Here is a 140588-nt window from a genome sequence, read left to right as displayed (position 1 = left end):
AGGTGTGACCAATTCAGTTAACAATGGCTGCATTCCATTTAGGTGAGCTAGTTCCAGGGCTCTCTCACTGATTTGGCTTACTGGGACACTTTGTTGTTAACCTTATTGGTCACACCTGTGCCTCTCCTGCTTTGACCAGTCAAAACTTCTGCCTTGAAAAGGGTCTATTGCTGCATGAAGTGAGCACAGAGAAGGTCACAAATAAGAAAAACACATTTTTAGGAAGAGGGGGACTTTAATCCTTGGGCCTGAGAATGAACTTGAAGAAGAAAAGTGTCCACCACAGTGTGCAACCTGAAAACTTTTTTTATTATGCACTTTACAAAGGTGGTGCTAATGTATTTTTATTGCGTTATAGTGTAATTTCCTGTCCATTTCCCTGCTGTTTTATTCATCCCCCTGTGTGTGGACCTCCATGTCATCAATCAGCCCTGGTTTGGGTGTTAAGTCTTCCTCTCTCTGACAAAAGCACTGACACTCATTGCCCATTAGTCTCTCACTCCACTATTACTCCAGCAGGTTGTGTAGCCCGCTGTGTGTTTTGTGGTATCAGGGGAGGAAGTTTCTTTGAGTAGCGAGCGGGCCTTCTCAGTGACGGCTGATCGAACACAGAACGGAGGAGAAGGGAGATCTCCTGCTGGGTCAGAGCTGCATCGATGCGGTTTGTCATCACAGGTTAGAGCACGTCAATGCGTACCCTCCTCCTGCTCCTCCTCCTGAGTCTCGGCACTGTAGTCGGGAGAGGCAGGCGGACTGTCAGGGCTTTGACACAACTGCCCTACTCCCTGCTGTACTGACTGCTCAGGCCCCCCCAACGCATCCTCCCGACCCCCCCTGTTTTCCCCTCCACCCACTCCTCTCAAACACATGTCCACAACCCAATTTACCCAACGCACTCCTCAGTGAGCACTGGTGCAACGGGCAGTAGCAAAGGAGCTAAAAAGGGGTAAGGCTGCGTGGACAGACAAAGGGGTGAAGAAACACAGAATGAGATGAAGGATAAAATGGGGGATCAGAGAGGAAGAGCGAGAAGGAAAAGACTGGAGGTCTGGAACGGTTACAGTGGGTGGAATCCGGGAGCAAAAAGTTAAAAATACAGTGGGAGGAGAGAGCAAAACAGAAAATAAAAGAGAGGCAGTGATAGCTGTGTCCCCGGAGAGGAATAGAGGACTAGGCGTCGACTACAGTAAAGAGACAGATAAAGCCCCATTAACTGCTGCTTCCAGCTGCTTTCTCAGGCTCCGCCACCGCATGACTCCCCCTTGATGTTTGTTTATCTTTCTTATTATTTATTCCCCTAATTGCCGCGTCTCTGCTGTCTAAAACAGGCAGCCCTCGTATCATTAAACACACAGAGTCGACATGACTTCACAGAGACAGACGGCCATGGAGGCTGGACAGAGAAACACAAGACACAGTGAGGCTGGCAGTTACAGCATCGATCAGATAAATACCACATGCATACAGATGTGGAGATAATAAATCCCTCCCCCAACATTAAATCATTAACTAAAAACTGTGTTATGATGAAAAAATAATGTGTTGATCAGGAACGATTCATCAAGAAATAATGGATGCACATACTCAGCGATATGGAAGAAAAAAATCGTATGAGTATGTCTGGATTTTATGCTGCTCAAGGCAACCTTGAACTAACATCTGGATCCTGTATCAGACAGTGTAAACGTTCTGGCACAAAAAGGCATGATCTGATTTCACAGTGCTGGTGTTTTTCATGGAAATACGTAATAAATGAGGCCCCAGGGCCATCACTGGATCTGCCAAATGACAAAGAAACAGAAAAATATGCACATGGGAGAAGTTATCCTTTCAATCAAGAGTTTAACGCTGCGAAAGGCATGGTTTTCTTCGATGTGTCAGAAGTCTAAATTATGTCCAACAAGTTGTAAACAACAAATTATATTGTTCGTCCATTCCCTCGAGAGGGACAGGTGTTTTCATTGGCATTTTTAAATTTTTTGGGGGGTAAAGGTTTAGGCACAAAAACAACTTGGGAAGGTTGGGAAAAGATCTTACTTTGGGTTAAATAACTGCAGTCATGTCCTTTTTTAAAAGTTGACTGTCTGGAAACAACAACAGTGTTTTGTTAACACCATCTATCCAACTCCAAACTCCTTCCTCTGTGTATAATAACTTCCCCAGACTTCTTCCTTTGCTCCCAATGGACACTGGTCGGAACTCCTATGGCTCCTGGAGGGCTTTCGTCGCCTTAATGTAAACATTTGCTGGAACAACGGATGCTCTCGTTTTTCTTTGGAAGACAGTCTCCAACAGACTGATAAACAGAAGTATCGACCCATAATTACACCGGCTAATTAAAACACCACCTTGCGTGTGTGGTTTCTAATGCAGACTGGAATACATTTGAATCACTTATTTCCTTCTGTTCCTCGACTCTCCCTACTCGTCCCGGCTTCCTCTTGCCCTTGTTTGTCTTTTCCTCCACTCACCTACTCTCATTTTGCCACTCCAGTTTCTCTCTCTCTCTCTCTCCAAGTAAATAGACAGGGTTGTGATGGATCCAGCTGTCCCGTCTTAACTTCCTTCAGCTCGGAGCAGCTACTCCCACTTTGATGACTTTGCAGTGAAGGCAGACATCTTGCACATTAACATATGATTGTGCCCCATGTATTATTTGTGTGTGGAGGGACCGAAGAAAGGGATCGAGAGAATTCCCAGTGCAAGCTGTCATCCGAAAGAGCGATAGCTAAAGGGACACGGCACTCGAGAAGTCGGAGTGTCACATCATTCGTGCGGAAGGAGTGCAAGGCTGGAAGTACTCTCGGTCTGTGCTGCTGTGTGGCAGAAGTCGGGAAAGCAGGTCAAGGGGATGGAGGTCTTCAAAGTTTCAACCTGCAAGACTTACAAGAATTACATTTACAGTATCAAAGGGTTTAGTTAATATTAAGAAGCCAATGATATTTCATCAATGGATCATGACACTCATCTACTCATTCTGGCTTTAACCTCGGGCTGTGTCAACTGTCCAGATAATTGACCAGAGGGAGGCCATTTCCTCCCGCGCACTGAGCTATTAGGCCTGCGAGAAACAACCTGCACCGCGGCATGCCGTCGAAAATCACTCTGTTCCTAGGTATTGATTTTTAAACTACAACTTTTTAGATCCTGCACTCAGCGGCGCTTTCACTTTCTTTTTTTTTAAGATGGGACAGATGAGATTTATCACCGAAGATGCGGGAGATGAGAAGCAGTGATACGTTCGGCGCTGTCAGTCACTCAACGCAGGCATTAGTCACCGTGCCTCAGCTTCTCTGATCTGTTGTCTGTCATCACCGCGCTCAGACAAATGCATCACGATCACACGGAGAAGCGGAACCACACACACACACACACACACACACACACACACCTGTCTCCGTTTCACACGCGCTCACTCTCTCTCTATTTCCTCCATGAAAAAGAGATGTTCAATTTCCCTCCCCGCTAAGTGGACAGCTCGCGTCCTTCAGAAAGCATGCAGGATACAAGGCCTTGTCGGAGGATGGATTCTTGCTGGCACGTCCTGTCAGCTCGTCCAGGTGATCAGAGAGAAACGTGGGTAATTTATAGGACTGAAAAGCAACAATGTGATATGAGACACAGCTCAACATGATCGAGTGTCTCCGTTTTTTTTTGCCTGTGAAGCTTCCCGCATGCTTTTAAAATTTCAGTCATCGTTATTCTGGGTGTAAAGTAATGTGGAGCTACGGTTGGGGTTGAAAGGGTCGACAGCTTAAACCGGGGAAAAAAAAATAACAAACACAACAAAACTGATGAGAAAGTGCAGATTAGTGTGAGGAAGGAAGATTGAAGTAGTCATCTTGCCAGAATACAGGGGCCATTCTTTGAATATTTGATGCATACGGATAGCTGTTCACTCCAGTGGAACAAACTGGATTGGAGTCCAGTCGCTCATCTGGAAAAGGCTGTAATTTGAAGTCGTCGCTGCGGAGTGTCCTTAAGATCCTCATTTCCTTCCCAGCAGAACTTCAACCTCTGGATTAGCCCACCTGGGCCCTGCCCTCTGCTGAGGTCGAATGCGTATGCACACAAACGTCTATGCAGCTTTCATACACACACACACACACACACATGCATACTCAGACACTTGAATTTCACAGGCAATAATTGTAAACAACAATATGCTTGGAAATGGAGGAGCATTCAAATTTTTGGAGAGTGTAATCATTTTTTTCCCCTTCTTTACGTCCTGCTGTCCTTTTTTCTATTCTTCAGGATTATTTAGAAATGCCATTTATCTTCTGATAGTGCCCAATATAAGTTGTCAGAGCTCAAGGTGACATCTTCAGATTTCTTGTTTTTACTGACCAACAGTCCAAATCCAAAAAGATATTCAGCACACCATCATGTTTGATGGAGGAAAAGCAATGAGTCCTCACATTGGAGAAGCTGGATCTTGTGAATTTTTGGTGATTCGTGTTTGAAAATCTAAATAGCTGCCAATTAATATGCTTGGTCAGGAAGAAAGTCAGGAAACGTGACTGAAGGTAAAAGGAATAAACCTTTGATACATTGCCTGGTCCATGATGCTTCTGACTGGGAAACGTCAGAAAGCTTTTTCATTGGCCATATGTGCACGTGGCACCAGGACACCCTAGGCCGGAGATCAATGATCGACTTTGTGGTCGTGTCATCTGACCTCCGGCCGTATGTCTTGGACACTCGGGTGAAGAGAGGGGCTGAGCTGTCAACTGATCACCACCTGGTGGTGAGTTGGATCCGCTGGCGGGGGAGGAAGCTGGACAGACCTGGCAGACCCAAACGTATCGTGAGGGTCTGCTGGGAACGTCTGGCAGAACCCTCTGCCAGGGAGATCTTTAACTCCCACCTCCGGGAGAGCTTTGACCAGATCCCGAGGGAGGCTGGGGACATTGAGTCCGAATGGACCATGTTCTCCACCTCCATTGTTGACGCGGCTGTCCGGAGCTGTGGCCGTAAGGTCTCCGGTGCCTGTCGCGGCGGCAATCCCCGAACCCGGTGGTGGACCCCGGAAGTAAGGGTTGCTGTCAAGCTGAAGAAGGAGTCCTACCGGGCCTGGCTGGCCCGGGGGACTCCTGAGGCAGCTGACGGGTACCGGCAGGCCAAGCGTGCGGCAGCACGGGCAGTCTCGGAAGCAAAAACTCGGGTCTGGGAAGAGTTCGGGGAGGCCATGGAGGAGGACTACCGGTCGGCCTCGAAGAAATTCTGGCAAACCATCCGGCGCCTCAGGAGGGGGAAGCAGTCCTCCACCAACACTGTTTACAGTGGAGGTGGGGAGCTGTTGACCTCGACTGGGGACATCGTCGGGCGGTGGAAGGAATACTTCGAGGATCTCCTCAATCCCGCTGACACGCCTTCCATAGAGGAAGCAGAGGCTGGGGACTCAGAGGTTGACCCATCCATCACCCAAGCCGAAGTCACTGAGGTAGTCCGTAAGCTCCTCAGTGGCAAAGCACCGGGGGTGGATGAGATCCGCCCTGAGTACCTCAAGTCTATGGATGTTGTGGGGCTGTCTTGGCTGACACGTCTCTGCAGCATCGCGTGGCAGTCGGGGACAGTGCCTCTGGACTGGCAGACCGGGGTGGTGGTCCCCCTATTTAAAAAGGGGGACCACCAAATCCGAGGCCATGGTTCTCGACCGGAAAAAGGTGGCCTGCTCCCTCCAGGTGGGAGGAGAGTTCCTGCCTCAAGTGGAGGAGTTTAAGTATCTTGGGGTCTTGTTCACGAGTGAGGGAAGGATGGAGCGTGAGATTGACAGACGGATCGGTGCAGCGGCCGCAGTAATGCGGTCTTTGTATCGGTCCGTCGTGGTGAAGAGAGAGCTGAGCCGAAAGGCGAAGCTCTCGATTTACCAGTCAATCTACGTTCCGACCCTCAACTATGGCCATGAACTTTGGGTCATGACCGAAAGAATAAGATCCCAGATACAAGCGGCCGAAATGAGTTTCCTCCGCAGGGTGGCAGGGCGCTCCCTTAGAGATAGGGTGAAGAGCTCTGTCACCCGGGAGGAGCTCAGAGTAGAGCCGCTGCTCCTCCACATCGAGAGGAGCCAGCTGAGGTGGCTCGGGCATCTGTTTCGGATGCCCCCGGGACGCCTCCCTCGGGAGGTGTTCCTGGCATGTCCCTCCGGGAGGAGACCCCGAGGAAGACCCAGGACACGCTGGTGTGACTATGTCGCCCAGCTGGCCTGGGAACGCCTTGGGGTCCTCCCGGAAGAGCTGGAGGCAGTATCCGGGGAGAGGGAAGTCTGGGTGTCCCTGCTCAGGCAGCTGCCCCCGCGACCCGGCCCCGGATAAGCGGATGAAAATGGATGGATGGATGGATGGATGGATGGATAGTGGTTCTTCAACCATGAAGAAAACTCCCATGATCCCACACAATAGTAGAAAATACACTTATTTGACTACTTTAAGAATCCATTGATAGTTTCAGCAGTCAATCTTTAACATTTCGTGAAAATAGTTTGATTCATTTTGAGCACTTCACTCAGTAGTGGTGTAGGTTGTAAATTAAATGAGATGAGAATCAGATGGATTGGCAACTGTACAAATGGCACTAGCAAACATCAAAATAGAAATGGGGGCTGTAGCTTTGCCAGTGATTTATGAGAGAGGACTGAAATGGAGACCAAATAAAATTCACTCAACATTGTAAACCTGACAAGCTGTGATAATTTTCTTTATATGAACGTCATCTCAGCTCATTAATCTTGAGCGCATCGCATACATATTTGTGTTTTAACTCTTATTTCTGCTCTCTACATACACCACACATACAGTGTAAACGAACACATACACCCATTCATATATGATTTTTCTCTCTCTCGCTCTCTGTGTCAGGTATACAGTGTAATTTATAGTATCTGCTCAGTAAAGAACAAATGACGTTCTTTGTAAGACTTTAATACCGCCGTCTTAATTTTGTTTCATCTAGTTTAACATACATTACTTTGATGCAATTCACCTCCAAGAGATTCATGTTCTGCCTCTGCATCAGACGCTAAAGATCATGAGCACTTGCACTCTTCTCTTGTTCCTCATTATTTATGGCTTTTACAACCGGAGTGAGATTGCGACTTTCACATCTCATCTCACCTCTGCCATCTGTTTTTTTCTCCTTTTGTTTAAGGTGTAAGTGTAACCTCCATGCCTCCCAGTGCCTGCTGCAGGACGGGAACCTCCAGTGCCAGTGTGAACACAACACGACGGGCCAGGACTGCCAGCGCTGCAGGAAGGGCTTCAAAGCCAAGTCCTGGAAGGCTGGTTCCTACCTGCCAACGCCCAATGGAAGCCCCAACACCTGTACGTGCCCACAACATGTTTATCTGTTCCTGTTGTGTTGATCTTACTCATCAATCTGCAACACAGTTAGAAACAATGCTGCTGACTCCTTTCATATGCCTGAGCTATCGATGTCTGTCCGCTTGCTTTACTGTATCACGCGTGGGTACTGGACTATTAATTAATCAAGTTAAAACTGCAAAAGGAGATGTGTCCCAGGAGAGGCCTCACTGTCTTGACACTGCTGCAGATTTAGGATGATTCATTCTGCATTGAAAAGGAGAGTTCCACTTCCATCTGCTTTTCTTTCCAAGACTTAGATAAGCAGGCAGATATCACTCTCACGTTTGTGCGGGAGATGAGAAGCTAATGCAAGCAACCATTTAGCTTAGCTTAACGCAAAGAAACTACTAACCCCACATATACTATGTCTTGATCTTGACTCTCTTCTGATAGAAATATCTGGCTGTTAAGCTGCTAAACTCTTGACTATGTTCAGTCTCCAACCAGCAGGTAGTGTACGGCAGGTTTATCAGAGCTTTTTCACTGCTATGAGTTAATGAGGGTGGTGGAAATAGAAACCAAAACAGCAAAGTGTCCAGCCTGTAAAATCAAAACACTGAGCTGAAAGATGCTAAAATGCTTGATAATGTTGAGGGGAACTGAGGGATGGTTGATACTTTTAATATTACATGTTGTCAGGGCAACTACTGCTGCGTAAAAATCTGACCTGAGTCCTTCACGAAGAAATCCACAAACGAGAGAGAGACGGGGAAAGGCCTCATTTTTCACTTCACATTACGATCTGCTTACATACGGCCACTAAAAAAGTGAATAAAATATGCAAACTTGTACGAATTGTTACCTAGAGAGGACCTTTTTAAAATTACAATCTCGTATCTTTCTTGATGAAAGTTTTCTCTTCAGTCTGCGGGTCTTGATAGAAAAGCAGAATCAAGGGAAGCAAGTTGAAAAGAAGGGAGGAGTGCTGCCGAGTTCTCTGAGTTGTCGTCACCTCAGTGCAGAGAGCAGATCAGAGCCGTGTGACAACGTGGGAGTGTGCGTGGGGGGAAATCCTCTTGGAGAATGTAGCCAGCTACAGTAGCTAGCTATGATAAAATAATAATCTAGGGCAGCCCCTCCCCGGTTCTCTCCTTTCAAACCAACACACTCACTGCACAGCCGGAGAGGGACACACACACACACACACAGACACACTCACACACACCTGTACCTGCACACACACGTTGCAGAGAGTGACTCTATTGTCAGCCCTTTTTTTTTTTATCATGTCATTGTTTCCAGCCCACTTCTAATGGTACTGACACACACCTTCAGAGCACATTACCACTCTTTCAAGCTCCTGAATCCCATTAGTGGAATTTAAAAATTAAAATGTTTGCAACTTGCTCAGTTGAAATGCTACACACAAAATGGCCCTGGCTCACGAAACAGTTTGGTCTCTACAGATTGCATTATGCATGCCGAGCTAGGCTAACTATAAATACAATTCCGGAAAAATGTGCAAGAAAAGCAAAAAGTTGGAATTCAAGCATAGCAAAGTGGTAGCGCTCCTTTAAAACATACATATATGATGAGGACGGAGGAGTAACAGGTTAAATTAGGCAGCGCCGTCCCAGTAATTACTCCAGGACTTTGAGCGGTGGTCTACAACAAGCACTTATTTAGCAGAGTCGCTCTTAAGTTCTCTCTGCCACCTGAGTCTGATGAACGAGGCAGAGTCAAGTCTTTAGGCAAATTGACTGCATAAATAAACAAGTTCTCATCTCCTCTTTCCCCTTCTTATTCTCTTTCAGGTACAATTGCTGGTTCACCCTCCGGTTCTAGTAAGTAATAATGCAAAGCAAAGCACGACTATTCCACTCTCTCTTCCTGTGCCGTCCTTTTTTGTCTGCATTGTTTGGAGATTTAAGTTTTAACCCCATACCGTCTCCTTCTGTATGTCTCCTAAACCATCTCCCTCTCTCCTGTGATGTTCAGCTGGCTCTCTAGTCAGTCGTTTCTCTTTTCCTGCGTCTCCTCTCTCGGTGCGGCAGCCTGGGCCCTGTGTGCTTCATTATTAATAGGCCTCTCTGTCGCCGTGTCCTTTCATCACAGCACATCACACTAACCTGCACAGGAGGAATTCTTCCACAGCTCTGCTTTTTCTTATTTAGACTAAAGACAGTGCTGTTGATGGATGGAAGAGAAAAAAAGGAAGGATGAGCGAGGGCTGGGTGAGGATGGGTGGTGGATGGAGCTCCAACGGGAGCTTAAAGAGAGAGGGAGAGATGGAAAAAGGGAGGAATGGGTGGAAGGATGTTGGCATATGTTAGTGTGTTGTAATGCAGTGTGATTCTGGGTGAGGAGCTCGGGGAGGCAGGAATAAAAGGGAATTTGATTAGGGATTCTCTCTGTGGAGAGGCTCTCAGCCTCCGAGCTGTTAGACAGAAACGATCGGCAAAGTGGCAACATCAACCCTGACAGCACTGGGCTTTTCTCCACATGGCCGGACAGTAAAAGGCTGATGCATGGATAGACTGAGCAATTGGACTGCACTGCAGAAGTCTCCTCTCACAATTACATACAATTGTTTGGTTATGTGAAAAAAATAATGATGAAATGTTTAGCAAAGAAAGGAATGGTGCCTGCTAATGGGCTGATAATGAGTTCGCTGGTTCGGTCTCAAGCGCCCACAGATTTTAATTTAAGATTCTCACCTGTGTTGCTGAATAGCTACAACATCAGCTTCATCTGTGACTCCTGAGGAGGACACAGCGGGTGAAGCTCAAGTTGAAGCTGAAGGTGAACCACAGGGTGAGCCCGAAGGTGTGGGTGGACCCGAGGGCGCCTCAACCATCTTTAAAGCTGAGCGGCCCCCAGCTGTTTCCCATGAGTCGTCCTTTGGAGCCGCTGCGGAAGGTGTGGAAAAGTAGATTAGCCGTAGAGGTAGAGACTGCATAGATTTAGTCAACACGGGATTATCTTTAGATCTTTGTACTCAACTCCACTACATTCATCTGACAGCTGTGGTTACTCTGTAGATAAATATTTTACATACTGCAAACACTGCAGAAATATCCATCTTTTTATTAAGACAAGCAAAAAACGTCTTGCACAGCAGTGGCATTATAACGATAGAAGTCAACTGATACCATGAATTTTACAAATTATTGTGACATTCCGTCAAGATTCTCACGTTTATTTCCAGAAAATGTCTTAAACTCCTCTGCTAGCACCTCTAAAGTTCATCAATCAGCACCATACAGCTCATTTGTTTAATCTGTGCAAAAAATTTAAGTAAAAAAAATTACAATTTGCTGCAAATACCCAAAGCCAAGACATAGTACAGAACAGATGCCCCTGCAGCATGGCAAATGGATGGTTTTATACTTAGTGAGCTTTAGAGGTGCTACTAGGGAGAGTTTCTGTATTTTTCCCAGTGAACAGAGCCAGTTTCCAGTTTTTGTGTTCAGTAGAGCCAACAAACTGTGTCTCTAGCTTATATTTGACAGACAGAACTAAACTGTTGAACTTTTCAGTACAGCCCGACAGATATAACCTTCTTTCCATATATGTTGTCCTGTACTTATTTTTTAACAGAACTAGAAGTAATGCAGATACCAATGCTTGGGGTAAATGCTTGTTATTAAAGTCTGAGTTAAACTTTTCAGTGCAATGATGTAATTTCATTGTTAAACTGTAAAAAATAGTGTCTGTCAATTAAGATATAAATATTGCCGTAGACCCCAAACATTTAGCTTGTTCTGGCTCTACTCTTGATTTAAATAAGTCGATTTCTATCATAAACAGATTGAAATAATCAATCTAAGACCGGCAGACAATTAACTTATTATTTACATAAAATCACACCCAAAACCAAGTTTTGTTTGGATGGCATAAGATAATGTGATCATAAAGATGTGAAATTACCTCCAGCTTGACCAGCTAACAATTCAGTGCTGCTTACAGGTGATAAGAAAGTAATAAATACTTTTAGTTTTGATACTAATAATTAACAACAATACCACAACTTTTAAATGCAGGGCTTTTACTGCATTCATAAAGTACATCGTTGGCACTATTACTCAAGTAAAGGATCTGAACAGTCTTCCCTCACTGGCCACAGCTGATCAGACGATACAGTAGTAGAGTGGAGACTAGTGACAAAGTAAATGTGTGTCTGTGGATGTGCTTATAGAAACTGACGAGCCATGTGTTTGTGTTTGTGTCTGTGTGTATATATCATACATAATTTATCCAGCGACTTACTGGAGGTCTTCAGATGTACATTTGCTGTTTCCCCCACCCTGCCTGTATCTCTGACGTTAATGTCAGACGTGGGCTGTCCCGTCTTGAGTGAGAACACGTCAAACCATAAGGACATTCAGACTTTATTTGTTCTGACTGACTGGCTTTAAACAACCCGGGATGGATTTGAACAGATTCTGTCAGACGCCTCGATGTACAGTAAAGTGGACTTCAAACCCTGACACGCCCGCATGCTAAATTTAAACCTGCCGTCTTGGTAGCGGCAGCGGCCCTCTCATGTTCCACCAGAAAAGCACTTAGGACGAGGGAGGAGCTGGGATTTCGGCACGGCTGTGATGTCGTCAGACTTTTTTTTTTCTTTTTGTCTGAAGGAAATCCATTAAGAGCGTTCGTTGAACAGCGCAGCACTTTTGTTGTTTGGCTTACATCAGTAGGGAACTCAAAGAATTCACTGATTAGTTTTGATTTAGAAGGGGCTGACAGAAGCTTTAACGTTGTATAAGCAGAGTTACAGTCCTGTGTAAGCTGTTTTTTAAAGCCCGCTGCGAAGGACACAAACGTCACAGAGCATCACATTGTTACATAATGGGATAATTTTAATTCGGTTTTACATCCATAACATGGCTGCACTAATGATTATTGTCATAAATTAATCTTCAGATACATTTTTCAGTTAACTGTTGGATGCATAAAATTGGTCATTATGATTTTTCTCACATGTCTGTCAGTACAGCGTATACCTCCACCCAACAGTCCCCTCAAATTCAATCCAGCCAAATCCAATATCAAACCCAGTAACCCTCAAATACACACATTTGTAGACTGCTCAACCATAATTTTAGCTCACCAGATATAGAATCAGCATCAAATTGGAGTCACTCATTCATACCAGATTTTTTTTCATAAAGATCCATTAATCTGTGAGAAGTTGGCGAAAATGTTGAAAAACACCCTCTCTCGCAGCGTTGAAGAGAGTTAGTGTCCCTTTCTCCTTGATCCACACCAAAAGTTAATGGGGTCTATTCTGGACCGAGACCCATCCTTCATTCAACTTTTGCGGAAATCTGTTCAGTAAATTTTTGTGTAATCTGTCAGACAAACCAACCAACCAACAAACGAAACCTAGTTTTGACAGCATTAACAAAGAAGAAAAAAAGAAGAAAAATCTTCTTTAATAGGCTGAAGGCAGCAAATCTTTGCCATTTATTCATAAAGGATGAAGTACTTGATGATTACAATTGTTGCTAATTAATTTCAATACACTGATGGATTAATCAAACATTCATTGCAGCTTTAATCCATAATTTAAATTGTTCTTCAGATAGGAGCTGTTTCTCGTTAGGTCAAACCAAGAACCTGATATTGGCCTATCAAAAATATATTGGCCTCGGCATATACAATGTCTGATTAATTTTCCTTTTTTAAATTACAATGCAGAGAACGCTGCATATGCTTGGGGTAATTTATGATAATTAAATCAGTGAAGTTTATTATCTAGATAATTAAGTTTATAGGTAAACTAAAATATCATTCCTCTGTTACATATCTTTGCCACAAGTAAAAATAAATAAATCGAATTTGAGGGATGTGTGTAAATAGGCTGACATATCAATGTTGGAATCTTTTTGTCCTTAAAATCGGCATCAGCCACTAAAAATTGTGTAACGTCAGGCTATCAAACTAAGCCCTCCGATTGCGAATGCATAAATAAATAAATAAATCCAAATCAATTCATGCAATTTAAGATATAGTACATATATTTATATTATATTTATAGTATGTATATTTATAGTTTAGGCATAACTACACAGCTGCACTTTCTGGGACAGCAGTAAGAAAGATCCTACCATTGTAGAGCTGTCTGTCTTTTTTTATCTCAGGTTTTAAGAAGGGTATTTGGCTTGAACCTGACCCTGATGCGAGCAAACCCTTGTTATCTGCGTGCGTGTGTGTGTGTGTGTTTCTGTCTGTGTGTGTGTGTGTGTCTGGGGTGTGTTGCGTGTGCACGTGTGTATGCGTAGATTTATGGCGGGCATATGGTGCAGTTCAGTGAAACCCATAAATCATCTTCATCCCCTCCTTTTCCTCTCGGGGATCTGAGGTCTTAGGTTCCATACTCACAGAGCGGCCGCCACTACTGTTTGTATGAGCACACAGAGATACACACACACACACACACACACACACACATAGGTTTACACGCACGCACACATAGGTTTTATCGTATCGTGTGGCTGAAGGTCCTGTGACATTAATAACTGGATCACATTACAAGTTATTATCTGGAATAACATAATCTGTAATCTCAATTATCTTGGACGCAGCCTGCTTTCAAAGATACATTCAAAGCCTGTGTGTTATTTTAGGATATTAGTAAGAGCAATATGTGTACAGAAAATGTTTCATCAACATACAAGTTGGTTATATAATCATATTACGATAATTATTACTTTTTCCATGATTTTGAAAAATGAAAATCCCATTTTAGGTATGTTTTGTTGGATTTTAACATTAAGATCAAGGATAAGTTTTTGACTGCTGAAGCGAACGTGCCCTTCATAAACATCACAGCAGACTTACAGGTTGTACAGCATGTCATAGTGGTTGTACCCTTCGTCGTGTCCCTGCCCCAGTTAAGTCACTGAGCATGCTCAGATGAGGATTAGCGATCTATTGGCAGGAGACTCTGATCCACAGAGCCTGCATCCCATTGGTCAGCGGGACAGATGGGCGGTCGCCGAAGGGGGAGGGGAGGTCAGGGGGAAACCAAATCCTAAAACCCTGTCGCCGTGACCTCAGGTGACCCTACTCCATCTTTTCATTCAACATCAGATCCCAGCAGGGCTTTACAAGTGCCCCCGAGTACAGACGGTCCGCGCAGACACATGCAGCCACAGACTCACACATGCAGACAGACAGACACAGTTTGTTGCCGGTGATGTATTACACTACATCATCTTATTCGTGCACCATCCTTGCATTTTTTCTAAAGACTGAACTTGGCCTTGGTCTGAGAGAAATTGGATCATGTCTGGAAAATCATGTGACATATTAATGACATCCAATGCTGTCACTTGCTGCATCGCCATTAGGTATTCTGGCAAAACTGGTTAACTAGCCCTGAATCACAATGTCTTCATTAGTGTGGAGCTAAATCAATGTCTAGCACTCTGGTAATAGCTGATGAGGATGCTGAGACTGACAGGTGGCATTAAGCATTATTGTTATCATTTCTCAGGCTGCATTAATACTCAGTGACAAATGATCTCATTAAATGCAAATGCATTTGTACGGAAGAGACCTGGAAAATGTGTCGGAGCGGGGACCGCACATGAACCGACACTGTGCGCTCGCTCAAGTGTGTAAGTGTATGTGCGTGTGTGTGCCAGAGAGTGTGTCATGGGACAGTTAGTGAGTCCGTCTGTACAGACAGATAGGCACATGTCACAGGATTACGTAATGAATCAGATTAGACGCGCTGCATGAGAGAGTGATGGCGCCGTTGCATGGATGAAAATGACACTGAGACCTTTCCCTTGTTTTGTTTTGATTTTCTTTTGCATCATTAACTTTCACATGCAGAGTCCAAACTTTCTGGGGCCGGAAACTCACATTCCAGCTCTCTAAACCTTCATCACTTTCATCTAAGAGAAGGTAGGCACTTGCAAACTAGGTAGTATGAGACTTTTGGCGCATAAAATGATTTAGTCATGATTGCAGTGTGATTATACTAGGATAGATGAGTCGGATGGTTAAAAGTTATGTAAACTCCTGCTTTTATCGATGATGTAGAGCTTTACAAAAAACCCTGGACCCCAAATCCCCTTCCAGCCTGAGATTAACGCCCGTCAGATCCCGCATCAGTGTGCTTTTTTCACTTTTTCCAGCTCTGCTTCCCAACTGCCCAGTTAAAATTCATACACAGTTATGCCGATGCAGAGTTGCAACGATATGAGACTTTCACAGTGCAATAACCATCTCAGAAAATATTGCAGTTTCATGTATTATAGACATTCAGTATAACAGCATACTGTAATATATTTATCAGTTATAATGAACCTGATAGGCTTGAAAATATCAATGTGTTTTCACTGCAGAAATGCTTCATCAAAATTTCACTAAATAAAAATGTGTGTACATGGCAAGATAATCCTCAGTTTTCATACCACTTTATACCTTTATAGCCGTACATTGCTGCAGCAGTATTTGAATGGAGAATGACAGTGAAAATTTGTTTTATAACATGTTTCCAGTCAAAAAACATAAAATTAGAAAAAGATAATTTTGCTGGTGTTTTAGAGAGATGCTTTGATGACTTTGTTCTCATCATATGTTTTATATGGCAAATTGTGGATCAGTGACCAAAATAAATCAGATAGATTGATAGTTAACTGTTGTGACTGACTGCAAATCTTTATTATCAATTACCATCTGACCGGCAAATGGAGTTATTCTAGAAAACGGAGCCTGGTGTGTTAAAAATCTCACAAAAGATCAGCGCTGCAGCCACAAGGCTGAATGTCCCGCATGACAATTATGTTATTTTCTCTCATTAACTAACTGTTGAATAAAACTGTGGCCACCGAACCACTTTAGAGTCACATTAGAGGAAAATAGTGTGATGATTAGGCAGGACATCGGCACACCAGTTGTTTAATGTATTCAGATTATGTCTGAAAGCATAAACCCTGTGTATTGTGCCACTGTATCGTACCATATTTATAGATCGGTAATTAATTCACTGTTGTTGTGAGGGCGAGAGATGAACATTTCCATAATTTTTCAGTGTTTTATCATTCAGATTTAGAAATGACAAAATTGAAAAAAAAAAAAAAAAAACATATGCGCACATCAATACACAACATTGGAAGTGTAAAACAGAGGGATACACTTTGACAAACAGTGTGTGATTTCATTTGTTCGACCATATTAACAATAGTCACACCTTTGACAGTCACTGTGTTTTGCAGACAAAACACAGCTCTCCAGCACTGAAAGGGTTGTGGAACAGCTTTTTGAGTTTAGCCTGTCTCAGCAGTGTGAAATCACACTTTCATTGTGCGTTCTCACTTCTGTGTGTACGAACGACACGCACACTTGTGTGTGTCTATGCGCATATTTTAGGAGAAAGAAAAAGGGAAGGCTAGGATAGGAAGGGTTTTCTTTTGGATAAACACTCTGAGGCAGCATCTCTTATGCTAATGTCTTAGCCTGCTCATTCCTCATTGCATTTACATCCTCTGTCCTCTTGCGACTGATGCAACAGACACCAGAGCTCCACCAGCAGAAACCGGCTCAACCTCACATACAAACAGTGTGCTACCCACCAGCACTAAACTGGTTCCAGTGGGAGAATCTGACACACATCCAGCTACACCAGAGGTTCTCCCTCCATCAGCATCCTCTCCATCAGAGGATCACAGAGTTTCCTTGACACCGGAGGAGTTCACGCCCTCGGAGACAATCCCTGAACATTCACATCACTCTCACACAGTCCCAAAGGCGCCCACACATCATTCGGTTATTGATCATCATCACCATTCAATTACAGTAGACACCATCCTCCATCCCCCGACTCACCATCACACGAACAGGGTTGAAACCGAGGAGAAACACTCAGAAGCTGGGCATACTGAGACAGGAGGTAAGGCACACCCACAGCTCTAGATGACAGTAGATATAGAGTAGAGTACAGGCTGCCAGAAAATAGAATAATCTAATTTAGGATATCAGGATATCATTTTCATTTCCAGCCAGCGTGATGGTTTTTATGGCACAAAAACCCCTCTGAAATGGACAATTCTGACGGGGTGAAAGTCACTAACACGCTCGTATACACAAGCTATCATAATTTTATGTTGTTCAGCATCATATCGCATGTCAGCGTCGCTTATTCAATTTAGGTAGCGCCAGTGAAATCTAGTTAATGTGGGTGAGTGAGTGAGTGAGAGGCAGTTTCGAGGGGCAGAAAGAGAAAACAAGGTGTGTGAGCACGAGCAGCGGAGAGTTTGTGAGAGTCTGAGTTCAGTTGACGTTGGCTACGTTTACATGCACTTATTACCCTTATTATAATTCAGTCTTCATGGCATAATTCAGCGACACTGACAGGGATTGTGGAGCATCAGCCGTGGGATAAGGGTGTGGTTAACATACCAGGAGTTAACAGGTGAGGCAGAATCAGGACGAAGCCCAAAACATCCTCCAACATTAACCTCGGCTGACTTTCTACAGTATGTCAGATCTGTCAGGTTATAAATAAAACGTTCGGGTGGTCTTTGAGGTCTCTTCTTTCAGTCAGTGTAGAGCAAGCGGGAACCCCAAATGCTCTGGCTGCCGGTGCCAGGCAGTTTCGGGCTGAGCTGATTGAGATTAATGCCAAGAACCGTTCGAATCACCCCTACCCCCGAGGCAGCATGGGTTACTGAGATTAAATGCATTTATGCTCACTGCTGTGCTACATCAGCCTTTGAAACAACCGTGATTCAGAATCCTTCTTTCCCCACAAGAGAGCTTTTTTTTTTTTTCCCAGCCAGCATGTGCACACACGTGTGTGTGTGTGTGTGTGTGTGTGCAGCTGTGACAGATGTGTGAGAGAGCAGGTCTAGTGGGGCCAGAGTCGGACATGAGTAGAGGTAGGCAGGGGTTACTTTGATGAGATGTAATGATGGCATGATGCCAGTTGTGTGAAATGGTCCAGGGTGCTGTGAGAACAGCTGCTGGCGTCCTGTCTCACTGGAGCCCCAGGGAGGGAGGAGGGATGAAGGGGGAGCGAGTGGGCGGGAGATAGCCTGAAGGGGGACGCTCGGCGGGGGAGCGGGATGCTTGCAGGATGCCCCCTTCTGAAGAAGTATAACTGGAGATGTACATCGCCTGTACAAAAACACCTCAAGGGGAAACACAGATGGAAGCATGCAGGACTGTATTCTCTAGCGGTTCGGTGATCATTAGTCCCTCAATGACGTGCATGGTGTGATCGCTTCAAGTGATCGGTTATTTCTGCGAGGAAGACGGTGGTGTTTTGATTTACTGAATTGTGCCGGTGTGGAAAGGTAAAAGGAAGAGGAGGCCTGATCCATAAACTTAACTAGTTTCACATCTCTCTTATTTTTTTCATGCTAATTGCAGCCCCTAAAAACTTGAAGCAAAGGATCCTGGGAATGGCATAATGCCCTCTGGGAAAGTTGAACATACAGAGAAGAAGGGGGGAATTTGAGCAAAAGACAATTAAAAATGCACTAAAGGCAGGATGTGTGTGCTAAGTTGTCTCTACCTATATTGATTGGAGATGCTTTGTGTGAATGCAGCACCAGAGAGAACATTAAATCTCAACATAGGGGAGTACACCCATGAGACGAAGTTACCGTGATATTAAACAGCATATAACACCCTATGAATATTCATATTTTGGGTAAATACAGTTCAAAAATAAAAGCAGAGGCATATCTTCCTTTTTTCCCATTATGGGAGGGAACAAAGAAAGAAGCACGTACAGAGAGTTAGAACAAGTGCCAGTCAGAAAACTTCATGACATTCAGATAAAAGGAAGTGCATGTCATTTCTCTCACAAACCTGAGTGAAAAGTGTAGCGATGAAGGAGTTTCTCAAGCCTCTCTGACTCTCACAGCTTTTTCCCAAGCCCAGGGCTGAAGGCCCCTGATGGGCCAATCCACTATCTGACAGGGAGAGTAAAAGGAAGAGAAAAGGAAAACAAGGTCTCGGAGGAAGACGAGGAAGTGAGAGAAAGGCGGATGATATCAGTAATCTTTACCCACTGCAGTTTCAGCGTAATTATAAAGTTCTCAGAGCGTATAAAACACTTCAAATGATGTCTGCTCTTAATTGTGTTAATACCAATTGTGGTGTGACAGCTTCCCACACGTCTGGAGGTCAGAGACATGACTCTCATGGCCACAAAACAGCCACCTCATCTGAACACGCAGAGAAAAGGGAGAAGGAGGAGGAAAACGAAATAATTACTGAAAAGACAGGTATTTATACACATAGTAGTAACGCTGTTCCTGTTGGTTTATGTACTGTAGTTTGCTTTTGGCGCAGTAAATATGCAGTAGATAAACTTTTACGTTTGACAGCTGCTCACAGTGAAAAGTGGGACCCTAAAAAACTGAAAACTATCTAAATTTATCTCTTCACCGACATGATAGTCTGTCAGTCAACTTAAGCGACACGACAAAATCATAATTTTGGCAGCGGCGGTGGTGTCGTATTTTTATCCGACACAATGACTGAAGCTGAAGGGCAAGAAAATGAAAAAAAAAAGGCAGTAGTATGAACCATGTAGTTATTGTTCAGGGTGCTGTGCAGAGAAAAAGCATATATATATAATTTATACCATGAAATGTTTTTTGCTTGTTATGTAAATAATGATTGTGGATTGTGGTGTATCAGTCTCCCACAAGTCTGAGGGACATGAACACGAGACTCATGGCCATGAAACCTCGTCTGAACATGGAGAGAAAAGGGAGGAGGAGAGGAAAGCTGACAGGAAAGGTATCTAGTTTATGTGTAGTGGTGTCAATCATAAAACTCTACCTGGTTTGCCTTTACATGGTACATCAGTTATGTTTGTGGTGTTTCAGTCTCCCACAATTTTGAGGGACACGTACACGAGGCTCATGGCCACACAACAACAACCTCATCCAATCACAGGGAGGGAAGGCAGGAGATGGAGCATCAAGGTATCCTTGTACTGTAGCGGTAGATGTAGCAAAGTGTAGTTAACTAATCTCCAGTATAAATGTTGCCAGTGTACATTTCTGCAAACCACGAATAAGATGAAACTTTCTTTAAATTTCAGTTTTATTGTGTGAGTATGTTGTGGTTTAGGTACAACAAACACTTGATGAGGGTTAGGAATAATTAGGATTTGGCTTAAAATACCTGTTTTGTTTACCACAAACGTGGCTGGAGGTGTCGCAACTCCCTGTCAAATATTTCTGTCTTGTCAAACCCAAACATGGCTTCAAAGTCTCCTTAAGAGAATATCCAGAAACACTAATGTTTGTCATAAAGTGGTCCCTAACTTACGAACGTTGTTATTACTTTGCCAGCCTTCATATTTTTGTAACTCTACCACAATCCCCTCCACCTTCTGATATGAAAGTCAAAAGTCATAAGCCTTTGACACAAACATGAACTTACCAGTGGTTGACAGAAATGCACTGTAACCGTTTTATCCCAGAGACTATACTTAGTTAGGCTAACTGTAGTGATGGAAATATGCAGTAGACTAAAGTTTAAAGCAAAGAATTTGCTCCTGAAAACAAAACAAAAAAAAGGGAAGCAGCAGAATTTCATGATATTTTCTTTGTTCTGATAATGAAAATGTTGGGTGACAGTCTCCCACTCTTCTGAGGTGCATGTACACGAGGCTCATGGACACAAAACCTCATCTGAGCACGGCGAGAGAAAAAAGGAGGAGGAGAAAGAAAGAAAAACTGAGCACACGGGTATTTTCAAAATAGTAGTGCTGGAAAGTATATGAATCTACTGCAATATATGTGGATTTATATGCTATAGTTTAGAAACTAAACTTGGCAACTCACAGCAAAACATAGCAGAAATATCTCTAGATTTTTAGCTTGTTTATTAATGACTGTTGTGGTGTTTCAGTCTCCCACAAGTCTGAGGGACACCTACATGAAACTCATGGCCACAAAACCTCATCTGAGCACGGAGAGGAAAGAGAAGCTGAAAGGAAAGGTATCTCTTTTATATGTAGCGGATGCAATGTTCTCCCAGATTTACATACTGTAGTTTACTTGTGGTGCAGCATATAAATGTAGTAGATAAACTTTCCTCACAAGCTAAACTTGGCAACTCACGGTATATAATGGGTCCCTAAAAAGAATAAGATTGTGGTGTTTCAGTCCTCCATATGCCTGAGGGACACGGACATGAGACCCATGGCCACAAAACAACGACCTCATCTGAGCATGGGGAGAGAAGAGAGGAGGAGGAGCATAAAGGTATATTGTAGTTTTTGTAGCTAACTGTAGTAACATGCGCTTTCAACCTTGCAAACTCGCAGCGAAAATATTAATCTCCCAAAATTGGAAAGAGCTCATTATGTCAATGATGACTTTGGTGTTTCAGTCTCCCACAAGTCTGAGGGAAACGCACATCACGACACCCATGGCCACAAATCAACAACCTCAACTAGGCATGGGGAGGAAAGGCATGAGCAGGAGCATGAAGGTATAACCTTACACAGTAGTGGTAACTGTGGCTTACTGCAATAAATTAAGTAGTGATGGCAATATTCAGTAAATGATCTTTCACCCTGAGTTATATTTTGCAGCTGAGGCACACAGGTGTCGCTGAAATTTAAAAATACCCAACAATTTTCGAAATTCTTTTGCTTGCCTGCTGGCTTTGCTCATGACAATAAAAACCACTGTGGTTTGTCAGTCCTCCACATATTTGAGGGACACGGACATGAGAGTCATGGCCACAAAACAGCTTCATCTGAGCACGGGGAGGAAGAAAGAAAAGCTGACAGGAAAGGTATATCTTTTATATTTGGATAAAATATTTGGCATTGATGACTGTGGTGTGTAAGATGGAATGGATGAGTAACTGATTCAGTAAAAAAGCAAAAAACAAATAGACTTTCTGTTAATATTGCTGGAAAAAGTACTTATAAAATTAAACTTCCTAGGTGCTTTTGCTTGATATGTCAATGATGATTGTGGTGTGACAGTCTCCCACAACCCTGAGGGACACGAACAAGAGACTCATGGCCACAAAACATCAACCTCATCTGGGCACGGAGAGAAAACGGAGGAGGAGAAAATAAGAAAACATGAGCACGCAGGTATAGCTTCTACCGTAGTGGTGCAGCGCTTATAAATCTAATAGCTTTGCTAGCTTTGGATTTGCTCTTGACAATGAAAATTGTGGTTTGTCAGTCCTCCACATATTTGAGGGGCATGGACATGACACTCATGGCCACAAAACAACCTCACCTGGACACGGGGAGGAGCATAAAGGTATATCCCTGTCCTAGTGAAGGAAACACGCAGTAGATGAGGGTATAGACAGATTTTTTCTACATAGAGGTAACAAATATATTGTTTTTATTGTATTATTGTTTGCCTTTAGTGATAGAAATATGCAGTAGAAAGGCTAAACATTCCTGGCAGGTTAAACATTGCATCTTACAGCTTAAATATTAATTGAAACAGCAAAAAGTGCATCTACATTTGTGGCATAATAGTGAGTCAGTTTAAGCTGCTGTGCTGGATCTTAATTGTAGACCTACAGTGTTGTTGTTGAGGTTTATTATTTATGTCAAAAATGATTGTGGTGCCTCAGTGTCTCACAGTTTTGAGGGACATGGACACGACACTCATGGCCACAAAACAGCATCCTCACCTGGGCATGGGGAGCAAAGGCAGGAGCAGGAGCACAAAGGTATATCCATATCCCAGTGATGGAAATACGCAATAGATGAGTAGATTTTCGTATTATTGTATAGGTTTATTATTTAAATAAATGATAGTGCATGTGGTGTTTCAGTGACCCACACGTCTGAGGGACATGGACATTACACTTATGGCCACATAACAACCTCACCTGGGCACGGGGAAGCGCATCAAGGTACATCTTCATATGGGCTGTAGTGGTGACTTTGACTGATTGTAGTGATGGAAATATGCAGTAGATGAGAGTATAGACAGGTATTTCTTGTACATAATTGTAGCATTTCTATACTGTAGTTTGCCTTTAGCGGTGGTGATATAAAATATAGTAGAAAGGCTTAACTTTCCCCACAAGTTAAACATGGCAACTTACATAAAACAAATGCGACTGAAAATGGGAAACAGCTAAAATGTAACTAATTTTCTGAGATTTCTTTTTATTATTATTGTTTAGGTTTATTATGTGTATCAATAATAGTAGTTGTGGTGTTTCAGTGACCCACAAGTCTGAGGGACATGGGCATGACACTCATGGCCACGTAACAACCTCATCTGGCCACGGGGAAGCGCATCAAGGTACATTCATATGAGCTTTAGTGGTGACTGACTAATTATCCTGGTAATAAAAACAATAGAAAAGAGTATAGACAGGTATTTCTTGTACATAATTGTACCCCTTCTACACTGCAGTTTGCCTTTAGTAGTGTAAATATACAATATAGTAGGAAGGCTTAACTTTCCCCACAAGTTAAACATGGCAATTTACAGCAAAAATAGTACTACTGAAAATGGGAAACAGCAAAAAATGTAACTAATTTTCTGAGATTTGTTTTTATTATTATTATTGTTTAGGTTTACTATTTATATCAATAATAGTGGTTGTGGTGTTTCAGTGACCCACAAGTCTGAGGGACATGGGCATGACACTCATGGCCACGTAACAACCTCATCTGGCCACGGGGAAGCGCATCAAGGTACATCTTCATATGGGCTGTAGTGGTGACTTTGATGAATTATAGTGGTAATAGAAGCAATAGAAAAGAGTATAGGTAAATTTTGTACATAATTGAGGGTAGTATACTGTAGTTTGCCTTTGGTGGTGGAAATATACAATATAGTACAGAGGCTGAACTTTCCCCACAGGTTAAACTGGCAAATGGGAAATAGCAAAAACTGTAACTATATTTGTGAGATTATTGTTATTGTTAAGGTTTACTACTTATATCAATAATAGTGGTTGTGGTGTTTCAGTGACCCACAAGTCTGACGGACATGGGCATGACACTCATGGCCACGTAACAACCTCATCTGGCCACGGGGAAGCGCATCAAGGTACATCTTCATATGGGCTGTAGTGGTGACTTTGATGAATTATAGTGGTAATAGAAGCAATAGAAAAGAGTAAAGGTACATTTTGTACATAATTGTGGCAAGTATATTGTAGTTTGCCTTTGGTGGTGGAAATATACAATATAGTACAGAGGCTGAACTTTCCCCACAGGTTAAACTGGCAACTTACAGCAAAAAAAGTGCGACTGAAAATGGGAAATAGCAAAAACTGTAACTATATTTGTGAGATTATTGTTATTGTTAAGGTTGACTATTTATATCAATAATAGTGGTTGTGGTGTTTCAGTGACCCACAAGTCTGAGGGACATGGGCATGACACTCATGGCCACGTAACAACCTCATCTGGCCACGGGGAAGCACATCAAGGTACATCTTCATATGGGCTGTAGTGGTGACTTTGACTAATTGTAGTGATGGAAAAACGCAATAGAAAAGAATATAGACAGGTAATTTTTGTTCATAATTGTAGCAATTATACTGTAGTGTGTCTTTGGTGGTGGAAATATACAATATAGTAGAGAGGCTGAACTTTGCCCACAAGTTAAACATAGCAACGTACAGCAAAAAAAGTGCTACTGAAAATGGGAAATAGCACACACTGTAACTATATATTGAGATCAGTATTATTGTTAAGGTTTATTATTTATATCAATAATAGTGGTTGTGGTGTTTTCAGTGACCCACAAGTCTGAGGGACATGGACATGACACGCATGGCCACGTAACAACCTCATCAGGCCATGAAGAGGAGCATAAAGGTATATCTTCATATGTGCTGTAGTGCTGACTTTGGCACACTGTAGTGATGGAAAAACGCAGTAAATGGGAGTATAGACAGGTGCCAATAGTAGTTTAAGAATCATCATTCAGGTTTAAGATTTATGTCAATGATGTTTCAGTGTCTCACAAGTCTGAGGGACATGGACATGAAACTCATGGCCACATAACAACCTCATCTGGGCACGGGGAGGAGCATAAAGGTATATCCCTATATGCACAGTATTGATGGCTGTGGCTAACTGTAATGAGAGACGGACATTTTTATGTGTCATAGCAGTAGTAAATATACTGTAGTTTGCCTTTTTTTTTTTTAAATCAACATATGAAGTACATGAGCCTTTACCAAAAAGTTAAACTTTGCAAATCAACAGCACAAAATTCACACCAACAGTAGTTTGATACAGGTTACTAGGTGCATTATTTATGTTAAGAAATGATTGTGGTGTTTCAGTGTCTCACACATCTCATGGACATGGACATGACACTCATGGACACAAAACAGCATCGTTCTCTGGGCATGGGGAGGAGCATAAAGGTATGCACAGTAGTGATGGCTATGGCTAACTGTAGTTAACTGTAGTGAAAGACGGACATCTTGTGTCATGGCGGTAGTAAATAAACTGTAGTTTGCCTTTTTTTAAATCAACATATGAAGTACATGAGCTAAACTTTTAACCAAAAGTTAAACTTTGCAATTCAACAGCACAAAATTCACACCAACAGTAGTTTCATACAGGTTACTAGGTGCATTATTTATGTTAAAAATGATTGTGGCGTTTCAGTGTCTCACACGTCTGATGGACATGGACATGAAACTCATGGACACAAAACAGCATCCTCCTCTGGGCACGGGGAGGAGCATAAAGGTACTGTATATCCTAACACGTGCTGTAGTGGTGGCTGTGGTTGAATGTGGCACACTGTAAGGATGAAAAAATGCAGTAGATCAGAGTATGGAAAGGTATTTTTTGTACAGAGTGGTAGCAAGTACACTGTAGTTTGTCTGTAGCGGTGAATATATGCAGTAAAAGTAGTAGAAGTCAATTTAAGCTACTATGATGGATATGAATTTGACACCAACAGTGGTTTAATAGTGTTATTGTTCAGGTTTACGATTCATGACAATGATCATTGTGGTGTTTCAGTGTCTCACATGTCTGAGGGACATGGACATGACACTCATGGCCACATAACAACCTCATCTCGGCACGGGGAGGAGCATAAAGGTATATCCCTAGTGATAAATAGACAGGTACTTTTGTAACACCAACAGTAGTTTAATAGAGTGATTGTTCAGGTTTACAATTTATGTCAGTGATGATTGTGGCATTCCAGTGTCTCACAGTTCTGAGGGTCATGGACATGACAGTCATGGCCACATAACAACCTCATCTCAGCACGGGGAGGAGCATCAAGGTATATTTTATATGTGCTGTGGCGGTGGCCCTGACTAATTGCAGTGATAGAAACACGCAGTAGTTTGAGAGTATAGATGGGTGGTTTTGTCAGTTATTGTTTCAGGTTTAAGATTTATGTCAATGATGTTTCAGTGTCTCATGGACATGGACATGACACTCATGGCCACGTAACAACCTCATCTCGGCACGGGGAGGAGCATAAAGGTACATATATGCTTTCTGTAGTGGCAGCCTAGCTCATCGTAGTTACTGTAGTGATGGAAATCCATGGAAGGTTTGAGTATAGACAGGTAATTTTTTTGTACACGCTAGCTGCAAGTATTCTGTAGTTTGCCTTTAGTAGTTGAATTATGCAGTGGGTAGGCTAAACTTTCTCCACATGTTAAACATTGCAACTTGAGTTATTGTCAAGGCTAATTATTTGGTGTTTCAGTATCCCACAAGTCTGAGGGACATGGACATGACACTCATGGCCACATAACAACCTCATCTGGGCACGGAGAGGAACATAAAGGTATATCCTTAAATGTATTGTAGTGGCAGCCATGGCTCACGGTAGTTAATTGTAGTGACGGGAATACGCAGTAGATAAAAGCAATGTGTGTGTCAATAATGATTGTGGTGTTTCAGTGTCTCACAAGCCTGAGGGACATGGACATGGACATGACACTCATGGCCACACAACAACCTCATCATCTGGGCATGGGGAGGAGCATAAAGGTATATCCCAATGTGCTGTAGTGGCAGATGTGGGTTACTGTAGTTAACGATTGGAAAATATGCAGTAGATGAGAGTTTAGAAAGCTATTTGTTTAGTACATAGTGGTAGTAAATATATTATATTTTGCCTTTCATGATGTAGAAGACAGGCTAAATTTTACACACAAGTTAAACATGGCAAGTTACGGGAAAAATGGGCCACATTTGTTGTGAAACAACAACAACAACTTTATCTAAATAGTAATTTAAGCTTGAGTGCTGGATCTTAATTTGACTCCAGCGGTGGCTTCGTAGTGATACTGTTAATGTCACAAAATGATTATGGTGTTTCAGTGTCGCACAAGTCTGAGGGACATGGATATGACAGTCATGGCCACTCAACAACCTCATCATCTGGGCATGGGGTGGAAAGGCACGGGCATAAAGGTATATATCCCTATATTCACAGTAGTGGTGACTGTAGTGACTTTTACTAGGAGTGAAACTCGGCAACAAAAAATGGGCTACTGAAACTGGAAACAGCAGAAATATACATTTTCTCATTTCCTTGATAATGACAGTTGTCGTGTTTCAGTTTCCCACAAATCTGAGGGACACGGGCATGACACCCATGGTCACAAAACAACAACCTCATCCGGGCACGGGGAGGAACATAAAGGTATATCATTATATGTACTGTATCAGCAGCTGTAGCAAACTGTAGGTCATATGTAGTGACTGAAATATGCAGTAGATAGGCTAAACTTGTATCATGGTGTTTCAGTCTCCCATCATTTTGATGGACACATACATGAGACTCATGGCCACAAAACAACAACCTCATCATCTGGGCATGGGGAGGATAGGCACGGGCATAAAGGTATATATTCACAGTAGTGGTGACTGTAGTGACTTTTACTAGGAGTGAAACTTGGCAACTTAGAGCAGAAAAAAGGGGCTACAAAAAACTGGAAACAGCAGAAATATACATTTTCTCATTGCCTTGATAATGACAGTCGTCATGTTTCAGTTTCCCACACATCTGAGGGACACGGTCATGACACCCATGGTCACAAAACAGCAACCCCATCCGGGCACGGGGAGGAGCATAAAGGTATATCATTACATGTACTGTAGCAGCAGCTGTAGCGAACTGTAGGTCATATGTAGTGACTGAAATATGCAGTAGATAGGCTAAACTTGTATCATGGTGTTTCAGTCTCCCATCTTTTTGATGGACACACACATGAGACTCATGGCCACAAAACAACAACCTCATCATCTGGGCACGGGGAGGAAAGGCACGGGAATAAAGGTATATATATTCACAGTAGTGGTGACTGTAGTGACTTTTACTAGGAGTGAAACTTGGCAACTTAGAGCAGAAAAAATGGGCTACTAAAAACTGGAAACAGCAGAAATATAAATTTTCTAATTGCCTTGATAATGATAGTCGTCATGTTTCAGTTTCCCACACACCTGAGGGACACGGGCATGACACCCATGGTCACAAAACAACAACCTCATCCGGGCACGGGGAGGAGCATAAAGGTATATCATTACATGTACTGTAGCAGCAGCTGTAGTGAACTGTAGGTCACATGTAGTGACTGAAATATGCAGTAGATAGGCTAAACTTGTATCATGGTGTTTCAGTCTCCCATCATTTTGATGGACACATACATGAGACTCATGGCCACAAAACAACAACCTCATCTAGTCATCACGGGGAAGGAAGGCACGAGGCGGAGCATGAAGGTATATCCCTATATGTACTTAAACTGCACAGCAACTGTGGCTAACATTTACTTTTATGTAGTGACTGAAACATGCAGTGGATTAACTTTCACCATGAGTGAAAGGAAGAGAGAGAAAGGAAAGCTACCTTGTCAATGCTCTTGTAGAGGTTAAAGGTTTACTTTTACAGCAAGTTGAACTTATCATCTTAAATAAAAACAGGCTAAAAAACAGGCAGAAATGTACTTTGATTTGTCTTTTGAGTGACATCATAGCAGTTTGCTGTACTGAACCTGTACAGATACACATTAATTCAGCACTAACCACCATAGTGTCATTATTAAGGCTGCTGAGGAAACAGCATAGGATTAACCTCAAGTTCATGATAATTGTGATGTTTCAGTATCACACATATTTGAGGGACATGGACATGAGACTCATGGCCACAAAGAGACCAGCGCCGGCCATGGGCACGGGGAGCATCAAGAAAGAAAAGGTATTTGTTTTATATGTAGTAACAGCAACTTTCCTTGTAGATTTACCTGCTGTAGTTTACCTGTGGTGCATTCGATATGTAATATATAAACTATCCTCACAAGCTTAACTTGGATTTATCAAATTCATGTATCTGTGTCTGTAATATTACAGAGTTAATTCTTTATTTGGCAGCCTGATTAACAACATCTTTTAATTTGAGACTCAAGATAAGGGCAAGAACAGAAAAGCAAGTCTTGGTTGAACCCTCATATAAGGCTGGGCTGTGTGTGGGCAATGTGCGATACTGCAGCCAAAGTGTGAAGCTACGTTTCAGTGAAAAAGTGGTATAAATGCACTCGTTCTAACTCTAATTCAAACTATTCTGATCATCTATTAACTCCCTGTGCTCTTTCATTTGTTTCTATCCGCGGGGCATCTGCCGTTTTTCAATGATTCACTCTGTATTGAGTGTTTTCACTCAGAATGATTGTTATTTGGGGTGCTTTAACTGCTGATGCCTCTCCGTGCATAGAGAGCTGCTTTCTCTCCTATTCTGCTCTGTGCAAGACTGATGCAGTGTGTAACCACCGTCTCACAGCAGTAGGTTTTATGTTTTCCGGTTTCATTCCCCCATGGTAAAAAAATCAGGTGTGCTGTATCGTCTCTGTGCCATCTGTGGGCACATTATGTACTGTGATGTGCCATTGCCTTGTGACACATTGGCAAGGTATGTACTGGTTATGTATGTGTTGTATAATGGGTGTGTATTGTATGTGGGGCATGGATCATATCCTGCTTCGCCCACTAGCGATAGCCTTCGAGGGGAAAGCCGTTGCATAACGGAACATATAGTTCCAACCCTCTAAGCTGTGGTCCCACTGGTTGTGTTTATGGGAGCTGACCGTCCTTTCTCAGCTGAACTTAAACACAATGTGAGACCGAGGTGGGCGCGAGCGAGGGTTGAACCAATTAGCAATATCATTAGAGGGCTGAGGGAATTACGGTATGTAACTAATTTCACTCCTACTCATTTTGAAAGAGAAACAGCCAATGGGTAAACTAACACTCAGTCGTCCAATGATGTAACTTTATCACTCAGAGACAGTATTATATATTTAAAGGGCTGGCTCACTTTGCTGCAGTCTAGCAAAAAATCACAGGAAGACATCATTTAATAAGATTGTTTAGAGCTTATAGAGTTTTTTTTTTTACTTGTTAAAGGACACATACATAAGACATAAAACAAGAACCTTATCTGGGCTTGGACAGGGAAGAAGGGCAAAAGGAAATGTGCCTGTTGAATATGTACTGTTGGCAATAATCTCATAAAACACACCTCATATTTTCGTTATTGTGAATCCCCATTGTGGTGTTTCAGTCTCCCATAACTTTGAGGGGCACGTTCACGAGACTCATGGCCACAGATCAACAACCTCATTTGGGCACGGTGAGCATAATGGAGGACAAGCTGAAAAGAGAGGTATTTCTTTTATACCCCTCAGTAGCAGCGTTACAGTAGCGATGTACAGTAGATTATTTGTGGTGCAGTAAATAAATAAACTCACAACATGTGTTAAAATTGGCAGCTCATGGTGAAACATTTAAAGAAAAAACAACAAATGTTCTAAATTGATCATATGGTAGCTTGTCAGTCATCAAAGGTTTATATGGCTTAATTTGGTACCAACTGTTGCGCCTTATGTTTATATGAGACAATGAATCTTTAGGGCCAGAAATAAAAAAAAAACAGACAAGAAAGAAAAGACGAGTTTGACATCTCATGTCTTGTCTGATCAACTGATATTAGACGGAGCATTTTCTCTTCCAGAACATACAGTATGTGTGAATAGGATCTATATTGCCAAAGGTTTCTCACAAATCACTGGATGTTGCTCTGTCAGTGGTTCAGTAAAACAGCCTGGGATAATCTACGCAATGTCAATATGGATTGATTTGTGAGTTTGTTGCTCCTTTGTAGTGAATCAAGTCTTTGAGTGGGAAATAGGGATACACAAGGCCCCAAAACACACTCATGGGAAAGAGGATGACGACAGGGACGAGAGAGAACGAGAGAAAAAGAAAGGTAAAAATTGAACATGCAGAATAATGGTATGGTGATTCATAACTGGTTGCACATTGGGACTCAATATCACGTTGAGGTTAATGATACTGCATTTATAGCTGAATATGGTGATTTGAATCATTCTGAGCCCACATTCGAGTCATAATTTTCTTGGGAGTATCTTTCAGACAAACTAAGAAGAATGTTTCCCACAGCAGTTTTTAATCTTAAACTCATTCTGGATTTGGAAAAACAATCCACACAGTCACTGCTGAGTTGATTTGCAGCTGCTTGGGAGCTTTTGATTGTATCCCACCATCTTCTTCAGCAGGTCAGCACAGTTGTCATAGAATTGTAGATGTTAAAGGTCCCATACTGTGCTCATTTTCAGCTTTTATTTAGGGTAGCCATCCATCTGAACACTCTGTTTTGCTCTGGTCACCTCTCACATGCTTGAGCTAGCATCAGCCACCATGTTTCCGCATTAGGTCTGTCAGTGTTTTTTTACAACTACGATCACGTGGCACAGTTTCTGGACACAGGCTGTACGAATTTCTCCATGTGTTTAGCATTTTTATCCTTTCACAGTATTTATATAGCACCAAGGCATGCTTTATAATTAAAAATAGAAGGACATCCCACTCTCTACAATATGGGACCTTTAAAATTTGATTGAGAGTTTGATTGAGAGTTCATTCTTGACCTTGGTCACAGCAGTTGGTGAGGACAACTAGTAATCTCCCCGAGATGGACTTTGTGGTGGGATTATTTTGCCAACTGCTGTTTCCAAGGTCAAGAATGAATTTCATCTCTTTGGAGTGTCTCGAAAATTATTTTATGTATTAATCTTAATAACTACTCCAGCTTCCAGCCCACAAATATTAAGCAGTCAAATCAGGTCTGACTCAAAGACCCTGAGTAAGGTGAAGAAAAAATCTTGAGGACGAATTTTGGATTCTGTCCAACCAGTTAAGAAACACTGCACTAGGTGAAGATTATGCCAGCTTTTTAGAACAAAGCAACCTCGTCTTTAGGGTAGAATCTAGTGGGAATCCCATCCACCTAATCCATAGAACCTCTCCGTAGTACTGGTAGGGACCTATAGGCTATACCTGCTTTCGCTGTGTGAAGGTATAGTGCTGTAGAAGACTGTAGCACGGTGAATGATGTGGGAGACAAATCTCAAACAAGGATTCCTTTATCCTTCAAGGGCTTCTGAAACTCTTGATCTCAGGAGAGCCCCAGGCCAGACAGTTGTTTGGGATCGTATATGATGATTTCAAAGGTAAGAGACCAACACGAGCAGCACACAGTCCGAAAGTACAGACAGTAGGACTCGAGCTCGGTTAAATCCTTTGAACTGAAGATCAGTGCACTGTTAACTCTTCTAATCATTCTGATGCTGTTTTTCAAGTAGAAAACCTGTGGAAAATTCCTTCTCCTGCATGTTTCATGTTTTTCATTTTACGCATTCTCTCCCTGTGCATCTGTGCCTCCCGTGTGGTTGTGTTTGCTTTATGTGCATGATCAAGGTAAGTGTTTGGACTTTAAATTCATATTAAACCATCAAACAGTTGCCTACATTGACACTGCTGTTTTATTGGTTAAATAGAGGATGCTTGTTAGCAAACTATGCCATTATTCTTCCAGCCTCACAGACTCTTTGAAGCGGGCAGCTCAGCTTCTTTCCCTAAATGCAACCGTCTTTCACCGTTAACAATTCACAATTGATAAACACCAATAAAGCAGCATCTTGACTCGTAACGTTAATTTGTGAAACAATGTCCTATTGCCTCTCCGGTCTGAGGAGTAATTGGCCATTTATATTTAATTAGGCAGTTCTTCCCCTACTGCTAGCATGGTTCCCTCAGTGCTGAGAGAGGCACTTTATGGTGCTCCTCTCGCTGGCTTCCTTTAAACCAGCTCATTAATATTTCAGCTGGCATCATCAACCAAACAATAATAAAATAATAATGTGACGGCTGATTAAACAGCTAAACTCCGACTTTTTAATGTGCATTTAAATGTGTATTTGCATAAACATGGCTGGTAAACGCCTCTTTAGAGGACAGTGATGCCTTGCAGCACACTATTGCAGCCAACTTCTAAAGCTTAATAAAACCTTAATTAGGTACCAGCCTCAGCCAAGATAATCGTAGCGAGAATGTAGAGCAACACCCCCTACACCTCTCGCTGCCCCCCTCCTGCACAATGCAGAACCGGTAAATGATATCAGGCGCTCATTTCTCTCTCTCTCTGGGAAAATTATACAGAGGTCTTACACCATTCTCCACAGCATCGTTTTTTTTTCTAGCTTTGGTTTCAGGGTGGGAAATTTGGAATAGGTCCTAATTTATCAAGCGCGCAAGCGTATAGAGCAAAACCTGCAATCAAATCCTCTCAGATAATTCATGAATTACAAAGAGAAAATTTAATTAAGAGCTCTGATTGTGCAGGGCTTTGTAAAAGAGAATTTAAGACTGTGGAAATGAAGAGCAAACAGAGAAAAGAGAGGAGAGGCATTAGAGGTTTTCTGTCGGGTTAAACAGGGTCGGACTGATTTCCACGGCGTCAGGTGCGGCCTGAAAACCCTTACTGTACTGTATCACTCACCCCAAACTCCCTCGGTTATGATTCTGTAGCGTATAATCTACTCATCCCGTAATGCAATTAAATTCCCAGACACAATTAACATGCTTGCCTTTACACGCCTGCTCACATATACACAAACAATATGTACACACAGACACACACACATACACACTCAGAGAGAGACGGAGGATAGTGGAATTCCCATCAGTAATCAGTGCAGCCCAGCGAAGCAGACTCAGCAAACCTGTGAGTGCAGGAATGGAGAGGGAGTGGTTTGTCTTTATTGAACCAATATAGAGTCAGAAAGGCGAGTCATAAAACACACTCAGAGTCATTCATTTCTTTACTGACATGTAAGACTAAAACTTTAAGACGTATCTGTTAGTTCAAGTCATTTATCATTTCCTGCTGTCACAGAGGAACCCTGTGAGAATGTTTGAAAAAAAAAAAACGGCCATCCTATCCCAAGTTTTAAGTATTGACTTCAACTCTAGCCCCCTTTAATGTCCTTTGATCTGTCTCTTTTTTTTTCAGACTGTGAGTGCTACGGCCACTCCAACCGCTGCAGCTACATCGACTACCTGAACATCGTCACATGCGTCAGCTGCAAGCACAACACCAGGGGCCAGAACTGCCAACACTGCAGACTGGGATACTTCCGCAACGCCTCTGCCGAACTGGATGATGAGAGCGTCTGCATCGGTCAGTGTGGTGGGGGAGTGCATGTCCTGCATGACTGACGACAGGATTCTGTAGTCATTGTCTACATTGTCATTGCTTTTTAAAATTCATGTGACTGCTCAGATGTTGGAAGTGAAGATTACCACATCAAGGTCGATGTGGTGGTGATGAAATTTGAAATAAATTCATACAGTAAAAAAATATATTTATATATTTTATACATATTTTTTTTTACAACTCCATAACTGCTTTTACTGACACCTTTATAAAACCTGTTTTATTGTGTTGGCTCTCTACTTCTACATATAGGATTTGAAAAGAAACAACGACCATATCTCTATTTGGATGGGACTAGCATAACCAGGGGACCTCATTTGATTTACAAATTACCACCCCACGTCTGTGTTTCGTGTTGTGCATTAGCACAGGTTAAGCTACGTACTCTTGTATTATGACTCACTTGGTCTGGAAGAAAACAGAGGCTTAAAAAGAAATACAATCCCAAATCTCCAACATGTTTCGCATGGCTATAATATCAAATAATAATACATTGCAGATTTGCACGGTCTTACAATAACAGATGTCCTCTGCAATTATTACAAATTACTAGAGGTCCCCAGGTAATACTAGTCCTGTGTGAATAGGGATTATGAGATTAAAGCCAATTTAAGTTAATTGTGTTCATCCTCATCAGTCAAACAGTGAAGAAACCGTGTCCCTTTTTGCACATTATCCCAGCCGCAGCACTGTACCACTAACCCACTGTAACCCCCGCCCAAACAGCAACAAACAGCAGATAACCTTGGCGACTAGCTGGTCAACGCAACGGTGAATGTAGCAGCTAAAAAGCCAGATATATTTACATAAGAGTTGGTTTAGACCAGTCTACAGCTAAAATTGTGAGCAGATAGCAGAATTAATTCTGTCAGGTGGCAAGAAACATGACTGCAAATTAATGCTAATGTTGCTCCGTATCTGCCGGATTTGTAAATAGTCAACTGTTTGCTAAAACATTCAGCGTAGTAACTTTATAAGGTCATATTATTTCAATTTACAGCTTGAAGTCATAAACTGTAATATTCTGTTGCAATTCCTTCGCAGTTAGCGTTTGGCTGAAATTTATGACCTTTAGATATCAGCAGGTATTTTCCCTGCAGATGCTCTTCCAGGTCTGCACTGCAGCTGTCTTTACCTCTGCTTTGTTCAGAGGAGTTTTGCTTTAAGCAAGTGGAACAATACGCTCAAGTGACTGACTCAGTCAGTCAAGAAGTTTCCACTGTTTGTACATAAAAGCATTTTGAATGCTTGGGTTCACTGCCCGGCCGCATTTAAGCTGAAAGTCAACTCTTGAAGGTCATTTCAAATCTAATGTGCTGGAATAGAGGGCCAAAAATATAAAAACATACAACTGTAGATAGGTGTTCTTGGGTGCTATGGACAGTGCTATACACTGCTTTCACAGAGTATTTACTCTTTTTAAACTCAATCTTATTAAGGGCATGTCCTAGTAAGAGGTCACTCTGTTCGCATAGCTGTGGAGCTAAAATCTGGTGTTGCTTTGGATCCATCTGTAGGTGGACTGCAGGGGGTTGGAGGGTGAACTCGTCACAGTTGGGGCACACACAGGGCCAGGCCTTGGAGTCAGCACAAATAAGGCCCCATTAGCTCATCTGCCAGTGCACTGGCACACCAAGCATGGCAACAGAAACTAGTTCACACCAGCGTCTCTTTAGCAAGAGACCAAGCACTAATGCATTTGCACACATTTTACACAGCTATTCAGTGGTGTATATACAATCCCAGTATTAATGCACATGACCCACAAACACACTAGATACAAACAACGTTGCCAGCTATGCCTCTTGTGTCAGCCGTGCCTCTTGGCTTGTTTCACTTTTATGAATATTTTATGACACATTTTCTAGTAAATTAGTTGATTTGATTTTGGGTTAAAGTAAAAGACAAATCATGAGAGAAACTTTGGTTCATCATCAAGTGGCTGACAAATGCGATGCAAATATGCAGCTCTGCAGTTTTATACGATCTCTGATCTGCCACCAGCCATCACTGATCTGGATATCAGTCAGCTTCTATAAATACATGTATTTGTAATGAAAATTACCTGCAGAAATGAGAGTAATTATGTTGAAAAAAAGGGAAAACTGTCAATGTCATTCTGTTTTTAAGAGGTTTGCTCTAGAAAGAACAAATCTCGTAGTATCTCAGCCTGTCTTAGAATATTTGCCGTTTAAATCAGAAGAATTTCAACGGACTTTTTGTTGTTTAATTGTGCAGCACAACAACAAAAGTCTCCCTCAACTGTTCAAAATACCACAATGTTCCCTGCACTTATTCTACCTGTATTTGAAAGCAGATATTCTGGGATCAAAAGTACTTGCTGTCCCGTTTAGACAGGTTTTGTTTCCCAGACAATATCTGATACATACAGTACTTTCAAACAGAGGACATCTGTCATTTTATTTTTCTGTTTAGATGAGAGAACGGTCATTGTAGTCTTTTCCAAGTGTGAGGCAAGTATTCAAGAACATTAACCTCTTGGATACGTTGGTATAGTTCAGGTACTCTTTGATAAAATGATAAGACCTGTGGGTTCCAAAAGCAGCTGTAACATGCAAAATGAAATGCTTTAAATCACAGTAGTTATTAGTCCAGGCAGACTTACATATGTCACATTATCTAAGTGACAACACTAACCTGGGCTTTTGCATCTGAAAACTTTGAGCTGGAAAGGATCTAAATATCAGGTCTCAGTCTCTATATTATCTTGGGACATCTCTATATGCACAATTCAACACTGGAGACTGTGGCCTGAGTACAAATGTACACATTTTTGGCTAGACTTAATTCAACTCCTGGTCACACCCCATTAAATTACAAGAAGCAAGAATATATATAGATATAATAATAATCTCTTTGTTCCTTGACCTCCTTTCAGAGTGTAACTGCAACCAGATGGGTTCGGTTCATGACCGGTGTAACGGCACGGGCTTCTGCCAGTGCAAAGATGGTGCCACGGGGGCCAAGTGTGATGACTGCCTGCCAGGATATTACTGGAAACAAGGCTGTTACGGTGAGTGTAAGGAGACTGATTTGTGGGGGGGGGGGGGGGGGGGGGTGTAACGTCTAAAAATCCAGAGATTAACAAATGTTGTAGCCTTCCAGAACCTTTGCAAGTGCACCATGCCACTTAGCTTATGCATCTCCCGATGCTTTCTTTACTCCCGTGGGAATAGATCATGTAGCTCATTAGCAGCATCAGCCGCTCCTTTAATTGATGACCCTGTCACTCCTTAACCCCATTACAGGCAATCGCCTTCCTCCACCATCTACCATCCAGTCAGGGGCCCCAGTCCCACATAGACCCTCCTTAACTACTCTCTCACACACACAGAACCTCAAAAGGCATGTGTTTTAACTGTGGGTTTATTTATTACGATATGCCACATGTTGTAGTAAATAGTAGTGCAGCATGTTTTGGATCTGACATCTTACTCCAAATACTCCAATCCAACAGAGCCAATTATATCTGGTGTAATAAAAAATGTTGCCTTATGTAATTATTTCTTGTCATGGAAGCTGGATCCTCTCTATTTTCTCTCACTACATTTTTAGGTCAAATATCTTGTGCAGTACAACTACCTCCGTGCCTTTCCTAATGCCTATTATAGCATTTTAATTATGCCATTTGTTCCTCCAATCATTGCTTATCAATTATCACACATGCAGTGTAGTTTCTGCTGCGTTTCAGCAATGATTTTAACATGACCCTGATAAAGTGCAGGCTTAAGAAAAACTGACAGAGAAAAGGGCTGCTGAAACAAAAAGGCAGGTGTTACCTGTTGTTGTCCCTGAGGCAAAGAGCAGAGAATTTATCTTGCCTCTTTCCTTCCTCCTGCTTTTCTTTCTACTTTGTTCTTCTGCCCTGAATTCCTCTCCTCCCCTGTATCTGTTTCCCATCACACTTTTTCTGCCATCACCCCTCCTTATCTTCCCTCACCTGTCTTTCTGAATGCCAATACATCTTTCTTCCCTCTTTGTGCACTTTACTCCCCCACTATCCTTTTACTGCCTGTCACTCTGTCACTCCGCTTCACCTTCTTGATTCCCGACTCTTCTCTCTCATTCCCCTCACCGCTGCAATTCCATCACTCTCCCTCTTTTCCTTCTGTCCTCCTTTCGCCTCCGCTCACAGTCAACGTTTGCGACGAGGAGATGCTCCTGTGCCAGAATGGAGGAACATGCTACCAGAACCAGAAGTGCATCTGTCCTCCAGAGTTTAAGGGGGTACTGTGCCAAGAATCCCGCTGTGAGGCGGGAAAGGACTGCAACGCCGCCTCTTCCCTGCACCTCTCCACGGCCACCCTGCTGCTCTGCACTCTGCTAGCCCACCTGCTGCCCACGTTAACTCCCCACTGAGCCACGAAAAAAAAACCCTCAGACCAAGGAGTGTGTGTCTATGTGTGTGTACATGAGGTAAGGGGTGACCCGGCGTGGGTAGGGCCACCCCAGTCATGGACCCGACGTAAAAAAACACACCGCAGCACTAGCAAAAGCGCACACACTTACACAATACTAACTAGCCCCAGTCCCCTTTTCAAACACACACACACACACACACACAAACACACCTCACAGGACTGTTATAATGCTGAGTGTGTGTGCTCAGGTGTAAGAAGGACAAACAGAAGAAAAAAAAGAGAAGCGACCTCAGAGAAAAGAGATGCAGACGAAGGGGGGGAAAAAAAAAAAAATCATACCAACCACTGTTCCCTTTATTCCTGAGATGGAGCAATGTGCATCAAACCAAAAAGCATAAACAAAACACTTAAATCACCACTGTTTCACTTCAAAGGGAATGGCTGTTGTAACCACAAGGACCTTTTTTTTCTTTTTTTGTTCCTTTCTTCGTTGAGTTTAAGGATCTCGCTTCTTTTACACTGACGGCCAACGTGTGTGTGTGTGTGGTCGGACTCAGTTGAGAGCACGAGACATGTGGACACGACGGACGGGTCGGGAGGCGAGGTGTGCGTTTGATCCTGCTGCTGAGGCCTACATAGTATATTAACCAGGTTTCATTTCTTCTGAAAAGATGAGACTTGATTTGACGTTTATATTATATTTCTGCTGCATTTGTTTTTTTGTTTTTTTTTAAATATATCTTCAGTCATTGTATCTAATGTGCCCACTAACAGTCGCTGAGATTATACATATTATATAATATCCAGAGGGTTACAAATTATTTAAAAAAATAGTCACTATTATGGTTGTTATAGGAATGAGTGATCGTTGCCACACTTAGCGAGATTTAATCTTCACACAGTATTCAGGAAAGCAGAATTTAACAGAATTTAACTTATGAGAAATCTAAAAGAGAGAGAAAAAGATATCAACCACGTATCAACATTATATGACATTATTTGAATATTTTTTGTAGAAATTATTTTTGTTTGGAGTTACAATAAATTATAAAAAATTACATTTACAACTATTCTAAATGAGCATTTTATTACACTGAGTGTAAACCTTGCAGTAAATATGACTGTTATTTGCCTTCTTGCTTGTACTTTTTTCATTCAACCGAGTGTCCGCACTGACATGCTGTCAATGTCTTCTTTTTTTCAGCGGGGTAAAAAACAAAAAAAAAAAGAAAACAGAGCAAGTTGAGACGAGAGCCATCGCCCCGGGCCAATTATTTGATCCCTGTCTTTCACTTTAAACATGGTGTTGAATGCTCAATATGACAAACAGATTATTCCAGTTTGAAATCCAACAGTCTGTCTGACAATCACAGAATAGCTTTCCTGTCAAGAGAATATAAATTATTTTATTCTGATTTAAGTTGCAGAGAGCTTTTATATCTGAAAATGTCGCTTGCGGACACAGAGAGTGATGGGCTGCTTAAAAACATTTTCTTTGGTGCAAAGATTGAATTAACATTCCGATGGTCCTGAGAGACGGAGCAACTGAGTCTCAGACCAGATTTTGTCATTTTTTTGCTCACCTCAGACAAGTTTCCATTTGGGCTGAAACTAGTGATTACTTTAATTATCAGTCAATCTGATGCTTGTTTTCACAATAAATCAATTACCAATTTAGTCTATAGATGTCAAACTTTTTTTAATTTATTATGATAAATGACGAAGAAAAGCAGCAAATCGTTAAATTTAAGAAGCTGGAACACTTTTGCTTTAAATATCATGTGTAACTGATTCTCAAAATAGTTGGCAATTAGTTTACTTTGGATTGACTAGTTGATTAATCGACTCATCATCTCAGCTCTAGTTTCCACTGCATGGTTTGGCTCCGCTCGACTCAACTCGACTCACTTTTGGTATCAGGTACTTTTCTTGGTTTTGTTTTCTATTGCAGATAACAGCCCCTCAAGATAAGTAGGATTTTTAACTGATTGTCACAGCAAGGTGAGACTGCCAAGACATCATCTTCAACAGAACACAACCACTGGAACAATGATGGATATTAAAGGGATGGCACAAGGGTTCATCACAGCAGGGAGACCAATTTTGTTTTAAAATATGGTTGCAGTGGTCTAAGATCACGGTTTCACAGTAACACCACTGTTAGTATTATCGGTTACAATAACCTTTAAAAACAGGCTTGCCAATCTTCTTTCATGGAGGGCCAAAACTGAAACACAAAGTTAAGCCACAGGAAAAGAGCAAACACCTATTATATTGTATTGTACTGGTAAGATGAATAATGATACTAGGATCCAAAGTTCTCTTAACTGACTGACTTCTTGTGCAAAGTATCACTCTGCTTGCCATTCTCACACAATGAAAAAAAAGTATTGAAAGAGCAGAAATAAAACAGGATATATATTAATCATAATTTTTTTTTATTCTTAAATTCACCATTAAAATCTGTCAGGCCAAACTGAATCTTACAGCTTTTGGTGGTCTTGCTTTAAAGGAATGAAACTAGAAGGTTTTTTTTTTTTGGTTGAGCAAACATTTTGTGTTGATATAATATAAACTTGAAATAAATATATATTTAATAACATGAATGATTATGGTAGCTGATCAAATTCAATACGGTATATAGAATGTACATGGTACAGAATTATAACCATCAGTGCTCACATCGCTGCCACCCTATTTCAGAAGAGGCTGAATATAGCAAGATAAAAGACTGCTGTAAAAAACAGGAGAATCTGGGAAATCCTGGTTCAGAGTGCAGAAGATGAAGCAACATTGGTTAGTCTGTCACATAAATGATGATTCTACTGATGATTTTGTGACTGTTTATCAGCTCAGCTCACTTGGAACCTCAACCAGGATGACACCAACAAAAGGCGGGTCAAGACGAGTGGTACCATGCAGTGGAAACACAGTACCTAAGCTCGCCGATCACTGTTTGCAAGACTGTGCCTGTGACACAAGTTATTTTTCCTTAACAAACTGACAACATCATCTCACTTATACATGTTCTATTGCCAGCCTGAGTCAACCCAGGTACACAGTGGATAAAGAGACATGAGTGCTGCATTATACCAGGATACAGTGAACATCAAAGATGAAAGAAAGGCTAAGCTTGTGAGAAATGACAAGACAGGGATTCTGGTATTACTCCTCTATTTCTGAGCTGGTATATTAGCTATTCTGTGTGTAAGGCTCATCCCCTCTGAGCCTGAATGGTGTCAAGAACTGAAACTTGGGAGGGAATAGTTTATGAAAGTAGAACATTGTGAAATAACATAAAGGAATTCATCTTATTGTTGATCAAAGAGCTGGCAGTGATGGTAGACAGAAAAACATATATTCTAGTATACTGGATGCAATAATGACCGACTATAGCATGATGTTTAGATATAAACTTGCATTTGTGTAGAAGGGAATGTAATTCAGTTGTACTGATCATAAGATATAAGGATAAGCTAATTAATTCTTGCTATATTCTACCTCCTACACAATTTAATATAGGTGGAAAGAGTTTAACAAACTGAAACTTAAAGGAATGATTAACATTTCAGGATATGGGCTTCTAAGAACTAGCACTGAGAAAAATTGTGATTTAATAATACATGCATTCAGCAATCAGGTTAGCTTAGCATAAAGGCTGGAAATAGGGGGAAACAGCTAACGTTGCCAATTTGGATAACAGTTCTTGTAAGAGGGATAGTATACCTATTGCCCACTGAAAAAGTCCATTGTAATTCATCTTATAACAGGACCCTACTGTCCCATTTTGTGGCTTCATGTACAAAATAATCCACGCCGACATGTAACAAATAAGGCAAAGTCCATTAATACACTGTTAATCAAGATAAAACCCTGCTGTTAATTATTCTTATGAATGAAATCTGACTAAATGAACTGCCAGATAATGCCTCTATTCAAGACAAAACTGTGAATAATTTCATCATTAGGGATTATTACAATAATAAATGAATAATCAGACCAACCTACCTAATTAAATCAAACTAGAGCAACACTGCCGTGAGACAAATTTGAAGATCTATAAAGAATGAATGAGACAAAACTCCCTAAACAATAGAAAGCTCCTCTTCTTATTTCACCTCCGCGTGCAGAAAAAAAATCATCTTTCCATTTGTCTTTTTTCTTTACGGAGAGTAAGTAGGTGTCTTAAGTACGCCTCAGAGTGGCCGGGCACATACAGCGAGACAATCCAAACGTGTCTATTAATGTAAAGAGATGGAGTGCATGATAAAGCACTCCTCATACGGAGATAAGAAAATACTGTCACAGCTATACCGCGACCATAACACTTATCATTTGATCTCATAAAGTGACTTTTAAAAGTAGACTGTAGACTTGCCAAAGCTGGTGTGTGTGTGTGAATGTGTGTGTGCGTCTTGGAGATTAGAGACATGGGAGAACAGCGGCTGAATAAGTTTGTCTTTGGTCTCCTGAATGTGACTCAGGGTTTGGTGAAAAATGTCTCTATTTGTCCCTGTCATCCCTCTACTGTTTTCCCAGCTGTACCACTGCCTCCTGTCTGGATTATTTTTGGCTGTGGATTTCACATGGGTCCTTGAGGCTTCCATGTCTTGATTGCCCTAAAATTCCCTTTTTCAGACATCCTTTGTTTTGAAGATACACATGTCAGTTACTTTCCCCCTATCCTGTGCCCATGGGTCTCTGCCAGTCATACTTTGCACAGCCCTACTATTTTCTTGTACATGACCTGATTTCGCTTCGAGGGTCCTGTGTTTCTCTGGGGGTTTTTCCACTGGAGCTGATCTCATGTTTCATCATCGTTGGTAAAAACATGTAGAGTCAGAGGTACAGCAAACCTTTGCTACAGAAATCCCTCTGGATAAGGCCTGACAGCACACCTCATGGTTTTTGGAAGAGTAGCATAGACGTAGTCTGGCTCCAAAAAAAAAACCTTGTGTGTTTCACATCTGAAGTCCTGCTCTGTTTAACACCGACATCCCAACATCAGTCACATCCTACTTCGTATCAAGAAGTCAGATCAGGCGAGAGTAGTTCATGACTGACATGTGTAATATTTAAAGAAAGTGAACACTGTAAAAGACAACCTGAGGATGCACCAAAACGATACCCAGATGCAGTTTTCTGCTAACATCGAGTACCCAACAAATATTAGTGGTTTTGTCTCTGATTAATCTAACACCACGCCCATAGGTGAGATCTGGGCTCATGCAGGTGTCATCAGTGATTTATCACGTTTGATAAAACATAACCACTGTCGGTTTGACAAAGTGGTGTAGCCAGTCTATTAGATTAACAAGAAAACTTCATACAGTGTAAAAGTTTGCATAATTTATCAATGATATTTACCATGACTTGTGAAAACAGACCGATGAGACAAAGAAACAAGGCAAAGGGGACAGACCCAGATCTCAATGATGGACGTGTCGATGACTGACAGGTACAAGCAGCGCTCTAGTATAAAATAAAAACATTATTAGATTTTTGTTACCACTCCTGATACTGTTACACTCCTACAGCTTGTTGCACCAGAGGATAAAGAACTTTTGTTATATGTAATAGCTATATTCAACCACTGCTGATTATCAAGAATCATGGGGGAAATGTGGGAAATCCATCATTCCATTTTGACATTTGCGGTGCTTTAAATCATGTGCAAGCACACAGGCTTTTGTGTACAGCTGACCTCCATCTACCTCGCTCCCTCCTCCTGACAGACACAGGACATATTCATGCTGTCTTTTCTGCCCTCTACCTCATCCACAGTTCACATCTAAATTCTAGAGGCAACATCACAGCTGCCAGCAGGAACAAACATCATTACTGACGGATTAGATAGATAGTTTTTAAAGTACCTTTGTACAATGTATTAATGCACCGCCAATCACTCAAGAAATGATGATGCAAATATTTACACAGTCTGTGATTCTACATCTCAAATCTTTACATCCTGTGGCTGATGCTCAAGGCCCTTCCTAAAACAATTAACACAGGCAGGTTGGCTACAGGGAAGAATATTCAGCATCCAGTCAGACATCAAACTAAATATCTAAACAAAAATTGAATGTGTCAAACTGCAGGTATGGGCTTGTTGATATTTTCTCAAAGGTTCATATGTATATTCTAATCAAATTCCTGGCATGCAAATCTTTCTGATAAATAATTTGCATCAGGCAAAACTAGACAACTATATACATACTATATGACAAGGAAGACATATTTTCATCTGCATGAAAGAGATTCTTAGGAGACAATGCTACAACATGGATTATGTCAGCTGTCACCTTTAAACACAGTCAACATATTTTCTCAGAAACAATTACCTGTGCGCTCGTAAGTATGACTGCAGAAACTTAAAGTGCTTTTATATCAAACTATATTTTAAAACTCCAGCATGGTGCTGCAGCAGCGTTGTACCTGTGAAAATCACTGAATAAACCTGCATTAATATGCATGAATAATTTATGTAGCACCAGGCCAACACCGCCTATGTAAATGCAACAGTTGGCATTAAAGGTTGTACACCGACTTGTGCATGCTGCAGACCAAGGGAAAAATAATTTGATGTGGGAAGATTTCAAAGTCTGGGACAAATGGGAGAATCTCTGGTTGAATATTATCTATGTTTATTTGAATTAAAAACAGTTCGCGGAGACCACTGATGCCACGCATCACCAACTCAAAGTGTATGACAACCTGGGATCAATCATCTGTGTTCAAAATCACTAAAGGAAATTATTCTCACCAGACATTATGACAATAAATATGTTGGACTTCATCAGGTAAACTATTTAAAAATCAGTAATTGCTGGATAATGAAAACACTGGTGCACACGCTGCATTCTCCTCAGCAAGGGCTCTCTACACATGGTCGCACAATCAAACACAACCAGACACAATGTAGATGCTCCTCCCATGAACTTACACTATATTAATGTTATTTACATATAAAACTTTTACCCATACTACGGTTAAATGGAATATAAATAATGGAACTGTGAGTCAGCACAGTGTGTTCCCCTTTACTCCCTGTTATTTGGTCAAGTTCCTGTCACTCATCTTGATGAGGTCAGGAGGTCTACCTGAGGCGTCTAGCCTGAGGCTGAGCTAAAGAAATCTGTAAAACACCCCAGCACACAAGCAAGCTTAAATCCGTGGATCCAAGTGCAAGTAAGTCAACATATTTGTCATGAATACAAATAAGCCAGGGAAGAAATTAGATCTAACTATTATATATATATATATTTTATATATACTCTGCAGCTTTGAGGAGAGATTTAATCACAAAAATAACAGAATATTTTAAAATTAAAATAAAATACAGACTATTATTTTAATTAACACAGGACACGGGACACAGTGTGAAAGAGACAGCATCGACTACAAAAGTCCTTTTTGCTACAAAAGGTCAGTAAAACTGCTGAGAGGACAGTGATGTACTGGTTCAGTGTGTCATCTAGACAGACTATGAGTGAGTAAGTGAATCAGAATCAGAATGTCTTTATTTGTCACGCAAATGGAGTAATTTCTGTGTCACAGCAGCTAAAGGACAGTAATCTCTGAATCTACTAGAGTCCAAGAATTTTCGATAGACATTATGATCTTAGGCAGGGAAAACAGGAAGACAGAAATATAAACAGTGTCTGCTCTGGCTCACTCACATTATAGCCTGATAATTGCGTTCTTAGTGTGCATATCAGCCAGAGAAATGAAACTGTAGTCTCAATGTAGACAGCAGACAGTGTAGCTGAGTGCACTTAACTGATGAACAACTGAATTGCATTAAGGCGATCATCCCGTCTTTCTGTCCACACGCACACTCCCTCTCTCTTTTTTACTTCCTATCACTCTCTCCCTTCTATCTCTTTTTCTTACCTTGTTTATATGTTTTTTCTCTGGCGATGAATTAGTTAAATTATTTATTCGTCAAGGAATTATAAACACCACCAAAGCCAGACAGCATCTTACTCTGAGCATGCCTGGTACCAGCTCTGATGAAATGTGGTAGTCACTGCAGGAAAAAAAGTATTTTTAGGGAAACCAGTATCCTCAACATCAACGGTTTAAATGACAGTTATTTTGGGAGAATATGATTGGTGAGAAAATAATTGTCCCTGTCACCCAGTTGGATCGGATTTTTGTTGATGCAGGAGGTGAAAACATGACTTGGAACTGTTTCTATAAATGAGTCCTTGAATCTTAAAAGCTAAGCAAATTTTTTTCTGAATTAGTTTCTATGCATTCACTTTTCTTTTTAGGACACAATTATTATATTGCTGCTCTTCTCAACAATGGTGGCTTATTAACTAATCATGCAGCTGCTGGTGTTCTCTCTCTAATAGGGGCTGTTCCGGTCGACCACATTTTGGATTAAGTCTAATTATCCCTGAGTCTATTCAGGGCTACTGGAGTCCTCCTGTAGATAAAAATCAATTTAAGCATCTTGGGTTCAGATAGGGTCCAACATCTGTAATGGATCCATGAGAAACGTGACATGCAAAGTGAATCCAGGCTTAATGATCATTCCTCAGATAATGTACAGCTGCTGTGCAGTAGAGGCAAACTCAGCCCACTTGATTAAAATGTGTTAACAGTGTCTCAGAGGGGGCTTTTGGCTGCTGTCACTCTCTGGACTGATCAGCCTCCTGTGGCTGTGTACCTGACACATCTGCACAAGATGCATCACACAAACTCAATGTGTTCATTTGCTCCTTCAGGCAGAAGGAGAATACAGAGAGTCTGGTCAGATATCTATGAATAGTAGGATGCAATGAGCTATATGTATATATTTGCTCAAAAAGGCTTGTGCACTGTTCTTTATGAGTATGCAAAGTTTGTCGTTTGTTCGATGAATAAGCAAGTGTGAAGTGTTTAACAATAGGCCTGGTGGCTGCCTCCTGCTTCCTCTGCCTTGTTTTCTCCCATTTCTATCCTTTACAGTACTACCGCATCCACTGAAGTCTAAGTGTGCCATATTTCAAACATTTTGGCACATATCTAAGAAATGGCTGCCGCTGTGCAGCATGTAACCCTCAAAACTCCTGTGCTTCAGGCAAAGAATTGAAATCTTTGTCAATTCACTAAGCTGTCAGGCTCGGCGTGCCAGTGGGGCTGACATCACAGATGTAAGAGTTGTAAAACAGGGATGGGCTGGGATGCCTGCCCTCTCTGCTGCTCCTGCAGTTGTACAACAGTGTGGAGATGTGAGACCAGATGTCTATGGCTTGAGCTCATGAATCCCACTTGTAACAATGTTTAAACATTTCTTAGTAGAAACATCTGCAGTGATTTTTATGGAGTTTTCTGTAAGAAGGAGGCTTTCTTCTGTTTAACCTGATCTTTTGAGATGGTTACAGAGCATTGTTAGGTTCCTCAAAGGCTCATTAACACAATGTTTTCACTGACTAAAACATGACAAAAAACACGTTTTAGAAATGCACTATAAATGTATAGTTAATGTAATGTAATGTTTTTCACGATGACAGTATTAGCTCAAAGCATGATTCCACCTCTTTTCACTCTATTGGCAATGTAAGGGAACATTCATAATCTTTCGCATTTGACAGGAGAAGGGAGCAGAAATGTAGTGCAAATAATAGTAGAAATATGTCGAGAGAAAGTAGCACAAATGTAGAATAAACAATGTTAGGCAAGTGATAGGAGGAAGGAGCAGACTTGTACAGAGGCAACTCAACAATACAGTACGAGTGAGAGAAGGGAGTGGATAAGAAAGAAAAAACAGGTTTTGATTTCTTTTTTTTTTCTCAACCTCACAGTTACAGAAGACCTCTGTTGACAAGGATAGGCCACCGAGTGCAAATAAAGCTTGTGCATCCCGGCAGAATATTTCAACAACACTTTTAAGTGTCTCACAGCACAAAAGTGGCTCCAAAGAACAGCAGAACAAGGAGGAGGCGAAACGAATAGGATGCACAGAATTACCAGTCAAAACTAAAACTGTAAAATCCATTCAACCTTTTTTTTCATCCCAATATCATTACAGCATAAAATCCTGCAGCCCATGTCATCAAGCTTTCATTCTGTGGTCCTGGATCAGTTTTTGTAGTTTTTCACCAAATACAGCAATTGACCTGTATTTGGTATTACATTGTGTGCTATGCTTTGCCTCACAGTAAAACTTAAGCCTCATGCAGCTGATAAACGACCACATTTAGTGCAAAAACAAAAATTGTCAATGATATGAATATTGAGGGGGGTTTTTTTGTTGTTGTTTTTTTTTAAAAAACCAAAACAGTGGCATCATGTAAACAGCTTTGCATTTTAATGGTTAAAATCCAGAAGATGAATGGATACTTAGTAGGTATTATGAGGACTGATGCTGGCTGGAAAATGTAACCGAGTGAAAGTTAAAATAATATTAATATATAATATTTTTGACATGGAACATTGTTCCTACTAAATGCAGTCTGACTATTTTTCTATCAGTTGCATGATGGTCAATAAATAATATGGAGATCAAAGACAACAAGATCTAAAAGAAACTATTGCCCTGAGAGTATCTATTGGCATTGACTTGACAGCTTCATTCTTTGCTATAACTTTAGGTTACTTTTGTGTTGAACAAAATAAACCTTCATACATTTTATCAGCCCCTGACCGAGTAGCCAAACCACACACTGCACAGTCAGTCAATGGAGGCCTGTGTGGACGAGGATCTGAAAGCTTCTTCTACCCCTAGTGATAACTCAACAATGACCTCCATGACACCCACACAGCGAGCCATTAAATACAGTTATTATTGTGGACATTTGACCATCAGAAAAGCAGGTAAAAAGACAAAGAGATACCTTCTTTCTCTCATGGGGATGAAGTGGTCCGTATCTGTTTGACGTCCCTCTGCACCTGTTGTTGTATTGATCATCTCGTCCTTCTGTTGCTGTTAGCTAACTAGCTAGTTTTACAAAAACGCCACAGCTAATAGCACTAACAAAACACCGGAAAACAAGCACATTCTTGGTTGTTTTATCCAAATTTTAACTTAATATTGTTTGTTGTGAAGCTAGAGTACAGCTTACTTCACCGTTCACTTCTGTTTAGCAAGAATTACCGTGTCGTCAGCTGTTTATTCTACAAGCAAATCTTTAGCTGGACGTTATGTTTTTTTAAATTAAAGTCTGTTGCCGCACCTGACTGTCCTTCAGACTTGGCTTTAAGGGTGCAATACCATCGTTCACCACCAAGACTGGATGACATTAAAGAGCAGTTACAACCCAGAGGGGCGCTGTTTCACTCATTTTGGTAACTTACTGAAAAACTCAAAATGTCAAATATAATTTCAGTCAAAAATATGTCTCTTTTGGATATTAATCATTTTAATGTGTGAGAGACCAAACATTTGACAAGTTTAACAGATGACAAGGAATACTGTTAATCTATTCTAGGTTTTTAAAACAGGTGTAAAAACATTTTGTTAAGAGGAGTGGAAAGAGAAAAGATAGTTTAATAGACTATACTTAGTATTTTGGTCAAAATGTAAGAGACCATTTGTTTACAGTTATGCCTAGAGCAATTAAATCTGCATATCACAGCTTCACTCAAATTTTGACATGCAAATGTGCTTACATATACAGTGAATTGGTTGAAAGTAGGCTCACTCAAGTAGACCTATCGTTACTCAAGCACTGTACCTATGTATTATTTTGTGATACACTACTTGGACTTTACTTTCACTACAATTTAGAGGAAAAAAAAACTTTTGAATTGACTACATTTACTGAACAGCTGTTCCTATTTACTTTTCATATTCATATCCTTTATAAAAAAGTGAATTTTGTTCTACAGCAAATGTTTACAGTTCTTTCTTATTGAACATTTCATGTTTGAAGACATTATTATTTCTGTTGTATAGACAGAAACCAAAACTGAGTAAATTTATAATTGGTTAAAAATAAAAAATAAAACTAAAGCAATGTTGCAAAAGACTTTTAAGTTTAATTATCTTATCGGCTATGAAGTTGAAGCAACTAAGCATATATTTTAATAATTATGCATATTTTCTCTTTTTTTATGCACTCATCCTTTAATTTGCTACTTTCAACTGCGTCTTGCCAGAGGCCCCTCAGTGACTGGAGGCTCAGACTCCCAGTTAAGATTTTGTCAAAGCTCGTCTTCATTAGCCTCAAGGAGATTGACATGAAACAGTTCACCGCTCATTTACAAGTGGTTGGCAAACCCAGAGAGAGCACGCAGGTGTAATGCAGATAATCCTCTCCCATAGATTTCAACCAGCTTATCGTGTGTTTTCCACTGCAGAAACTGCGTCACCCAGTTGCTTTGTGGATTGCGTCCCGTTACTTTGTCCTGCGTAATGAACTGCTCGTGAAATTCAAAAGTTAATTAAAGAATGTTCTATTTTCATTGTTTTGATTTTGGGGGGGGGAATGACAATATCTGATGATCTTGTAACCTTCAGAATGAACATAAAACACAAAATCACAGAGACGAAGACATTTTGTCTTGATAGATTTAAAGGTCACCCGTTTCATTTGTAACAAAGAGACCAAGGAGAAGCAGAGTTATTCTGCACTAGCACTGATAATTCTCTAATTACACTAAAGCGAGCCCCAGTGTTTGGCACATTCATTATAATCCAGGATGAGTCAAGTTCATGAATCAGTGTAAATTATTGTAGGGGGGGGAAAAATCTATGTAAACAAAAACAAAATGAATGGGTAGGAAGAGGGATGATGTTTGGAACTCCAAAGCCTTCGAATTTAACAAAATAAATATCTGGTTTTGAGTGGAAAGTTTGACGTGAATATTTTTGCATACTCATCACTGATACATCTGCTGTGTTTTTTTTATGATATGCCAAAAACCACGGGTGACACAGGTGCATTCGTGTGCAGGATGGACTCTTCGTCTGAAGAAACTTTAGCCATTAAGGACACCGGGGACCTGACCATCATTCCTCACAGTCATAGGAAACAGCGGAGTCCACTACCTCCAGATGGCTCTCTCTAAAAACAAATTTAAGCGTAAAGCAGTAGCTGTCACAAAGAGAGACTGAAAGACAACACTTTGCATCGAAGAGGAGCAGGAGAAGCAACTGAAGTCTTAATAAAAGAACCACCTGAGAGGCAAATATTCTGTCCTTTGTATGCAATTTGCACAAATTCATGGAACCAAACAGGAAATCTGAGTAAACACACTGACAGTTACTTGCTTCAAGCTGCGGGAGGGAATTCACAAAACCCGCTGTCTGATTCCAGCCTGTCCGACTGAAATGATTAATAATGAGATCTGAGAGAAACACACCACTCAGCGATATGGAGGTCAAGAGAAATTGGAGCAAGAAATAGTCTCCCCCCCCCCCCCAAAAAAAAATTGAAAAAAAAGAATAAATCAGACACACTCAAAAAAAAAAAAAAAAAGATGCTTGGCAGCTAAGTGACACGAGGGAAGGGAGCTGAGTTCACCAACAAAGAAGCTCTGACATTTTAGAAATGCGTGACTCTGCGGTGTGAACACCGTCTCCAGCAGTGACATGTCTGTAGTTTAAGTTACCTGAAGACTGAAGAGAGTTTTGCTCAGAAGATGGCACGGCTCCACCTCAACATCCTTTTAAAAAAGAAACTGGCAGAACAAACAGAGAGCTGTCTTTGCATTTAGGGAGGAGGGTACATAACGGCAATGTGAAATGTGCATACTTATTGTATACAGGAATATACAGTGCACAGTCACATCATTGGTAAAAATGTATTATGGTGTTAACAGGATTACCAATATCAACATGATCAATGCTGCCCACTGTGTGATAAGCAAGAGGAGTTACAGCACTAAATATCATGATAAAATGCAGGCTGCTTTTGTTCCTCTCGCTCTGTTTCTTCTTTTCATTTGGGTATGAAGTACTCGGCTATATTTAGCAGCTCCACAGCACATTTCTCTCAGAAAATATTAAATCTTTCTCTTTGTGATATCTTGAAAATTCTGGGGATTGTGTTTGCATCCCAGATTCTGGAAAGCCTCAACTCACTCCGTTAGGAAAGTGTATTTCCACCTCTTTCGCACTCTCTCTTCTTGCGTGTCTCATTTCAAACACTCTTCTCACTGCCATCCCACTCCTGCAGTTTCTTCATGGATGGCAGAGCAGTGTGTCAGCTACTGTCACACGTCTGAACGTTCATGTGAAGGCCTCAGATCTGTGTTTACTGTATGCTGATGGAACAAAGAAACACTTTTCTGAAATAGGGAAATAATAGATGGTTACTTCTTCCAAAAGCTGGCAGTTTGTGGAAAAAAAACCCTTGCAACTGTGCAGTGATACCTGCGACCTTCCATTCAAATTAGACATTCAAAGTCAAGGGCTCCTGACATCTGATCCATGAGCAGGAAAATGTGTTTGATATAATGATATAAGAGTCTAAAGTCATGACAGGGGTTCTGTGAAGCTGTTTTTAAGCAAGATTCACAGTGATCAGCATATTGGTTTAGCATGTTAGCAGGTATTTCTTCATAAGCAACAAACTTTAACCTGATGATGACTTAAATGCACAATATGCAATTTCTGCCACTAGGGGATCTCACTTTAAAAATAAAACAAAAGGTGCTAGAAGATTGCTGTGTGTGGAGGGTCGGACATAGAGCTAGCTTTGTCTGGGGAAGGTAGTCAGGTGCAGAGCCAGAAGTTCTGAAAGTATTAAACATTCGGAGTCACATTTGATTCTGCTCTGATCCAGAGAAATTGATCAACGGGAGGTTACTTTTCAACTTTTTGGATTGAAATGTGCATTTGTCTTCAATCCCGTTTGTCAGCCTGACTGCAGCAGTGATGACTGGTGCTGGAGGTGAAATGTACTTTACTACCCGAACAATATTACAGAGATGAGAGGGGGAGAGAAGAGAGAGAACCGGAGTCTCTGGTGAGTGGTGAGCACAGTCAGAGTTGACCTGAACAGCTTGCTATTTTACAGCTAAATCTGTCTTTTGGGGGTGAATAAACACTATCCTGCAGTCAGACTCATGTTCACTCACCTCACCATTTAACAACAACCATTGGTGATAAAAATGTATCTGACATGACTGTGGCACAAATGTTCACAGACAAGGTCATTTTTTATGGTTTTATTCACACTAAGTTTAGTCTCATCCTCCAGCTTATCTATCCCTGAAGTAGCGACGAAATTTCAGACAACATTAATATGTAACTCAATAAGATATTTAACAAACCTTTGGTCATTTTAAAGGCAGAATTATTACATAGTATATCTATAAAGGACTGGCAAGGTTAATACAATTAATCCTGAGAGGGAAATGAATGTGTATGCCAAATGTCACGACTATCCATTCAGTAGTAGTTGAGATACTGTGTTCACAACCATAAATAAACCAGGGGCAGTGGTGGCTAAAGGTTAGAGAGGCAGGCTCGACACCCCAAGGTCCCCAAGATAAATCTGGGTGGAGAAATTGTAAAAGGGTACAGATCTTAACCCCAACAGCTCCAGTGGAACTGTTGAGTCTGTAACTGTGTGATTGGTCAGGGAGTTCCTACAAAAGAGAGCTGGGCATGGGATTAATTGTCCCAAAACCATGCATGTCTGCACAACATTGTTTAAGTAACTCTTCAACCTACTGGTGGTGCTTGAGAAGTCAAAAGATCACAAATGTCATTAGGATCCATCCTCTGGGCACCATGAATGCCACTTCACAGCAATCCATCCAATAGCTGTTGAGATATTTCAGTCTGGTCCAAATTGATGGACCACCACCCGATAACCTGACATCGCCATCGCTATATAATGGCTTAATTGTGCTCACTTTTATTTACTTATGCTGTTTGATATTTGGCTCGCAGGGGTATCATTGTTATACTCTCAACTGCCAAAGCTAAAGACTGTCAGGGAAAGTAACAGCGGGTGCTCTCAGAATGTCTGATTGATTCAAGAACTTTTCCAAAAAAAAAAAAAAAAAAAAAAATGCAAAACCTTGAAGGGGGTTTCTGGGGAGCCTCTTGAAGATGCTATGTCTAACTTTAATGAGATCTGCCAAAAGCACTTTATCACAAGAAAGAGATAGAGATTGAGTCAATAAGGTCAATTTGGAAGGAGCAAGAAAGTGGGCCTGTTGAGAATGTCCCTGCAGACACGGGAACACAGATTCAGGCTCCACACCACGGTGTGCAATTATCTGCTGAATAAAATGGTTGTGGGCAGTTTAACACTTTTCACACATCTGCATTTTCATTGTTTACACCAGCTCCTCGGAAAATTGGCATAATTTTTTTGATCCATCTGTTTGCTACTTTCTCAGTGTCAATGCTTTAAAGGGCCACTTAACCCAAAAATAAAAACTAGAGAGCGCTTTGTAGATCTGGTTTACTGCAGGCATAGTCCTTTAGTAACTTCTATTAAAATCATTCAAGATTATCCAGGTATTTGAAAAAGTCTGCCAGATACCCAACGAGTGATACAAACATCAGTGAGGAGGACCTGACGGAGGTGTTTGCTCGGAGCGCCTGAAGCGGAAGCAGAGGATAACAGTGTTTCTTGTGTAACGTGTGTGTCCTGTCAGCGGGCAGCCTCTGGGGCGCCTAAGTGTGCCATCTGTGACCAGGTCTGCTATGCCATCATACCCTGTACCAGTGCCACTGATGATGAGAACGAGTTGGAGCACATGACCTCTGCTTTCCCTGCCAGAGAACAGCGGAGAGGAAGCCAAACAGGAAGCAGGGTTTGTTTTTTTGTCTTAACATAGCTCTGCTTGATAGAAAAGGAAAAATGATTCTATCAATTTGTGTTATTTTATTAAATGCGAGCCGCTTTTTTGACAGAGCTAGGCTGACATATCCTGCTTCCGTGCCAAGCAAAGCCAGACAAAACACGCCTCTGTACTGGATGTGCAGAGATGAGATTGTTATTGATCAGCTCGTGTAAATCTGTTTAAGACGGCAGACAAGTGTATTTTCCAAACTGTGAAGGAGCATTCCTTTAATATTATCAGGTGTGATGCATCCTCTAATCTTGTAGTGTGATCATTTGCAGATAATCTTGGAATTTTCCCAGTATGTAATGCTTCCAAGTTTTAGAGTAATACTGATAAGGATTTTTACCTGAAGCCCAGGCTGTGGTTTTATTTAATAAAAGGGCATTAATTTCTGGTGGCAGGCTGCAGGAAGGTATGCTGAAAAAATGCTAAACTTGTCAAATCATCCCCAAAGTATACATACTGTTTATAGACATACATGTCTATAGGCTTCCTTTTTTGTCCTCTTCTATTTCTTTACTCTAAATAATCAGGTTGTTTCAGTGGATGGGGCAACGATTGCAAGTCACTGTGCAATCCTGCATTTTACTGTATAATGACAATAACATCCATGAACCTTTGACCTTGAAAGTAACGGTATGAGACAGCATAGTGAATTATCAAAGTTGAATTACTGCACCCTCTACATATCTCATCTGCTGTTGTTTTTTATTTTTGTTTTGTTTTTTGTGGGGTTTTTTGGAGTCTGCCACCAGGCCGTGATATTGATGAGGCAGTGCCAGGAGGTTCCCTAAGGACAGTGGAGCTAAAGCTCTGCCAAATGTTATTAGATCTGCAATGCAGTGTGCGAAGTACACGACATAAGATAAGAGATATTAACAGCAAAATGACTAATTCCACCAATAACTTGCGGTATTAATGAATAGATTAAATAGATATTTTACAAGCACAGAACAACAAAAGAAAAAGGGGATGGAGAGGCACGATGTTCGACAAAGTGGTTTGAGATAATGATGGCCTTGTCAAGCACATAAATAACACACAGACCAGAGATGCATCATGAATAAAGCAATATGTGGCAACTTTGTTGTGTCTACTTGCTGTGATTCACTTTTTCTTTCATTTTTCTGTTCAGCAAGAATGCAGGTGGGGCAAATGAATCCGCTGCACACAGGAGCAATGATGAATATGTTTGGTTTTTTCATGCCTTATCTGCTGCCGGAGGTTGTGACTGGCATATCCTTTAGTGGGATGTTCAACATCAAGGCATCCTCTAAACGACTGAATGGGTCACTTGATAGCGAATCACATATATCACTGTTCCCAAAAACGCTGCAGCATACCAGCTACACACGAAATGGATGTTTGTCATATTCTTGAAGGTTCTTGATTGGGTTTGGGAAAGAAACCTACTTGGTTGTGTTTAGGGAAACATCTTGGTCGGGGTTGATTTCACAATGTTAGTGATTTAGTAAGAAAAAATAACTCACAGCTGACTTTTGCTCTCACACAAACGCCAACCTACATACATTCATACGCTAATTCAAGGTGCCGACCAGTACATCAGGAGCAGTTTGGGGGCTACAGCCACTTTGCCTGACTTCCTTGACTTCCTCCTTTGCAACTGCAGCAATTGCAACGACCACTAGAGGTCGCCACCTAACAACAAATGTAAATATGCGTCAGAATTAACTGCTATCACAATCAACCCATCATATGATCAGCTTGCAACATGGTCTCTGTCCCATCCTCTTTGGATCATTGACATAATGGCACAACCAGGTGGACAGTATCTCCGTTTACAAACTTGTTAATGTTTTGATCTAGTCTTGTATATTATGTAGACAACTTTTTCTCCCTCCCCTGACAGAAACACACACCACTGCATAAATTACTTGATCTGCCATCAAATGTTTTTTTTCAAATCCTAAACCGGTTGGAAACGAGGGCAGACAGGTGGACAGGCAGCTGCCACTCACCTGATCATGTCAAACTTTACAGCTTCATAGTTTTCCCAGAGTGGTGACTGTGTGTTCAGTTGTGTCCGTCTGAGTCCACCTTCCTACCTTGCTGTCAATTATGATTTCCTCTTATTAGTCTGCTTGATGTACAGGGAATTTAAATATTGCTAGATTATCTGTGTGATGGGCCTATCAAACACAGGTTTAACTAATTATAATGGATAATGGCTATTTGATTCAGCTGTGCCAGTTCTTACTGCTTACTGACACACATTAATGGAACTGAGCCAACCTATCATGTATGAATCATTAAATCACAAAGTAATAATGTTTTTCGGTTGTTATTTTTTACTCTTAAAAAGTGAAAAATCACCTCAATTACTTATTTAAAATGACTTTTTTCATATAAATATAAGTTATTTTGAAAGAGTTATGTAAATGTCCACTGCAGCGGACTCTGGAATAATTGTTAAAATCCTTTGATTCTCAGAAAGCCAGGCAGGTAAAAACAATAATTTTCAGCTAAATTATAGAAGATGGAAATACTTTTAACCGGATTTAAATATCATTTTAATGTCATTTGTTGCACCTATACTTATTTTTCTGCTCTGAGAAATGTCTGTAATTACTGCAAATATTATTTTTCCTTCCCTTATTATGTTTTCATCGATGTATTATTAAAGATAATGGGGTAAATGGATAACTGTGCTATAATAAGAAAAATGTTTTTCAGTTTACTTTTCAACCAAATGGACCACCATTTTAATGTTTTTCCAGGTGCTGGAGACAAAAAAATACAAAAGATGTTTTGATGAACAAACATGAGAGCATGGGGATTCAAGTTCTGCTTCGATTATCATTATTATTAGAAAATAATTGCTGGTCCGCTGTTATTCCAATGTCTCGCTAAAAAGCTACACACCCTGTGAGGTATTTAGTATTAATGAGAGTAGGGAAAGTATTCAAAAAATGAATAAAACAAAAAATGTCGCCGCAGTGAAAGATGTCAGTTTTGGGCAAATATTCATGATGCTGTCAGAAAGCTCAGGAAATCAGAAAAGCATGTGGACTAAGCTCCCTGCAGCTCTCAAATGGATCACTGCTGTCCATCACTGCACACTTGATGACACGTTCCATCAGTTAAACACAAAGCGTGACAAGGAGCTCGACAGGAATAACTTACTGTTCCTGCAGTATTCAGTAGTACGCCATGAAACAAGAGGAACCTGAGTCCCAAGGCAGGTAAATCATTGCTCTTTGTTACAGATGTTCTGTCTTTTTTTCATTTAATTTTTTGCAGAATTTAAAGTTATTCCCTGGAAAAGTGTTTTGGGCTCCACGTGAATATCGAGGTGGGGGCGGAGTGCAGCTGCCTTCCCAGAGTGGCGTGTCTGACCACAAATCAAGCGACAGGCAACAACGGACCCCGGCAGTGGAGGTGACTAAGATCCAGTGACCTGTCTAACTGAACTACAGCGTTCCCTTGGCTGCTACAAGAGAATTTTCTGGAAAGACAACAGTCAGTGCGGCACTTCACAAATCTGGACTGTGTGGGAGAGCGGCCAGATGGCTGGAGACAGCAGCCTGGAGTTTTGTAAAAAAAAAAAATAAAAAAAAATAAGACACTGAAAGATTCTAAGAGCATGTCGTAAAAGACTGAAGTTTGTTTAAATCAACGCTGGCGACTCGAGCTGTGATGCAGGCTGAGATTTTTTTTGTGTTCAACAGGCATCAGCATGGAGTGTAGCATCCGGTTCAGCAGTGAGGACAGGTGAACCTGCGAGGAAGCTCCCTCAGAGAATCACAAGCGGAGTTCTGTTGTGACAGGGAAATGTATACATGCATGTAGACAAATCCATAAAATGAATATTAATATGGAGATTAAACTACCCCAAAAGGCGGCGGAGACAAATGTTTTGCAGTGAAAAAAAAAAAATATGTCAGCAAACACATTCAGATCTACACTACGGATTACTGGGATGAATACAATAACTTTTCATGAGTTAAAATAAATTGATGACAGTAAAATAAATTTTTTTAAACTAGAAAAAAAAATGTTTTACAAAGCAATCAAAAGTTAAGAATTTACATCACAATAAATAACATAAAGGGCAACAATGAGGGAGTGTGTTTGTTGGGAAGTCATCATTGTCACACAGACCTTCAAAACGAAAAAGGGGGAAGGAGAAGGACGACTTCAACTGCAGAGTGGAGGCAGGAGGCAGACATCAAAAAAGGAGAAGGTCGTCCACCTTTTCATCCATTTTCAACGACAAACCTAGCGGAGAGGAGGACTTCATCGAGTGCATTGACATAGATGGAAATCACGGTGGGGAATAAAGGGGTTCCTACCCCCTCTTTCTGGGGAAAAGAGAGATTTGTGCCCCTCAATAACCTTTATCAGTGAAACTTATCATTTGAAAGTATAAAATAATATGCAATACAAACTATTGTGCTAATAAAAGATGCAGGACAGTGTGTTTTTAAGTTTTTTAATGATTGTCATTGTGAGAGTTGCCTATTGGCAATTTAAGCAGACAGAAAGCAACATTGTCACTCATTTCACCAAAATTTTAAGCTCTGTTTTTGGTCACCTGAGGGAAACATGTGCCTCTTAAGCTGCTAAATTCTCCATGAGTTCACCAAATACTTATAGACTTTGCTGTTTGTGATGGAAAAAGATAGCATGCAGTTGATTTATGGGACAGCTTTTGCTGGAAACTGCCTGCTATGTCTAGAAACAGTGAGAGAGAAACAAAACAGTTACATTTTGAGCTGTGAAACCCATAAAAATCAAGCTGATTGACGCTTCAATGCTAATATACACGATAATTACCAAAAAAAAGCAGCAATTGCATTAATTTAGTAAGTTCAGGAGAAATACAGTTTTGTAATAGTTCTTCAACAAATCATTATCATTCATATGGCAGTCATTTCATCCACTGTGAAAGTAAAAATAGTGATTAAAGCAGCGTTAATACACACTGACTACTAATTTATAAAGTGGATAAATTGGGACACATCAAGGGGTGACTCAAACACTAAAACATACACACACTTTGCTAATTTTATTTACCACTTCACTAATTAAAAACAAGTGAACCATGTGTTTATTATCAGCTTGTCAAGATCTCTGATGATGCACACCTGTGGATTATCATCAGAGTTCACTTGATTGCAAAGTATTTTCTTCAATCCACGGGGAAGACTCGCGCTCTCGCCCATCTTGAGCAAACCTCAGCTGTTTGAGAGGACCTTTTCATCATTTTTAATTAACAAAGCACGTCCGAGGGTCACATATATAGACGGATGATTGTATGACTGGATGCTTTGATTCAAATAAAGAAGCGAAAAAACAGAACGAGTGGGTCCAAAGGGGTTCACATCATGGCTGTGCTCGAATAATTGAAACAAAACCCATTCATATTATACTAACTATAGCATGAACAGAACCTGACAGAAGCAGAACAATAATATTCTGTAGCTATAAAGGGAAACTTCAGCATCCCCATTAAGACGGAGCAGAAGTACAAACAGGTGATAACACACAGGAGGATGACAAGCTCATCATTCAGACTGGGAGGATTACAAAGATGGGGGAGTCCAAGGAACACCAGCGGCTCCTGGCTGAGATCCTGAGCCTGATCTCCTCCTGGTGCAGCAGAGTCGAGTCGAGTCGAGTTGTTTTGTCAGCAACTCGAGGAAGACATAAAAACAAACAGTCAGAGAACAGCTCAATATGGACATTTGAAGCATGTACACTTAAAGCATGAAGAGGGGGGAAAAAAAACATATTAAAAAGAAGCAGAAGGAAGATATAACACACATCACAGAAAAAAGGATCGAGAGTGTTCGATAATAACAGGTCTGTGAGGCTGTGCTTGAAGTAAAATGAAAACACAGTCATTATCTACTCACCCTAATGCAGATGGATCGTCGGGTGAAGTTTCGTAAGCCCGCAAAACGTTTCTGGAGCTTCACATGCAGTAGAGCTCTTGTTCCCTCTTCAGATATGGTGCGCGCTAATGCTTTTAGCTTAGCAACTACAGCTAAGATTTCCGTTTATTAAAGGTATTATTTTTAAAGTTCAATACGAGAAATAAACACAAGCAACCAATTACCTCTCGTGACTTTTAATTATTATTGTTTGCGTGTACTGATTTAAACCCTGACATAAAGAACCTCCGCCCTGTTAGCGAGACTGGCTGTGCTTCAAGCTAAATGCTAAAAACAAGCTTGCGAACATGCTCACAATGACAATGCTAACATTATGAAGTTTAGAAGGTATTATGTTAAGGCATATTCGCGATGCATGCTAACATTTGCTAGTAAGTACTAACAAACTCCTTTGAGGCAAGTCTTGCCACTTGGCAGCCATGTTGGCATCGGTCCCGGGCAGTTACAGTACTTCAGGCTAAGGGAGGGAGCCATGACTTCACTTTCAATGGTCAAGAGAGATTAAAAAAAACTGCACGTACACACACAAGTCACATCTGGTAAAAAAAACAACGTGACACTGTCAACCGAAAAGAAGAAAAAAAAACCCTGAACAATCACCAATCTTTGAATAACATCACCTTTCTTGGTTATCCTGTGCATTAGAATGATATTCTCCTTTTCTGTGACTATTAGAAGTCACAAGCTGTTGTGAATCTCCACCGTGCGCTCGCATCACTGCAACAACATGATTGGCTGACATATTACCGGGCTTAAATGTGATGCAGCAGACGATTGGCTTTTGTGGGGAAGTGGTGGGAAATGTGTTATACAACCGCCATGTCTAGCGTCAAAGACTTTTTTAATTCCAATTTCTTTAAAGTGAAGCTCTCCCCAAAATGCAACCTAGGCTTCTTTTGTTTATGTATATGAGTCAAACCTTCATATAAAAGCATAATTACGACAAAAGAGGCACTTTTAAGATTAACAATATTTTCGTTTTCGGGTCAAACTCATTTTCAATGGGAGTGCTACGGGCACTTTTACGATAGCATCAAAATCGCCATTTATAAAACACTAAGAAGGCTAGATTCAACATGAAACTTTGCTCGTAGTATCACCAGGGTCTCTACACATGAACACGAGCATTGAGGACATTGTTTTTGTACACAGAGTTTGCTAAAGAGAAAGTTTTTGGACAACTCATGTTAGCAGATGTTTCCTCCGCTCGCTGCCGTCCTGCCAGTGGAGAAGTTTCCATCTCTGAATGTGACGTAACATGGAGGTGAGTTAAGGTGGACCGCTCCTAAAGCTTAGTTCCATATAAATGCATAGATAATTCATTGTTTTGTCGTTAGCGAAAAACAATACTGACCATGAAGTTAAAAAGGGAGCCTGATAAAAGAAACAATACTAAAATAAAAAGCCGGAAAAGTCACCTGAGATATTGCGTGGATAGTTGTCAGACACTTCGTGGCAGACACTTCTCCACCGGCAGGACAGCAGCTAGCGGAACAAGCAACTGCTAACGTGAGTTGTCCAAAAACTCTCTTTTTAGTAAACTCTGTGTACACAAACAATGTTCTCACTGCTCGTGTTCATGTGTAGAGACCCTGGTGATACTACGAGCAAAGTTTCATGTTGTGTCGAGCCTTCTTAGTGTTTTAAAAATAGCAATTTTGATGCTATCGCTAAAGTGCTCGTAGCACTCCTATTGAAATTGACTTGACCCGAAAACGAACATATGGTTAATCTTAAAAGTGCCTCTTTCGTCGTAATTATGCTTTTACACAAAGGTTTGACTCATATACATTCACAAAAAAATCCTAGGTTGCATTTTGGCGAGAGTTTTGCTTGAAGCGGTCTCCTCTCTCACAACCAATCAAGAAAAGTCAAGGGGACAGCAAAGTCATTAGGATTCATCCTCTGGAGTACATAAACGTCTGGACAAAGTTTTAATGTGAATCTATTCAATAGTTGTTGAGTCTGGAACAAAGTGGTGGACCGAACCAACCAACCAGCCGACACCGCCATCCCTAGAGCCACACGTGAACCCGGCGATAATAAAGTATGCATGCAAGTGTTTGTATGTGGGAGTGTTTGGCAGCTTTGTTCATCAAAAGGGTCTTAAGTCTGTATTTATATTTATTGAGGGATTTAGATTCTTTTGCAGTGTCAATGTAATAATTCCACAAGCGTGATCCTTGACCCGAAAGAAAATTGATAAAAGATAGCTAGTGCAGCAGGAGATGGGAAGGTGGGTGTTGTTATTTTCCTTCCTTGTATGGCTTGTTCAAGTCTCCGTATATCAAAAAGACATTGAATAATGTATACGTTATGTGATATTTATAATCTATTCTTTAAGGTGCAGACTTCTAAACTGCATTTTTAAAAGAGATATTTGAGTTCACACTTTTTCCTGATGGCTTTTTTAACGCCTTATTTCTCTCCTGTGGCAAAAGTAGAGGTTCTTTACAAGGAAACCGGTCATCACCTGAAACAGTTACAGACCGCCGTGGCAACCAGGAGAGAGTACAGGGCAGCAGGCAAGAGGTCTGGTTGTGAAATGGAGAGGCATCAATAGAGAGAGCGGAGAGTAAGCCAGGAGACGGTTAAGAAATAAAAGCTTCTGTGGTGAAAGAAAGCAACGGCCGGGGGCTACGGGGAGGTGTGTGTGTGTGTGTGAGTGTGTGTGTGTGTGTGTGTGTGTGTGTGTGTGGTTTAAGAAAACAGCTGAAAAGAATTGGAAAATGGGGATGACAGAGAGAAAACAAGAAGGCAGAAACCAGAAAAAAGTACATGAGATCAGAGTGGGAGTATGAGATAAAACAGTAAGTACATCAGACAGGACAATTACTCACAAATTAAATATAAATCACTGTCACATTAAAGCAGTCTAACCGCTTTTTAATTATAATCTTTGAGAATTTCAGTTTTTAATATTATGTGTGGTCTGTAAATTTTGGTAACAGCCACGCAATGCCTTTCTGTCATTTCATCATTGGTGGCAGGGTCCGCCATTTTCCGTGATGTCTGCAGCTTGAAGATCAGATCGAGGTTTGCGCTGATCAATAAAACAACTTTTTTTCTGCTGCACTTTGAACAGATACACCAGCTGTTTTTCTTCTGTCATATCACTGACAAAGTAGCTAATTAAAGAATGTTTTCTGTAGTCTTAAATCACACGTCTGGTTGCCATGGTGATCACAGGTGTCATCGAACTAGCCGTGATTGAAATCTGAAGGATTGAAACTTCAGTTTTGATACGAAGAGGTCATGTTTTCACCCGTGTTTGTTTGTGTGTGTGTGTGTGTGTGTGTGTGTGTTGGCTTGTCGGCAGGATTTCACAAAAACTACTGAACAGATTTCCACCAAACTTGGATGGAGGATGAGTCTCGGCACAGAACAGACCTCAGTAACCTTTGGTATGGATCCAGATGAAAAGACGGATTCAAGATTGTCTTCTTAAAAATTGTGAAATAGGGTGTTATTTGACATTTTTGTACATTTCTCAGGGACTAATGCATGGATTGAGTGATGCAGGGCTATCAAGGATTGATATTAGCGGAGGTAAGTGCTCTACTGAGTGCCTTTACAGCTAAATAAGGGAATTAATGTTGTCTTCTTAGTGTCTATTATTGATTTTGTTTTTCTTTCTTTTTCTGTGATTTTACCTGTTTAATCGCTTTTATTCCTATTGATTCCTAATATTGACTCCTTGTGTTTTTATATTCTCTGTTCTGCCGTCTTGTTTTAACTCACCTTAGACGAGGCTTCCTTGCGTTTGGCTCGACTGTTGACTTTTTAGTCCGTAAGACTGTCGTTTTAAAGGTGCTATAGGAATAATAAGTTAATCATCATTATTATGTGCAGTCGTGGAAGGCTCCTACGGAAGTAACACATGCTGTATTCATTTGAATGTGAATGCAAAATATATATTGAACACTTTGTTGAAACTTCAATAACAATGAAGATCCAAAATGTTAAAATCAAGTTCCTCCAAGTCAGAAATTAAAGTGCACATACAGACACTCAAACTTAAACATTAGCTACCATTGACAGGAATACCTTTTTTCACCTACCTAATTTTGCCAAAGCTATTTAGTATCCATGTTGATATACAACCCTGTTATAAAAGGTTTATAGGACACTAGAATGTCATTTTTACAAGTGTTTATTAATGTTCAGTATATGTAAACTATCATAACCTCTCCTATGAAAATATATTTACTATGTTGTCACTAAATACCAGTTTATCCACCAGCCTGAGAGGGGTAAAAGCTTTTAACAAACTCTGTATCTGTATCAAACTCTGTATCTACTGCTGAAGAAGACTGAAGTAAAGTGTTCCCAACTTTAAACGTTAAAGTGACAGCGCATCAAATATCTGCCTCCACCGGCTCTCCGCTCACTGTTCCACCGAGGGTAACGGGGGGCCGCGTTGTCATCAAAGAAACGTCCCCCATCGCTTCAGTCATACTGCAGTGCAGATTTCACCCCCATCTGCAGCGCGTGGAGTCCGACTGGTCCCTTCTTTTGGGGGCGACAATCTGAGACGTGAAAGTCACTCAGAGATTACAGTACCACTTGTGTCGACCAGATCAGAGACGTTATAGATCCACTCTGAAGCTCCACGAGACAGCCGGGGCAGAGATTTCACAGGAGCAGGTGCACAGGAGCCGACAGTTGAGATGAGAACTGTTTCAGTGTTGTGTTGTCTTGCTTCACCCTCTGTTATATTAAAATTGGTGCCACATGAGCTGCACAATGTGTAAAAATAGAACTACATGTTCACGAGCTGGCCTAGGATCAGGACCTAATAGAAAGTCTCTCTACTGTTTCCTTCATTGTTCTCTACGTCTAAATAAAGACTCAAACTGTTGGGGGTGAGAGGCCAGACCTGTAATATTAAATGTTTTAATAAATCTCAGCAATCAAAGGTTTGAATCAGCTTGCAGTTTTGGGCAAAGCCTAGCAGCCCATCATGAAATGGATTAACTATTCCCATCAACTAGAACAAAATCACACGGAGGTATCAGTGCACTTCTTAGTGGAGGACAAGCCTGAACAGAACTGGAATAATATTGAGTGACTTCAGCTGGCTAATAGTGATCAGTAGAAATAAAAATGTCATCGCAGTTTGGTTCTAGTAATCTCTGTCCTTCAAATAGCTGTTTTGTCCTTGAGCCGACCCATGATACAGGAGAACTTCTGCCTCCTACACAGACTACAGGTCAGTGTGTGCTGCCCCCCAGTGGACAGACTGTGAATGAACACACAGAGGCAGCTGGGAGGTTTACGCATTGAAGGCTTTTGACTGAAGATTACAGACAAAACGACAGTAAGACACACACTTGTCAAACTTGGTACTACTTCAATGGCATATTCGGCGGTGGACACTAGCTTGAGTTCTTCTGTTTTACTTAAATACTTCTCGTTTTTTTTAATTTGAGATTCGAGAAATATTGCACTTTTTTCTCTGCTACATTTATCATTGTGCTTAAGGAACTATTTACTTCACTAATTTGGATTATTCAAGTCACCGCTGTGAAATATTTACCTTCTTATAAAGTCATTTGTGTAAATAATAATCCTGGAGACTTAATTTTTTCTACCCACAGATTTGATGAACATGTTTCCAGCCTGTGTTAGATGCAAATCAGTTTGTTTGAAGTATTTTACAAGATCTGTTTCCCTGACTATTTTTTCAGTGATGCGTCCTATCCTTTCTTTGTTGTTTAACAATACAGACGATTCCCCGAGATGGGGATCAATCAGCGTGATATTTAAACAGTTCGAAAATATTCTGCCTTTTCAAGTAAAATGCATTTTCAGAAAAAAAATACACTTTTTAAGAAATAATTGTAGACTGATTTTGATTTTGATTTCTAATAAATTGGGGGACTCGAATTAACTGCCCAACTGTACTTAGCTCATGACCCATCACACCCTCATGCTGAAGGAAAGTTTGGTAAAGATGCTCAGTCCGCCAAACATTTCTGGAGCATCTGGGTTACTGAAGGAGATGGGAACTTGTTTTAAAAATTTAAAAAAACAAATGAGAGAAAACACAAGATGATTCCATTCACCTTGTATGGTGTAATCCAAGTCTCAGAAAGGCCCAAGATCCCATGTTGATTTATTTTCACCCTTTTTTTTTTTAAGACCCAAATCTCAATATCTGATGTGGGTTCACATGCTCGACCGGGGCTCAAGGGCTGTAAATTATATCTCCGCAAATCAATTCTGGGATCTTGGGGCTTCCAGAGTCTTTTTTTTTGATGCGGTTGTTGGTTGGTTGTTATCTTTCCATCGACATTGGGGTGAGAAGTTAAGGAATCAATTTTCCATTTTTGGTGAACTCATCCCCAAGGTTTTTCATTTGTAATATGTAATAATGATAGATTCACACAACAAAACTAATTGTAAAGCAGTTATATCTGGTGTATATTAAAACTAAAAACTGCACGAGTTGGTCTTGAAACCCTAAACATACAGGTGGAAAGGCTGAGCCGGCGATCGCAGTTTGAGACTGTTTTAACATTTGTAAGTGTGAATGAATATTTTTGAATATTTTTACAACCTCAAGGTATTTTAACATGATGTTTTCCTAACCCTAACAAATGTTTTTTTGTGCCTTAACCCAACAAAAGCATGAGCACAGCACTGTCGCAAGATTGAAAAAATCATTTTAAGATACGAAAAGTTGCAATTTAGAGGTCCCATATTATACTGTTTTTCATCAATTGCACACAGCTGTCAGAAGTTCAACAACGCTGTATTTGAAATGCATTGCCCCAAACCCATCTGTGGTCCTGAATTTCAGCTGTCTAATAGTCGCTCAAGTGAGCTCTACTGAGAGCAGGCTGTTTCTGTGCCTGCACCTGTAAATGCTAATGAGCTCCGTCTGTCAACACCTGCCTTGCCTGCTACATGCCCCTCTCAGGGAGACGATGCTGCTTACGCTAGCGGTAGCATGCGCTAATGTTTACGGTGGATGTATCGCTATGGTTCGCAGAGATGCTGTTGTTCAACCATACTAGTTTGACCCAGAATCGGACCCAGAAGGATAGGCTCCTGAAGAAGTACAGACTCTGCGGCTGCAGCAGGACGTTTCAGAATGGCTAGTGTGTCTGAATATGTTACTTAGTTTGTTCGTATGTGTTGTTACAGTTACTACCATGTAGCTAATGGCTCACAGCTAGTGAAAGCTGTGTTTGTCTCCAACACAGTCGCCAAACTCTTGGACACTGTTCGCATCGTCTCTGTCTCCAGTCTAAATATGTTTCCAGACTTTTTAATGTGACAACCGAACTCCATCATAATATTATTAACATTAAACTTGCTTCAAACACCATTGCATAGCGGACTGAAGTGGAGCTAACTAGTTAGTCAATTTCAAGCTGACTTCACCATACTCGTAGGCAACTGTAAATACTATCAAAACGTGGCGACACTTACCTGTGGATCGGGTGCAGTTGCAGGGTCTGGTATAATTGGGACTGATCCTTTTACAAGGGTCAGTGTCAAGGCAAAGCCAGCTTTGTACTGACCCTTGTTACTGAAGCAGTCCGATGTGAAGTGGTTAGCACACACATACAAACCACGTTGCCGTTAAAAATGAAACGCAACCATTGTCTCTTCTGTTCTTCTGTAGCAGGGACAGTATATAGGCAGTAATGTTGATTTATGCAACCAACAACAGAGCAATTTGCATGTTTAACTCTGAGCGACAACATTGCGAAACACTGCTATGTAACCGCTGGACACACGCAACTTCACCACGGGGATGGACGCCCCCCTCTCAGATATCTCCTATCATCGCGCAGAGGAGGTCGGCCTGTGAACATCTCTCCATTCATTACGTAACGACAGGAGCTGAATCTGAACAGCCTGTAGGAGCGTCGTTTTACCAGTGGGTGGGCTGCAGAGACCATGCAGGAATCGTTTGCTTTCCTCATTCTGAGAGTTGGCAGGCTCAGGGAGGACCAGTTTATATATGTAGAGACCAGAGAAAAGTGTTTTTTATGATATGGCACCTTTAAAATTTGTGGTTGGCAGAAATGTATCGTGGCGATTGGGTTGGAAGGACAGGCGAAGCTAACATGTTCATAACAGCAATTTCATCTATAGTGTTTATACCATGGTAGTTTAGCTTTTTTAGCATGCCAACATCAGCTATTTCATTTAAACCAATGTTCTTTCAAGAGAAAAAGTCACTGAAGACATGAGGATTCAACCACGCGAGACAAGTATCACTTCACTGTCTGTTCGTGATCAAACTCAGTCGAACAGGACCATTTTGTTTTCCCTTGTTTGCTTCATTCTTGTTTTCTGTGCTGCACTCAGTCTGCCAGTGTTGTTGCCACCTGCAGCTCCAGAATCTGTTGATTACAACAGGAAGCTACTCAAAGCTTTTCTTCAAAAATTACAACTAACAATCATCCAAGTGGGCGTCCATCAATAGAAAAATAAAGACGTCTCCTGCCAAGACACCGCGATGATTTTACTTTCTCAGCGACAGGTACGGAAAGTAAATCAATGCAGTGGTGAGAGCAAGAACAGGGACACACGGAAAAGTTTATTGTTTTACATTTCACATTAAATTCAGTGCGTCAAAAGGCTCAACAGGATTTTGGATCAGATTAAAACAATAATTTGGCTCATGAACAATACTCATCCTCCTCCCACAAGATTCAAAAATATGTCCACGAAGCCAAGAAGCAAAAAGAAGAAGAGGAAGAAGACATCAGAGCCGGGGAAGCGAACATTTGTCGAAACACGGTTTGTAGTTAAATTTAAGATCAGGCAGGTTGTTTGTGGTATTTTGTGTTTCATCCAAGAGACGGAAAAAGGAAATCTGAAGGCGGCGGTTTGAGCGCTCCTTATGCCACTGTTCATGCATTCGTTAAAACAATAGTGTTATCTGTTTAAACCTGTTTCAGCGGAGGACATAGTGGCTCTCCGGATGCTAATTATCACTTTTAAGATAAGTTGGCAGAGTTGATATGAAAATGATTTTGAAACTATGTTGTTCTGATTTCTTTAGAATTTGACTTTGATTTGTTTAATGATAGATTTCTGTTGTGTATTTTCTAAAATGACATTGTCTGCTGTAGATTTACCAGTCGACTCGTCAGCTGCGTGAACCCCTTCATGCACATCAGTGTTGTGATGAGCAGGGGGGCCACTGAGCATACATTTGGTTTCGGCCCCTCAGGAGGATGAAAAGCCGGCACGGCTATAAGATCTAACAACATGTGACAGTGAACCAAACTGGAGAATGTAGGCGGAGGTGTTCATGTTTCATACAGATTATTTATATCTAAGGCTTTTTTTAGTCATTATTATTATTATTATATAGCTGCTTGCGTTTAGCGTCTTATTGAAATATAGGCTTTACAGCAGCCCACTCGCCACTGTTACAGCAAAGTCGTCCAAGTGGTCAGAATCTAAAGGATCGTATTGTACCCTGCTGAAGTTTCAGCCGGTGAAAGAAAAAGATGGGGGTAGTCAATACACTGTCAAATCTGACAAAAGTGACTCTACTTCAACAAATCGAGGGAACTGATTACCTCAAAATTACCAAGTGAAGTAAACTAATCATTAAAGCTGTCAAAACTTTTTATCTCGCACAACTTAAATCTAATTTTCTACTTTAGTTAGTCATATTAAGGTAACCTGTTTCCTGACTTTATTAAGAAAAGCCAACTTCTAAAATGTACAGCGTGAGGAAAAATGGTATTCTAGTTATCGATGATGTATATGTATGTTTATTTATATTAGACATATTTCATTTTTGTGGACCCATACGATATCCTGAGGTTCAGCTGAGCCTGTTTGTTTGACGTGTGGTTTAAATGTGTGTTGTCATCGTGTGTTATTATTTTCACTATGTCTTCCCATATAGGTGCGCCGTGGTTCTGTAGGTGCGCTTATTTTCCTCTGAGACCAGCTTGTTTATTGAGTTATGGAAAAAATACATATGTCTGAGTTTGAATTATTACCTCATCAATATTGTAAATACCAAAATTTGAGTTGGGTTGGTCTTTTTATGTCAAAGTGTTGCTTGTATAATGAGGAATCTAAATAAAATCTGTGTCTGTGTTCATCTCATTACACTCCTCTCTGTACGTGGAAGATGGGCGCCATCTAGAGGTTCTGGCTCAACATTGGAGGCGCTGTCTGTCAAACACACACCGATTTACTGCACAATAAAGTGTTGGGTCAATTTCACTTCACCTCTTTCTTTTTCTTTCTTTTTTTTTATACACTGAGCAGCTCAAGAAAAAGACCTGAGCGGACATTGTGTGATTTCTTGAATTAGGTTTTATCCCAAAACGACATTTACAGTTATTAGAGATGTTATTGGAGGTGCTGCATCAGAACAAATACAAGTGAGCGTCTGAAGAGTCAAAGATTCCTGCAGAACATCTTTAAATTCACACATTCTTAATTCTGAACACAATCCACTTCAAGCAATGTACAAAGCTATACAATTCCTATTTGTCTCACAAACACGTGCATTTGTCCCAGTGTTGCACTCTGCACATGCACATGGAGTAAAGCAGGGATTTTCAAACCTCACACGGTGAATTTGCTCACTGTAGATCTGAGCGGAGAGAGCTCAAATTTGAACAACTTCCATTTCCAAAGAGTGAACACACTCAAAGCTGCTGCAGATATCCTGTGAGATTACACTCTGAAATCCCTGCCAATGTCTGCTGGCAGAGATGTGGCTCGCCAGTCAGTAGAATCTGACAAAAAAAAATATTTAAAAAAATCCAAAGCAGAAAGACGACTTCAGCGTTTGTTGTAATAAATGTTGAGGCAGTTTTTAAAAAATGCATTTCGAGGATGTGAATCCAGGATTTTAAGGCAGGTTTTGGCCGAGCTTTAGAGGAGAGCATGACCAAAAACCAGGGGACTCAACGGACACAGATAACAAGTTGTTTACTTCTGTAAAGGTGTACTGTGCATCCAACATACCACTTAAACCCCTTTATTACAACATTTAAATGCCATTTAAGAGTGAACGCCTTGAAAGAAAATTAGAAGTTTAAGTTCCCCTGAAATACAAACCTGTCATTATCTCTCACTGCACAACTAATGCAGAGCTAATATGCTGAAAAGTGTCCAGCTCGCTCTGTAACATTTATACTGTTATATGTATAGCCAACTGTGAGGCAATGCACATGGCACACAGGATGCAGATGAACAGGTCCACTGTGGAGGAGTCGCAGTTGGACGGCAGCTTGTTGATCAAACTGGGGCCGCCGTTTGATTAGTGATTTTAATTTGCTCCCCGGGGCACAAATTAAATTGAACATCATTAGGTGGGTGAGCAATGTTTATCATTACAGTTTTTAAAGAATGAGGCTGGTGTGATTCTATATTTTACTCAAAAAAAAAAAATAGAATCTACTGCGGACGAATATTCTTGCTGTCCCATGAAAAGACAAGAAAGGCTGTTTTGCTCCGCTTGTCAACACTCTCTGACTACCCCAGTCTGTTTGAGGCTCTCAGCCCCAAAAGCCCATTGTTCCCACTGAAGACATTAAACTTTCAAAAGTTCCACTTTTAAAATAGCTGCACGGGCACTGAAGTTTTTTGCAAAAATGTCTCAAACAGAAATGAAGTAGCACATTTGTTGTGGATTCTTTTCAGCGGTGGATTAATGTGGATTACATCAACACATCACTGCATGGTTTGATAATTAAGAAGGTGACATGAACTGTGCAATATGGTCTGTGCAGTCAGTGGGAGGTTTTACCAACATCATCAAGACAACAAATGTACTCAAGTGCTGTACTTAAGTGCAATTTTGAGACACTTACCCTGAGCATTTACATTTTTCAGTATTCCACTCAACTGCACTTTGGTGGGAAACATTGTACTTTTACTCCAATACGTTTGTTTGATAACGTTACTAGCTACTCTGCAGACTGCCTGCTACATCAGAGCCGCATTAGCACATTTGAATTTTATCAGATTTAAAAGACACCCATAAGATTCCAATAATCAGAAAAATGCTGAATATTGGATCTGATAATCTGTTAACCAACAATATACAGTTTATACATACATGCAAAAGTATCTATTATTTACCTTGACTTGTACTTTTGATACTGAAGATCATGTATTGCTAGAAAATTATACTCAATACTCAATTACTGTTTGTATGAGTGACTTTCACTTTCACCAAAGTTGTATTTTAACACGATATCTTCTACTCAAGTGTGACTTTTGCGTACTTTTTTACAACACTGCAACAAATGAGGGTAAAATGTTTTAGAGAAATGGTTTTCATGCCTTCAGCTGAGCTCCCCAAGCCTTTGAAGTTCTCAATATAACATTAAATATTAATGACTAGATAAGCAGCAAAGTTCAAGTTTGGCATTCAGGAATATTTAATGAGGGTTTAACTCTTTTAAAAAAATCAGTTAATCTGCATCATCAAGACTGTGTTGGTGTGGTTTTATCAGATTTGATTGACAAGTGGCCAAACCGCCCACCAACTGTCATCAGACTGGGATTCAAATGTTCATAAATCGTGACTGATGCGTCGAGAAGCTTGACATCATCTCTTCCCGCCCACTCTGCGCCAGTGAGGGGAGCAACACACACAAGAGAAAACACGGCTACAGAAAAATCTATCATAATATAATCAAACTGCTCTAACCCATGGAAAGGTCAGAGAGGTGGCGATTTAAACTATAACAATTAATCTTACAGAATGTGTTTGCTCATCCGCTCTTTATCATGCACCATTTGTAAAGTGACTTCCAACCACAAAAGACTGAGCAATATTTCCCTTTAAGCTATTATGTATGCACACAAAATGGTAATACATGAAAAGGGTGTGCATTCCTCCTGTTGCGATGTCTCCCTCTCTGTTCAAATGTGATGTGTGCAATGTTTTTTATATGAGTTTCATATAACAACAACAACGTCAATGCTGAATGTTTCAGTGCAGGATTTTCTTTTACTCAGTGTCACCATATTTAATTAATCTCTTCTGTTAAAATGAATGGAGCGCACATCCCAGTGGCTTTAGCACAGATTGTGTTTGCTTTATTTGCTCCCTGTGCTTCCTGAGTTTAATCAAAAACCAGGAAATGACTTTACTGAGAGTTTAGTTGCTGCAGGAGATGATGAAAAGCAGTCCACTCGTCTAGCATGGCACTCCTGTAGCACTGCCGGACTCATCGTGGACAGTTTGACAACAAAACGATCAAAATCGATACAGCAGAACCGGAGACGTCACCTTTATTCCCAGGTATTCTTCTTCCTTTTCAAAACCTGGCGCCTACATTACCCACAATGCAATTTAGCCACCGAGAGACATCGCCTGAAGAAATCATTACAAGCAGCTTCCTCTGGAGGCACAAATATGGTTTATACTACTTTTTCACATACAGTGATCAACACACTAATATGTACAATTAGTGCAGTTGTCCTTTAACTTGATTTGAAAGCAGAACTTTTTTATTACTGTCTATGGAAGTCTCACCCTGCTGAGTGTCATTAATCTCAATGGATTGCAATAACAAGCTTCATCCAGTGGATGTCAGTCCTCCAGTGCTTTTTGATTTTGCTGGGCTTTGCCAATGTGGGACACTTTTGCTGGAACTGAAGCATGCAATACAGCATATCTACATGTATTATGTTCAATCTGATGATGGCCTCTTCTTTTCATAACCTGGACAGAATGAGGCACAAGCTGTAAACATCTTATTGTCATGATCAGCTCAGTGAAGACATGTAAGTGGGGGGAGATGACCCCTGGGTCTGAACCATCACTCTGGTTCACATCCACAAAAGCGTTGCACAGAAATGCTTATTCAAACAGTGCAGGTCAGAGAAAACAGCTTAGAGAAACAGAAATAGGTCGCCGTCTTCAACATTTTATCTAGGCTGTGCCCGTTCCCCACGGGTGTTTGGGGATAGCCTGAGGTTAGACCTGAAAAACTGAATCAAAAATGGAATGGGTTGTTTAAATAGGGCACATGTGTCTTTCTCCTCAGGACGGGAGTATTTTCTCCAGCAGTCACATCGAGGGAATAGAGTGCAGGGAGAGAAGTGCACGACGCTGCCTTCACAATGCAAGCAGCTTGTTCATTGTTTGGACTGAACAGAGAGCTATTTTTCATTTGTCACCTACATTAGCCCCGTATAGCCTCCAAATACATACTGAAGTGCTTTTGTCTGTGTCAAATAAGGCAACAGTCATTGTGCCACGTTTTCCACAACAGTTTGTCTCCTGGGGAAAGTAGTGGGTGTGCACTTTGATAGTCGGCCTGAGTACGATATACATGTATAGTATTGTGCATCAAGTGTCACAGTATAACCTGCATTTCTGTGTTTATCTGGATTTAAACAGAGTGAATAGCCTCATGACTACATTGCTGGCTACTTCTTGCACGTTTTCATTTTATGTTTTTACTTGCGATGTTTGGTTTTGATCCGGCAACTTTTTTAATCCACAATTTCGTCCTGTGTTAACACAATAAAAGTAACCCCAGTGCATAAAGTGCGTCCTGTGCATCAGTAAGAAGTTCTTTGGGGTACGATAACCTGACATGTTTTTCCTTGCTCCCATGGCTTCACTAAAATATTCCTAGCGGACTGTGATATCTGTACAATATCAACTACCATTTTCTCATGGCTACTGCCTCATGCAAATCACTTCATCAGCACTTTTGTCAGATTTTGTTTCCCTTCTCAGTTTTGGAGTCTGTGTTACATCAGGACAAATAAACAGAGGCACTGCGGTGGGATAACAGCCCAGCCAAAGTCAAACAGACACTTCACTGACTGACGCAGCGAGTAGACCATCAGTAAGTCTGACTATCCAAGTGGCACATCCTCTCAACAGCAATTTGAATGCAAAAAGATCTCGCTGCATTTCAAAGCACGACACTTGAACAATCTCTTTGTACATAAACACATTTTTATTCAGCCTGATATAGGTTACACATGGAAAAAAAAAATCAAAGTCTAAGAGAACTACTTCCCTTTGTGGAGCTAATGATATGACAGTTTTAAATCAGCTTCAGATCCCCACTTGACAGCTTTCAACATTAGCTGCCGTGGGCTGTGAGGAATTAAGCATAATCACATGCTACGACTGACCTGAGGCTTTTTTTTTCTCCTTTCTTAAAAAAAAAATGAAAAAAATAATAATACAAAAAAAGAAAACATATCCCCTCAGCAGTCATTATGTGTGTTTTCTCACTAAAATGATATGGAATGTTATCTTGGAAATGCAGGTAAAACGAAAAACTGTTCTCTGCAACAGCAGAAAACAAAATAAGAAGAAACGGAATTTTTAAAAAAAGACAGAAAACTGATTCCCAGAACTCGGTTCCCAGGCTGCTACTGTGTGTGAGGCATTAAGAAAAACACCACCTCAGTCCAAAGTGTGTTCCGACAACAAAAACAACTGAAACCTGCTGCTGTGATTCAGTCTCATATTCCTCAAATGTGGATATGAACAGGAAACACCACCTCGATGCTTGACAGTAGAAGAAGGTATATTAAATTTACACTGCTTGCAGATCAGCTTTGGAGTCTAATATATTAGGACTGACAGTCATAGATACAAAGCAAAGACTGAAGAGGGAAAAGAGGGGGAGGGTCTTAACATTTAACTAGTGTTAGTCTTATTTTTTTAACTTGTAAATTTCACAAAGTGCAAATTTTCATTTATATTACATCATAACCAATTTTTAGAAATTGTTCTTTTTCTATTATATAACAATGAAAAATGGAAAACCTAGCCATAACCAACCCCCCCTCCCAGCCCGATCCCACCAGCTATCCATCAGAATATTTTTTAAAAAAGGAATCACTAAATACATGCTGCAATGACGCCCACCAATTTGTTTGAAACTTGACCAAAGCCTCCTTTTTTAGGCTCCTTGAAATCTCTTACAGTACACCGTTACTGTCAGCGTGCGTTTATAGTTAAAATATATATATATTAATCTATCATTAAATAGTATGCCTCTTGCACAGTCTTGCATGCATTGAAGAGCATTTTGGGCAAGCTGTACAAGAAGGAGAGGCGTGTGGACGGACTTGCTCAGGCTGTAGGCTCCGGGCCAGGTCCAGGCACTCTTTCGCCACCTGTAAACGTTTTTTTGCCCTTTACTCCTTGCAACCACGTCAGTCCAAAAGATGGTTCTCCAGTGTGTTTTCGTCGAGTGAGCATTTGTTTGTGAGTGTAGGTAAATGTGTGTGTGGCGTGTGTGCATGTGTGGTCCTAAACTCAGTTTCACAAAAGAAGTGTGTAGATCACTGAAGTTTTGTTCCGAGCTTTCGTTGTCTGTTCCTACAAGGAAGAAAGAGAAAGGAGAATTGAGTGAAGGAAAAATGCAAGAGTCTCATACATATTGAGGGACCGGTCACACAAGTGGTTTACTAGCCGGGACAAATTAACTTCATATATTTTTTGGTGTTTGAGCCACAAGTTTGCGCCATTGAACCCAACAGCTTCTCTTTACAGTACTGATCTGATGGAAATAAGAGTTGGAGAGTCCAAAATGCAAAAAGCTACTGACGCTTATTAGCCATGTTGCTCTTTTCATTTTTATTTAAACTCCTATTTTCAAAAATTAGCAGATCAGACTGCATCAAGAGGACGTTACAACTGAGCTGGTGACAAACGAAGGAGGACATTTAGCGTCTTTCTCATATCTGTCAAGGAGTTGGAGATGTGCGGCACTGATCAGGCAGCTGACAAGCAGTGAAGCTGCTAACGGTTGTTCAGTTTAAGTATGTTTTACTTGAGAACTCAAACATCGTTCATTCTATGCCGAGTTTGACGGTGACGCCCATCTCTACAGTTCCCTGTTTGCTAGTGCATTTGTGACGTCAGATATGACACAAGATTAAAAAAAACAAATCAAAAATGCTTTTTTATAGCAGGTTTACCTGTATTTAAAAACCCTGCATATATGTGCTAACTTTGATGTAACAATGGTCTTTTGTCACCAAGCCTTATGGCTTATATCACCTTACCATGTAAACTCCTTTGTGACACTTTCTGGTGTGAACGGGCAATACTGGCGATATATGTGATTTAGGACCTGATATGTATCCAAGACAGCAACTTACCTCGCCTCTGATCTGGTCACTGTATACTCAAACCATAAGATGTTGGGGATCAGGCTTGTGTCTCGCACCAGGAAGTACTCTGATATTGGCCTATCAATCATGAAAGAGAAGATGATTAGAGTAGCTGAAGCTAGATATTAGTCTTATTCATTAATTTAGGCTGAGGAGGAATCGTCTTCCCCTGTGACACACGAAGGAAGCAGAGAAATGAGAGCACTACTTACCACGCTGCTATTTTGGGGAATAATGGTGTCAGCACCTCCTGTGTGAAAAAGAACCAGACTATGCCAATCGTACAACCGGCCACTCCGCCGTAGATAACCTGGCTCCAGGTGTGATACAACAGGTAGACCCTGAGAATGAGAGAGAGAAAAAGACATAATGTCGAGCAAAACACAAATTGATATTCAGTTGTTTTCTTTGTTTTCTATGGTATTACAGTTAATACCTTTGGATTCTGGATTGCCATTGATCCATCAGCTATTACTGCCTTACTTTAACATAATTCCTTATTTCATAAACCCTTGACATTATTGTTTTCTGCCTTAATATGCACTTAAGAGTTTGGGATTTATTTTGAAGATTTAAGGGAGGTGGGAGTGGGTCAGTCCCTTACCTGCTGTATGAGACTGATAAGGCTATGCCCAACAGGATGATGGACAGTATGTGTCTCCACAGCAGGTCCACACATCGAGCATTGTTCGTTTGATGCATTCTGAAAAGAAACATCAGCATGAGTTCATACCATGACATCTGTGACTGAGGTGAAAGTGTCTAAAGAGTGATAATCAAAAGTGTGACTTTATTTCATATAATAATGAAAAGAAAATGCCTTAAAATAAGTCAAATTAACATAAATGTTTTTTTTGGCTTTTATTTTTTAAAACTTTAAATGACAGATCTCTAACACAATGCAGTATTCGTGACATTTTCCTAACAGTGTTGCGATTTGATCACTAAATGTCTACTTAACAAACATACCAGTAAAACAGACTCACCTTAAATAAAGGAAAAGAAAGAAGTAAACAACAAAGAACCAGATAAGCTGGGAATGACTGGAGGGCATCCCATACTCTGTGTTCAGGTTTGTGTGAGCCCCTGCAGAAAGACAACAGAACTTGACATTAATATATATACATTTACAGTATGGAGTACATTGTCATACAAATATCAAAGCAATTATTTTGTTCAGGATAATAAGCAAATATTAGAATAAAGTGAGCATCTCTATTACTTCAGTATACAAGAATATCTAGCTACCTTAAGGCAATAACACCTGAAGAATTTTGTACACATAGACAAGCTTGTTGCTTCACTCACCTGCACATGGGCGCGGCTCTCTGAGAATGTGCTTCAGCAGCCAGTTTACCCCTTCATTCAGGATGAGCCCACCAAAGAAGGAAATCTAAACAAACAAACAAACAAACAACAACACATGAGCACTTCCAAAACCTCTGACCTTTCTGAAACTACTGCTCATGCTCATATGAGTTAATAATGGCATGGTCAGAATGATTAGAAAAGTGATGCACTTTCTGAAAACAAACAAGAAAAAGGCTCATGTGCTGAACTCACCGTGTGCAGCTCGCGTTTAAACACTATGAGCGTAACAAAACCCACAAGGACTGCTATGGGAAGGAGACTGACATAAGCCAGCACTTGACCCGTCAGATCACCTGAAACACAGTGAAACAGGACGTGTGTTAAAGCACATCATGAACGCCTGTGAAGTCACCTAGCACTGGTGGGAGTGACACTTTTGAGGCACTCAGTGAACCCGGATGGTTAAAATATTTAACTGTGGCGTCAGTTAGGAAGCTGCTGTGATGGAGTTGCTAATCAATCGTCGTCCTATAAACACCACGTTATTTAAATTTGCTCAAACAGTGAGCTCGGTGGAACATGGTTTATGCTAGTTATACCAAACAGTGTCAGGCCAAGCAGCTAGCTACTACGTTAGCCACAGTCCTGGCTACATTTCTATAAGATGAAATAGCTACTTTTATCGACCACAGTCATGACACATTATTTGCTGTTCAAAATTAGTGAATTTTGTCGAACAATTCGCACAGGCCGCGGCATGTTCGCTTATTCCTGAGAGGACATATCAAAGCCGATATTAAAACAGCTAGCATGCTAGCTAGCCTTCATTGTGGACACGGAGGCCTACTGCGCATGCGGCGCAGTCTCACAATTTCGCAGCCTGGGTTACATTCCCCGCTGTGCTCTAGGTTGGATAGCGTCTCACAATTTGGCAGCGGCACCAACGGCCGTGTCCATTCAGTAGCAAGCAAACACACGCACTGCTCGAAAATGACAAAGCGGCCGGCTGTTAGCGGAGTCTCGGTAGTTTCAGAAAAATGTCGACTGTACGTACCCTCGGGGAACTCTACGTGTGTCAGGGATATGGACCGCCATCGAGGTGGTGCCGAGCACTGCTCTTCCAACGCCATCTTACCCGGACACAACCGGGCAGTCCCAGTGAAACGCCCCAGACACGTGTCTAACCAATGGTGAGAGGAGCTGTGTGTTGAAGCGGGCCCCGGCAGCGGAGCAGCCGTCCAATCCCAGCCGCACACCGGAGATGAGATATTGTGCCCATAGAGAAGAATTATTGAATGAACAAAAAACACAAAAGTCCAGCACTCCACAATAAAGCTGCGAACAGTACTCATTCAAAAAAAAAAAAAAGATTACTAAATTGATGAGGGTTTAGATTGTTAATTACAGACCTATTGAGTGTAATGTTCTGATCAGGAATGTGGCTTAATATTAACTGTATGTGCAAATCTGAATGCAAAGGGTCAAATGCTCAAATATTTAAAGATACACTATGTAACTTTTTCTTAAGTAACAATTAGGGAAGTCACGCCCCTTTCCGATTTGCCCCATGGGACCCTGTTTAAAAACACTATGTATGATAGTGAATGGACACAGACAGAATTGTGTCATGAATCACACTGTTATGTCCCTGGAAATTGGAAAATGATCTTTTAAATTGACAAAGATCATGTGTAATTCATGTCACAAGATTTTTTTTCTTCTCTCTCCATTCACAACCACACAAAGTTTGTCTGAAATAAGGTCCCATGGAGACAACTGGAAGAGGTTTGAACGTGAACTCACCATACATCTAAAATGTTCTCTCAAGCTGCATTCCATGTCTCAGGTGCTCTGTCTCTTTATTTGTTCATAAGCCTGTAAAAAGTAAAACTAACAATGATTTATTGTTCCAAACAATTATTTAGTCTATAAAATGTATTTGAAAAATAATGAAACATTTCATAGTGTTATGACATATAAATGATTTCATGTATACTCACGGGAGTTCCGAATATTTTGTAGCTCACGAGGAAGCTGCCTGAAATATACTGATTATCATCCCTAGTAATGTCCCCCAGTAGCTAAGTTGCATTGTAGGTAATATGGGCGCCAGGTTATGAAAAGCAGTCCACTGGCCTGCACTGCTCTCCTGTAACACTGCTCATTGTGAACAGCTAAAAAACAACTGATCAGAATCGATAGAGCAGAACCAGAGGGATCACCTTTTTCATTCCACGTATTCTTTTTAAACAATCCAGGTATCTATATTACCCACAATGCAACTGAAGCCACTGAAAGACAGAACTGGAAGCAATTTCTCTGATTACATGCAGCTTCCTCTGTAGTAACAACAACTTTATACTGCTCTTCACATGCAGTAGTGCTCGCTGAAAGCCTTGGAGTTACCCTTTAAGTCTGTGTCATACACTGCAGTGGATTGCCACCTTGTGGACAAGCTCACATTACTGACTTTTGATATTTAGAGAACAATTAAGCCACCTCAGAAGACCAGAAAGGCCCTTTTCATACATTTTTCCCACTTAATTGTACTTTCCTAAAGACAGACTACACTCTAAGTATTTTACTCAAATCACTGTGATGCATGTGAAATACAACGAGCCGTCATCAGTTGGGAAAAGGCAACAATAAACATTTTTGTTTAATAACAAAAAATAACATTTAATATGGAGAATCAAAATCAATTTACAGTTTGTGCTGGCATTGTAATTTAACAATAGAAAAGACAAAAGGCATGAAGAGGACACTTGTAATTAACAGCAGTGACTTTTGAAAAAAATAAAAATAAAATAATTCTTTCAACATTTTGGCCGTCTGAAATCTTTGTAAAACTCTATATTCTAATGCATATACGCCAGGTATGGGAGTCCATGCCTGAATTTTGACTTTCAAATGATTCCTAAATATTTTCTTTATCTTATTTCTAATTGGGATTTAATAAACTAACAACTAGAGCTGAGTCCGGGTCTAAATGTTGCAGGAATACTATGATTGATGCATTTCACAGAATCTACACTGTTAGCATGCAAAGGCTGTCGGAGGAGTTCATCTCTGATCATCTACTCTCAGGGCCCAGAAAAAGCAGACCGATATGCAAACACAAGACTAAACATTAGCATTTCTTCATAACTGCATTTACCTGCATGATGCATACTGATGCAAATATACTTGAAACTCTACATTAACAGGACTAAAACATGGGAGAACATTTTTTTTTTTTTTTGTTGTTGTTAAAAGCAGTGCACCACAAGGGATCGGACCACAAGCAGTCAACAGTTTACATTTCAAAGATGGAGACTAAAACAAAAACTTTGGATAGTAACCAGAATATATTACCATAATATAGTTTTCTGGGAAAGATAGTATCTCTACGTTACAGCATTTATGGTCTACAAGATCAATTATGTGTCACTTCTATGATACAATAAATAATTCAATGTTTTTTTTATATTCAAACTCTTAAAATGATTATTCAAAAGGGTTGTTGTATCTTCCTGCTTTTCTGATAAAGTGCAAAATGCTAAAAAACACAAAGTTGCACATCCGTCAAAGCAAAGAACTTATTGTCTGTAAAAGCTCTATTTACAGTTAAGGTTCATGTTTGACGGAAAGACAGAAATAATTATACATAGCTCATGACTGTACAGTTTAAGGAGAACACAATGTTATAGTATTGCGACACTGCGACAAACAACATTTCTGAGCTCTGAATCTCGGAGGCGTGTTGCAACAAGAGCAGGATTTGGATTATCAAGACCACAAAAAACACACTTCTATGATTATGAATAACAAAGAACTGACTTCTGCTAACGTGGATGATCAAAGGACGCCAACACTCATTGACACTGATTCACACAGACAGCCATACATTCTGTGCTTCTGCTGCCATTCATAATAAATATTCTTGTCATAATATTTCCTAAAGATGATTCCGTATTTGACAGTGTCTGAAACAAACAAACACACACTACAGTCTGCGTATCAAATCTGCTTTTGCAGAGAACTCACTTTAACTTGGCATCTTTGTGCCCCCTCCATATCTCTGTGGTCGGAAAGTGTTTCACAGTTTAAGGAAAACAAAGACAGTTCGGGGGTTATTATCAGTGCACTTGTTACTTCTGTTACAGTTTGGTTCTCCAATTACCGGTTCTTCGATACAGGTCTTCAAGAAACCAGAAACTAAACAATGATGTCCTTTTCAAGACTAGTAAATGGCACCGTTTCATTTAGAGGTTGTGTCAGGAAGAAATCAAGACAACATATGTACAGTGTATGTGCACACCGATGGAAAATAACCATATGTTTCTCATCACCAACACTGACAGTGTTTTTTTGTCCCCAAAGGTGTTCCAGATTGTTTGATGCATTATGACCTGTCACAGTATGAAAACCACAGGTGGTAAATAATAAAATGAACATGGCATTCCCCCTGTCGGCCACCATAGTTATAGGTAACATGGGCTTTTCAAATCTTTTTCTTTTCACTAATCCACCTCTGTTACGCTCATTTCCGGTCAGTCACTTTTAAGATAAGAACAACCATAATCAATAGGGACAATTGTTCCAAATTTTACACTGAAGACACTGATTAACTTTATACAACTTGTGTTTGAATAATGCCACTATTTCATTTATTTTTCATTTGGTTAAATTAAAGCTTAGCAGGTTGTAGAATTTCAGCCTAAAAATTTGGAAGCAATTAAGGTCTCACAATCAATTCCTAAGAACATTAACTGTGAGAATTTGACAAAAAAAAAGAAAAAAAACCAAAAACAATCGTCAGTCAAGAGATGACACCTCTCCCAATATTGATTTCAAGTTATAATGCAAGTCATCACTCTATAAGAGCCCCGTTTGAGATACTGCCAGATGTTCTCACACCTGGTACTGTGTCAGCTGAAGTTTCTTTTTGTGCCTCCATGTAACAACACTATGAAACAACCATGTAAGTCAAAAATAAAAGCAGCTTATTACAGTACAACGCCTATCTATGTCATGTTGTTGGGCAGTGACCTCTAGTGGCTGTCGAAAATCAGTACAGCTGCAAAGGAGGAATTGACTAGAAGTAATACAGAGATGGAAAAGTCTGTATAGGAGGAGGTCAGGGACGGATGTTTGGGTTGAATAAGCACACGACTTTCATTCAGTGCAAAACCAGATGTCAACACAAGGTCTTTTGGTGACATAACTCAATGTTAGTTACTCAGGTAACGTGGGTATATTTGTAACTGAAGTGACAGAAATAATGAAGTGTTCTTAAGCAAAACCATAATGTTTTTCTGACCAAACCCTAACCAAGTAGTTTTGTTGCTTAAACCCAACTACACTATGACCTTATGACTTTGCTTTTGCGCTTCAATGGCGATATATGTCATCTTGGGAGACACTGACAATCAACCTATTCAGTCGTTTGGGTATGAGGATGTGTTGTCTCTGCCAGATACAATCTGAGGTTAGCTGTGACTTACATAAAAAAAGTAAATCTTAACAAAATGTAACCATCTGCCTTTTAGCTGGATTAGCTATGTCCACTTTGACTGAGAAGACTGGCACTGGGGTCATAAAATAGCATTGGGAGAATTTAACGTCTACGCGTGTAACATGTATGCATTTAACACACTGGTGTGACATTAACCTGCCTGATTAAACACACTTGGAATAAATACTTCAGAATAATCAGTGGGGAGAAAAGCCCATTATCCTTCAAGTTTTCAGTTGCCAAGCCTGTCAGGAATTGTCATGGTTTTAACAAATATCTTTGCCATCATGATACAAAAACATACAAACGCACAGTATCGACACACTTTCAAACCACTTCTTCTCACATAATAATGAAGACAGTGATATCCCACAAGTCAGTGTAGTGTAGAAGGCCCAGTCTTCATGTGTTTGTTAGAAATATCCGTGTCGCTCAACAAGGCAGAGACAAGTCCTCACACATCTGAGATTAAATGACTACAGTAGCCATTCTTGATACGCAACACAGCAGCTGTTATCAGGAAGAGATGGAATCATGTTATCCAACCGCTCTCCCTCGTTAGCTCAAGGACAAGTGATGCTGTAGATCTGGATGAAAATATATCCCCTTACAACAGTTGTGTTTGATGAACACAGATGAATGAACCATAATTCTGGTTCTCAGTGTACCGGTCAGCCCGCTGCTGCAATCGGCCTGTACAAGCCCAGTGAAGACCTTAGTGACGGCTAGTCATCTTAGTTGGGCCCTGAGGAGCCCTCTGTGTCTCTGGGCAAGGGTACCGTTGAGCTCCATGAGGCTTTCGATTCCCAGATAGCCCAATAAAATCTCACTGCGGCGGTGGGAAAGGTTCAGGATGTCCTCAGCCAAGCACTGAGTTGAGGTGAAGCGGACCTTGTCATGATCAAACATATCCTTAAGGTACTGCACAATTTGTTGCTGCAGAGGAAAGAAGGGATGTGAATGGCAGAAATTGTTATGTAAATAGTGATCAACTTAGTTTACAACTGTGCTCTGATTTTACACACGAACTTTGGAAATCTCCTCCAAAGCTACAAAAGATAAAGGCATGACAACTTAGCCTCTTAAAATTACATTCATTTGAATTACACCAAATGCAGTCACTTGCTTTTAAAACGTATGAAAAGAAGTGCTGTGTCTGCTCTCACCTTGAAGATAGTGCACACTTCACTCAGGTGCTGCCTGGGTCCCAAAAACCCAAAAGCTAAAACAGGGCTCACGTGTTCTGATATGGCATAGAAGTGGGAGATGAAACCATCAGGAACCTATGAGGATCAGTGAGAGAACGCGTCGTCAGCATCAAAGATGTAGAACGGTACTTTGAAGATGAACAACAAAGCTCACACTCACCATCAGAAGACGCCTTTTTGCTTTCAGCACGGACCAGCAAGCAGTCGCCAGAGCCTGTTATTCAACAGTTATTCTGTTATTCAAGTAACTTTTCACCAAGCTATCAGTGACACATTCAAGGAATTTGTGTGCATGTGTTTAGATATTAACCGTTTCTTTAAAGCTGTCGGAGAGCCAGCGGTTCCTCAACACGGCTACCACAGAGGAGGGAGGACTCTCCAGGTCTTCAAAGGCGTCCATCAGGATAAAGTCCAACACTATGTCGAAGAAGTTCATACACACCACCTGCAGACATGACAACCACAATACTGTGTTTAATATCACAGTTTTACCAGTAACTACAGAGTATAAATGCACACATTTCATTAAAAAAGGTGCCATTTAGAGTTGCCCATGGTAGTATTCTACCAATTTTACATGTTAAAGTTTTTTAGTCTGAATTTGTCAAACCTTGGTCCTATTCCACAGTGTTGTTCTACTACAATTTACTACTTTGCAGTATTGATACTTTGAAAAATTAGTATTTAAACCATTTCAAATATTCAGAGGATATATGCATCTATATCTCAGCAATTTTTAACATCACTAGTCTCAATAAATCTAAATCTGAAAACCCACTGAAAAAAATCCCTACTTCTTGAGGCAATTTAAATATTTATGTTGAGCTAAAAATTTTAAACAGAACCGAGAGGATTCTTGAGTAGAAACAACTGCATTTTCTGAAACTAATTTAGGTCTGCTGTGTATGAAACCAAATGAATCATTTATATAAAGATGGATTGTTTGGCAGTTACATAATTGCTTACAGTGTGTCCCTAAAAGTGAGCTGTATAAGCACGAGTAACCCGACTATTGGCTGTACACCAGTTTAAGTTTAATTCAGGCTAGACAAAGGGTAACTCAAGTTCATGTAACTTTCTATAGTATCACTGTTCATATGAATAAACAAACAAATAATCTTAAAGTTGGAATAAACAGTAAACACAAAAAATTAAACATAATTTAGTCAAATATTCAGTCCTCTTGAGGGCCGACCATGTAATGAAGTGAAGACAACATGACATGAATGACAGCATCACTCACCCCTCGGCCCTCCAACTCCATCTTAGTGACCGGCCATGTTTCCTCTCTCTGAGTGTAAAGCAGCATGTCCTCATAGCTCTCCAGGAAGGCTTTGGGACTCTGTGATAAGACACCACAGGAAGTGAGTAGTTACAGCTGCGCAAAATATGTCCACAGAAGCAGGAGCTTGTCCCGTTTATCCAAAAATGACAAGTTATTGAGGGAGGATCCAGACGAGGAGTGTTTTACCTTGTTCGCCTTCACCATCAACCCTGTAATCATTTGCTTCCCAGTCTCCATGAAAAATGTGCGGTGAGTTTCATCCAACAACAGGAACTGAAAAAAGAAAGAAAAACAAAGAAGTCTATTGTTATAATGATTAACTATTCCATGACACCTTGTGCAATAGTTTAAAAAAGCAAAATACATTTCAGTCATCCAAGTTTGTTTTCCTTGGGGGGTCCAAACTGAAACTTTATTGAACACCAAGGGCCAAATGCAAACACCTCTAGTATCACTCTGCCAATCATGCTTAGATTAGAAAAAAATATTAGGGATCCTCTAAATGAAAACTTCTTCTTCTTTTTACCTAAAATAATTATAATAAATAAAACAGCATACACATTATTACAATTCTTTTAACTTTTTCTTTTTTTAGAGGCATCTGGTGGGCCAACTTAAACCCTATGGCAGGCCAGCTTTGGTACACAGGCCCCACTTCTGGCAGGCCTGATATAAACAAAGAGGATAAGTTAGGTAATATAGGTAAGTTGTGTGAGCTGGGACAGACCTGGAATGCTTGTCTTACACAATGGAGCTTGGCAAGGAAGTCTTGGTCACCATAACATTCAAGTAATTCAGTCCTGGTAAAAAAAAAAAAAAAAAGAAAAGACAAGGGTATAAAACTCAGAGAAAACTTTTTCTTCTTTTAGCCACTGCACATTTAACACAGTATATATGGATATTTTGCAGCCTGGGGAAAAAAAAGCTGTAAACACAAGTTGTCTTATTTTTATCTTCTGATATTGACCGCTTGATGTTAAGTCCAAAGTTCACTCTCCTTTTAGCTCCGTTTTGGTTTTCCCCAACTCCAATAACACTAAAGCAATCTGTAACACTGAGACTAACAACAGAGTCTCTGAGGGTTTCACATAGTCATTTAATTACTGTTAATATAAAAAGGTTGATTAGCACAGTGATAGATTAGCACATTACCTCAGGGACCTATAGGACACTTTGCTCTCCCGGACCAGAGACAAGGCTTCTTCATAGAGAGCTGCTGGCTTCAGTGGCTGGTAGACCTCGTCTAGAGACATGGCATCAAACAGCTGCACAGACAAGACACACATACCTCAGTGTACATTCCACCTCTGTTTTATAATAAAAAAGCAGCAAGTGTGAATGAAACATAACGGCATGCAAGTGTACCAGTATGTGTACTTGATACAAGTTCAAGGTTCGCCGTGGGAAATCAGGAACTGTCATAATGCATGTTGTTTTCAGGCTTTAGAGAGCAGAGGAAAAGAACTTACCTCTGCAGCCGAGAAGAAGGACTCGTCAGAGGCAACAGTAGTCGCATCATCGTCTTGCAGTCTTTGGAAACTCTCTACTTGAGGTAAGATAAGAGTTCCTTCACTCTCTGCGAATAGAGCAACATAAATGTTGACTGACAGGCAGATAATTAAATTGAAATATAAAATGTGTGCCCCCACTGTAAAGAATAAAAATGATACATACAGACCAAGATTCTACATCACTCCTACGCCTTCTTTTTATCAAGGTCAAACACAAGCTCAACAACACAACTTACCAAAGTCTGCCAGCACACTGTCTGTTGGGATGGTGCTGCCAAAATCCTCTTGTAGGTGGTACGCTCTGTGCAATAATGTCTCCAGCTTATCAGCAAACACTTTATTACGGGCTTCAACCTATAATGGAGATTGAGGAAAAGCATAAAACAGGCCCAAAGTTAGTTTAATAGTACATAACAAAAGGCTCCTGGATTAATGTATTTTCTTTCAATTGGATCGTCTTGGTGTGTCGGCAATAAACCAACCAACAACACCACAGGGACTGTAAGAGATCCACACTGAACCATGAAATTCACCACAGCACTCAATCTGTAAGGCAGTCCAACCATGTACAAGTATTTCATTTAATGATTACCACAGGAAAGTCTCCACACATTGCCCCCTGTAGAGCGAGGCTACTGTTGCTGGAGGTCGAGTGGGTGTGATGACGAATATTCAGAGCCTGTTCCCACTTTTGCAGAGCTTCCTCAAACAACTCCATCCCTAAAAGGAAAACAGTGATGATTAGACAGAACCAACTGTTTGTTTGTGTTTTTTTTACTGGTTTCTGGGTCCAAAAATCTAACATTCACCAAACTCTATTCTACATTATATTAAATTTCCTTTCCTCTCTCTACCAAAACAGCATAGTTACCATCGCAGATGTTTATGTTTCATGATTAACTATTACTTCAGACTAAAAAGTGCTTAACAAATACAGAGAAATACAGAGCTTATCTCTCTGAACCTAGCACTATATATCTGAGGTAATAGAGCTAGCTGTCACCACATTTTACATAGAGTTAATGTATTACATTTTCATAAAACTGTGAGTGACAACCGATACATACCCATCAAATATAGATTCTCTGCATTTGCATCCTCTATTGCCATTGATTCTTCAACCACAGGCTCCGCTTCCCAGGGGGTGGATGGATTGGCAGACTGATTTGGAGAACTTGGAACCCGCGTCTACATCACAAAAACACCCACACAAAAAGTAACATTAGGCAAACGTGGATTAAGAAAAGTGGTGAGCAAAATTGACGGAAAATTAGTTGTAAATTGTAAGACTAACAGATGCCAGGCTGTGTGAGGAACTTGAGTGTTTACTGGGGGCCAAGGATGAAATTCCACTCATGGTGTCATTGCTCCGAGTGCTGGGACTCATCATCTGTCGACCACTGAACGGAGCTGTGAAGAGAACAACATTCTCTTGTTTGCATGTTTCTCAGCGGATATTGATACAGCAGTATCCACAAAGCAAAATTATAATTTCAAAATTTCCTATGTCCACACCTCTCTTTAGTGACGAGGGTCTTCCTGTCCTCAGCAGAGCCTCAGGTATTCCCACGGTCTTCTGGCCCTCCTTCCCCTGTGTCACCTGCTTCCTTTTTCTGCCCCGCCTTTTTAGCTGGTGAGCAGTGAGAGCCAGAGCTACACTGCCCAGTGCTGTGGCAAACAGCACCTTCTTCAAGCTTGGGGTAAGCTTTAGCTGTGAAAATATGTTCTGGGAGCAGGAGAGACAAACAAACGCATGAGCAACATAAAGGGCACTATTAAACATTAATTCAGCCATTACTACTTATCTTTTATTGAACAAGTCTACACCGGAAATCAGATAGTGCTTGAGATGCAAAGCACAACTGTAAATACAAAGTGCGTTACCTGCCCAAATGTGGAGTAGAGAAACACAGGGATCTCTGCTACGGTCATGGCCAAAGCCTGGGCGATGGACATCCCGTCAGCTTGTCTCATTGACATTTCAGAAATTTGAAATGCCTTCAGGCCACGGCTCTCCAAAGCTCCTTCAAGGTAGCCGTTAACGAGAGTCTCCTCTCTGTTCTGGGATCAGCCAGCTCAGGGCTTGCTGATGAACTGTCTGTCTTCATCCACTCCTGGGCTTGTACTCCACACTGGTCCAGTGTCTGGCTGTGGATGTATTAACCTACAATAGATAAGACATGAGTTTTGGAAATTACCTACAGTGTGCCAGGATCCTCGTTTGTAATGCTTAAGACATGACATTAATAGACACAATAATGAATACAACAAGGCTGTTGGCTCCAGGGCAAAACCCTCGAGACCCAGAGTTAAGTTCGTGGTTTAAGCTGTGAAAATCAAGGTCGTATTAACTGTTAAGCAGCAGAGAAACTTGACATTCTTCCAGGTACTTACCAGTCTACACTGTCTGGAATGCAGCTGTCTGGACCAGCCTGCCCTACACCTACAATACATGACAATAAGCAGGTGTGGTTTCACCGTGGGACTGGCCGAATCTTCTCTCTCTTTGTGACTGACTTATACAAAAAAAACATATACTTACACAAAACAAACAATCACTTTCCAGTCAGAAAGGACTGAATATTGTTAATGGAGAAGGTGCTAGCTGACAGAGACTTGGCTGAAAGGTAAATAGCAAGCTAGGCAGTTAGCCCGTCAAGCTATGATCAGGTATCAACTTTTATTTTATTTTACGTAAATTACACAGTAAGCCTGAGCTCCGTCTTCACAAACTGTGTTGGTGACAGGCCAGAATCAACAGTAGCAGGCCGTTTACAGCCCTGACAGTATACAGCGAGCATGCTAATGTTAGCTAGCACATTTTGCTAGCCTAGCTCAGCCTCATCTGTCACCTCACATCATAGCATCATCCGGTCCACCGGACACCGACTGCACGGCTTTGAACTGACACCTCGGAGGCGTCAGCGGTTGTGTGTACAGCTCAACAGCAGCACCACTAATAACATAATCCCTCACACAAGTACATACCGTGAGCATCCAAGGCGGCAGGGAAGGACATTCCTGTGTCACAGTCAGTGCAAGTAAAAGCTGCACACTAGCTTTTTGCTGGGGGCGTGAGCTTTGGAAACGCAAGAATACTGACGCGGCCAGCGGCCAATGGAAGGAAGAGTACAGACGGGTGCTTTTCTCGCTGACCATTCGGATGGAAGGAGACAGAGGCGAGTGCTTTTATGATCCAATCAGGTCGTAGATCATAGAGCATCGTCCCTGCATGAGCAAAAATCAAAAGGCAAAATCTGTTAGAAGTTTCCTGTGGTTCATATGTGTGTCAACATTACATTACAATAGAAGACAGGTAAATTAATTATTTTGTTATAATCTTAACAATTAGACAGCCAATTAAAATTGTACATTCAATTGCTAGTGTTTTGCTTTAGACACCGTTGTCAGGCACAGAGAACTGCATTTGTTATTATGTTTTTATAACCGAGCAAGAACAATACTTGAGCACAGCCATTATAAACAGGCCGTAATCATTAAACTAACGTGTTTATACAGTATACAACCGGCTATTGTTATTTGTACAGTAATTTGCGACTTCGTATAGTGGAAAGCTAAATTTACGAATGGCACTTGAAGGCGGCACAGCGAAGTTTCATTAAGGTCACTGTTTCCGGTTCTGTTGCTTACCTTTCAGAATAAGAGTGTGAGAAATATGCGCAGGCCAGAGGCAGTTCAGAAGTTAAAGAGAATCTTTGGACATGCTTGTAAAAATGTCCTTGACCTATATCTCTAATTCAGTAGTTTTCAAAACCCTGTGTGCGAGCTGTACACTGTACGAGATTGTATAAATGTATATTTCCTATGTTGTAGTGAAAATCTGGCCGGAAGTTGTGTCCCTGGATAGAGGAACACAAAGCGGATATATGGAAGGTCCAAGAAATCATTCGTAATCTACTTTGTCAATAAAGTGGGTAAGATAACATAGCCAATTTACAGTAGTAAATCCAGATATGCTGCCGTACTTCAGACCACGATAGAGCAACTGTTATCTGAAGGGCGATGAAAAGTAAACTTAACGGGAAAGGGGAAGGATCCAGGACCTGAGAGCTCTCATCAGAATTAAGCGAGATCAGCCATTAAAATCTGTAAATATGAGTCCTGTTAACTGCGATTCGTCCATGGCCGAGTCTGTGTCTTTCGTCGCTTCTGCCTCAAGTTGAGTGGCTGTTAAAATGAGTGTGGCCGGGGTCTCTGGAGCAGGGCTTTCCCAAAGGCCTTGATATGAAACCTTTGGTAAGAGCGAGCCGGTTATAACATGTTATATGTGTAACGCAGAAGGATGTTACAATACAAGTGTGTACCTAAACCTTAAACGACTCTGTTTCACCCTTTCCGGTCCATGCAGACCCTCTGGCTGTGCCTGCTAAGCGTGAGCCTCCCTCTGTTGTTTTGGTTTGGACATGTGATCCGGCGGGATGGACCTCCGCCCGCTGTGCAGAGCAACGGGCTCAGGGGCTACACGAGGATCCCCCCCGACAGGATGGTCCAGGTGAGAGGCAGGGAGCGGGTTTACACAAGATACAGCTGCCAGAAGTTTGGATCAGAGTTATATTTCATCACCGATCCTGAAAATCGTTTTTGGATCTTTCCCATTTTCCACATTGTGCTGTTCTAGCTTCATGTTTTGCCCAGAATTAGTGGTATTGTATTGCTGAAGGCAGATGCTGATCAATTTAGGATTGAAAATGAGAAATATTTTCGATTATGAAGGTTATAGCCTCAATGAATTAACAACTGATGATATTAAATGTGAGAAAATAGCCTGCCCTAGTACACTAAAGCCAAAGGGGACATCCCCGGCCCGAGGAGCAGGGGGTGCCAAAACGTTTTACATAGCAGGGCCAAAATGTATTCATTCATTCTTTCAAAGGTTTAAGCCTAAAAAAATAACAAGGTTACACTTTTTGCGATCATTTTGAGATTCAGAAAAATACTCAGAGTTAAAACATTTTTATAAGAACGACTGTTCACTGACATGAAGTGTTTTGAAAAATCAAACACCTTTTGCATTCTCTTGTTAAGATGCAAAGTGATACTAAAATCCCCCTTTTCCTAACCTGATTGACTCCTCGCATCACTCTGATGTATCATTTTTCCTGCTTAATCCTAATTACAGATTCATTATATTTAATGAACATGGTTACTGCACAAAAACAAAACACCAGTAACGGTTCTAATCATAATTCTATTGTGCTGTCGGCCCAAAGTGTGCTTTCCCACAGTGGTACCACATGGGTTTTCAGGGCCCCAAAGGGCAAAAATTCCAGCGGGCCCTGCTTGCGCTCACACACAGTGGGCCTACACAGGATGAGAGTGGGTTTTCCCCTGCCCACACTGCCCACAGAAAATCTACAGTGGGCTGAAAGAAATCGATAAACAGAGCTTTTTTTGTTCTGCCTGATTCTTGCAATTTTTTCGTTTCTGTCTTCCTGATTGAATGCACTCATTGTAAGTGGCCTTGGATAAAAGCATCAGCTAAATTAATTTGATAATGAATAGCTTGAGGCTGGAACTTCTATCTTCTGCCACTCCAGCTGGAATACAAACTTAACCAAATCAAAAACATTGAGAAGATATTTTAACATGCATTTTTACATCCACCTTTATATAATTATTAGTGTTGAATAACATCGTATTAAATATTAGTCCCAGGGAGCACATCTGCGTCATGACCGTTGGTGTTGATAAAGTGGAACTTGTGTTCATCTCAACTCAACTCAACTCAACTTTATTTATAAAGCGCTTTAAGCAGCCGCAGCTGGGACAAAGTGCTGTACATAAAACATCTAACAGCCTAGTGAGGTACGTCTGATGAATAAATGTTGGTCACCACTGTCTCATGTCACATGGAATCACATGAAAAATCGGCTGTTGAGGAATGCTTGCAACATTCTGGTTCCAGTGATGTGCCGCTGAAATAAGATGAGCGCTAGTTTGAATGCATTTCCTGTATTTATAGGCACACAAACCCAAAACCTAAAACAACTCTCTACCATCTCTCTTAACAGTTCCTGGACATGCACTGCAACCAGTGTGCCTTGGTCTCCAGCTCAGGTCAGATGTTTGGAGCAGGTGCTGGAGAGGAGATAGACAACATCGGATGCGTGATCCGGATGAACAACGCGCCCACAGTGGGGTACGAGAAAGACGTAGGGAGCCGCACCAGTGTTCGGGTTGTGTCTCACACCAGTGTTCCCCTGCTGGTGAGAAACGAGCTCTACTATTTCGAGCAATTGGCGGACACCACATATGTGGTCTGGGGTCCTGAAAGGAATATGAGACAGGACGGGAGAGGACGTGTCTTCAATACGCTTGTGAAAATTGCGAAGAAGTATCCAAACGTCAGCATCTACGCAGTGACCCGAGAGAAGATTCAGTACTGTGATAGTGTGTTTCAGAATGAAACTGGAAAAAACAGGTACAGTATGATGTTAGCGTCTGAGCTTTGAAACGCATCCCGTGATTCAGTCTAATTAATGATATTTTTTACCATACTAACCTTAACTGTTACCCTTTTTACTGTCAATTACTCTTTGTCACAAAACTCCCTTCAAAATAAGATACTTCCATACTTGATCTACAATAATGCAATCAAATGCATCAAACTTTATCAAGTGATTTATTAAGTAACTAAAAAACTGATGTTATCAAATACATGTAGTAAAGTAAGAAATTAATTTTGCATCTTAAGACTTGAGACTTAAAATGGAGATAGTCACATGCAGTACAAGTATCTCTAAATTGTACATGAGTCAGGTCAACTACATCCACCGCCGGTGTTGGGGTCATTTACAATGAGTATGCTGCAATGTGCTGTTTTGGTATTTTCTTAATTTAAGAGTTAAAGATACGTTTTTAAGAACAGATGTTTGGTGTCTCTTTCTCAGAATGAAAACGGGGGCGTTTCTCAGCACCGGTTTCTTCACAATGATTCTGGCCATAGACATGTGTGACAGCATCCATGTTTATGGAATGATCGACGACAACTACTGCAGGTGAGAATCAGCTTAATGATCTGTGCTCAGCCTTTCTTTTTCAATCATTAAGTGTTGTCAGTCATCTTTTACGTGTCTCTTGTACCCCTCCCGACAGTCGAGCCAATCACACAGCTGTTCCGTACCATTACTACGAGAGGAACCGAATCGACGAGTGCAGGATGTACAGAGTCCACGAGCACACGCAGCGCGGGGGTCACCGTTTCATCACCGAGAAGGCCATCTATGCCAGATGGGCAACACGGCACAAGATGGAGTTTAAACACCCCACCTGGAGCCTCTAAAGATGGCCAGAAGATGTTCCTTCTCTGACGCTGGTATTCACGTTCGCTGGCTTTTGATCTTCTTTGCTGACGAAGTGTTGCCCGAGCAGAACTTTTTTAACCAGCCTATCAACTTGAGTTGACAAGGGCCTCATCTGATAGTGGCTCACTGTGGATACAAACATTTGCAACCATCTAAAGCAAAACAGCTTTGCGGTATAATCCTAAATAACTGAAATAGATGGGGACTTGTTTTCTAACGTAAAAAAAAAACAAACTGAAAATAATAATCCTAAAATGGCCGCATAAATCTTGTCTCACGTAATCTAAATCTCTAAATGTCCAGAGATTCTAAATCGATTTGAAAAAGATAATATTTACACCCCCTTTGAAGCCTAAATCTTCAATGTAGCTGCTAAGCTAAAATGTAAGCTCAGACCACATCTAACAGTGGGTGCACAAGCTCAGCTGTGTCTCATTGGTATACATGAGGTCATTTCAAATCAATTTTGGATCGCAGGGCTTTCAAGGACTTGGATTATGCCTATCAAGCTGTATGAAGCAATTTTTTTTGTTGCCATTCTGATGTTTTTTTTACTTCGTAAAACAAGTCCCTATCTACTTCAGATGTTCAGGAGAATGCTGCAGCACTGTTTTGCTGTGAAGCTCCGGAGAGGAGCTTAATGGACTAAAAAAACTTCACCCTACTTTCAGTCGGTATGTGGATGACTAGATACTGACTGAATTTTTCATGGTTGGGTCCTTTTAGATTGGGTCCCAAATATACCAGTATTTAGTTGGTAAGAGGTGGTAAAGCACCGCCCTCAGTATTACTGAATACTTCTGCTACAGTATGTATAGCCATATGTCAGTGTAGAGACTGAAGAACAATATAAAGCCACTAAACTAGACACTAAAACCAGTTTATACCAAAGCTTACAATTATTGATTTCTATTTATATGTGCCTTGACTTCCTGTCTTATTCTGCACAATGTTCATGTTATGCTGCTGTCTGGCTTGCAGCAAAATAATGCACTTTTACTCTATACAGCAGGAAGTGCGTTGTGTAGAGCAACAACTAACGATAATGGTGACAAGTAATCAGTTCTTTATTTGGTCCACCGAATCGTCAAAAATGTTCATCCTAAATTCCTAAAAGTCAAGTTGACGTATTTAAAATGATTTGTTTTGTTCAGTCGCAGGTCCAAAATTAACAACCATCAGTACTTAACGACAAAATAACATTTGACACGCTGGAACTCTCTTTATGGAGCATAAAGAAAGTTAAATTAAAAAAAAAAATCATTTTTTTTAAATACCCATAGTGGATTCATCGACCAATAGATTATGTTTACTGCATTGTGTTTCCTGCTCTCCTCTCTGTAAAGTTGGTCAGTATTTTTGCCTGTAAGTTGAGTCTTCCTGAGATGACGTCTCTCCCGTTTCAGGCTTGTTCTTTGGGCACATTTTGTTTGTTGGCTCTGGGCCTCAACTCTACAGCAGCTGCTCATGCTCGTACACCAGACAGCCAACCACGTGAACATACCGGTCAGACAGCTTCGGACTGACTCTTAATTCTTCATGAAATACTAACTGTTATTTTTGTAAAGTGTGACACTGAACCTTCATGCCCTTCGCTTACCCTCACTACAACCAGTTACAGTGTTTAAATGTTTGACGTAGAAATAGTTGGAAGCTTTTTTGTTTAACCGAAACATTTCATGTGCGCCGAGTGCCATTTAACCCCGAAGAGGGATCAGTTTGCAGTGTTGTAACATGAGTGACGGAGCGCAGGGATTCACGCTGTGTTCACCCTAACAGAGCAGCCAGTAATCAAATGTAACTTCTGCAGAGAGGTCTGCAGTCCGCCGCAGACAGCAGTCCTCTGATACAACAGCCTGCAGGATTAAATACAATGGGGACGATAAGAGGATAGAAACAGAGCCTGCATGTCTTTGTGATTAATATCTGTGTTCAAGGGGAGGGGTATGGAGCCCCAGCAGATTTCCTGGAATGCTGATGAGATCACTGCACTGGTGTTCCACCACTGTGTGACTATCCTAAGCCTCTTGACAGAAATCTACAGAAAGATGAGAAGAGTTTCATTTCCTGAACTTTGAGGACAACAGGCCTGAAACGAAACACATACGAGGAATTACTTGTCTTCTGACGTCAAGTTTAAAAGTGTTTACCCTTCATATTGTGCTGCCCGTTTACAATGAAAAACATAGTGCTGCCTTGTCAGTTGCTTATTGCTGATTTTGTGATGAATTCCAAAGACTGTAATAGTATTTGCACTGCCGAGCAAACTACTGTGTCAAAGAGTTTCACTGTCAAGATGTTTTTTTTTTGTCGAAGTGTATTCTTTTTTAGATTTTGGTAATTATGAATAGTCTACTTACGCTGTGAACTGTTGAATGTAAACTTGACCGCTGGTCACTGCTGATGGGTGTCAACATGAATAAATTTGCTGTAAGATGCCGTCTGCTTGTGTGTGAGACTCTCGACCAGTTTTCTGTCCCCTTTGACCACTTGATTTGTAGCTACACATCGTAGCTCCGAGGACCGAGTGTGCTGGATTGATGGTTTCACTACCAGTGAGTGTGTGAAACTTGACATTAGGATATTTATAATCATTCCTTAAAATTGACCACCTGTTACTTCCTTAAATGGGGTACATTGTTTCCATCTTGTAAATGTGTAATCCATTCACACATCTTGTAAATGTGTAATCCATTCACTCATCAATTACAGTGAATCAACCCTCGATTAGAGTAGAATAGAGCAGAGCACAACTTTAATGTCCCTGTGGGGCAATTGGCTTTGCAGACAGTAGTCAAACACAATTGCACAAGACATCTAACACTGCAACACCAGCCAAGATCAGAACCATTTACACTGTCATTAAAGAAAGTAAGTAAGTGGAATTACCCAACCGCTGTGCTTGAGTAAAATGTATACTTCTAATTTACTCTTGTATTTCCTTTTCTGCTGCTTTGTATTTCTACTCCACTTCCTTTTAGAGGCAAATGTTTTACTTTTTTCCTCCACTACATTTATCTGATCACTGTAGTTACTAGGTGCTTTGCAGAAGGCCGTTAAAATACAAATCAAATGATAAATGAGGTCCTTAGCTTTTCACACTGATATACATGCAAAGTCAGGCGGAGTTCCGTTGGCCATGAAAGAGCTTCATATCAAAACAGCGTTGCAGCGTTCGCCTAACCAACTGAAGTAGATGGGGACTTGTTTTAAAATGTGACAAAGAAGCATCCCAATAGGTTTTGAAAAGAGTATTTTGTAGCAAATGTATTAGCGTCACCAGTTCATCACAGGGCTAACATATAGGGACAAACCACCATTCACACTCACATTTACACCAACTGACAATTTAGAGTTACTGATTAACCTTACCTTTTTTTTTTTTTTTGCACTCTTTGGATGGTGGGAGGAAGCTTGAGTACCCAGAGAGAACCCATGCAGAGAACATGTAAACTCCTGCCTCAGACAGGTCTCAGACCCGGGACCTTGTTGCTGTGGGTGGCTTGTGAGAAGAAAACGACTGAATTTTGATCAGAGACAATTGTAACGTCATTTTCTATGAATAATTTTAAGGATATATTTGAAATCCCTCACCCTTTCCAGAACATCCCTAAGAAATATCCCTAATCTTATTTTCCCATAATAATCCATTAATTGACTCAAATAAAAATTAATCCAGTTCAAGGGTGACCTATCAAATAATATATAAGAATACAAACATATCACAGGCGTGTTTGCTTTTGTTTTTTCCTCCCCGTAATGAGTTAATTTAAGGTCACTTGATAAGTTGGACAGCCCCCAACACTAGCACCGTGCTGCAGTGAGAGACGTGCTGGTGACGTCAGCAAGTGGCGCAGGAAGATGGGGGACGAAGAAGAGATCCGAGGGAGACCTCAAACAGCAGGACCGCAGAGGCCATGAGACGGTACAGAGGATTAACACTGTGATCTGTCGCGTTAGTTTACACCTTAATCATACCTGCGGGTTATTGTTTTTTTTTTATTAATATTCTCAGCAAAGGCGTGTGAACAGCGAGAGTCGAGTGGTTGCGTAGGATGGTGTGTATGTGTGTGTGTGGTGTTTTTTTTTTTTTAAATGAGAACAACAACATTTTAATTGTCTTTCATGTTTGTCGCGTTCGGGAAATATGACATAAAGCTAGCTTAACCAGGCTGTCTGTTAATTAGCATCTCTCGCCGTGTATTTATAATGAGAATTATTGTAAAATACTTCACTTATTATTTAAACATCGACATGTTATAAAAAAATGTAGTAATCAGTACTTAACGACAAAATATACCTATTTACATGTAAATGTAGGTATGTTTTGACGTTAGCTGGAAAGTCGTGCCTTAGAATTAGTTTCTTCTTCTTGTTTTTTTTTTTTTTTTTTTTTTTTTTCCCTAAGCCTACTGTGTGTTTGTCTTCTCCTGTCAGGTAGGATGACAGTCTGCAGTCGCTGTCACTGTGTTGGTACACAGCAGCCTGATCAGAAAGCAGCATGGGGCTCAAGCTCAGTGGCAAGGTAAGTCAGGGTGTGGCCCTCAGACCTCTTGCCCTTCATCATCATCATCATTATTATTCTTGTAAGCACAAGCTGCATTGTATCCATGCAGGTATTATCAATGGATTTACTGTTTACTAGTGGTGGAGGAAGTGCTGTAAGTGTCTACTGATGTAAAAGTATAAATCGGGCTTTGAATGCGTTCAGTATCACACTTTATAACAATTGTAAATTCATAGTTGATTAGACTTGAATTAATAGTGAGGAGAAATGCTGTATAAACCATGTATTTGTTAAGCAATTGTTTGTAGGGACGTTGCAACTGATATCTGTAATATCAGTAATTGTGCGTTGGCAGGTTTTCAGTGATGTTATGATTCGACAGCCATGATTAATTAAAGGCTTTTTAATTCTTTACCCTCTTGAGTGCCCCAGAGTTGTTCTGCAGTTTTGAAAGAATTAGATCCTTAAACTGATGAGCGCCAGAGGGACACCGTTCACGACACCCGAGCAGCACCTCCTGCATTCTGTTTTCTGACTGAAGTCCTTTTTACTTAGTAAATGATTTACAAATGTAGTTAATCTTCTCCTAATTCTCTTTGTTGAGGTAGAGCGTCGCTAATTCTCTGAAGAATTTCAGCCTCAGTGTGATGAATCAGATCTCTTTATTACATACAGCATGGAGAGAAGACCCGAGGTGTTCTCTAGAGTCTTCCAAATGTTTCCGATTGAAAGAAACAACAGAGTAGGGGTTACATAATTTTCCGACGGTTGTTAATCATTTCTTCCCAAAACAATGACGCTCTGATGCTGTGTGATGTTTATGGCAGTGAGTCTTTGATGTTTAGATGATTTATTGGGCAGTAAATGTCATCATATCTACCTTCCTGTGAACATCTCAGGCAAATCAGTTGCCCCTCATTTGACTTTATGACCCTTGAGATTGGAAAATCGGGAAAGGGGAATCTCCCCTCCTCTCACATCCTGATGTGTTCTCTACCGTACATTGAGTACTGAATTAAAAACTAGTTCATTCCTCACAATCTATAAACATTGTTTGGATGGCCATTATAAGGTTGCAACTAATGTGGATATACAGCATTTCTACTCTATTGTACTTCTATTTATTTACTTGAGTAGATTTGTTTTTATTCAATTTCCATCTTATTGTTAGTCTATTCCTGCCTCGCGCTGCTACATACTGTTTTGTTTCATTTGCATGCTGCGTAGCTCATCTTATCTTGTCTCTATAACTGCTTAGCGGGGTTGGGAGGGTTGCTTTAAAAATGTATTCTGATATAGTTATTAATTTACTGTTAAAATAGTCCGTAAAGTAATCTAAGTATCACAGTATTAAAGAAATATCATTTTTAACTACTTTACGTTGCTTTTGGATTGCCTCAATACCAAATATAATGCAAATAAAGACGAGTGCGTGTTCTATAGGATTATTCCCCAAGCCTGCTGCTTAATAAATGGTTTATAAAAGCTTTAATTGTTTGCTAATGGTGAAATACCTTTTAGCTCATGTTTAATTATTAATAAATGTATCAATTATTAATGATAATTACTATAAGGTCTATAAAGGAAATAGTTGTGCAGCAGCAAGTAAGAGAGTGCAACTATAAATAATGAAATTATATACCGTCATTAAAAGTGCACATAAAAAAAATTGCTCTGAATACAATAACAAAGCATTTTTTGTTGTAAATGGTTAAGGTGGAGCTCATTTTAAGATATTTTATAAAGGACTACGATAAATTATTATATTTATTCTTGACTATGTTCCAGATTTGTTTGTAAGTGTGAGTAATGTTAATGTGAGAAAGTACTGATATGGTTGCAGGGACAACCCCTAAAGATGAATTTTGTGGTATAAATGAAAAGGTTGAAAGTCGTGATAAATGCCATCACAGGTGCACAGTGACATCTTCAAATTGCTTGTTTCACTGTAATTTAAGTCTAAGGGAGACACAGTGGTTTTAGTGGGTTTCACCTCCCACAGTCCAAAGTACTCTGCTTCTTGCCCAGTAACAGCCTGGATTGGCTCCAACCCACCGCAGCCCTTTCAAAGAATAAATGGATGGATAATTTAGGAAAAGGAAATGCAGTAAATTCTCATCTTAGAAAAGCTCTGACCATGCAGAATTTCTGCATGAATGAAAAATAAGTTAAATGACTAGCTCCTCTCTCAGAATACTTGCTGGTACATATTGTTAGCTGTCTAATTGTTTCAGATTTATTTTTATGCACTTCTTGGTAGTTTAATCTACAACAATGCATCATTTTTCACAAGCACCTCATATGTTTTGTATGCACAGTCTAAATTTGTAAAGCAACTACAGTTGTTAAATAAAGCTTGGTAGTAAGAATTTAATTGAAATTAAATGTAGTGCAGTGAAGGTATAAAGTACAGTGCCTGAGTAAATGTCCTCAGTTACATTCCATCACTGTTGTTCACACTGCAGGGACAGCAGAGCCACAGGATGGTGATCTTGGTGGCCATCTTCGTCCTCATGACACTCCTCATCCTGTATGGCTCCAATAATGTCATGGATGACGTCTACGCTCCGTTCCATGTGGCTACAAATCATGCGCTCAAGGCCACAGATCTGAAGAAGTGGTCTGGGAGAGAAGGATATGTGCCAGTTTATGGGAACAAGGTACTTAATGAATGACACACAATCACGGAACTTGATCTGACTGGGTCTGATTTCAATACTAGTTTGCATGTATGGAAACGTAACTATGTATCAGTGGAGGGGTGGTGAAGGATGCGGCAGAAGTGAAACGTATCCAGCACTGCTGCAGTGGGCTAATGGCTTTACAAACCTTGCGAGTAATCTGCACACAACTCTTATTAAGTTTGCCCACAGTGCATAAAAGAGATACTAGAAGTGAAGTGGTATACAACAAGAAACAAAGTGCACACTTAACAAAAGGAGGCAGCTGCAGCTTATGTAAGTCATTAGAAAAATAGTGGGATAAAATGGAGGCCACCCTTTGTAAGATGGTTCGAGAGGTTGTGTGAGCCAGATAGCAGCTTCCTGTTTTGTTTTTCAGTGAGTGTTTTTTTCTCTCTGCCTGTTGCCTATTGTCTTTCTCATAACCCAGTCTTAACCCAGTTACATGCACATTACATAACGTGTATGTATACGAGTAAACAGCCAATCCGTGTGGTGCTTCCAGCTAAACGCTAGGTTTAACAATGTTTCAGCGGTTTCCAGGATGATAATGTGCTTGTGATGTGATAGACAATAATCATGTAAAATAACAACAACGTTTTGAGGACAAAATAAGCAAATCACATACATTAAAACAACCTAAAAATATCTCAAGCAGGCTGAAATAATGAATTAGTAGACTTCAGTTGTATTTGATAGTTTATTTCATCACCAACACAAGGGACATCCTACGCTCAAACACTGTCTGCCTCCTCAGGTGGTCCACAAAGTGCTGAAATACCTTTTGTTCCTCAGCAGTAAGTCAATTTTTTTGAAATATTGTCACACTGCAACACTAACTTTGATCCTAATGCAACGACTGTCGCGCTCATGCACAAGGGGGTTGGAGATGTTCTGTATGAATGTTCTGTGTTTTAACAAGCAGCATCTCTATTTGTTTAAAATGTGCAGAAAATCTGTGGCTGAAGTACTGAACAAATTATGATTTTGTCCTGATGATGGTCCGTCGTCCTTTTTTCGTCGGCCTATCTGAAATCGGTCTGAGCAGTTTATTACAGAGAACCCTCTCCCCAGCAACATTCTCCAGCTCTGCCTGGGGGCATCTTGAGTCGTGCCTGGGCCAGATGAAATAAATAATCCCTCCTCCAGCAAGTTCTGGGTCACCTTTAATCAGATCGCCAAAGTCAGTACGATTCATCTTGTTGTGGAGACATAAAACTGACAAAAACTGTGAAGCTCACAGTGGCTGCGGAAGAAAATTCAAAGGGATCGCAAGTAGTATTTAATTTCCTGGGAACCATGGATATCTAATTTTATGACAGTGAATCCAGTTGATGCGGAGAGAATTGCACAGATTAGGAAAGAGTTTGACTGACTAAAGTAATTAGTGTTTATTCTCCCTGGCATCATGTATGTGTAAAAAGTTTCTTTCTTTTTTTTTTTTGTTAAGAATATGACCCTACACTGTCACAACTGTGCACTGGTGACAAGCTCCAGCCATGTCCTGGGCACTGGAGCAGGAGAAGAGATCGACCGTACGGAGTGTGTGATTCGTATGAATGACGCCCCCACCATGGGATACGAGAGTGATGTCGGGAACCAGACCTCTCTGAGGGTCGTAGCCCACTCCAGTGTTTTCCGGGTGGTCCGGAAGATTAACGAGCTGCTACAGCGGACAGAGAACAGCCCTGTGATCATCTTCTGGGGACCCCCGAACAAGATTGGGAAGGAATCCAAAGGAACCCTGTACAGGTTAATCCAGAGAGTCAGCATGACCTACAGCAACCTGTCGTGCTACAGCATCACAGCCAGCAAGATGCGCAGGTTTGACAATCTGTTTCAAAGGGAAACGGGAAGAGATAGGTGAGTATTTACGGCGCTAGTGTAATGTGAATGACATTTTATTGTGTATTGGCAGTGTCACCCAGATACAGATAATGCTTGAGTAAAAGTCTTAAAGTATCTGATGTTAAATGTACTCAAGTATCGAAAATACAAGTAAAAGTAAAAATGCAACATTTGCCTCCAAGATGTTGTGGAGTGAAAGGAAAAAAAGAAAACTAAAGTAATAGTACTTCAGAATTGTTATTAAGTAGAGTACCTGAGTAAATTTTAAACTGGGTTTCAGACCCCTATTTAAAAATTATCACTTTCACGAACAATGTTTGTTGTTTTTTCATTTGTTTTGATGGTTTCTCTGTTCAGACAAAAATCACACTCATGGTTGAGCACAGGCTGGTTCACCATGGTCATCGCCATTGAGATATGTGATAATATCAAAGTTTATGGGATGGTGCCGCCCAACCACTGCGCGTGAGTATAATGATGTCATTAATCAACCTGTGTAGATTCTTATAAACACCAATAATGTTAAATTGTCAAATGTCAAATTTTTGTATTTTCAATAGAAGTTCATAACCTGTAGTTAATGCGAACCTGAGGGTAAGAAATATATATGTAAACTTTGTTTGATTAGAAAGTCACATTGAGATTAAAATCTCTTTTACAACTAAAACCTAGCCATGATAGGGTCAAAATAGCATCATCACACCGATAAATAACTGATAATATAAATTTTCACATTTCTGGCTGTTAATTTATAATAATGCATCCCTACTATGAACCCATTAGTTGCCATATTATTGAACATTCCTGGTTAAACGTATTAATTATATCAAATCCCTTCTTTTTCCAGAAAAAAACCTGGAGGCAAGAAGATGCCCTATCACTATTACAAGCCCAGGGGCTCCGATGAATGTCTTACTTACATCCAGAACGAGGGCGGCCGTAGAGGGAACCACCACCGCTTTATTACTGAGAAACACGTGTTCGCACGCTGGGCAAAACAGTACAACATCACCTTCATTCATCCCAAATGGTGATGAGACTAGAGTGAAAACAACAAAGAGGTCTCACAGAGGCTCGAATGAAAAGCGCCACGAGGTGGATTTTATCGTAACTTCCCCTGAATGAGCCTTCAAACAGCCACACGATGAATGACAGCTACTACTGAGGATGAAAGTCCTTTAGAGAAAAACTATTATTGGACCGATTGACGAATGAGGAGACGCCCAGGAATGTCTTCTGTCGCAGGAGAAAAAAGAACCACATGTATTCCACATGGACACGCGGCTACTAACCCGTGTTTTGTAAATAGAAAGTAAGATAACTTTAAAAGATGAATTTTTACATGTTTATAATATTTTTGTTATTATGTATTGAAAATGCACTTATGTTTCCCACGCTGGAGGGGGTAACATCAGCAAGCATTCTCATTATACATACATGTGGCCTACAGAGCACTATATCGTTTAAGCTCTCCATTACAAAGAGATTATACTCCACAGTTAATGCAGTCACATTCAATAGATCACTAATTCAGCCTACAGATACAATGTACCCTTGGAGCCCAACAGAGTATGTGGGCAATGCAGACAAGCTCCTGAACTGTTTCAGTATCTTGGATTGATCAAGGAAAACATTGTAAAATTACATTTTAAAAGAAAAATTGCAAAAGTATCAGTGTTAAATATGTTAAGATAAAGATCCGTAAAACAACAAAATAAGAGTATACAATTGGCAAAATTGTGAATAAAATCAGGAAATAATGGATTAATAAGAATCTGAGCAAGGATTCAACGCTTGTTTACCATGTTTAATGTAACTAAAATATTTATGAGGCTCAGGTTCCAGCTATAGTTTCAGTATTACTGAGGACGAACCACATAGACACCTTCAGTTTGAGGGATTTTAAGTTGATTCAGCACTGACAGAAGGCTACACCACTGTTTGTAATAGATTGACTCATTCATATTGCAGAAACTATGTGTCACTTTTCTCTCAAGTTATTACATCTTGATATACCCTCGTTTTGAAAGATGATCGTACTGTATTGTAATATTTTTGCTGCACTGGATATTCGTTTGAATGTTTTTGTGAAATTAGCCTATAAACATGAATCTGTCGCCTCATGAACTTTTTTACCTCAGTGGCATGCAACTCGAGTCTAAACAGTCCACGTGGTCTTGTTAGGTATACGTATGTCACTCTTAAGACTGCACTATTAAATTAAAAAGGGACATTTCCGTTTTAATTGTAGAATCGTGAAACAGAGAGAGGTGCAACTGCTGTTGCTTTTTGCAAATAATTTATCTGTAGACATATTTTTTATGAAATTCCATCTTCGGGAGAGGCTCTTCGTCAATACGGACGCCATGTGTTCTATTAGTTGTGATCAGAAGCCCGCGTTGTCTGTTTGTTTAAAACCTTTGGTCAGTAAAGAACAGGAAGAAAATACATTCGAAATACACTGACTGTTAACGGTACTTTACCAAGATTAAACTGCCCGCTACATTTATTGATATACTAGCCTGAAATACTAATGTCACTCATTTTATAGGATGCTAAATTTAAGAACTGAGGACCATAAAGGAGCACAGTCAAGATCTACTGAACACAGATGCACCCACAGTTTCTAGAATATATCGTCCACCCACTATAAATCACCGAGGGTAGACTCACTTGTGAACGAAACTCAAAACAATTCAACAGCACCACAACTTGCAGGCTCCGGCATGACCAAAAACTCCTCTCAATCGATTTTTTTTAAAAGTAGGATGTATTGCAGGAGTGTTGTATCGTACTGCACTAAGTTTCACCGATCACTCAGTCATCAGACAAATAACCCAAAAGAGTACTGCAGGCCCGGGGCTCCCGGCTCACTGGTGCGCCCTATTTTTTCATTTCAGGGCATAATTTAGGTGCACCCAATAACACATTTTATACAAATTTCTTAACACATTATATAAATAATTCTAAACAGGAAAATGAGTGGAAATGCATGTTTCTCTTCATTTTAAATCACATGCAACAATAACTTGCTATAATCTCAATTGCTTAAAAACTGAACATTTGAATCACAGGCACACTGGTACGACAAATGAAAATGTTTAGTCGACACCCGAAGCCCTGAGGCCTCGTATAAACCTGCCGTTAACATGAAATCTGTGCCTGGCTTTTTGTCTTGATGATGGTAAATTAAACATTAATAATACTACTGATAAGGGGTAGATGCATGCCGCATGTGTGGCACCTGGGAAGTGACTGCATCCACAACACAATCCGAAAGGTTGTAAAGGCTTCTACTGCTGCACTACTAAATCTCCCAGTTTTCACATGGTTCACTCTCTCTTAATGCCAGCATGTGTTTGACCTACTCACTCAGAAACCAGAAGCTGACCATCGTGTTCAACTCAGAGGTTCAGTGCCATTTGTGTGTCCTTGTCGTGATGGTCTCAACACCATTATTCATGCAAAGCTCTGTACTGTTTATCGAAGAGCGAATGATATGCTTTGAAAAATAAAATGCAAGTCAGTTCAAGTCTGTGAAATTAACTTGTATTTAAATATGTACATTTCTTGACTCATTCAGGAACAAAGACTTACACAATGATGATGAAAACAAGGAGTAATTTGATGATGGGTATTGAGCACTGCCTGCACTGATGCGTGTGATGTGATGTTTTAACAGTATGCAATGCTTAAAAAGGTCCAATTATAGAAACTCAACAGACGATAACATCTACCAGCATCTACTACCATCTTTGTTTACTTTTCTTCATCGCTAACTCTTCAATAAACCATTGGATACGTCTGAAAAGGCAGCTGTGATCTTCTGTCTCAGCCCCGCCATGGAGACTAAGATGGCCTCCTGTGGAAAAGTAAATAGGAGAAGATAAATTAACACAGCTTGAGCAGCACAGACACTTTAAATCATGATTTAGTACAGGCTATTAAGCATTTGCTTACACAAATTGGAAAAGTATCTTGTATCTAAATGTATCTTGTCACGCAGTGCTTGCCGGTTCAACTAATATGTCATACACGTCCTCACCTCTGTGCGAATGGTCCTGCTGCCCTGACTGGGACACGTGTTCAGATAAAGATCAAATAACACACTGGGGTCAGTCACATCCAGGTTTTGGTCAGTGTCTACACTGGCCTCCAGTCCCTGAAGACCTCCAAAAACTACCAGAAGATGCCTAAAAAGTGGGGAAAGGTCAGGTTTTAAGTAATAAAATACCAGTGACAGTGCTTGACAGCTCAATGTTAACATCAGCATGCTCACAATGACAATGCTAACATGCGCACTAAACACAAAGTACAGTGAGAATGGTGCTAATGGTATTAGTTTTACAGTCATTTGGTCTTAAACAACACAACACAACAAAGAGTTGGACTAATTAATTGTGATGAATTTCTGGCTCTTTGCTTTTAGCTCAGCCAGTAGAATCAACTCTTTCAGCTCTTGAACAACTCCTCATTTAGTGCCGCTTCTGACTTTTATAATTCAGCCAAATTAAGCAATGTTTTGGACCCATGATGGCTATATGTGCAGGTTTATCACTTAAATTATTCAATGCAATTATACACAGCAGATGTAGAGGCTAAGCCAACGCTTTAAGCCGCTGAGAAAAATATCACTTAAAAAAAACTACAGATGTCCACCTCATGGCGCTAGATGGAAAGTCAGAGGATCACTAAAGTCGGTATTTTTAATCCTGACAGATGTCTTTACAACATCTCATGCCATTCCAATCAGTAGCTGTTTCTGTCTGGACCAAACATCACATAAACATTCCCGTTCGGTTTGCATGGAATATGAAACAGTTCTCAGATATTACTAGCACTGAACCTACTTGAATGGTGACAGAGTCGTCTGATCTATGTTGCTGCCTTTTTCTGACGTGCCTATAGTCACATCGTATCCGTTTTCGTATGGACTCTCTGTGAAAACTGCACCTGCATCAACAAACACACAGCAATAAGGATAAATAAGCAGTCACAGTGGGTTTATTATTATTATTGTTATTATTATATTATTACTGTGAAAAGAAGTGCCATTTGGTTCTTAATCTTCCAATATGTTTAAAGTAACTTGAAATGAATGTTTGATTGATAGGTGTGTATTGTGAGCACAGGAAACGTACTGAGGCAGGACGCCAGGCGGACACTGTAACCCCAGTAGAGACCTCCTTCAGTCCTGGGCACATGAGGAGCCACCACCGTACCTTTATACACTTTGCTTTCTGAGGGGGATGGAAACACGCACTGAGAACTTTGCATAGAGAAAACATCTATAGAACATTAAATAGGTCAAAGTTTGAAGGACAAACATTACCATTCTTCTGAGTCTTATTGAGCTGAACTGTGACTCGTAGCCCAGATTTCAGCTGTTTATCGATCCGAACTTCCTGTGACAGAGGAAGGATTATTCGTTCAGTCAGATCGACAGAATGATAATCTGTGACAAATTTGATAATTGACATCGTCTATGACAGTACAAATGTATTTTGATTTGGGACTATTGGTTGCACAAAACATAGACGTTTTCACTATTTTATAATCATTTAAACTCACTGGGTAAAATATTCAGAATGAAAATAATTAGATGATGCCCGACAGGCTCCTTTTTTAAAATACCAACAATATCTTTAACATAGCATCCATCAACAGATGACGGTAACCTCCATTTAAACACGCTCACCTTTCTCATTCCACAGTTGACTAGCGAGCCTCGACCTGGTTTCGTCGTCCTGTCGACCACAACTCCTTCCCGATATTCTGATTCATCGTCCATCCTCATGTGGTGAGGACTGTCTAAGGGGTTAAGCAAGCCTGATAGAAAAAAGCCAAATAAAACAGAGGCAATTAATATACCTTAAACCCTTGCTTGCTTGCTGCATTTTGTATCAAGCACTATCTACGGTTTCAGCGACATTTGGGGAGGATGCAGTTGTCTCATTTTTGTCTATGGAAGGACCCACAGGGTCCGTTTTACAGTTTCTGCTGTTAATGAACGCGTGAAAAGGAAATTTGGACATTTACCTGCATACTGTAAATCTGGATGCTTCGGGAAAAAACACTTGCGCAGATACCTGGTGGAGAAGAAAATCTGTTAAAAAAAAACTGATAAAAATAAACTGAAACTGATTATAGAAGCATTCTCTCTTACTGTGGACATTCCAGGTACTGAAGTATTCTGGCGAGCTGAATACAAGCATGTCCTCTCTTCCCGACACCTTTAAATTCTCCTTCAACGCTCCTGTGAGACAAAAAGACAAAAGCAAAATCATCTCTCTTAGCTTTCTAGTTGTTTGAGGAGTGCTGCTGACCAACAATTGCGACCAAAGTTCACTTACTTGACATCTTCCCCTTGTTCATCAAACACGACGATCTCATCGACGCAGAATACGACACAGGCTCGGGCGATCTGTCCGGCCAGGTATGTACGAAGTTCAGGGGACTGAGCGTTCTCCAGGACAGAACCTGGCAGGGCCACGCTCACCGTGTAAGCCCGACCTTAAAGACACAGATACATGTATAGATCACACATTACAGCACTCTATTCGCACATAGTTATGAACAGTAAATAAAATGACAGTCAGTTACCTTTTTTGCTCTGGCTTTGTTCCAGTTGTTCCCTCTCTGAAGCCTCTTCTTCTTTCTGCTTATCCAACTCTTTGATCAGCTTGGCCTCTTTCCTTTGCTTCTTAGCCTCATTTACTGTTGTTGAGGGAGAATCAAAGATAAAGGATAATAATTTAATTTGATTGCAGCCAATGGATGCATTCAAAAAGTTCTGGGTAAGAGAAAGTATTCAGTAGATATGTGTAACATCACTTGTACAGATTATAAAAAGACCTATGAGGCTAAATTGTTAGAGTAATATGTAGATGACTATTTAACAAATAATTGTTAAAGTACATGAAGTATATTTTTACTTCATAATAAAGTCACTCACAACAATCAGAATGCACACATTCACTTTCGGGTAAAGACGCTTTGACACATTTTGAGCCTTATAGCAAATAAAACATCGCACCACAAATGATCTATCAAAGCAAACTGATGGCATTCATCTAAAAGCTGTTAGCAACGTGTGAGCTAAGCTAGCCGTTTACTCACTTTCTGCTTTCCTTTTCTTCCAGTCCACTCTCTCCCCGACCTGTAGCAATCAAGAAACACGTTAAAAGTGATACAGAGAAAGTACAATGTTATTTTTAATTTTAAACTATAGCCTCACAGTACCTGAGTGGACATGGAATTAGGTCTCTTCACTGCAGCTCCAGTGGACATTTTTACACGCACAACATGTGAAGTTTATTTACTTCCGGGTTGCCTCTTCCTCTTTTTCTCCGTCTTCTTCTTCTTCTTCTTCTTCTTCTTCTTCTTCTTCTTCCGGCCAGCTGTACGTTACGGCACGTGACACTGCCCTCCACTGTTATAAGGCGCTCACCTTGATTCTTGTTCTACAGTACAATACAGTATAACGCAAAAATGTTGCAAAAACAGTTTAAACAATTGCCCTCCCGACTGGCTGATGCTTAATTATTTTCTTAATACCAGAAGAAAGCAAAGACTTCATTCTCCCCGTGTGCTATCGGAATTTCAAAATAAAAGTCGGTTGATACTGGCTAATTAATGTCAAAAGCTTTACTATTTGAACTGATGTGATTCCTTCAAACACGCTTGTGACTTAACATTAGTATTGGAATATACATATTTTTGTCCTTCTATACTTAAACTAGAAGGACCGGATATATCATCTGTTTTCCTGAAACACAGGACACCAATGGGCTTAAATTATGTTATATCATAAGACTGCTGAAAGTATTGAAACAATTGGCATTTCTGCTTGATTCTGAATCAAACTTCAACTCTGCAAACTTTGTTTACCTTAATTGTTGGTCAGGTTGGCATAGTGGAATGTATTCATTGTGATCTGTTATTACTAGAAAATCCATTCCTTTTTGTTTATTCTTTCTGTTTGGAAATCAGTCCAGGAATGGCACATTCCTTTACTGCAAATAAGAATAATTAAAAAAAAAAAAGTTGTAAAGTGTTATATACAATCCAAGTTTGTGTAAAGGGGCCATGCTTCGGGGGAATTGCTTTTCCACTGTGACATTCAAATTGCTTTTTGAGACGGATACTTTGTCTACGAGGCCATTGGGACAGAAGAGGGTAACAAAGAAGTGGATTTGTGAAAGTCTTTATTAAACTTTTTAGGTACATTGATACTCTATTGATAAATTAAAAAAAAAAACGATATTGCACAGAAATATTTACAAGGTATGTTAGCCAAGTGGGTTTTCACCAGAGGTTTAAATCCATATTGTGGGCTATATCACTGATTGAATTTCCGCAAAATGTCCTCAGCTGCATCCAGAGTGGAGTCCTCCTTTAAGAGAAAGAGAGAGTTTGAGTGGAAGGACTGTCATAAAGCAACACTATTAAAAAGAGAAAAGAAAATCTAATTAAGATTAAATTCAATGTCATAAATTGCATTTCGTTTACCTTGACAAAACAGAAGCGGATGTATTTGTCAAACTCCTTGCTGTGCTCTGGACTGTAGAATGCAGAGACAGGGATTGCTGCCAAACCCTGCAGAAAACAAAACAAAATCAAACAATTAAAAGTGAGACAAAACTGTAATATTATTCAAAAAATGCAGTTCAGTATTAACTGAAAGCGATATTTACCTTCTCTTTAGTTAGCCATTTAACAAATCTGAAGTCGTTTGGCTCGTCCACAGAGCTCTGGTCATTGTAGTCCACCTCTGAAGGAAAATAGAAAGCCGAGGTAAAAAATAATAAGAGAGCACAAACCAGAGAAGAAGCAGAGGAAGAAAAGATTTTCTATCAGTAACAGATGCGCATGTTCTTCACTCACTGACAGAGGAGATGTCTGCGGTGATAAAATAGCCTCCCTGTGGCATGATGGGCTGCAAACCCACACTCTCCAGACATGAGGCCAGCTTGTTCCTCTTGAGCTGCAGCATCGCAGGCAGCTGCTGGAAGTAGCTCTCTGGACTCCCAAACACCTCGTATTCTCTCTCAAATCCCTGAGCCACTGCCTCCTGTTACAGGCAGCAATGGATGAGAAGGACAACATGAGCTGCACAGGACTGAAACAGGACATCATGTGCAGAAACATATGTGAAAATTAAGGAATTATTGGGTTTACCTGAGCAGCCGTTGCACAATCAAACACAGACATTTGATGCATGGCTTTGAGACGTTTAATGACTTGCCCAGAGCTGATGGCCCAGCCAACCTGAGAGGAAGCAGGTCGTGATAACAAAGTTAAACAAAGAAGAACATATTACCTGAATATTCAGACAATCTGTGCGTTACCTTCAAGCCTGTCGCACTAAAGGTCTTTCCAGCACTGCCAATAGTGACAGTTCGTTCCCACATCCCAGGGAGGCTGGCTGTACATATATCAATATAATAACTATATCAGTATTGCATCTTTATATTGTGCGTGCATTCTGTCAAGCTCTGTCTGGATCTCACCTATCTTTACGTGCTTGGCTCCGTCATAAGTCAGCCACTCGTACACCTCATCGCTGATGCACAGCACGTCATGTTTGATGCACAGATCAGCGATCATTTGGAGTTCTTCAGTCTTGTAAACCTTGAATGAAAGTGTCAGTCAAATAAGTGAGATGCTAGGGTGCTGTTTAGCTCAGTTGGTAGAGCAGGCGTCCCATGTACAGAGGCTTTGTCCTCGCTGCAGCGGACCCGGGTTCGACTCCTGGCCTGGGGCCCTTTGCTGCGTGTCACTCCCCCTCTCTCATCCTGTTTCCTGTCTTCAGCTGATCTGTCAATAAAGCCATATAAAGGCCAAAAAAATATGGTTGCGCAAACCGTCCAGCTTTAACATTAAACACTTACCTTGCCTAATGGGTTGTTGGGAGTGTTGATAACGACTGCTTTTGTGCGTGGAGTGAATTTGCTGGCCAGCTCCTCAGCAGAAAGAACCCAGTCTCCACTTGACAGGACGGCTCCGCTCGCAGCTTTCTTAAATGTAACAAAAGAAAATAAAAATCTTTAAAAGTTGTTGTATAAATTCAAACAAATGTTACCAAGGCTGTCAAAAGATTGTAAGCATTGTGATGTGCGTGTGTCAACCACTCACCGGCCTCAGAGGTACATACACCGCCTTCCCTCCGGCCATCTTCACCATTGGCTGGTAGCAGTCAAAGAACGGTTCAACAATTATCACCTGAAAGACACGTGCCATTTAAAGCATATCTGTTTGTATTATTTGTGTTTTTAAGGTAATATTAGGAGAAATTCACCCAAAAAAACGTCCTTTTCCAATATGGAACCGGAAGAATAAACCGCACAACAGAATAAAATAGCAACAATGAACCTTTTTGTTTTGAAAACACACCAACATAATTTGTTCACGTCATGGAAAAAAGGAAAATGTTGCATTAATGACATATTCATACCTCATCGCCTTCATTAACCAGCGCTTGAAATGCACAGAAGAGAGCCTGATAAGCTCCAACTGTGACCAGGACGTCTTCTAGAGGATCTATCTCATGTCCCACAATCCTACTGAAGAATTTAGCCAGACTTCTTACGAGAGGAGGGTGGCCCTGAGGAGAGAAATGACATGAGAACTGAAGGTCACTCTCACTGTTTGTTCTGCATCCATCTGTCCTATGAATTCTTCGAACATGAACTAAACATGAGCATGCGTCTCTGACATTTACTGAAAGATAAAACCGTGACCAGGTGTGTATTTCCACTTACAAATGGTCTGGTATATTGGTACATTAACGGTCCTCCACACACGGCTTTACAGAAAGCTTCCTGGATAAACTTTGGAGGAGAGAAGTCAGGAAACCCCTGTCCAAGGTTCACTGCTTTGTAGTCTGCTGCCAGTTGTGTGAATTCAACCCTGTTGGTGCAAAACTGCCCGTCAACCACTGTGATGACATTATTTCAGTTGTCTGGAGTATGAGAAACATCTATGACAAACATCTAGTGGCATGTCTCCAGCCTTTTGAGCCATCTGTACTGTTGCCCTGAGGGTCAAAACACAACAATTCACAATACACTTGAGGATGCAGTTCAGGAGCAGGACGGTGGTTGGGTTTAAACTGCTATGTCTAGCCGATGAAGACATTAATGTCCCGAGCGGTAGAGGAAGGACACAGCTTCCCGACAGGCTTTACTCAGGATTACAAAATCCCAGAGTTTTAACAAGCATGAACACCAAAATTGCTCCTTTTTCAAAAACCTTTTTCTTTCAGTGTGAATGGTTTGAAACACCAAACAGTTTAGATTCCACTAAAGAGAGCAGTTTCTTGACCGTTTGTAGTTTATTGCTCATAAACTCATGCTCAGCACAGGTGTCAAAGTGTCTAAAGTCCACCTGTGTCATTATCACTCACCACACATTTTTGTCCACAGCGTCTGTTCCGCACGCATGTAGTCGTCCTGACATGATTATCGGAGATTTAAAAAGCTGCGATTATCAAAAGAGAAGCACCTGAGCTTCTGCAGCCACCTGCTGATACTTTCTTATTGAACTCTGAGCGTCAAAACATTCAGTCACCTACACCCCACCTTCTCCTGACTGTTTAACCTTTTGTACCTTTATATGACAGAGGTGGAAGAAGTCCTCAGGTCTCCTGCATTCACAATCATACTTCATGAACCTCACCTTGATCCTGGACATTTATGTGAAAATTATCTTAAACTCCTATCTTATTCTCCCAGACCCCTGGCATTAATCAATAGGAGTTTGAACACGGCGAATTATTCATTTTTCCTGCCTACATTTTTTAATTTCAAAATAAGCCTATTAGCTGGAAAACACAATGGGTCCAGATCACATATGCTTACATGCCCCAAGTTCAAATTCGATAACAGTAACACTGAAGATGAAAATGAACACTTAACACTTGATATTCAGAGGAAATATTCCTGCACCTGGCAGAAAAATGGCATTTTGTAATCTCAACAGGGGCAAAAATTCATGATGGCTGTCCATTTTCTTATTGACACTGAGCTTTGTGCATTTAAAATCGTCAGAAACGAGCGCTTAGGGGGAACAAACAACCTATTCAAAGAGCAAAATGCATAAAAGTACATAAACTTGCATAATTTCCATATTTAGCCCCTTAACGCCTATTGTCGCGAATTCGCCTCAAACCGCTTCTATTCAGAATGCAGCTGAGATAGTGCATGTGTGCAATTTGCATCTTACCCACATTTATAACTATTCTATGTGCTATAGTCAAATTAATTATCTCCACTTAATTCAGTCTCTGCTTGAAAGCAAAAACACAAATAATTAATTTTTTAACATAATTGCATATAAATTCAGGCGTCAAGGGGTTAGGGCCTTAAAAAATTACATAAACTATATTTGGCTTGATTTGAAATCTCATGCACGACATGATGCATCAGACATCCAAAGGCTTCCAAGTAAGTGGTGTATACTCGAATAAAGATGAGCAAATGATCAGATACTGATTTAATTGTTTTACACAGCATCCCTGCTTTTTAAAATAGGGGTTGTATCTGGAAATAAGACAACTTAGGACATCCAAAGACTCTAATATACACATTTCCCTTTATAGGCGTGAGCCAAACGCTTGCAAATGAAGCTGTAGAACAGAGAAGAGTAAACCTGATGAAGAAAAATTAGGATTTATTAAAAGCTTTACAATTAACTTTTCATGAGGTTGATTGAGGACAAATATCTCGACTGAGAATCAGTTCTAACATTGAAAAATACTTTGATCATCATTGCACAGGATCATTCAAAAGGATGTTTTTTTCTTTTTTAAACCTGAGTGCTTCACAGTCGCAGTGCAAGGAAATACTGAAAGTGGACGTTATGTTTCTTGTGCCTTTACTGTGACACCAACGTACAACAGAAACACTCAGTATGGCTCATTTAACTGAGGAGGGTACCCAAAATCAGTTCAAGAAGCGTGAGCTTGATTAAATGTGGCTGGACGGGTAACGCTTCACATCACAGGTGACTTTACTGTCCTTTACTCCACTTCCTCAGGATGTCTTCTGCTGCATCCAGGGTGGAGTCCTCCTGCGAGACAAAGAGCGACTGAGTGAGACGGCAGAGACGGCATGGATAAAATTCATTTCAGTCAGCTGAGCTGGAATTTACCTTGACAAAACAGAAGCGAATGTACTTGTCAAACTCCTTGCTGTGCTCTGGACTGTAGAACGCAGAGACGGGGATTGTTGCCAAACCCTGAAGAAAAGAAAGCAAAATCATACAGATAAAAGTGAGACAAATCTGAAATATTCTTCAGTAAATCCAGTTCACTTTAAACTGAAAGCGATATTTACCTTCTCTTTAGTTAGCCATTTAACAAATCTGAAGTCGTTTGGCTCGTCCACAGAGCTCTGGTCATTGTAGTCCACCTCTGTAGGGAAATAAAAAGCCGAGGTGAAAAATAATAAGAGAGCACAAACCAGAGAACAAACAGAAGAACAAAAGATTTTCCATCACTAACAGATGCACATGTTCTTCACTCACTGACAGAGGAGATGTCTGCGATCATAAAATAGCCTCCCTGTGGCATGATGGGCTGCAAACCCACACTCTCCAGACACGAGGCCAGCTTGTTCCTCTTGAGGTGCAGCATCGCAGGCAGCTGCTGGAAGTAGCTCTCTGGACTCCCAAACACCTCGTATTCTCTCTCAAATCCCTGAGCCACTGCCTCCTGTTACAGGCAGCAATGGATGAGAAGGACAAAATAGGAAAAACAAGGCGGGACTTCAGTTGAAATAATGATTGGGCCGTTTGATAGCGCAAAAGAAAGACTACCCTCCACAATAAAACAATGATGTGTTTACCTGAGCAGCTGTAGCGCAGTGGTAAACCGTATTCTGATGGATGGTTTTCATGTGTTTCACAATATGCCCAGAACTGATGGCCCAGCCAACCTGAGACCAGAAAAGGTCATCAAAACTACATGCAGTAAACAAGATGAAAACATTACATAGTCTGTGCACTACCTTCCAGCCTGTCGCACTAAAGGTCTTTCCAGCACTGCCAACAGTGATGGTTCGTTCCCACATCCCAGGAAGGCTGGCTGCACATATATCGATACTCAAATTAATATATTCATCATGCTGTGTTATACTTTGTGGGAATTTTGTCGAACGGGATCTCACCTATCTTTACGTGCTTGGCTCCGTCATAAGTCAGCCACTCGTACACCTCATCGCTGATGCACAACGCGTCATGTTTGATGCACAGATCAGCGATCATTTGGAGCTCTTCAGTCTTGTAAACCTGACAGGGACATGAATGTGTCAGTCAAATAACTGAGATGCTGGCCGGTTGCACAAACCGTTAACATTAAACACTTACCTTGCCTATTGGGTTGTTGGGAGTGTTGATAACGACGGCTTTTGTGCGTGGAGTGAATTTACTGGCCAACTCCTCAGCAGAAAGAACCCAGTCTCCACTTGACAGGACGGCTCCGCTGGCAGCTTTCTGAAATGTAACAAAAGAAAATAAAAACTCTTAGAAGTTGTTGTATAAATTCAAAATAAGGTGACCAAGGCTGTCAAAAATGCATTGTAATGTGTGTGTAAACCACTCACTGGCCTCAGGGGTACATACACTGCCTTCCCTCCGGCCATCTTCACCATTGGCTGGTAGCAGTCAAAGAACGGTTCAACAATTATCACCTGGAAGACACATTTCTGTCAATATTCTTCTTTTTTACAAGTCATTAACCATTAAAAACAGGTCGTGTGGAAAATCAAACATTTACTGGAAATTATATTGGAATTTAAGCATATTTTTGAGCTTTAAAAACATCACGGTTCAAATTTTGCCATTTCTAAGCTTTCAAGATTTAATGTTTTCAACAATTATCCCTGCACTGATCCGTCTCAGGCTGATTTTCATACCTCATCGCCTTCATTAACCAGAGCTTGAAATGCACAGAAGAGAGCCTGATAAGCTCCAACTGTGACCAGGATGTCTTCTAGAGGATCTATCTCATGTCCCACAATCCTACTGAAGAATTTAGCCAGACTTCTTACGAGAGGAGGGTGGCCCTGAGGAGAGAAATGACACGAGAACTGAAGGTCCCTCTCACTGTATGTTCTGCATCCATCTGTCCTATGAATTCTTCGAACATGAACTAAAAATGAGCATGCTTCTCTGACATTTACTGAAAACCGTGACCAGGTGTGTATTTCCACTTACAAATGCTCTGGTATACTGGTGCATGATGGGTCCTCCACTCACAGCTTTACAGAAAGCCTCCTGGATAAACTTTGGAGGAGAGAAGTCAGGAAACCCCTGTCCAAGGTTCACTGCTTTGTAGTCTGCTGCCAGTTGTGTGAATTCAACCCTGTTGGTGCAAAACCAGTCAGATGGCGGTTATGAAAATTATCATTCAGAATTAATCAGCCATAGGTACATCATCAAAAATCATGTCCTGTGATGGTCATATGTTATGGTCTCTGAATGTTAGCTACTTTTTAGCTGGATTGCTGTTTCTTAATACTATACTACATGTTTTTGTTTGTTTGTTTTCTTCTTTTTTTTTTATGCGATTCTTTTGCATAACACCAAAGAGAAGTTGCTGATTTTGAATTTCATGTTGAAATGGACAGAGTGTTTCTTAGTAATGATTTTCTTTTTGCCAGAAGTTATGTAGAGTGCAAGAGTTTTGGAAGCGACAAAAAAACATGTACAAGTTTTAAGATTACCAACTTGAAACTACATACCATCGTATAACAGCATCGTACGATATAATCTGACTATTTTAATAAATTCCAAATGTATTTGAAGGACTTGGTCCCTGGCTGTGTTTCACCCTTATACTCCACCAGTCAGATGATCATATTGCGGGTTGAAATAGGGAAGCGTACTCTTAAGTCACATTGTGTCAATACAAACAGAGACAGACCCGATGATCTGTAAAATCAAACTTATCTTTTATAAATGGACCTGTCAATCATTAAGTCGTGGAAAAGTAATAAATTGTCGCCACGTACCAAACGTTTTTATCCACACCGTCTGTTCTGCTCGCATGAAGTTGTCTTGCCATGATTATCTAAAATACAAGCACATATTCAAGCACAGCATCTATCGCATTGCATAAGTGTCTCTTCTGTTCAGCACAGCTGTACTCACCTTGTGATTATTTCTTATTAAAATCTGTCGAATTACAGTCGAACTTCTGGCAAGATTCCTGATTAATCCCATCAATTTATGATCATCGCTATAAGAGCGCACAGGCCTATATCACCCACAAAGATACCAGTGCACTACTGGTTCCTATGAATGTGTTGTTTTGTCTATTCTGCAATAACTGCAGACATGAATCTCTACGTCAAAATCGAGTGCGCCGGTGAATTGAAGTGCTTGGACCTCCCCTTCGACCTCCTTGTGTTTTCATTTCTACTTCCTGTCTGGGCGGGGCGAGAAACGGCTCAGCAGTAACCAGGATGTAGCACCAAATATGAACAAGTGCATTAAAAACCAGCGATGGCTAAAAGTGTTTAACACATGACTAAACATTTCTAATACAGCCAGCTCAGGCACCACCTATACACAATCTTGAAAAATAAAAATACATATTATATTTAAAAACATAATATTAGCATCTACAGAAGCAGCTAGAGGAGTGATACCACTCTCTGTCTATGCTGGTTGCCTGGCAACCTCAATGCATCAGTCACTGCGCCTAGCAAAGAAATAGTCCGAAACGAATCTCCCAGTAACACTCAAAATGTTGTTTAAACTGTCACATAGTATATGCACAGATTGCAAACAAATAAGATATTAGTGAGCTGGTGTACCAAAGTGATGGCACGTCCCTATTGAACTCCTTATATTTTCCTTCTACCCTCTGTCTCGGCGGAAGGAGAAACAGCCTTGTAGTTACCAGGATGTAACTCTCGCTTTAGGAAAAGCGTTAGTAAACACTGTTTTTACACATGGCTCAGTGTAAAATACAACCAACTAAAAATGCATAATACACGATAGGTGCACAAAATTAACACTAGCATAAATGCTAAAGAAGTAGCTCGAGGAGTTTATATGCTGGTTGCCTGGTAACCTCAAGGTGTTGCAAGACTTTCACTGCGCCAAGCAAAGAAATAGTCCGGCGCCTAACCCCAACGTCAAAACACAAATTGTCTCTTTTTTAGTTCCTATATTTCCATAAAGATTTTTTTTTTTTTTTTTTTAATTAAAAAAACATTTTGTGAGCTTTAGATATGCTGGTAGGTGCTGTTTCCTTGTTTTCAGTCTTTGTGCTATGCTAATTGAGCTACCAAGCTGCTTCAGGTAATGTTTTGGTTGCATCGTATTTAGAGTAAAGGCAAAGTGTTTTATTAATTAGGGGTTTCGCCATTGACCAGTATTGACAATGATAGCTATATTAGACAATAAAATATTGATATTGTTATTAATAGTCTTAAATCATTTATTTTCAATCTTGCCTTGTCATTGCCTGGCAGTAATGTGCCCTAACACCAGCAACCACCCACCATTAAACGGAGAAAGAGGAAGGAGCTGCAGTATTGTTAGCTAGCTAGCAAATGTAATTGCTCTTCTTGTAGTTTATAGTTAGAACCTCTCTCCACCTCCCTTCTCTTGTATTACAAGAGTGTTGTTCATTCCATTAAAACACAGAAAACACACAGTAAACAAAGCAGTAAACACAGAAAACAAAGATGAAATCGACTGATATATTGTAGATATTGCGATATCTTTATTATGAATTATTTTGTCTGTGATAATTTTCCAGGTAAATCTGATATTGTGAAAGCCCTTAGCATCAGTCTTTGCATCTAACCTAAAGTGAATGAGTTATTTTCCCCAAAATATCCAGCTATTCCTTTCTAAAGAAAAAAATAAAAAAAAACACAGGTTGCCATTCATGTTCATAACAATCAATGAAGGACCACATTTTATTGACCGCAACACACATAATATTACTTCTTAAAAAAAAGGAGCAAACGTACAAAATGTGCACTGTTCATATCATGTTAATAAGTCGTACTGCCCGCGAAAAGACAGACTTACTTAGACATTGCCTAGGTTGTTACACAGTCCTTCCTCTAAACTGCGGCCTTTTTCAAGTCCTCAGGCAGCACTCTGCCCTTCTTTCGCGCCCTGTCCTTCTTCTTCTCTGTTTTGGCGTGCTTGCGTTTCTGGAGGTTCCTTCGCCTCTTGTCCTGACGTTGCTGCATCTTCCCTATGATGTTTTCGCTGCGCTGGTTCCAGTTCCTCTTCCTCTGCTCACGCCTCTTCTCCTTCTTCTTCAGCGAGGTGCGCAGCATGGTCTCGTCGTCTTTGATTTTGATGCCCTCTGCCTTGTAAAGCAAGTTGGTCCACTTCATCTTCTCCTCCATCTCGCGGGCCTTCCCTGCGTCTTTCTCCCTCAACTCCTCCAGCTTTGCTTTGCGGGCCTCCACACGACTGAGCAGCTGCTTGTAGTTCTTCCCTGTCAGTGGGGTTATCTGGCCCTTCACACTCTGTTTCTTGTTCCTCTTTTTCTGTATCTTGTCGACATATCCCTCTTCCACCGTCTGCACTGTATTGAAGATGATGGCCGATTCATTTCTTTTGTTTGCCTTCTTTTGGACTGGCTCTTCTTCCTGTTTAATCTCCGGCTGCTGTTCTTGCCCACTTTTTTCAGCCAGTTGCTTCATCCGAAACTCTTTCCTCTTCCTCTTCTTGCGCTCCCGTTCCAGCTTTCGCTTTGCCCGCTTTGCCTGGACTGCCTCTGATGCTGCATCCTTTGGGGCTCCCTGACAGAAGACAAAGCGTTACATGTTAGTTTAACAGACTGACAGATGTCAGATTGTCACTAATGTGTATAAACTGTGTACAAAAAAGTCCCCTTGTGGTTTTCCTTTTATTGTCTGGGCCATCTTTAAATACTGCCTACCTGCCCTCTGGACTCTTCAATCTTTTCATGCAGTCTCTTGCGCAGTACATCTACAGTGGAGAAGTTGGACGCTGCATTTGCTCCTTTGAGTAAGAAAAAACAGGACAAAATCTGACTGTAGGACACATTAACACATTTGTATAACAGGAAAAGACAGTAAGAAAGAAAAATACCTTTAGGCTGCTGCGGTGTAGATATAATTGGGTTCTGAGATTTGGAGCCATTCAGTTTTGCAGAGGCCGGGCCTTTCTGTGCTGCAGGAGAGGGTGAAGACTTCTGTTGGGATTTCGGGTTGGGTTTCTTTTCATCTGAGCTCTTTTCTTTAAAATGCTTCTTTTTACACTTTTTCTTCTTCTTTGGAGGACCAGTGTCAGTTTTACCCTTGAAATAAGCTAAAGACAGAGAACACAACACATATATTAATGGTGACATACGGTATACAAGACACTATAATGTCAGTTGGACTGCCGAGATGCTGCAGTTGTCATTACAGTTACCAGACTAGGAACGTAAACATGCTTTGGCAATGACATCAAACTGGAAAAAGAAAGTTAGTGCAGATCTGATTTTCTGTGACCGAAGGGGAAATGAGTATAAGCTCATACTCATTTTATTTCCGCATTTTCCTCATTCCTCAAGAGACAAAAGCCAATAACAGCTGATAAAAGTCCAACAGATTTAGTGCATTCCTTGTAGTTTCCTTGTAAAACAACCATCTCAAAACCGACTACTATATTAATCTTGCATCTTGACTCCAGGCTGCGAAGAAGGGAAGGAAATATTATCAGCCTGGTCGACTAATTTAGCATTTTTACGATTAGTATCAGTATCAGTGTTTTTTCACTGGACTGCTGATAAAATAAACACACTAAAAATGCAATACTTTGACACAGTGGCAGCATTCTTTAGTTGTGTGGTCTCACTGAATGTCTCATCCACAAGACTATTTGATTGGTTACACATTGAAAGTAATAGCTTATTAACACTAAATAATGAGAAGTGGAATTATAAAGAGCAGAAAATGTAATTTTTTCTCCTTGATTACTAGTAAATGGTATCAGCCCTGAAAGAAGATATCAGTCGATCCTCTCTGGGAAGCACTGGATTAATGAATTCAAAATCGAATTAATGAAATAATTGTTTGTCTGGTTGATGTTGGAACAACACACGTCAATCACAATTTCCAGGAGCACAATGTCTTCAATTTCCCACGTTTTCTTCTGTCAAACAGTCCCAAACCCAGAGATACTAATTCACAGATATAAAACCTGAGAAAAACAGCTAATCTTCACATTTTAGAAGCTGGAAAAGAGAATGTTTTGTATTTTTGCTGAATACAGATTACCATAATTATATATAAGATATGAAATAGTTGATTATTATTTGTTTATATCTACTTCTCTGAATATTCCACCAGAGATTTATCTTAAATACACCAACTACATGAGGAAAAACAGCTTTTTAAACACTGCAGCGCCTCCTTTGGTCAACTGTACTCACAGCCAAAGTTACTACACATAATTGTGTTTTAGATGCTTTTCCACACATGAACTGTAACAGTCACACTTGTACTTAAAGCGCAGAAAATAGTACTTAAACAGAACCGGGTGTAAATTAGCCAACATGATAAGCTAACATTACCGAACGGTCTCTTCTTCGGCTCCTGGTCTCGTTGAGAGAAGACTTTACTTGCGAGTTTCTGGATGTACGAGTCCTTTGAGGCGAGATCCATGTTTGCAAATTAACCTTAAATCCAGCTAAAAGGAGACACGTGAAGGAAGGCAGGAACTCACGGGTAGAAAATATCAACACATTTCTGTACACACGTGGGGGAACATGACGGGGCGGACCGTCACCAAACCGGAAGGTGTAACACGAGAAGCGGTCCCCCTTCGGATCAGTTATGTAGCTGACATTTCGTCGGTTATCTCGTCCAGACTCTCCCAGTTGTTTCGCTGATGTTTTGATCCAGCATGTCTTCCCTGAAATCAGTGCTGGCTTTTTCCACCAGGGCGCTCACGACATTAAAGAAGCAGGTAAATGACTTGTTCTATAATTCATATCTGCGTCTTTATGTTCTAAAGAAAAACTCCACTGAGTGTTGTGAAAGTCATTTTTCTGTGGGGGGGCTGATTTTGTGTTATTGCAGACTCATGTTATTTACATCAAGAGGACTCTCCTCCTGACCAGACAGCCACTCTTCAAACGTGCAGACGGTAAAAACAGAAATATGCTCAATTTGAAGAACATAGTCATGACACTGGACTCACCTTTGTTTATTCTGTTCCTCAACACAAAATGCTCAGAACTCAATGCAAATAGTCCATGGCAATCAATTAAACCAAGAGAGAGACTTGATTTACACAAGTCAAATAATGTATACATATGTTTTATACAGCTATTTTGTGACCATAAGAAGAACACATTGCAATCTATGGTATTTGGGTATTCAGAAAATTGTCCTTAGATTTGTAAATGCCAATAGCTTGTGAAATATGTATATATAAAGTGTGTTAGACAGTTTAAATGTTAATGTGATGCATATTGAATCTTTAAAAAAAATATCAATTCACGTCAACATCAGGTTTAAACTGTCTCATATAGTGCTGAATTGAATGCTATTTTGAACAATCTTGCATGGAAGAACTGTAAGGGTTAACATCCACACATGTTCTGTGTGTTGTGAATTTCCAGGCAGGTTTATTCTCTTCGGGCGACAGCTGAGCTCCACAGGAGCCAGCGCAGAGAAAGCAGAAGACTCTTTGCTCAAATGGTTTCTGCTGCTCATCCCTGCCGCCACCTTTGGCCTTGGAACATGGCAGGTATAAAGCTTATGTACTTTGTGTCTAATGTCGATGTGTCCTTGGTTTGTTGTCGTCGGGGGGACTCAGATGCTTCTTTTGTGTCTCTGCAGGTGAAACGACGTCAGTGGAAGATGGAGCTGATCGCTGACCTGAGGAGACTCACCACAGCAGAACCCATTCCCCTTCCTGTTGAGTAAGTACGCGTGTCATCCATTCAGTACGGTGTTACATTCTCGCACACGCTTAGGATTGAACAGCAGGTCACACAAAGACAGGCTCACATATTTATGATATATATATCCGTCTCCTGTTTTATTAAGCAGATGATACATTTTTAGAAATACAAACATGCAAGTTGGTTTGTAAGATATCCAGTGGCATGGCTACATTTTAGGTCCACAATCAACATTATATATATATTAAAAAAAAAACTGCACTTCACTGACTTAAACTGCATTGTATTTAAACCCTGTCAAGGAAATAACAATAGGCCCTCCTCCTCAGACTGAAGGTGATAATTGTCCTTGTCCTCCCTCAAAATCTGTATCTTTTATCTATTACTGTGCTGATTTTCTCATCATTTTTTTCTCCTTGGATCCTAGCCCTCATGAGCTGAAAAGCCTTGAGTACAGAAGGGTGAAGGTGCGTGGAAAGTACGACCACTCACAGGAGATGTACATTCTGCCCCGCTCTCCGGTCGACCCAGAGAAAGAGGCCAGAGAGGCAGGCCAGTTGTCTTCGAGCGGAGAGACTGGGGCAAATGTCATCACTCCATTCCACTGCACTGACCTTGGGTAAGACAACAGATCAAACGACAGTCGCTCTGGGTTTTTCAGATTGTAAAATAAACCCTGTGCTTACAATAACTGCATCTTCACCTGCAGCATCACAATCCTGGTGAACAGAGGTTACGTACCGAGGAAGAAGATCAGACCGGAGACCAGGATGAAGGGACAGGTTAGTATTCCAGATCACATGCACATCTATTCCTTTTTTATTTGAAAGTACACTCATGACAGAAATTGCGCGCTTACAAAACTTCACTCAAATTCCCATCAGCATGAGGATGAATGGATAACTGTTGGGTGAACTCGCCCTTTAGAGGAAACTGGCACCATAACTTTCAATCAGCCATACTCACATTTGTAAGCATCACAGCTTATTCAGGCCGACTCAAATGAACGGTGATGATGCATGTGTGCAGATGGAAGGTGAAGTGGAGGTGGTCGGGGTAGTTCGGCAGACAGAGCAACGCAAACCCTTCGTGCCGCAAAACGACGTGGAGAGAAACCGCTGGCATTACCGAGACCTGGAGGCCATGGCCAGCGTCACCGGAGCAGAGCCCATCTTCATCGACGCCGACTTGGGTAAGGTCTCGTGATCAGCAAAGTCTATGATGCTCTGTGAATCAACTGTATCACGTGAATGTCTGATTAAACATACAATCCACTCATACAGTCGGTGGTAATTGTTCTTCATGTGTGCAGAAAAGGGAACTGTTGTAATGTGTCTTGTTTCAATTCAGGGAGCACCATTCCCGGAGGACCAATTGGTGGACAGACGAGGGTCACACTGAGGAATGAACACATTCAGTACGTAGCAACATGGTAGGTGGCTCCTTTCTGTCTCTTAAGCTGCTTCAATGCTTAAATAACCCACTCTGTACTCTTCATGGTTATATAGTCACTGAACTGATTTTGTCAGTAATCACTCTTGTTTTCTTAGGTACGGCTTGTGTGCAGCCACTTCCTACATGTGGTTTGCAAAGTTCGTCAAGAAGATTAAAATGTAATGTGACGAACCGGTCGGCCTGAAATGTTGCTGAGCAAACCTGTTGTACTTGATTTGTGCTGCATCGTTCAAAATATGTAAATAGCTGTGGATTATTCTCTGAAACATGTATTTGAGAATAAAATAATATAAATTAAGATTGTGCACGGTTTATTCTTAATTGTTCCATAAAGTGAGTGGGTACTTCTCTACTGAATTGAACATTTCAATAGACATAAGTAAGCTGCTGTGACATCCAACACTTGACCTGACCAGTTTGTTGTTGAAGGCTCATTCAAGTCACTTGTGAATTTACTGAATTAACAGTATGTCAATTTGAAGCTCATGAGGTTTTCTCTTCAATATCTTCATATTAGAAATCACATCTTTTCTTTCAAATGTTTAAAATCAATCTCACCGTTCCTGAATTTGTCTTGCTTCTTTCCAAGAAACTGTGCACTACATTTCTAATTTGGATAACTTGATTTCAATACAAACTCATGGCACTGTAGACAAGTGTATAATTTGCACCTCAGATCACCTGAGTGATCACTATAAACTTTATCCCTAGTTGCAGTCAGAAGAATAAATGCTGTATTTGAAATTGTAATAATTGAGGATGTCTGATGGCAAATCTTCCATGTGCACAATTTGAAAGATTTCCCCACATTACCCTGCATATTTTGCTTAACACTGACCAATATGATATTAGTCCCATAGAACTCAGCATCATTATCAGGGATTATAGTGTTTCCATTATCTGTTGTCAAGAACAGCACGTTATGGTGAATAACGCATAACCGTCAACAGCGGTGTGCTAAACTATATTGACATAAAATCACAGACAGAAGCTTTAGGAGCAACTAAAGTTTAGATTCAAGTTCAGCCAGAAAGCACCAGTGACTTCATGTAAATGAGCTGCAAATATGTATTTATGTTTTAACACATGCAGACAGTGGGAAAACAAACTAAATTAAAGCTGCAAGCAGCGTTGAACGGGCCCTCGCAGTCCACGCGCGTCGGGGCGTGCTGCCGTCGATTCATGCTGCCATTGGGGCTTGCTGCCGTCGGGGCATGCTCGAGGAAGACCTTCCGCCGAGGAAGTCGTTGCTTCATAATTCGATGGACTGCTATTGCCGGTTTGAAAAAATGTCTGCTGAAGTCAGAAAAACTGTCAACTGCTGCATGATTCCCCGGACAAAGACTGAATCGATGCCTCTGGAGCTGGCTGAAGAGAATGTGCACACTAGTCATGATGCAATGAAATAGTTTCAGGAAGAAGCTGAGTATCATCCTCCAGTAGCCTCAGAAACCTTCTAGCTTCTCGCACAGTGGTAGGCTCAATCTCCCCTAATGCTTTCAAAACACTGGATGATGGAGATGTTCCATCTCACTCTGTTTGCTCTTGGGAGTCTGTGTGCCACCACTGTGTCACACACACTGGTTCTCTCTGGAGACCTTGAAAGAAACCCATGAAAGCCAGCCAGGTCAGAGAAGAACTGATTAACTGATGGGATGTGAGATGTCACCTGCTGCATGATGAAATCTGAAGAAGAGGAAGAAATTGCAGCTCATGGGGGAGTTGCTGTTGTGCTTGTCCCTCTGGGGCTTTAACAGCCAAAAGTCCTACATCCAAAATAAGACCATCAGCCGAAAGCAAACAAGATTTCCTACATGTCTATGTATATATTGTCTATGTGAAGTTAAAGTTGTGGGATCAAAATCAAGCTGAAGAGAACTTTTTCTACAGTTCTTCCAGCTGCTCTCCACTGTAGCTATGATGTCACGCATTCTATTTCACGCAACACCAGTGTTGGGAATAACGGCATTAGAATAAACGGCGTTACTCACAGCGTTACTTTTTTCAGTAACAGTTAACCTAATCAATACTACTATTTCCATCGTTACAATGCCGTTACCGACTATTAAATGTGGCGTGTGACAAACTGAAGCTGATCACTGAAGCTGTTGTCATCCATCTCGGCTCTCAGCCGCCGGAGCTGCAGAGCTGTATTTTTTTTCCTCCGGTGAGGGAGGAGGGAGGAGCGAGACAACCGCATAAGTGATGATGATTGGCTCCCTAACGTTGATTTAGAGTTCTTAAGCCAATCAGTGGCAATGTTCGGTTTACACACAAGCCACACACGCACACAGCAGCATCACACACTCAAAATAGCAGAGGGGAACTGTGGAAATGGTGAGTCCGGAGGGAAAGTTGATGTTTTCAAAGTGGAAATACAGACACTACTTTAATCTCCTTTGTCCACATCCGTTGTAAGCAACTCTGAGCACACCTTTTACAAAACTAACACTGGCCAAAACTCTGTTGCTGACGCTGTTGATGATGATAGCAGGCCAGGGGTCCGTTTCACAAAGCAGGTTTAGTGAAAACTCTGAGTCTGTTAACCCTGAAATGAGGGAAACTCTGAGTTTTCCGTTTCACAAAGGGAGGTAACTCAAACCAGAGAAAGAGGGGTAACTCCAGCCTGTTTCACAGAGAGAGGTAACTTAAGCTCTCGGTCAGTTACCACGGTAACATACTCTGTGAAACTAACCTGGTCGGGACCAGGTTTTTCTCAACAAACCTCGAGTTTCTCTCTGTCTCCGCCCTCTTTCAGCCACACACGGTATTTGATTTCCTCATTCATTGAGTCAGCCGGCGAGTTTTGGCGTAGTATAGTTCTGCCGTCTGTTTTTTGAGAAAATCATTGCAAAAATCAGTCAGTAGGGCTACATTAGAAGTTATATTAGGTGGCGACTATTTTCACTACCATGGCATGTCCTTTTGATAATGATCCCGTGGATGAAGGTGCAGCATTACTGCGCAGAGAATTAAATATTCGTCGGGAGATGATTATCAGACCGTACATAGATGTTCTTGCATTTCCAGACAGTTATCTTTTTGAGCGGTACCGTTTCACGTGACAGTCCATCATTTACATACACAACCTAATCCGTCCTTACATTTCCAACATTACCAACCGAAGTCATGCTCTCACATCCCAGCAGATATTGTGTGTTGCGCTTCGTTTTTTTTTTTTTGCAAATGGGAGTTTTTTATACAACGTCGGAGATGCAGAGCACTTGAGCAGGGCAACTGTATGCAGAGCGGTCAGAAAAGTGTGCCTCGCCCTGAAACGGCCACTACCCATCTTTATCATTTTCAGCTCCTCTGCCTCCGTTAGAGGTGGCGGTGCTGGGCCACCACCCGTTGTACGGGCATCTGCTTTCTTTCTGTTGGCTGAGTAGAAGTCTGTGTTAGTTTAAATAGGCTTAATTATTTAACAGAACATGATATAGATGAGAAGACATTTATGTGTGTGAAAACAGCATTATGTTGGGGATAAAACAACTGTACAGTCAAACAGCCACTTAATATTTACAATGTAAAACATGATCAAAATGAGTTACCCCCATGAGATAATGCCGAGGTCTTACCTGTTTGAACAATGTTTTTATGTTTCAACTTAAGCTGCAGCCAAGTGCGCTTCTCAGCCAGGGTTGCACCTAAATTAAATAAATTAATAAGCTACCACTCAAGCAGTTTCCCCCTGTAATATTATTGTGATTGCAAAGGACTACATTTAAAATTACGCACTGACCCGAGCACCAATGTTCTCCCACGCCGTCTCCCTCTCTTTTGCTGCTGCAGCGGTGTTACACTTCCTTCTAAAAACGTGCTCAAACTCACCGTATGAGCGCATTAATATTTCCAATTCCAGTGGGGTGAAAAACGTAGCCCTCCTCTTCCCCGTTGCCATGGTGACTCGTCGAATCAGGGCTCCATTGATGCTGTCTTTTTATACTTGTGGTGCACGTGCTTAACTCCAGGTTAAACTACTCCGAGTTGATCAAACTAACTCAAATCTGCTGTTCTGGAACCGAAAACTCAGAGTTTCCTATCTCAGAGTAGATCAACTCAGAGTTCAGGGTTAGACTCAGAGTTTGTTGAACCTGCTTTGTGAAACGGACCCCAGGTGTGGCTAACCTGTGCTCTGCGAACAGCTTCACAGAAACTTGTGACACAGACTGAACTGAATGCAATGATAGACAGGTATGTTGTTGAGAACTTGCTCCCGTTATCAACAGCTGACTCAGACTCCTTCAGAGCACTCATTGACAAAATATCGGGGAGAGCAGGTGCCGGTCAAAGAAATACATTTTCTAAATACATTTGTAGCCAAGCAGCTAAAATGACTACCGAGCTCAAAAGGGGGAAGAAATAAAAGTAGCGCAACAGTTAATTTCCTGGTAACTAATTACTTTTATAATGGAGTAATTCTGTTACTAACTCAGTTACTTTTTGGGAGAAGTAATTAGTAACTATCACTAATTACTTTTTAAAAGTAACGTGCCCAACACTGCGCAATACACCCCCATTATAAAATCAGAAGACGGCCTACAAATCTGAAAGTAAAACTGTGATGATTTGAAAACCATAAAAGATATTTAAAAACTGAATACATGCCCCATAGTTTGAGGTCTTCTGACTCTTTAAAGGATAGAATGGTGTGTCTAGCTCAACATATTAGGGACAAGGAGAGGTTGAAGGTCGATGAGTTTTGAAGAAGACTTTAAGATTTCCCCACTTTATCCCATTGAAACTAATTAGACTGCGACCAGAGCGCCATCTATTGGCCGATTTGCACCAAATTTTACACAAAGCCTCATCATGCCATACCACACAATGAAGACCATTTATGTGATAATCAGACAGCATTTTGTAAAGATATGCAAGATTGTCTGTTTTCAACACAATATGCAGGAATTTGTCATTTTATATTTCGGGCAGTTCATGGACTATCAAAATTCTTTTGATAACTTTTTGTCAGGAGGGTCTACAGATGCTACATGCAAAGTTTGGTGCAAATTGGTCAAATTCTCTAGGAGTTCGAAAAAGTACGTTTTTCATTTGTCGCGATTTTGCAAACGGAAAGTTACTGCAAAAGTGGGCGTGGCCTACACCAAACAATTCATCTGAATGGAGGGAACACATCGGCATGAGGTTTAATAATATGCAACATATTAAGTGGGAGTTATGAGCCAAAAACGCCTTTAAATTGAAAATAGCGCCACCTGGTGGTCATTTTCGGTGAGTGAGTCACAGGGGCCATTCTATAGCACCTCTATGAATTTCATTTCCATAAGTGTTATGGTGTGGGCACAGGGCCAATTATGCAATTAAAGTGACGCCAGAGCGCCGACTAGTGGTGGATCGGTAAACCCTTTGTCAGATGTCCTCAGGAGGGCACTGACAATAACTGTACCAAGTTTTGTCTTAATCCGATGCACCGTTGTGGAGATATAAAATACATCAATTTAAAGAGCACCACCTTGTGGTCATCGTCTAAAATTTTGCACAGGGCCTCAGGGGCTCATGGGGAAGTAGTATCCTGAGTTTCATGTCATTAGACCACACCAATGTGGAGATATGCAACACTTCCTGTTTGTAACCAAATCTGCAGGAAGTTGTTATTTAATAACTTGAGTATTGTGTGGCCTATCAAAATTCCTTTAATAACTTTTTGTCAGGAAGGTCCACAGATGCTGTGTGCCAAGTTTCGTGCAAATCGGTGAAATTGGCTGGGAGGAGTTCGAAAAAGTAGGTTTTCAACATTTTGCGACATAGCGAAAAAAAACGGTAGGTGGAAATGGGCATGGCCTATACCACGAGATTCAGCACAATCCACTGAACGCGTCTATGTAAGGTTTTTGAATGTGCGACAAAGTATATGGGAGTTATTAGCCTAAATGCGCTTTCCTTAATAACAGCGCCACCTAGTGGTGGAAATTCAGGACAACAACAGATTATACAATTTTTCGCCAGGTGTGACTTATATTCCAAGTTTGGTGAGTTTTTGGGTATGTTTAGGCAGTGTAAAAATGCAATCCTTTTGTGAGAAGAAAAATAATAAAAATCATTAGAAAAACAATAGGGTCCTTGCAGGTTCCCTGCTCGGGCCCTAATTATTTTATTGTGGCTTTTAAAGAACAGATGCTTCACTGCTGAAAGTTTGTCACATGGTGTGTTCCACATCTTAATTTACCCATTTTTAAATGCCTCTCCAAACTTTGCTTATCCTGTGCAAATGCACCACACAACAGGTGTTTTAGAACCCAGGAGTCACCTTGTGTTACAAATCCTGTCTGGGGTAGGAACAGTTTTATTAAAAAACTTTCCAGATTCTGCCATGTTCAATGAATCTAGAGTTGCAACTTGGTTCCAAAATATATTTAGTTAGTAACAACAACAGTCGTGTTCTTTTAGGACATACATTTTTTATTCCAAACAATTTAACCAAGCTTGGTGGCCAATTCCTTGGCCTTTGCCTTTTCCAGCTTGTTGATGCGGGCTGTGGATTTAGGGCCCATGATGTTGCCTCCCCAGTGACGACGGATCTGGAAAACAAAATTGAGAAGGTTTAAATTATGCAATTTATTCTTTGACATCAGTAAGGATTTGTACTCATTGCGTTACTTGAATTCAAACGAATGCTCACCTCCTCGTATCTGTCATTGTAGTTGGTCTTGATGGCTTCAACAAGCTTGGCAAGTGCACCTTTATCCTCACTAGAAGAGAACAAAAACTGGTTAATACAGTGCTCACACAATGACAGCTACAATTCAGTAAGGATAATGTAGATAAATGCATCTTTATACACATTTGGTGGTTTCTTCAGATCCCAAACTTCACGCCCATCTACTCAAATTGTCTTGTTAACTAGCCTGATTTTGAGTCATTGAATTGCATACATCAATAATGCTTTGTGTTTATTAAAAATTCAGTAAAAATAGCCTAATGGGTCCCAGGTTTGTGGTCTCTGCTCAGATTTAAAAAGCTCGTATGTTTTGATCCACATAGAGGATTCAGGTGAAGAAATTCAAACATCATTGCTAGTGACCACTTTTCTAGATTGAACTTAAGTCCCAAGGTCCCAGTAAATCATCTTGTAATTGGCGACATCTCATTACACGTTGATACTATACAGATCAGTTTATGTGCAAACTTACGGGTTTGTCTGTGTGAAGGCGACTGAAGTGCATGTCTTTCTGTGCACCAGTCTGCCCAGTCTAGCCTTGCCCTTGACGATGCAGTATGGGACGCCCATCTTGCGGCACAGAGCTGGCAGGAAGACGACGAGCTAGAAAAGCCGGAGAAGCACAGGACAAATGTTTAGTAACTCAATTAGAGCTTTAGGTAATTCCAGAGAAAACTGCTGAATCTAATAATATAATGTCCACAACAGACGTATTCAAAAAGATCTGTTCTTGTTTGTGGTCTCTGCTCAGATTTAAAAAGCTCGTATGTTTTGATCCACATAGAGGATTCAGGTGAAGAAATTCAGACATCATTGCTAGTGACCACTTTTCTCGACTGAACTTTAGTCCCAAGGCTGCCAGAATAATGTTGTATGACAAACTTACCTCAATTGGGTCCACATCGTGGGCAATGATGACCAGCTGGGCTTTCTTGCTCTCCACCAGAGAGGTGACAGTGTTCACACCTGTAGGGAGGGGAACATTTTTTTTAATCAACCTGATCAAATTGTTCAAACAACCAGCTCCAAACAACTATTTGTCTCTTTGGCCAATGCTCAGGGTTAAAAAGCTCAATAAAACATCAAGGCAGTTTCAGGTGAAGAAATTCAATACATCATTGCATTTAGGCCAAGTTCCATAAGATTATACTAATGACTTTAAATATGGGTTCTAGTGTAACTAGTACACTAACTTCAATGTAGTGTTCAAGGTTTTCCCAACAAAGCCCAACTAATACTACTGGATGAATTCAGTCACACCAATGGTGAAAAACTACTAATATTCACTATAAGTTAGACTGATAAACCAGGTGTGTTCGAGAGCATTTAACAATTTACACTAAAGATCAGTTTAGCTCTATAATTCACCTGCACGGAGGACAGGGGGCCTCTTGGTAGGGGTATCTCCCTTTCCAGCTGCCTTCTGCTCAGCACGGGCCAGCAGCCTCTGCTTCTTCTCCTGCTTGGTCTCTGGCCTGTACTTGTGGGCCAGCTTGAACAGCTGTGTGGCTGATGAGGAACAGAACTATGCAGATTAACATCAACCACCCAGAAAAGGCTACATGTTTGTTCTACATTATGACAAGTGAATGGCATTTCAAGTTAATGCATCAGCGATCTTGGCGGATGTCAACACGGCTATTAAGATAGCAAATATTCTTTCACATCATTTGCAACGCTACATCATGCCAAAACACTTGGTTCCCTTGCTTCCCAGGTTTCTGAAACGTACCTGTCTGACGGTCCAGAGCCTGGGTGAACTGGTTGATTGCAGGGGGAACCTTCAGACGCTTGTACAGAATTGAACGCTGCCTCTGCAGGCGGATGTAACGAGGCCATTTCACAAAGCGTGTCAAATCACGCTTGGGCTGAATATCCTGGCCTGTGGAAATAAAAATGACCCAAAAAAAAATTAAGTATCTGAAACCAAACTGAGGACAGGTCTTTTGCTGTTGAAGTGCATCAGCGATCTTGGTGGGAAATCATCATTGTGTTAAGATAGCAAATATTCTTTAACATCATCTGCACTATACAATCCCTAGTTCTCCCCAAAACACTGGATAGGGATACTCACCGATGCCATAGTTCTTTGGCCTCTTCTCGAACAGGGGGTTCACGACTTTTTTGGCCTCATGTTTCTTGGCCACTGAAGGGGCCGGTGCCACCTTCTTCCCCTTAGCCTTCTTTCCCTTAGGCTGTCAAGAGAAAAACAGTGTTAGGCTGCATCAGTGGAGATACAAATATTTTTTACATCAACATTTTAAAGATCAAACTTTTGATTAGTTTTTTTTTAAAGCTGTGCCTTAAATTATACTCATAGCATTGACACAATGGAAGCCAAATACATACCACAATAAGACTTTAATCTAAAAATAATCGTATCATGAAGCCACCAGTTCATTAACTGGTCTAGACAGCATCCATTGCTCAGCATGAGGGATATCCTAGTCTAATCTCTGGATGTTGTTTCCAACTTGCATACTTAAAACATAAACATTGTCTAAAGACAAGACTTAAAAAGCTAGCCAAATCCCCACGTTAGACAGTGTACACTGCTGTTAGCATACTATTCAATCCGAGTTAAAGACTGTGCTTCTAGCTTAGCGACTACCATTCAAACTCACTTAAAAAACAAAAAGACCAAGCCAAGACTTTCACTTAAAGCAACTACCAAGCTACTCAAGACTTGAAAAACGTGTGCTGTATATAAGACACTACTGCTAGCTTGAATGTTGGCGTTACCATATGACAAAACACGCAATTATCGGGCCCGTTCAGCTAACACTGCCGGGTGAACCACCCGGATACACGCGTAAAACCACTCCACGCTAAGAGACCCGTCGTACTGACACTAGTAAAATTACTACATAAAGTTACGAGATAACTGGCTGTTCAGCATCATGCAGAAAATGCAGAATAATACATCGTAAATGCTCCTGAATCGAGCGTGTTCACCAACGTTAGCTTTAGCTCCTGACAGGCAGCCACAGCGCTACCCGTACCGGCTACACTACACTCAGTTTAACCAAGTTTTATCCAAAAATATAACAACATCGACGCTAAATATCGACATCATATACAAGAATAGCCTCTACAGAATGCATAGGTATGTTTTACAATGTAAGAATAAGCATATTTACAGGGATGCAGACAGATACAACACGTAAAGTAATTCCTCAGAAGAGTCAGCTATGCACCCACCATGTCGGTTCAGGCAGAAAGGACGACCGAGGCATTCTGGGTAGCGTAAATACCGCGAGGCTTCCGACGTGGTTACGTGGCCTCTCGTGCACCGATCTGGGGTCAGATTTCACAGCTGCTCGCTTGATCCTGCTGTACAGTGGTACGGATCAGGAGACTGACTCAGGAACAGTGAAAAAGTCCATAATGATTTACACGTCATACTCAATTAAGACACCGGTTCAATTTTCCATAAAGAAGTTATCTTATTTGGTTGATCATTTATTCATATAATTTGAAATGAACTTGATCTTATATGAATGACATGTATACAATGTAAATGTTACGTTTATGCATACTAGCCTACATATTGTAGTATATCTACATATATATTATTAAATGTATAATAACCAAATGAATTGGCTATATAATGGAAATATACACGACTACCTGAGTCAAGGAAGTATATAATTTCATTTTATTTAAAAAAACAAAAAAGTTTCTAAAGTTTTTCAGAAGTTCTGAAATGTAGGCAATCTTTTTCACTTTAATATGTTACACAATTTTCATTAGCTAGTTTTGCTTAAATATTATTTAACCATGAGATATCCCTGGTTCTGCTGTATTGACTCTGATCATCTGTCCATGATGAGTCCATCACTGTTTTAACACTAGACCAGTGGGCTGCTTTTCAAAGTCTGGTACATACATAACCCACAATGCAATTTAGATATTCAGTGACATCACTGGAGGCAGTTTATCAGATTGCATGCAGCTTCTTCTGGAGCCACATACATCTTTATGCTACTTTTTCACATATGAAGTAGTACTGCCCAAAACCTGTAAACACACTTTAATTCAAGTTTATTTTTTCTTTTATTGACCACGTGGCCGGGCTAATGGAATATACTTCAAGTATAGATATACTCTTTGTGACACTACAACACATACAGCACTGGTAACATATGGTACAAACTCCACACATCTTCATAGACATAAGTTCAATTCAAGTGCAAAAGGAAAAACATAGTGCAAACACATCACGTCACAAACTTACACTGATGTATGTAAATAATGTGTAAAATTGTTGAAGTTACCCTTTAAAACATCAGTTTATCAACAAAAAAAATAATGTTAAAGGTGATAATTTGAAAAGTAGCAAGTAAAGCTGACACATGTAA

General features: G+C 40.7%; 11 protein-coding genes and 5 non-coding genes across 21 annotated transcripts; 4 read left to right on the top strand and 12 right to left on the bottom strand.

Annotated features, from left to right (window-relative positions):
- The first annotated feature begins 6901 nt into the window (after nt 1-6901).
- Nucleotides 6902-40665, top strand: ntng2b (netrin g2b). The gene is made up of 45 exons (XM_030436295.1): nt 6902-6913; nt 7178-7322; nt 9119-9148; nt 10038-10223; nt 15156-15227; nt 16840-17217; nt 19442-19561; nt 19980-20081; nt 20171-20269; nt 20930-21040; nt 21204-21293; nt 21461-21559; nt 21687-21788; nt 22002-22097; nt 22294-22407; nt 22502-22582; nt 22908-23006; nt 23112-23192; nt 23510-23590; nt 23908-23988; nt 24266-24346; nt 24651-24731; nt 25042-25122; nt 25264-25344; nt 25596-25679; nt 25927-26010; nt 26290-26370; nt 26480-26560; nt 26695-26766; nt 26996-27076; nt 27193-27282; nt 27616-27708; nt 27857-27940; nt 28046-28141; nt 28292-28375; nt 28481-28576; nt 28729-28812; nt 28918-29019; nt 29402-29494; nt 30854-30955; nt 31454-31558; nt 32748-32822; nt 34664-34831; nt 37767-37901; nt 39024-40665. The coding sequence occupies exons 1-45, from the start codon at nt 6902-6904 to the stop codon at nt 39245-39247; spliced, it is 4617 nt and encodes a 1538-aa protein (XP_030292155.1). The 3' UTR covers nt 39248-40665.
- A 36159-nt stretch (nt 40666-76824) lies between these two features.
- dolpp1 (dolichyldiphosphatase 1) lies at nt 76825-81531 on the bottom strand. The gene is made up of 8 exons (XM_030436819.1): nt 81388-81531; nt 80586-80686; nt 80331-80415; nt 80009-80108; nt 79627-79725; nt 79235-79363; nt 79011-79100; nt 76825-78225 (listed from the first exon to the last, which is right to left on the bottom strand). The coding sequence occupies exons 1-8, from the start codon at nt 81461-81463 to the stop codon at nt 78189-78191; spliced, it is 717 nt and encodes a 238-aa protein (XP_030292679.1). The 5' UTR covers nt 81464-81531; the 3' UTR covers nt 76825-78188.
- A 1427-nt stretch (nt 81532-82958) lies between these two features.
- Nucleotides 82959-93003, bottom strand: miga2 (mitoguardin 2). Its single transcript, XM_030436786.1, is given in 17 exon segments — nt 82959-86603; nt 86605-86766; nt 86997-87113; nt 87199-87252; nt 87349-87483; nt 88282-88380; nt 88510-88596; nt 89051-89123; nt 89476-89588; nt 89793-89899; nt 90071-90188; nt 90427-90554; nt 90902-91022; nt 91129-91244; nt 91350-91560; nt 91719-91998; nt 92823-93003. Coding segments are annotated over 16 exon segments (1776 nt in total). The 5' UTR covers nt 91815-91998; nt 92823-93003; the 3' UTR covers nt 82959-86564.
- Nucleotides 93004-93033: 30 nt separating this feature from the next.
- On the top strand, nt 93034-99601 carry st6galnac4 (ST6 (alpha-N-acetyl-neuraminyl-2,3-beta-galactosyl-1,3)-N-acetylgalactosaminide alpha-2,6-sialyltransferase 4). 2 transcript variants are annotated; one of them, XM_030436788.1, is made up of 5 exons: nt 93034-93150; nt 94204-94347; nt 95867-96276; nt 96746-96853; nt 96951-99601. In XM_030436788.1, the coding sequence occupies exons 1-5, from the start codon at nt 93067-93069 to the stop codon at nt 97135-97137; spliced, it is 933 nt and encodes a 310-aa protein (XP_030292648.1). In that variant the 5' UTR covers nt 93034-93066; the 3' UTR covers nt 97138-99601. The 2 variants fall into 2 exon arrangements, with proteins under 2 accessions (XP_030292648.1, XP_030292649.1); XM_030436789.1 differs by lacking the exon at nt 93034-93150 and adding an exon at nt 93586-94091.
- Nucleotides 99602-100955: 1354 nt separating this feature from the next.
- Nucleotides 100956-109727, top strand: st6galnac6 (ST6 (alpha-N-acetyl-neuraminyl-2,3-beta-galactosyl-1,3)-N-acetylgalactosaminide alpha-2,6-sialyltransferase 6). 4 transcript variants are annotated; one of them, XM_030436790.1, is made up of 6 exons: nt 100956-101084; nt 101597-101684; nt 104132-104326; nt 105798-106210; nt 106553-106660; nt 107043-109727. In XM_030436790.1, the coding sequence occupies exons 2-6, from the start codon at nt 101661-101663 to the stop codon at nt 107227-107229; spliced, it is 927 nt and encodes a 308-aa protein (XP_030292650.1). In that variant the 5' UTR covers nt 100956-101084; nt 101597-101660; the 3' UTR covers nt 107230-109727. The 4 variants fall into 4 exon arrangements, with proteins under 4 accessions (XP_030292650.1, XP_030292651.1, XP_030292652.1 ...); XM_030436791.1 differs by having other exon boundaries at nt 100964-101084; nt 101601-101684; XM_030436792.1 differs by having other exon boundaries at nt 101068-101217.
- spout1 (SPOUT domain containing methyltransferase 1) lies at nt 109723-113580 on the bottom strand. The gene is made up of 12 exons (XM_030436787.1): nt 113438-113580; nt 113315-113354; nt 112799-112912; nt 112549-112708; nt 112362-112451; nt 112235-112284; nt 111894-112024; nt 111528-111600; nt 111337-111435; nt 111046-111148; nt 110241-110388; nt 109723-110057 (listed from the first exon to the last, which is right to left on the bottom strand). Exons 1-12 carry the CDS (start codon nt 113483-113485, stop codon nt 109971-109973), a joined length of 1143 nt encoding a protein of 380 aa, XP_030292647.1. The 5' UTR covers nt 113486-113580; the 3' UTR covers nt 109723-109970.
- Nucleotides 113581-114420: 840 nt separating this feature from the next.
- On the bottom strand, nt 114421-117803 carry LOC115592813 (kynurenine--oxoglutarate transaminase 1-like). The gene is made up of 12 exons (XM_030435974.1): nt 117603-117803; nt 116959-117106; nt 116652-116801; nt 116333-116419; nt 116089-116214; nt 115708-115828; nt 115546-115622; nt 115376-115465; nt 115082-115268; nt 114892-114968; nt 114707-114793; nt 114421-114590 (listed from the first exon to the last, which is right to left on the bottom strand). Exons 1-12 carry the CDS (start codon nt 117653-117655, stop codon nt 114537-114539), a joined length of 1257 nt encoding a protein of 418 aa, XP_030291834.1. The 5' UTR covers nt 117656-117803; the 3' UTR covers nt 114421-114536.
- A 969-nt stretch (nt 117804-118772) lies between these two features.
- Nucleotides 118773-124411, bottom strand: kyat1 (kynurenine aminotransferase 1). 2 transcript variants are annotated; one of them, XM_030435973.1, is made up of 13 exons: nt 124247-124411; nt 122209-122267; nt 121412-121559; nt 121111-121260; nt 120799-120885; nt 120563-120688; nt 120364-120484; nt 120205-120281; nt 120043-120132; nt 119723-119909; nt 119533-119609; nt 119348-119434; nt 118773-119266 (listed from the first exon to the last, which is right to left on the bottom strand). In XM_030435973.1, the coding sequence occupies exons 2-13, from the start codon at nt 122259-122261 to the stop codon at nt 119207-119209; spliced, it is 1263 nt and encodes a 420-aa protein (XP_030291833.1). In that variant the 5' UTR covers nt 122262-122267; nt 124247-124411; the 3' UTR covers nt 118773-119206. The 2 variants fall into 2 exon arrangements, with proteins under 2 accessions (XP_030291833.1, XP_030291831.1); XM_030435971.1 differs by lacking the exon at nt 124247-124411 and adding an exon at nt 122348-122720.
- On the bottom strand, nt 123913-126985 carry surf6 (surfeit 6). The gene is made up of 4 exons (XM_030435975.1): nt 126756-126985; nt 125288-125506; nt 125115-125197; nt 123913-124974 (listed from the first exon to the last, which is right to left on the bottom strand). Exons 1-4 carry the CDS (start codon nt 126844-126846, stop codon nt 124282-124284), a joined length of 1086 nt encoding a protein of 361 aa, XP_030291835.1. The 5' UTR covers nt 126847-126985; the 3' UTR covers nt 123913-124281.
- surf1 (SURF1 cytochrome c oxidase assembly factor) lies at nt 126981-129846 on the top strand. The gene is made up of 9 exons (XM_030435976.1): nt 126981-127150; nt 127264-127330; nt 127809-127936; nt 128029-128111; nt 128521-128712; nt 128803-128875; nt 129123-129285; nt 129444-129525; nt 129644-129846. The coding sequence occupies exons 1-9, from the start codon at nt 127088-127090 to the stop codon at nt 129708-129710; spliced, it is 918 nt and encodes a 305-aa protein (XP_030291836.1). The 5' UTR covers nt 126981-127087; the 3' UTR covers nt 129711-129846.
- Nucleotides 129847-135947: 6101 nt separating this feature from the next.
- On the bottom strand, nt 135948-138707 carry rpl7a (ribosomal protein L7a). Its single transcript, XM_030436293.1, has 8 exons — nt 138702-138707; nt 138302-138422; nt 137960-138109; nt 137596-137736; nt 137114-137193; nt 136700-136830; nt 136189-136258; nt 135948-136087 (listed from the first exon to the last, which is right to left on the bottom strand). The coding sequence occupies exons 1-8, from the start codon at nt 138705-138707 to the stop codon at nt 135983-135985; spliced, it is 804 nt and encodes a 267-aa protein (XP_030292153.1). The 3' UTR covers nt 135948-135982.
- LOC115593381 (small nucleolar RNA SNORD36) lies at nt 136509-136585 on the bottom strand. Its single transcript, XR_003986306.1, has one exon. It is a non-coding gene; the product is annotated as a small nucleolar RNA SNORD36 (small nucleolar RNA).
- Nucleotides 136970-137046, bottom strand: LOC115593383 (small nucleolar RNA SNORD36). The gene has a single exon (XR_003986309.1). It is a non-coding gene; the product is annotated as a small nucleolar RNA SNORD36 (small nucleolar RNA).
- On the bottom strand, nt 137279-137351 carry LOC115593382 (small nucleolar RNA SNORD36). The gene has a single exon (XR_003986307.1). It is a non-coding gene; the product is annotated as a small nucleolar RNA SNORD36 (small nucleolar RNA).
- LOC115593376 (small nucleolar RNA SNORD24) lies at nt 137834-137902 on the bottom strand. Its single transcript, XR_003986302.1, has one exon. It is a non-coding gene; the product is annotated as a small nucleolar RNA SNORD24 (small nucleolar RNA).
- Nucleotides 138186-138254, bottom strand: LOC115593384 (small nucleolar RNA SNORD24). The gene has a single exon (XR_003986310.1). It is a non-coding gene; the product is annotated as a small nucleolar RNA SNORD24 (small nucleolar RNA).
- Nucleotides 138708-140588: the final 1881 nt, after the last annotated feature.

This window comes from Sparus aurata, chromosome 12 (assembly GCF_900880675.1).
Source record: "Sparus aurata chromosome 12, fSpaAur1.1, whole genome shotgun sequence".
NCBI lineage: Eukaryota > Metazoa > Chordata > Actinopteri > Spariformes > Sparidae > Sparus > Sparus aurata.
Note: the sequence above shows the minus strand (reverse complement) of the source record. Positions and strands in the feature narration are given on the sequence as shown.

Excerpts from the sequence above, each read along its gene's own strand:
- st6galnac6 (XM_030436790.1), top strand. The coding sequence starts at position 101,661 with ATGGGGCTCAAGCTCAGTGGCAAG. Across the intron at positions 101,685-104,131 it reads GGCTCAAGCTCAGTGGCAAG|GGACAGCAGAGCCACAGGAT; the intron begins GTAAGTCAGGGT and ends TTCACACTGCAG. Across the intron at positions 106,661-107,042 it reads GTGCCGCCCAACCACTGCGC|AAAAAAACCTGGAGGCAAGA; the intron begins GTGAGTATAATG and ends TTCTTTTTCCAG.
- surf1 (XM_030435976.1), top strand. The coding sequence starts at position 127,088 with ATGTCTTCCCTGAAATCAGTGCTGGCTTTTTCCACCAGGGCGCTCACG. Across the intron at positions 127,151-127,263 it reads TCACGACATTAAAGAAGCAG|ACTCATGTTATTTACATCAA; the intron begins GTAAATGACTTG and ends GTGTTATTGCAG. Across the intron at positions 129,286-129,443 it reads CTTCATCGACGCCGACTTGG|GGAGCACCATTCCCGGAGGA; the intron begins GTAAGGTCTCGT and ends GTTTCAATTCAG.
- kyat1 (XM_030435971.1), bottom strand. The coding sequence starts at position 122,419 with ATGGGATTAATCAGGAATCTTGCCAGAAGTTCGACTGTAATTCGACAG. Across the intron at positions 120,282-120,363 it reads AGCCAAGCACGTAAAGATAG|CCAGCCTTCCTGGGATGTGG; the intron begins GTGAGATCCCGT and ends ATATATGTGCAG. Across the intron at positions 119,910-120,042 it reads ACTGCGCTACAGCTGCTCAG|GAGGCAGTGGCTCAGGGATT; the intron begins GTAAACACATCA and ends TGCCTGTAACAG.
- dolpp1 (XM_030436819.1), bottom strand. The coding sequence starts at position 81,463 with ATGGCGTTGGAAGAGCAGTGCTCGGCACCACCTCGATGGCGGTCCATA. Across the intron at positions 80,416-80,585 it reads TTAAACGCGAGCTGCACACG|ATTTCCTTCTTTGGTGGGCT; the intron begins GTGAGTTCAGCA and ends TTGTTTGTTTAG. Across the intron at positions 78,226-79,010 it reads GTGACCAGATCAGAGGCGAG|GAACAGACAACGAAAGCTCG; the intron begins GTAAGTTGCTGT and ends TCTTCCTTGTAG.
- ntng2b (XM_030436295.1), top strand. Across the intron at positions 7,323-9,118 it reads CAATGGAAGCCCCAACACCT|GTACAATTGCTGGTTCACCC; the intron begins GTACGTGCCCAC and ends ATTCTCTTTCAG. Across the intron at positions 26,371-26,479 it reads GCACGGGGAGGAGCATAAAG|TGTCTCACAGTTCTGAGGGT; the intron begins GTATATCCCTAG and ends GTGGCATTCCAG.
- surf6 (XM_030435975.1), bottom strand. The coding sequence starts at position 126,846 with ATGGATCTCGCCTCAAAGGACTCGTACATCCAGAAACTCGCAAGTAAA. Across the intron at positions 125,198-125,287 it reads TACACCGCAGCAGCCTAAAG|GAGCAAATGCAGCGTCCAAC; the intron begins GTATTTTTCTTT and ends TCTTACTCAAAG. Across the intron at positions 124,975-125,114 it reads TTGAAGAGTCCAGAGGGCAG|GGAGCCCCAAAGGATGCAGC; the intron begins GTAGGCAGTATT and ends GTCTTCTGTCAG.
- st6galnac4 (XM_030436788.1), top strand. The coding sequence starts at position 93,067 with ATGAGCAAAAATCAAAAGGCAAAATCTGTTAGAAGTTTCCTGTGGTTC. Across the intron at positions 94,348-95,866 it reads CCCCCGACAGGATGGTCCAG|TTCCTGGACATGCACTGCAA; the intron begins GTGAGAGGCAGG and ends CTCTCTTAACAG. Across the intron at positions 96,854-96,950 it reads ATCGACGACAACTACTGCAG|TCGAGCCAATCACACAGCTG; the intron begins GTGAGAATCAGC and ends CCCTCCCGACAG.
- LOC115592813 (XM_030435974.1), bottom strand. The coding sequence starts at position 117,655 with ATGTCAGGACGACTACATGCGTGCGGAACAGACGCTGTGGACAAAAAT. Across the intron at positions 117,107-117,602 it reads GCTGTGGACAAAAATGTGTG|GGTTGAATTCACACAACTGG; the intron begins GTGAGTGATAAT and ends TTGCACCAACAG. Across the intron at positions 116,802-116,958 it reads ACCAATATACCAGACCATTT|GGCCACCCTCCTCTCGTAAG; the intron begins GTAAGTGGAAAT and ends TTCTCTCCTCAG.
- spout1 (XM_030436787.1), bottom strand. The coding sequence starts at position 113,485 with ATGTCCACTGGAGCTGCAGTGAAGAGACCTAATTCCATGTCCACTCAG. Across the intron at positions 112,709-112,798 it reads ACAAAGCCAGAGCAAAAAAG|GTCGGGCTTACACGGTGAGC; the intron begins GTAACTGACTGT and ends TGTGTCTTTAAG. Across the intron at positions 112,452-112,548 it reads GAACAAGGGGAAGATGTCAA|GAGCGTTGAAGGAGAATTTA; the intron begins GTAAGTGAACTT and ends TTTGTCTCACAG.
- rpl7a (XM_030436293.1), bottom strand. Across the intron at positions 137,737-137,959 it reads GGCTCTGGACCGTCAGACAG|CCACACAGCTGTTCAAGCTG; the intron begins GTACGTTTCAGA and ends GTTCCTCATCAG. Across the intron at positions 137,194-137,595 it reads GCCCCCTGTCCTCCGTGCAG|GTGTGAACACTGTCACCTCT; the intron begins GTGAATTATAGA and ends CCCTCCCTACAG.